This window comes from Mizuhopecten yessoensis, unplaced genomic scaffold (assembly GCF_002113885.1).
Source record: "Mizuhopecten yessoensis strain PY_sf001 unplaced genomic scaffold, ASM211388v2 scaffold11047, whole genome shotgun sequence".
Taxonomy (NCBI): domain Eukaryota; kingdom Metazoa; phylum Mollusca; class Bivalvia; order Pectinida; family Pectinidae; genus Mizuhopecten; species Mizuhopecten yessoensis.
The window spans coordinates 908,112-1,041,331 of record NW_018408852.1 but is presented as its reverse complement, the minus strand read 5'-3'; the positions used below and the strand labels follow the sequence as shown (position 1 = coordinate 1,041,331).

At 35.9% G+C, this 133,220-nt stretch overlaps 8 protein-coding genes across 16 annotated transcripts; 4 read left to right on the top strand and 4 right to left on the bottom strand.

Moving 5' to 3' along the window:
• Window positions 1-11,677: 11,677 nt before the first annotated feature.
• Window positions 11,678-28,857, bottom strand: LOC110465032 (peroxidase-like). Its single transcript, XM_021520595.1, has 14 exons — window positions 28,769-28,857; window positions 22,159-22,405; window positions 20,240-20,369; window positions 18,605-18,819; window positions 17,181-17,360; window positions 16,731-16,782; window positions 16,422-16,531; window positions 15,985-16,086; window positions 15,660-15,752; window positions 14,556-15,048; window positions 13,608-13,832; window positions 13,060-13,229; window positions 12,371-12,473; window positions 11,678-11,777 (listed from the first exon to the last, which is right to left on the bottom strand). The coding sequence occupies exons 2-14, from the start codon at window positions 22,367-22,369 to the stop codon at window positions 11,678-11,680; spliced, it is 2,184 nt and encodes a 727-aa protein (XP_021376270.1). The 5' UTR covers window positions 22,370-22,405; window positions 28,769-28,857.
• A 6,632-nt stretch (window positions 28,858-35,489) lies between these two features.
• On the bottom strand, window positions 35,490-54,178 carry LOC110465016 (uncharacterized oxidoreductase YjmC-like). Of its 2 annotated transcripts, none has more exons than XM_021520577.1 (12): window positions 54,108-54,178; window positions 46,718-46,831; window positions 44,463-44,543; window positions 42,323-42,384; window positions 41,933-41,986; window positions 40,215-40,313; window positions 39,951-40,016; window positions 39,620-39,680; window positions 39,139-39,257; window positions 38,150-38,245; window positions 37,786-37,896; window positions 35,490-35,817 (listed from the first exon to the last, which is right to left on the bottom strand). In XM_021520577.1, exons 2-12 carry the CDS (start codon window positions 46,827-46,829, stop codon window positions 35,770-35,772), a joined length of 909 nt encoding a protein of 302 aa, XP_021376252.1. In that variant the 5' UTR covers window positions 46,830-46,831; window positions 54,108-54,178; the 3' UTR covers window positions 35,490-35,769. The 2 variants fall into 2 exon arrangements, with proteins under 2 accessions (XP_021376252.1, XP_021376250.1); XM_021520575.1 differs by lacking the exon at window positions 54,108-54,178 and adding an exon at window positions 51,388-51,753.
• On the top strand, window positions 51,543-67,679 carry LOC110465015 (uncharacterized oxidoreductase YjmC-like). 8 transcript variants are annotated; one of them, XM_021520570.1, is made up of 13 exons: window positions 51,543-51,623; window positions 53,352-53,583; window positions 55,323-55,433; window positions 55,774-55,854; window positions 57,377-57,438; window positions 58,762-58,815; window positions 59,177-59,275; window positions 61,547-61,612; window positions 62,369-62,429; window positions 65,213-65,331; window positions 65,757-65,852; window positions 66,884-66,994; window positions 67,342-67,679. In XM_021520570.1, the coding sequence occupies exons 2-13, from the start codon at window positions 53,418-53,420 to the stop codon at window positions 67,390-67,392; spliced, it is 1,077 nt and encodes a 358-aa protein (XP_021376245.1). In that variant the 5' UTR covers window positions 51,543-51,623; window positions 53,352-53,417; the 3' UTR covers window positions 67,393-67,679. The 8 variants fall into 8 exon arrangements, with proteins under 8 accessions (XP_021376245.1, XP_021376244.1, XP_021376242.1 ...); XM_021520569.1 differs by lacking the exon at window positions 51,543-51,623 and adding an exon at window positions 51,763-51,850; XM_021520567.1 differs by lacking the exon at window positions 51,543-51,623 and adding an exon at window positions 51,949-52,278.
• A 3,580-nt stretch (window positions 67,680-71,259) lies between these two features.
• LOC110465044 (uncharacterized oxidoreductase YjmC-like) lies at window positions 71,260-85,376 on the top strand. Its single transcript, XM_021520619.1, has 12 exons — window positions 71,260-71,466; window positions 72,865-72,975; window positions 73,303-73,383; window positions 75,092-75,153; window positions 81,658-81,711; window positions 82,006-82,104; window positions 82,351-82,416; window positions 82,903-82,963; window positions 83,221-83,339; window positions 84,173-84,268; window positions 84,595-84,705; window positions 85,101-85,376. Exons 1-12 carry the CDS (start codon window positions 71,301-71,303, stop codon window positions 85,158-85,160), a joined length of 1,086 nt encoding a protein of 361 aa, XP_021376294.1. The 5' UTR covers window positions 71,260-71,300; the 3' UTR covers window positions 85,161-85,376.
• Window positions 85,377-87,475: 2,099 nt separating this feature from the next.
• On the top strand, window positions 87,476-95,504 carry LOC110465043 (uncharacterized oxidoreductase YjmC-like). Its single transcript, XM_021520618.1, has 12 exons — window positions 87,476-87,724; window positions 88,839-88,952; window positions 89,862-89,942; window positions 90,998-91,059; window positions 91,624-91,677; window positions 92,286-92,384; window positions 92,827-92,892; window positions 93,341-93,401; window positions 93,680-93,798; window positions 94,221-94,316; window positions 94,509-94,622; window positions 95,192-95,504. The coding sequence occupies exons 1-12, from the start codon at window positions 87,553-87,555 to the stop codon at window positions 95,255-95,257; spliced, it is 1,104 nt and encodes a 367-aa protein (XP_021376293.1). The 5' UTR covers window positions 87,476-87,552; the 3' UTR covers window positions 95,258-95,504.
• A 186-nt stretch (window positions 95,505-95,690) lies between these two features.
• On the bottom strand, window positions 95,691-116,397 carry LOC110465001. The gene is made up of 22 exons (XM_021520544.1): window positions 116,246-116,397; window positions 115,361-115,453; window positions 113,630-113,727; window positions 112,881-112,937; window positions 112,068-112,142; window positions 111,367-111,603; window positions 110,730-110,847; window positions 108,744-108,927; window positions 107,616-108,424; window positions 106,940-107,060; window positions 105,277-105,468; window positions 104,745-104,781; window positions 103,169-103,438; window positions 102,732-102,776; window positions 102,091-102,290; window positions 101,060-101,306; window positions 100,131-100,247; window positions 99,568-99,713; window positions 99,106-99,207; window positions 98,785-98,884; window positions 97,306-97,399; window positions 95,691-96,924 (listed from the first exon to the last, which is right to left on the bottom strand). Exons 1-22 carry the CDS (start codon window positions 116,317-116,319, stop codon window positions 96,756-96,758), a joined length of 3,585 nt encoding a protein of 1,194 aa, XP_021376219.1. The 5' UTR covers window positions 116,320-116,397; the 3' UTR covers window positions 95,691-96,755.
• Window positions 116,398-120,955: 4,558 nt separating this feature from the next.
• LOC110465046 (hibernation-associated plasma protein HP-27-like) lies at window positions 120,956-123,651 on the bottom strand. Its single transcript, XM_021520620.1, has 2 exons — window positions 123,523-123,651; window positions 120,956-122,133 (listed from the first exon to the last, which is right to left on the bottom strand). Exons 1-2 carry the CDS (start codon window positions 123,590-123,592, stop codon window positions 121,736-121,738), a joined length of 468 nt encoding a protein of 155 aa, XP_021376295.1. The 5' UTR covers window positions 123,593-123,651; the 3' UTR covers window positions 120,956-121,735.
• A 530-nt stretch (window positions 123,652-124,181) lies between these two features.
• On the top strand, window positions 124,182-127,392 carry LOC110465021 (complement C1q tumor necrosis factor-related protein 5-like). The gene is made up of 2 exons (XM_021520582.1): window positions 124,182-124,470; window positions 126,183-127,392. Exons 1-2 carry the CDS (start codon window positions 124,371-124,373, stop codon window positions 126,602-126,604), a joined length of 522 nt encoding a protein of 173 aa, XP_021376257.1. The 5' UTR covers window positions 124,182-124,370; the 3' UTR covers window positions 126,605-127,392.
• The last annotated feature ends 5,828 nt before the right edge of the window (window positions 127,393-133,220 follow it).

Sequence of the window (133,220 nt, the reverse complement as noted above, 5' to 3'; positions counted from 1 at the left end):
TAGTGTTCGGAAATAAACGATTTTTTGAACATTGTGGTTCAGGAGTTCTAGACGTGTAAAACATATTGTGATTTTTTGTTGTTGAATATCATATATTTTTTATTTATTTCACAAAACTTCACATCAATTCACAATTATACCGCGCGTAATTGTTCAGGGCTACTAAACCCAATTGCACCATGTTCTGCTTATATTAGGTGAAAAATGCTGACAATATTGCTATCAACTGTGAAATAATGTTAAAAAGTCATTGTTTTACAGTGTACCTAACATACACGAAAATAAATACTTATTCTATCTAAATTTTACCCGCATCTGAACGAAAATAATGACAGTTTTGAATGCACTGTATGATAGTAAATTTCGTATTTCCTATCAATCGATTGTATATACCAATTCCAAAAGTTTCATTATTTATTTTTTTAGTTCATTAGTTGATGCATCATACATGTAAACCTTCATACAGAGCAGACCACATTGTTAAAGTTAAACGATAACTATCTAACTCCAACAAAACGACTTACGACTTAACTAAAGGTGTTCGAGCCACTGGAAACTAGTTGCATAAAACCGGTAAAAAAAAGACACGACAGGGTTTCTGTGAAATCGACAGTAACACGGCAGACTTTCTGCAAAGAAGTCAGCGACACGGCAGCATGTCTGTCATAGTAAAGTGACACAGCAGTCGTTCTGTAAAGTAGACAGTAACACGGCAGTGTTTCTGTAAAGAAGACAGTGGCACGGCATACTTTTTGCAATCTGGATCTCTTACATTAGGCGCCTTCGTCGCTCCTTAATTAATCAACAATACCAAAAAACCCCTAAAAAACCATCTTAACAAACGACAGAGCAGTCCACAAAATCTATCGCTGTTCGAAGAATTTCAAACAGGTTGCACGCGTCTGATATACATTCAATCAGTATTACAAACGTACCTCTTGAATTAGAAATTGAAGCGATGAGGAAATAATCAACGATAAATATTTAAACCTGTCAACATTGTAACGGAGAGACTGTATTATTTTGCAGGTGCAGTACATCATTACCAAATAAAAAGGTCCATCTGCGGGACTATGGCTGCTCTTGTGTTTGGCTCAGGATAAAAAGGAAACGATATTGATTGGACTGTGCTGATTTGCGATTATATACTCTGTTATGATATGGTCACTAGATTAAGATTTCAGTGAATTTCATGATTTCATGATGGCTGCCACTTAAATATAAAATACATTTTTGAGCCAAGTACAAATTCCTTTAGTGAAGTTCTGAAGTTTAAAGACAATGTGATAACTGCAGGTCTAACTAATAAGAAATCATTATCTGAGGCTGTTCTGGTCAATCTAAGCATACAAGAATAAACATTTATTTCAATTTAGGTTCTAGGTACGAACCATTAGAGACTTACGAGAATGAATTTGAAGAATGACTTCCAGAATTGAATTGAATGGAATGAAAATACATCATCGAACAGAAAGACCATTGAAAAACTACAAGGAGAATAAAAACAGGTGCTCTGCTTCTTCGACACCATAACACATTTCAAGTTCAAATAATGACAGGACCTTATATCAAGAAATTGGAAAAGTACCAACAAAAAAACAAGACTGATTTGTGAGAAAAACCAAATAATCAAACTATTTAGATAACTTTATAGCTTCATATCACAGCAACCAAGCAACATAAAGTACATATATATATCTATTATTTCCCTCCAAATATGATTCAAAGACACTGTCCTGTGTAACCATTTTGATGAACGAAAGATGTTGCAGTATTGTTGAGTGAAATACGTATATTTGTATCAATACATTCAGATTTCAAACAATGATAATTACGAATTTTACATCTTCGTGAAAACATTGATATCAATGTTATTCCCTGCTTTTTTATTGTTTATACTGGAGTTTTTTTTAAAACGTATGACTGATAAATGTGCGATTTTTATGCTGTAGGTTAACTAAATAGCAATACAATGTCCAACTTAACATTATCATGTTTCGCCTGTATACCAAATGTATCTATGTAATACAACGAGAAACATTGCGTTACCGAAGCCAAGTCAACGTTTTTGTTGGTTTTTTTTGACATTTTCCTTAACTTAGAAAGGGAGGAGGAGGGGAGCTGTTGTGTTGTAGTTGCCAGTATCTCTAGTATCCTAGACATAAACATCTAGTATCCTCGGCATAAACATAGTGGGATATTGTTCATTAATTATGCAAGTATCTGAAAACACTTGGATCTAAATAAAGATGCGAATTACCCAGAGTGACTGTATGTCGAGTACTTTAGAGTTCAGGATATATGTGTATTGGCAAAACATTAAGAACATTCTTATTTTTGAAATGTTTTAACTATTCTACGTGATAACGTCCAGGAAACAAACTTCATTTTGAAATGATTGATGGTATGCTTAAGACGTCGAGGTATTCAAAGACGAAGCTAATTGTGACATTGATAGGATGTGGGACTCAATCTTAGGGGTCTTGATTAGCACACAGAACCTTTTGTAAAAGTAATCCTACCTCCCCCGTTATCAGCCATGTCATTACGGAATTACACAAAGCCGACGAAAATACTAATGATCTGCGTATTTTGCAATGCGGTCAAATGACACAATAGGCAGTGAACGGGGATGGGTCAGAAGAAGAGGTTCTGTAACGCGTACACAACACCAATATTCCCTGTAACGGCGCGACGCCTTGGACATGGATAGATTGATCGATGAAGGAAACCAACGAGACCATAAAATGGCACTTAGGACGTCTTTGGACGCGAATTCGTAGTGTTAGTGTAATTTCAGTGGAGGTGACGTTGCACCACCTTATCGGGATAGTGCGAAAAAAAAATCTGACCTCCCAAACATGCGCTATTACATTGTAATATTCTCCAAATTACCTAGTAGCGACGCCTGGTAAGTTCCTGCTTGCCAATGTATTTTGCAAAACACAGTGTAACGTAACATGAGCACATGTAGTACGTGTGTTAAAATCATCACAACTCATTCATAAAACGGGTGTACAAAAGGATGTACCGACTGCGTTACACAAATTAACATGTGTGATTTCATGAGGTTTTTGTGGTTATCCAGAACAAAAATCATCGACAATATTACATTTGTAATAGGAGCCATCGCTACATGTTCCTCAGTTCCAGAGGATTCGAGTTGAAAGCTGTTAGAATTAACAACCAGCAGTAGATTTAAGATACGAAAGAATTTGTTCAGGTACACACATTAATGAGATCAACATACAATTAGTCTCAACGTAAATATACAACAACTCTCAAAACTCTCAAACTCACATTCATTGAACAAATATACCTCACATACACATAATTCCCCCCCCCCCCCACACACACACACACAAACACACATCACCCCCACCACCACCACACACGGCCCACCCACCCCTAAATGACTACGTGGCGTTACCTGCTGGAGTCTATTGGAATTAGAAAGCAACGGCACGATCGGTGCTAGGTGTTTGATATATACATGGCACGCCTGCAATTACAGCTACATGTAATACACACAATGCACGACTGTTCACCCTATGAATACTCACTACATTCACAACCAATCAGCACACAGCTTACATACTACCCACGGAAATAGCTTTATATGAAACCCCGGATGAATAACATTGAATGCACAAGTGATCAAATCAACAGATATATTCACAATCGAAAGTAACAATCACTAGCTCTCTCTCTCTCTCTCTTTCGTACTCATTTCAACACATATACACTTCTGCCACACATAATCCTGAGTAACCATGAATAAACATAAATGGATATATATTCTCTTGTACCTTTCGCATGTGCTTCAACACCACGATTGACAAACTTTATTCGGCTATATTTACAATATTGCTGTTTGTTCTGTACATGAATCTACCAACTGAAAACAACAGCCATTATACCATGAATACACTATGAATACGACGATTCTCGTGCAACCATTCAGCTGATTTCACACACAATGACATCTTCATATTACTACGCATAGTATCGTCTCTGAGAAGAGTAATCTCCCCTTTTCCGAGATAACGTAGTTCGGTAATAAACATTACGAAAATCATAAATGGTGCTATTATTATTATTATTTTTAATTTGAAATTAAAAACAAAACAAAAAACATTTATAATATTGTCATATTAAATACTGACTTCCGATTCGCAATCATTTCCTCGTGGTCAAGATTTGTTTAATCCCCATGACAAACAGCATATTCAACGGCTGTACATTTAACTTCAAATGATTTATATGCCTACTGCCTCTACACCGTAGGTGTCCTGGATGGTTACTATGGTGACCGATGATTTGAAATAGTGCGACCATAAACTTTTTTAAATGTATGATATGCGGTGTTTGATGCGAAAAAAACATTAAATAAGATAAACTTTCAAAAATGAAAAGAATATCAAATGTAAGTTATTATCAGATTCTAGATATAAATCGTTGGAAGTCGAAAATTTGAAGTTCGTGTGTAGGCTTGAGTTCTGGCTGTTCCTTTTTTTATGGTTTTCTGTCCGATGCTAATATCAGTAGCTGACCTTAACATATCTTCTGAGGAGCGCTAACGAGCTCCACAGGATATGAAGATCAGCTACTACTAAGCATTGCCACATTGTACATGAAAACAAATCCATTCAATCCCTGTATGTTGGTGTGGAACACATTTGGGAAAAAGAAAATAAAACATTCACAGACAATATAGCATTCATACCCAAAATACATTGACGAATAACAACGGAAGAATTTTATTTTATCTTTTGGTTTTACAGACCACTTTCATCTGGCTGACTTGTCATGATTTATCGATCATGTGGAAATGAGAAAATCAACAACAATAAAACATTTATAATAATATCCAAAAGAGTATATTAGAATACTACGAAACATCTATTTTAAAGTCAATGAGTTTGAAATAAAAACACTTTAAACAAAATTGCATAAACACATTTTTTATTATTATTTTTTTTATATATTTCTTACTAGACATAGGGTTTTTGATCCAACCGTTCAAAGTAAAACAATAGATAAAACATTGCAACTAAGCCCATCGTAATAAAAAGCTGCAATTTCTTCTTTTACATCTCTAAGAACATAGTCTAAGCCTAAGGATCCAGTCACATGTATTATACAAGCCACTTCACAAGAGACGGTTTCCAATAAACTTGAATTCGCTATCACATGTTTTAATACGAGTTGTCTTTTGCTGCGAAAGGCAGACGACAAACTGCTCTTATCAAGACTAAATCAATCGAAGTTCTTATATAAACAATCAACAACATACTTACCAAATCCTTCAATTTTAGTCCCATATCTATATCAATATGTTGATGTATATAACAATAAATTTGTTATTAAACCACACGATAATCTTATATAGGATAATTCATATTTGACGGAACAGCTGCTTTATTCAACATGTTTTCAACAGTCTCCTCGTAAATATAACCTGTTATGTTCATATGCTGTGCGATATTAATCGATTTTAGTTCAAATCAGGGTTTTGTTGACACTCACGTCGATATCCAATCTTCTTGTCATATATCTTAACACCTTCAGTGCTTATTCTTCACGTTAATGACACAATGGAAGTGAACATGATACATTTGAATGTTGTGCATACATCTGTACAGGTGGTTTGTAACTTTTGACTGATGTTGTTATGCTAACTGTTATTTCTTTGACATATATCTTCGAAAGGAATACATTTCCCGTGTCACATTTATATATTTTTTAAGCCGTGTTTCTTTTCCTTAAGGCGATTCTAAGCAAAAAATTACATATCATTGCAATGTCTTTCTTATGTTTATATGTCTGGTGCTATGCAGATTTCTAAAAATGTTGTCCATTGGATTAAAAAGCAAGCATAATAAATTATAATAATAGTAATAATAATTCGAGATTCTTATTTACTGCTTTATCACAACACAGTTCGTAGGTCGTCTCAAAGCGGTTCACAAATTAGTATCCGCGGTTAAAGGGCCTTTGAAACCATCCAATACCTTTCTCAACGCACACAGCCAGACCTGTCATGTCGGTGCTCACAGCTAGCATCACCAATTCTAGCACTGCCCAATCACGTACTCATTTACAGCTGAGTAGACTGGAATAAGCAGAGTAAAGTATCTTGCTCAACGATTCAACACAGTGCCGTGACGTGACTCGAACTCTCAACCCTTCGGTCACAACTCGGCGTCCTACCACTAGACTTCCGTGCCTTTAAATACTCGTGACTTACATCAGTCATGGCAATTTGGTTGTAGTGCAAAGACAAAAAATCTTTTGTTGAATCCCCTGAACTGGGTCGACGTCCGACCGTCCGTGAAGCTTTGGTTTGTTTGTGTTTACGTCCTATTAACAGCTATGGTCATTTAAGGACGTGCCAGGTTTAGGTGGTGGAGGAAATCCGAAGTTCCCGGAGTAAAAACACCGACCTTCGGCCAGTACCTGGCGACTGCCACACGTAGGTCTCGAACCCGCGACCCAGTGGTTGAGGGCTAGTGGTAGCAGAATGTCGGACGCCTTAACCACTTGTCCACCGCGGTCCCTCCAGTGTAACGACCGCCCGGTAAGATCGCTGGCTACGGCTGTTACATAACGTATCTTAAGTTAGATTTCTATTCCTAGATGGCTATGTAGAACGGAGACGTGTTTTCGTTCAACAGGCAGAGTTCACGTAACCTTAGATGTTACACGATCTCAAAACTCTGAAATACAGTCGTCGGCAACGCTGACTTGATATGAGTTATATAATTGATTATATCATTAAAGAGGAGTCACATTGTCATAGGCGGTTTCTCTACAACCTACTAAAATTGTATGGATGACTAAATAACTAACAAACTGCTCGTTCATAGTTTGTTGGAGAAGACTGATGTAAAAGGAATGTATCATTCCACATTAAACGTAACTTGTTTATCTAGAAAATAAAAACAGAAAATAATATTTCTGGTATTTGTGCTGCCAGCATGCTTATTTTATTGAAATGCGTAATGTTAATATATTGGTAAAATATTTCTTCATTTGGACGATGTCGCGATATATTTTCTTTGAACTTTAACAAAAACCCAACAAATGAAACAGAAGATTTGAAATAGCTGCTGCAAGATCTAAAAAACGGAAAATTGTACCTGATGTCCTTGAAAATAGCAATAACAATGAGACTAGTTGTGCTGAAAAATATAGTGCCCTGCTCGACCACATAGGTAATTTAAACCTCGAACAAATCAAAATAATTACAGGCTCTCAAAGTTATAGCCGGAGTAATGATAACATAACAACAAGAAACAAAATCCAGTGTAATATTTATGCCACATTGCAATAACAAAATTTAAGTTAAAGGCTGTTGCTAGTATAACAATAGCTTCCATGGTGTTACATAAACCTGTCATCTTCCGATTCGCAGCAGCCCCAATAGAGGATGAACTACACATATCCGAAGGTAATGTCCATTTCTACGGGCATTAATGTTATGAATGTAGCTAAATTTATGGCATGTTGCATGGCAAATCTATGTACTTTTTATGATGTAACGGAGAAGAAGGAAGTGTCCGTAAAAGTTGGGTAATATTTGACCTGAAAGGGTATATGAAAGGGTGAAACCCCATTGTTTATGACAATAGAAAGAGTGTGTTGGTCACCAAAAGCTTAATAAAGTATAAGTCCGTGTAAAAATTAAAAAAACCGTCGAAGAATAATTATTAAGAACAAAAGTCAAATAATGTATCATTCTGTTGCTGAAGAAAATATACGGAAATGGAAAAACAGCACCTTTGATGTATAATGTGCAATTTAAAGTTCGCAGCAGACGGTATTTCAATGATCGTTAACTTTTCATTCATTCACTTCAAAATACAGTCATCAATTTCTTATTTTAGCTGACGCATAATACATTATTAGCTAACTTATTTCTCTTTTTAAGTGTCTGTAACATTCAGGTTGATCAATATTTGAAACGTGTAGTTGACTAAAGTTAACGATTTGATTTAACAGAAACCTGGTAAGCTTTTGACAAGAAATATGTTTCTTAAACTATGAATAGTAATATAGAATAAATATGTTATATGTTTTCTGTCACTTCGAAGCAGTTTACCGAGTTATTACGGCACTTTCGTATTGCTTTTATTCAAGAATGGCTTTTTTCAGCAACAAAATATGAATTTGTTACCGTTTATGTTTGTAATTCATGTTTCTTTACTTTTGATGGTTTTTATTAGATTCATATTTTGGAAAACATGTGCTGGGTTTCAAGTATATATTTGATTTCTCTCTCTTTTTATTTTTCATGTTTTTCCAATGTATGTTACTTGTCTTTTATCACTGTTATCGGTATCTCTAAAACACCTCTTTTCAGAGCTTGATTATGAACTGTCGGGGAAAGTGTTCATGGTATTTATAAAATGATCATGTGATGAAATTATTGTCATATTTCAAGACCGTATATTTTGTCAGTGTTTCAGTGTGACCAAAGTGTCATCTAATGAAAACTATTGAAATGTGAGTGTTCATAAAATTAAAGGTTATCGATTGTGTTTCCATTCAATTCTTACCAGGCGTCTTAACATCAATTAACTTTTTGGTGTTACATGTACATGTACCTACGTAAATTTGAAGTGCAAGAGCAATATTCGAAACCATTTCATGTTTTCCTTTTCTATTACCTTCTTTAACGGAAGGACTTTGTCTGATGTACCATTTAAATTTGCAAGATAAAGTTTAAGTAGAATTTGTTAATCAGACCTGAGTGATTGTAATTTATTTCAAAATATATATTCAAAGTATAGGAATCTTTTAACAAATTGAGTGAGTTCCAGTCAGAAGCGGAAATTCTGGAAATCCGAACCAAATTAGTGCAGCGCCAACTGTTCGTCCGAAAACAACGGCATCCACGTCACTGGTGTATATCAGTCCAGCAACGCTTTCCGTCGGGGAAGACTCGGCACATTTTGCCGCTTTGAAGGATACTTAATACCTTCTGGTCTCTCCTCGTTATGTCGATACGTCTACTCGATGGCAGTTACATATCCATGTACCTGTGGGAGTGCTCTGTATATTTGATGACTATTTTGGAATATTAAATATCTCCATGCGTATTAAGGATCAGTGGGACTTCTTTGTAAATGTTGGTACATGTACATGCAGGGCTTCTTTGCTTAGATGTAGCGGAAGGGAGATAACTTCTAAATTGTATGTTTCCTCGAGTGAGTACGTCGTTGATATCAAGGAGAAGCAACATGATATATCTAAGGTGTCTTTAAGTCTTTAAACTGTTTCTTAATGGTGCTGCCATTTTTACAAAAATGTTGTACTTTTTTTATTTTAACCATAGGATATTTTGTTATGGAATCTGACAGGTGTCTTCTCTATACGTGAAGTACATACGAGTGCGTGTCCAATGTAAACAACGAACTTTTAAATGAGATCAGTAGATGTTCTTTTATAATTATTGAATAAATCTGCCTGTCTAGATCCGATCCGAAATAAAATATTTGAGTACAGTTATGATATTTCATACGAACAGTTATGACTTCAGGAGTTGGTCAACTTCCAAAATATTACAGACTTTCTATAATTTTAACTGCAATAATATATTCATAATTGTTTACATCATATGTGCAAACATTAAAACTATGTTTAATTGATAACTGCTAAAATGCTTCTTTCTTGTACTGAAAATACAGTATTTCAAACTGTAAACCGGAGTGTTAAAGCTTTGTAAGTAGTAAACTCGCTAAACATCTTGTTAAAACATATCTCAAATAATACAAAGAAGCAGGTGTTTGCTCTTAAAATGAAGGTTACGTTCGCTGTTGATGTGGGTTTTTTTTTATTTGCTAAGAGAAACTAAGGTTGGCGTAACAAACGTCTTTATGCACAGTCTTAGAATTTGGAATTATGCACTTCAAATATTTATTCTGAAAACGGCTGAAATTCTGTATTCATTGATATGAGGAAATATGGATGTTAGCTTCTTCATATTAGGCTGAGAACACTTTAACATAGTAACATTTGACTTTTAAATAAAAATATAAGCAGGAAAAAATATTTTATTTTCGCTACCTTCCGAGATTCCTTTTGTACTACTATCTCAACCACAGGAACTAGCCTCGTCTGTCAATACACCTGTAATATATTCAAGGTTGCTAACTCAGTCCCCCCACTAAAATGACCCCCTTACAGAAAATATGCGATTTTGTCATAACCCTTCATTACATGACGCCGGGAGCAGTCTAATTTTAAGTATGGTTTGCCATACATCACGCATTAAAATTTTCGGTAGACTTCATGAAACATCGAAAAAATGTCAAATTTCAGTTAGTCGGACACATGCTGTCCTATGGATGACACGCTAAATCCCTAGAGGGTAGCGCCTAGCACACGGCATGCACGCTATTTAATGTCAGTACAGTGTTTCTATGATAGGAAACAAACTTACTTGTATTATAGTTAATGCCGTTACATTATCAAAGCGGACAACCGAGTCCAGTTTTCAAGCTGGCCAGGCTGACGATCGGAACTCCGAATATAGCCTGCCATTTTCTCCAACTTTTGTGACCTCGGCGCTAATTGGTCCGTTAAATTGAGAAGCCAATCAGTGCCAGGGGACAGAGTTAGCAACTTTGATTATATTAGAAGTGTACTGACAGACGAGGCTAGTACATGTGATCTCAACATGCAATAAAAGGTGATAATTGTTGGTACTATATTTTTATGTATTATTTTGTTTAATATATTTTATGCTAACATTATGATTATAGACATGTTAACGCACAGGATAGGTTAAACTGTTAAAGGGTATAATACTCATGTATTTTCACGTATGTTGTTGTATCTGCATATTTTGGAAATGCCTTTGAATACAGATATACGTTTTATTAAACATTTTGAAATTACAAGGTCATAAACAAGAGTTCAATGACCTCGTAGCTCACTGGGCGATACTTAGTTTTAATTTTTGTGAGACTAAATTTGGTTAATCAGCGACGTAAATCAATTAACTTTTGAAATTTTCCACTACGCTTTGATTTCAAGTAAAATGCTAATGTCACGACATGATGAAAACATGATTATTTATTCAGACAATTTTATTTGTGTTCAGTATACTTGTCAAGCTGAAGGTTGATAGCTTTCATAATTATATGATATTTGCGAACTTAAGTCGATTTGGCGTGCAACTGGATATGTAATAAAAAAAAGTTTATTTTCTTGCATGCATTTACAGATAAATCATTATATCTTGCCATGTCCTAGAAAAAAAGTACATGATTTTGAAATATCATATGTGAAGCTCTTCATCTGACTACGTCTACTACAAATGCGTTTCTGTATGACTCGCTAAATTATCAAATACACGCTTTGTATCTAGAGCCTCTGTGGCCGAGTGATTAAAGCGTCTGACCTTCTACGATCACAATCCCTCCCCTACTAGGTCATGGTTTGTGTCATGAAATCACCATGTACTTGCCGAATATTGTTTTTATCCCCAGTTTTTCTCCAACACAAAAACCTGGCACCTCCTTAAAAGACGTAAAACACAAACAAACCAAACAATCTTCGTATCTCTTATTATTATTCAGAAGAGATTATTTTCCAGATTATGATCAAGCAAGATATATTTTTAAATATATAATAGAAAACATGAAAACAGTTATAACAGAAATGTTCTTTAATAATTCGAACCATGCTTCTTTTTTGTTTGAGCGATTGTCTCCTTCCAGGGTCTCAGTTTCAGCTTGGGTAACGTTTTACAATCAGTTAAGGGATTACTGTAAATAGGAGACAATTACAAATAAAGAAGAGGCAATGAAAAGTCTCTGTAAAAGAGGAACGTTTGGCGTTTGGTTTTTGAGAAAATATCTACACACGAATATTTATTTAGAGATTGTATAAATATAGAATATAGATATAAAGAATAAATACATTTCAGACCCACAAGCAACACGAACAATTCAACACCGTTATCAATTTAAGGTCACAAAGGGTACATTTTCACACGTCAGACTTTCCACTTTTACAGTAATAGTATACGTAGTGGTATACCGTTTTAGACTAGAAATCACATATTACCTATAAGCAATGGTACGTCCCCAATTCGTTGATTTATTTCCTTCTGTTGACATGTCGCAAATATAAATTTTATCGATAATAACCATTTCAGTTTCTATTCATTTTTAGTATTTCTGAACATGTGTAGGCTTGCTTCAAATGTAAATGTTTCATATTTACCACTCACAAACATATATATCATCTAAACAGTATGCCATGCTATATGCGATATGTGAGTTTGTCATTTGCAAAAGTAAAAAAGGTTACATCGATACTGTCCAATAGTGATAAATATCTCTGTCTCAACTCTTACCTCGGAGATATGGTTGTAAAGGAGTCCTTTTGTATTTTGCGAATCTTGAAATTATCGCAAGATATCTTTGATAATGTAATTTTCTTTATTTGCTTCAGTTGTGCTGTGTAAAGAAAACAAAGAAAGTTACATACAAAATCTTAAATAATATCTGTAGACCTGAAGGAATATAATATGTCTGATAGATATGGTGACGTTATTATTGATGTACTGCAATTGCAATCCGTTGCGATATACTGCTGTAATGTCACTTCGTTAAGTTAAATATAAGAAAACTTTCTTCATAAAATGATTCGCCGATACATTAAGAAAAATCATAAATAAATCGTATCCTATCGATTAATTAACAAGTATAAAATAGCGATATCCGCTTCAGATTGGCATCTTTATGTATCTGTAGTACCCGTTCAGTGTTAGAGTAATTCTAGCTTTAAACCATGATCAACAAAATATTAAGCAAGGTATATTGCCTTTCTTATGATATTTATTTTCATAATTTTTTTGCGCTAAGCGTTAATTGCAAAATTGAACATTACGCGAACAAGTTTATATGCAAAACGTTAAAAGCAAACGTAAATTTAAAAACATCGTTAACAAGAACAGAAAGTTCACTACGACAAGTTAACTGTAGGTGAGATACATGTATAAGTTATCAAGGGAGACATATCAATTAATTAATTACTATTTACCTCTCGTGAAGGCGGTTGGTTTGTCGACTTGTTCGTACCAAAATCGATCTCCATATTTATATGCATGGAATTGCCTTGCAATTATACAGGCAAAGGTTGGACCCACCTCACCGTTTGGTATATGCTGTTCACTGATAGCCCCAGCGTACAGATCGATGTCATTAACATGCCTGCAAACAACATACAGGTATGTTTAATAATAATATACAACATTTGACATAGCGCCCTATCTAGCTAACATATTAAGCCACTCTAAAGTGCTTTACAGTACATAGATATACAATTAATACAATTAGCATATACATTAATCAGTACAATTTTGAAAGTTTAGGCACCATATCGCCGCATACAATGAAAACAAATCATCATCACATCATATCCACATCGCTTGCGAATTCCACAGCAACCTACCCATTATCACTGAATATGTAGATACATTATAATCTAAATTAAAAACTCTTAAGCTGAACATATGTTTTCATCACTTCTGCTAACAAACGTAACATGATAATAAGGATAATAAGATATGCACGTAAACTGTAACATACCCGTATGCTTTCTTGAGTAGACCAGCACACACAGGATCGTGATCCACCAAGCCGCCTTCTCTTACTTCAAAGCTTTTCGCTACCGGTAAATTACACCATTCACGCCACTCGTTATAACAAGGCATACCATGGTCTCTGCCTCTTTGTATGTTAATAGCCGGAAGGTCAAAGCTGTTCCCCTTCTTATCGAGAAATAACAGATCACGCACCTGTGGCTCAAACACCCTGAAACGGACAAAACATGTGGATAACTTTAAATTGGTGGGTTTTTTTTATCCTTTTTTCTAAATAGTTAGCAAATAAATCCTAATCCCTAATATTTCAGAATCCTGATTATATGTCATAGGTGTATCTAAGCATACGTAGCAATACGAAAACAGAAATTGAGAACGTAAAAGTCATGTTTAATAACTCAAACAATTCTATTACAAGGAAGAAAACTAATATGTTGGGATGAACTCAAAAATCGTCGATTATTTAATTATGACACAAAGATGAAATATATGATAAACGCTTTTTAAAGATATATATAGGAATTCTTGACGAGTTTTATTTATAATTTTCATATGAAATGAAAACGAGTGTAAGATTTGTGGTATTTATTTGTAAAACGACCATTTTTATGCAAACTTGAGATGTAAAAAGGCCAGTATATTGACTCCAGTGACGTCATAAACTTGTCCTAGGTGTGACGTCACAATTGAAACAATTCAATAAAACAATATAACCAATCATAGGGCTGATAGGTCATATAAAATGCATACGCAAATAAATATATGGGACATGGGTATATTCACTGGATAACACGGTACATTATGTGATAAATAAAGCATTGTGATACATGTATTAAATGTGATTTCAATGCTTCAGAATTTTCTACATTTCTTTAATTTGGTTGCAAATGAACAAAAAAGGGCGAAGTTTGTCAACGTTTACTTGATTTTTTACCTATCATTACATGTAGTAGGTTCTGTCGACAGCCACCGCAGAAGACCAGCAACGTTTTTCCCCTTGTCCTCCTGTGTCAGGAATGGCTTATGGTACGTTTCTTCTAGTGGGTAGTGCTTGTAGGTAATGTGATCTTCCGCTAGTACCGACTGAGTGGGCGGAATCTGCGAATGTCCATAGCGGAATGCGGCGGCAGCAAATGAATTTCTAGTCCCAGTATTTTTGGAGGGGTCATATACATTATTATAGTTCCCAGGATAGTAGTTTAGTCCATAGTGACTCATGTGATCGGCATTCAGAGTTTTCGGTAGATATTCCCTGTAGGTTATGTGCTGCATTAGGGCTATTATAATTTTCCTTGTTTCCTGGAAGGTGATTTCATCGGTCCAGTGTCGATTCAACCTTGCTAACTTTTTGGCGATTCTGTTGTGTTCGTTGATGAAGAGAATATGTGTAGCGCTCAGGTTTGGTACCACATTGACCCTCTTGTCGCCTGTCGAATTACAGTATCATAAATAATATCCCATTAGAGAAAACGTAAATTAATATGAATATTTACTTTATTACTACACGAAATGGTGCCATACACATTTTGATACCCACCTCATAATCTTGAAATGCCATTACCTCGAAATATATCATTCATAATTTACACTGTACACATCACCTGTAAAAAGATACTCGACTGTTGTGTCATTAGAAAACATATTCAAGTATCGTGTTTTAGCATGGAGATGATATATTATGCGATGCCGTCATTTATTCTTTGTTCAAATTTTCAAACCATGATACAGAAAAGTAAGGTTTAAGAGTCATAGAAACCTTAGGGCCCCGTATCGTTTTCACTCTGAGTTATTGGTTGTTTCTACGTATAATATTTAAAACAGAAGTTGTTTGGTTACTTAAACAATTAAACAAAAATGAAAAACATCCGAAACTAGTTTGTATCTCTGAATTTTTAAAAGTTTTGTTCATTAATCAGTCTTAAACTGTTACACAGAAAATGAACATTTCGTCAACATTTCATCATCCGGATTTTCTTTTTAATCACGTTTCTAGCGTAACATGGTCTTGTCCAAAAAGAATATTCATTTTTCTAAATACCTGCACGAAAGCAGTACTCCTTAGGGTGCTGTAACACGCAAGATTTTTCTTTCCCCGCTGGGGGTAACCCTCCTTTGGATGTCAGCAGCTTCCCTGTGGAAATTTATAGGATGTTAAATGTGTTTCTATAGTATTTTTTTATGGAATTAGTGAAACGCCGTTTTGTTCTTCGGGTGTTTATACGCTATGTCTACATGTAACATGATTTGGACTTTAACTTGAGAACTATTAACACTCGTAAGTAAATTTAAACAGATTAACACTAAGCCAATACTTTTCCATTCGATGTATATACTTATATCCGGTAAATACATTACCAGCGTACCTTTTTTCATTGTTCTCAGAGATTTAGTTTCCTTTTCAGAGGAGCCGTAAACAGTGGAGGCATCAATATAGGAAGTCACCTGGTTCAACTGTTCGCGAGGTGCTGAAACAAATATATGGCTGTTGATTGTTTTGAAGATAATGCAAAATAAAATAAACAGCATAAATATTTTCTAAATAAAATTGAGAACGTATACATTGCATCTAGTTTGTAAGTCATCAAGTCATCATAATATGTGATACGATATCATCACATGTAACATAACAGCAAGTAACAGACAATCATTGTGCATTTCTACATGAAAGTTTCGATAAGGGACAACAAAGACGGAACTGATTGTGCAATATAGCTATGAGTAACCGATAACAATCAAGACTGATTAGCAATGAACAGATGGTTATTACACGATATTTTATCAGTAGGGCACATTAGTTTACCTGGCAGACAGGAGTGAGATGGACTTGCAGTTGACCTAACGAAGTTCATGCATGTCTTGTTTTTGAAATGTGGATCGTCTCCAGGTATTTCTATTGGAAAGCATTCAGGCCTGTGAATACAAGAAGATTTTATGTGTGAGTAAATTTGAATGTATGCAAGATAAAAACTGCATTTATTATATGCAGATATGTTCGTTTCCGTTTGATCTCAAGACATATCTGTTTTGGGTGGATTTTTGTTGTTTTTAAGTATTAGATTGAATGATCGAATTTGAATGCTAATATTACAATATATCTTAATTGACATACCTGGTTTGGTCGGAATCCTTGTCACAGCAACTTATAGCAGAACCATTCGCTCCTGAGTTAATTGATATGAAACAAAAATATGCAATAAAATGGATGGTGCACTATGCCGTCGTAATATTTTTTGTGTGAAAGAAATTAAACCAAGCTTTTCGGGGAAAAAATCTAACCAACTGAAATAATATCCCATTCTAATAGGACACATGTCAAAATGAAAGGATTTGTTTTACATTTATCAAACTTATCTACATTTTAAAGCGAAACTACAAAGTTAAATTATGATGTATGAATAAGTAACATAAACATCCTATTGGATCAATGGACTGGTCATTGTATAACTGCAGACAAAGGATGACCATTAATATGTAGACTATTACTGTAGGGAAAAAGAAGTATTATCAAATGTGTCGTAAAATCAAGATATAAAATCAGAAATTTAATACGGCACTTTACCTTTGAAAAGCGGTGTAAAGATGACATCGTGATCTATAAATTGTCCCCACGCCATCACCATGATGGTGTGATTTTTGGCAATCCTTAGTTTATCGTGTTCACAGAACATGGTGTTACTGATCTTCCTAGCACTAGGTAATGTACGACCAGAGTGACATTTCGTTCTGGGTAAGTCGATCCCTGTTCAAAAATATTAACAAAGTGAACACCCCTGTTACATTGTATATTACTTTGTATATGCCCTGCTATATCGTTTATACTTTCATATGGATTGTGTATTTTCGGCTACATACGTCCTTCTGTAACATTTGTTCTAAAGGCTCCGTCGTTTTTATTTGTCATAAATGAACTGTTGTGTACTATGTTGTTGTCATGAGAAACTGTTTGTGGCATATGCAGTTTTTTTGTGACATGTGTAGTGTTTTATAACATGTGTAGTGTTTTGTGTCATGTTTAGTGTTTTGTGGCGTATATACTTTTTTGTAATACGTAAACATTTCTACGACATGTGTGTTTCATATTTGTTATGGCCTGCAAACATTTACATGTGTATTTCTCGTTGACGTGACTTTTTCTGTATGTTTTGCATGTGTAGCTTTCTGTGACGAGAGAAAGTTTGTTTTAAGTGTATAGCATCCGTTTATCTATGTGACGTGTATTTCTCGTTGACATGAGATTATCTCAATGATTGAATACCTATCTGTGACATATAAAAATGTGTTCCTGTTGTGACATATGTACTCTGTGACGCATGTGAACTATGTAAATGTAAATTATGTGACCATGTGTCTAGTGTATTTAAATTCCTTTGATTTACGCATGTATGTCTGTTTTCCTTTGGCAGATGATTTTTTCTTTTGACATATGAGTATCATTATGACGTATATTTTTCTGTGACATAGGGCATTTTCTGTGACTGGTTTTTTTCAGAGACATACGTTTCTGACAGGTGGACATTTTTATTTCTGTCTGGCATTTACACTCTCCTTTGGCATTTTAAAGTACTTTCCTGTAAGAGGTGTAATGTTCATTATGTGAGAAGTGTTTTGTGACATGTATCTGTGACATGCGTACTTTTCTGTGAATTAAGTTTGAAAAGGGATGTTTTGCTGTTACATCCGTGTTTATGTGACATACCAATGTTTATTTTACTTATACACTTTGCATAAACCATAGCGGACTTGCAAATATTTTTCACGTACGTTTGAAGGAGAGCGTTGCAGATTATTTCAGTTGTACACACAAAAACATTATGTATCGTATCAATATCGTACATAACAGTGAAACGTTCTATTATCAAAATGGATACGAATAAGCTATTTACAATTACTTTGTTTGAAAATGAATGTATTTTAAATGGTTTAAGGTTTCTTCAAACACAATTCCATAACCAGGTTTATACTAAGGTTAGCCTACACACTTACAATCATCGTAGGTTGGCGGTAGAAACCGCAGTTGTGGGGTGAATGCCATTCCCCAGGTTGGATGGTGCAGGTTATTACACGACCCATTCGCCGACCGGTAAAGAGCATTCGGGTCACACGTGATCTTTGTTTTATCACAATATGCGTGTATCAGAGTTTTCCATATTTTCAACCAGGTCTTAGAGCTACGTATGGTCGATATAGATACGTTAGATCTATAAATAAAAAGATAACAATATTTTAACAAAATATCGACACACTTCTGACTTCATATCGTAATACTTCAATATCTACTCACGTTTGACTCAATTCAACTACCAAATGTAACCCGTTTCATTTGCCGATGAAATGGCATTGCCTGTGCGTATGAATAGGAATTTTCAGATTTTGCGAAGGGAGATAACTATTGACATTTTGAAACAACGACGATACATATCTCTTGAGTGAGATGTAATCATTTTATTAAATCAATAACGATAAGCAAAATATCATCGGTCTCCCTCTAGCTACCAATTATGCCTCTTGTGTTAGCGTCAACCCCGGGTACAAATAGAAAACAACGGTGATCACACATTCATGTGATCCCGTCATATATATGAAATGCAGTCTACATTGTAACAGCCAACTGCCATATCAAATTGTTTCGTCCTTTCAGGTAACGGTTGGTTTCATGTCTAATTCGACATTCAATTACTGCAGCTTTACATTCTAGAAGATGTAGAACTAGAACCTTAAAAAGCGGCTCTCCACTTCATGCTAGTAAAATGATGGCTCCCGTAGACTCGCAGCTGCGCCTGTGCACCACGCCTGTGCACCACGCCTGCGCACCACGTCTAGACATTATTCTACTGCGATGACGCGTCAAAACATTTAATATCTAAACGTACATTGTATGAATTCATCAACAAAAATTAAATATGACATTGAAAATAAGTATTTGCGTTTTGTTTCTTCATAATTTGGCTGTAATGAAGTATCAGCGTACACCATCATGATGTATGGTCGTCATTAAATGACGGACTATGTTTGTTTTCATTACGTCAATAGGTAGACTTGCACAAGCTCCAGAATCTGTGACAAACAATCCGAATGGACTTTCACAAGTTACAAGAATTTGTATAAACATATTTTGATTGAAAAGTTTTAATTTTCGCAGTGCATTAAATTTGTTTCAAAAATAGCTCAATTCATCACCCCATGAAATCGACCAAAGCAAGATTCAATCCTTAATTCTAATACATCGCTGATGATTCATTTCAAGTCAGAAAATATATACTCAGTGGCGCATCAAGGCAGTGTTGCAGTCTAATTGGGGACCTATCCATTATAAGGCTTGTTAGTATCCTTCATCTTTCAGCCCGTTCGTGAAAAACCGTAAAAGCATCCAGGTGTGACGGTTGATTTTCATGTTATTAATGTCATAAAGAAAATACCGTACTATTGTAACAATTTAAAACAAATCCCTATAATTGTATTCAATCCAAACAAGTTATATATTCCTTTAATTTGGTATATGGGAATATTTTAATGCCAATTACTAAAAAAACGTATTCGTGAGGTTACATTTCTGACAATATTGTTTGTTAATTTTGAATAAAAAATCAACGTTATTATTACAAATGATTCCATTCTTACGATCGTTCCAGCTTTTTTGTGGCTTCCAGGGAAATATAAGCCAACTCCTCGAGACGTTCGCCTTTAGGATCCTCGTCTGCGAACAAGCTCAATTGTCCATCACTGCTTCTCTGGTTCTTAGTGTCAACACCTAAGTAAATACATCGTCATAATCAAGCATAAAAATGTCAATATGTAGCTTTATTAAGTCAAGTACTTTACACTTTTCATCATTTCACCAAAATCTAGCAAAAGTCATTACATGTAACATGTCAAATTTAAGTTAAAATGCTATCTTCGTTTAACCAAATCATACACATTTGTTTATACTTATGGAAATTGAACTGTTTTGACAAATAAGAATATTTCACAGCGATTGACGATTGATTATCATATCTATTAGCTACTAATTTCATACTTTCAAAAAACACGAGAATGCATTGTACTGTCTTGTAATTTCAAACGCAACGAACCGGAGTTACATAAAACTTTCGTTAAAAATATGGAATTTTCTCCTTCCGGAATCTATTAAACGTTGTGTTAATTGTTTAACTAAACCAGAATGACGGAAACGTTCCATATCAGCAGAGGCATCTCTTTCACGCCGTTTAAGATTTCAAAATTACATCTCATAGTGGTTGACGCTCGGATGTGGCGTCATTCTTGAGGGACATTTGAGGTCAGCATATCGGATTATGACATTTCTACGCATACTATCGATGTGTGTCGACTAGAGCACTAGTCATCAATGGTTCGCCTAGTAACACATGGCCTAAGCGTGATAAAATATGCACAAATTATGCTAGAAATCACCATACACGCTTAAGTTTAACAAACAAGTGAACACCTGCGTAAATAAATCGCCAAAGAAACATGTATCAAGCACATACAGCAGCTACATTTATATAATGTCATTATTAAGATAAGTATTCATATGCATTTCAACAGATATGTTACTATATCCACATTATAAACAAAGTTTATAAATATGTGAGCAACTATGTAAATGTTAAGTTTATAGTTTAATATGTGATTAACTACTATTTACCACAATAAATAGCTAAGCATAATATGCATGTCAACAAATTAATTCAATACATCTTCATAACCGGTTTATATTAACACTTTAATAAATGTGTTTTTTTTACCATTACCATCTGTTTCACATGTACGTCACTAGACCAGTTTAGCCATAAACATCATTGATAAGTCAACACCAAAAAGTACATACATGTACATAAATAAATCTACGTAGTTCAAGTAAGTATAACAAAGATATCAACGTCGACGATAATAACCATAGCCAAGAAATGTTGAACATTATAAAATCTATAGCAACATATCACCACAGTTAGGCCAGTAGTCTGTACATACATGTGTATCAATATGTTAGTGACTTATAACATGAACGTGACTTGTATGATAAACATGGAAATGCAACTGAATTATTATTTAATTGCATAGAACATGATTATTCTAAAACCCCTTTCAACGGCTGCCTCCGTTTAGTAGAAAAACAGTGTGTGTCTGAATCAATATATCTTCCTTTGTGAATATTTGTCGGGCAACCGCGTTACACGTAAGTAACGCTTTATCAGGTTTATAAACGATATGCTAACCAGATGATACAACAATAAGGTATAACCAGGTCACACCTGTGTCTGACCTCAAAAGTCACACACGGTAATGGCTATCCTATCATATTTCATATGAAAGAAAAAAAAAGTTTGCATATAACAGTTCTCTCAACATGTCAAAATATGTCTAGTTTGTCAAATTACTCATGCTTAATGCATCGTCTTGGCTGTCGTTTTACCTTCTTAACCATACATAGAATAGCTAACGTTAGTTTTAACTTTTGGCTACCAAGCTAAAGGAAACTGATATCAAACCATATTTGCGTATGTCTACTTGTAAGACGTACATAACCAATGCCTTACCATGTTTGTACGATTCTGATTTCTTGAGTGTGTCCTCAGCCCAGGCCTTTTCGGCATATTCTATGGCATTTTGTATCAACTCTGTAAAGTGTATTTCCTCTTCTGTTGGTAGTTTCTTCCCCTTATTTTTGCTTGCCCCCACTGGTTTTATCGGGGAAAGTATACATGTCACGACAATGGCTACAAGCAATCCCCGACAAAAGGCCTCCATGAGTCTGGGATCCGTACACGATGCGCAGAGTTAGTACTGCAAATGAAAAAAACACATTTATTTAATGATCGGTTCATCGATTTAACATATTACATATAATAATCACACATACTGTATACCGGGAAATTTCCCCTGAAGTTTAGTGTTTCGCCTGTTTAGCCCTCTGTAATTAGGGTGAATTTATCATAACAGTGAATATTCGTTAACAACAAAATATGCATAGGTCTTAAATGTGAAGGCCGAATGTAAAATTGTGCTTAGGCGAAGATTTTATACTGGAAGGGCGAAAATTTGACAGAGCGAAAATTTCCCGAAATACAATATCTATGTGTATTGTAGGACTAGACAAGATTACCCATTTGTGAAAATCAAATCAATTGTCCTCTCCATAAATTTGAGTCTATTGTTAATCAAATACGCAAAAATGTAGATTGGTTGATTTTACGATAGTTGGCATGCTTTGATGTCGCAACTGTAGATGTTCCTAGTAATACTGGAACATAATGTCAATGTAAGAATAAACGAAAACGCGATATGTACACAAAGGTCTATTGGTCACAGAGAAGACGACTAAGGGAGTTTTTTTAGTTTGACAGTTAGGCTGTTTGACAATGCGTGTTAAGTCACTATTGACGGGATACATGTACTAATGTTGTAACTGCCTGACATGGACATATATGAGGGTAGCAAGGTATTTCGTGCTATATGACATTGGATCAATCACATTAACCTCAAATAGCCAGACTTGGCTGGAACAGATGGATTGGATAGAAGTAAAAGTCCCTTCCAGCTAAAACAACTCATTGAGATCAGGTTTGTTGGTCATGATATTTGTTTACAACCAAAACATTTGCAACAACAAAAAACAACAGAAAAAAATATGTTTGACGCGAAAAACTGGAACATTCAAAATGGGAATGTAGACAAAACGAAGAACAGGTAGAGAAAGTGAATGGTGTGCCTGACATTAATATGAGAACTGAGTTGTAATCAATGTTTTAGTCATCACGATAGTACAGGTTGTTTTAGGGAATAAATGCCAAAAATAACCATCCCATTGCCACACAACATAGAGTCTTCCCAGTGGGCAAATGACGTTGGATAAACGTTGGATCAACGTCAGACCCTGATGTTCGATTGACGTTGGATTTTGGTTGAAAATGAAAGTTTTTTAGACGTCAAAACCTGACGTTGTATAGACGTCAGAGTCCCGACGTCAGAAACCCGACGTCTAAGCAACGTCTTACATACCTAAAATAAGCCTGACCTTCATCTGTTTATGTAGCTGTTTATTTAATGATATTTTCAGGATTCTGTACAGGCGGGTGTGAATATCATTTTTTTATATATGTTGACACCCCATTTACCAAGACGTTCAGCCAGTTCTCCGACACACATACAGGTTTGAACCCACAAAAAACATTTTCTGAATCCCAAGCAATAATACAGATACAAAATAAACAATAAACACACAACTGCATTTATGTTTTTATTTATTTCGAAACCCGCCTTTTTGTTTAACATAATTATTTTTGTTAAACGGTGAGAGATCGTGTGAGAAAAGATACACTTGTGTTATAAAAAAAAAGATTTTTAAGACTAAATTTATCACACATAGCTCCGTAATTTCGAAAAGATAGTTTTCGAAATTTGTCCCATACAGTGCCCTCTATCGAAAATGTTTTGAAGGGAGATAATCGATGGATTCAATGGATCGATTTTGCTTGTTGCAGAAGGAATTCCATTACGAAAAATAACCTTTTTATAGACAGAAATGTAAATGAATATCAACGAATGTATGTGTTTTTATGTGTACCGATTTTTTTAAGACACGGTCGTAATTGTGATCTCTAAACTACGTCGACAAGACGTCAGACCCTGACAATTTGTATACAACGTCTTGCTTTAGACGTGTATAGACGTTAGATCTAGGTCGTCGACGTCGCGACCTGAACACAACAGTAATCCAACGTTGATCCAACGTCATGTGTTTACTGGGTTAACAAGAGGAACTGAGAAAATAAACACACAAAATAACAGAGAAAACACAGAAACAAACACACAAAATAACAGAGGAAACACAGAAACAAACACACAAAATAACATAGGAAACACAGGAACAAGACAAAACAGGAACTGAGGAAACAAACACACAAAATAACAGGAAACACAGAATTAAAAAAACAGGAATTGAGGAATCACAACAATAACCAGACAAATGGAACTGATGAATCTCCACAGAAGGTAACAGAAAAAAAAATACAAAAGGAAATGAGTGAATACATACATAAGAAGACAACGGGAACTGAGCGCATACCGAAATTAAAAGACAACGAGAACTGAGGACTCACCACGATCAAAAGGCAAGAGGAACTAAGAATTACTACAATACAAAGACTACAGGAACCCCGGAGTCACCGTCGTTAAAAGAAAACAGGAACTTAGGAATCACCAGAGAAGGAAACAGGAAAAAAACCCTAAAGGAACCGAACAAACACCAAAATAAAAAGACAACATTAACAGAGCAAATATCAAAATAAAACAACAAAGACTTTGATGAAACATTACAGAAGGTAAAAGGAAAAAGACCACAGGAACTGCGAAATCACCAAAGTAAAAAGAGATAATGAACTGAGGAATCACCACATTAAAAAGACAAGAGGAACTGAGGAATCACCACATTAACAGAGAAAAGGAATTGAGGAATCACCACATTAACAGAGAAAAGGAATTGAGGAATCACCAACAGAAAAAGATAAATTGGCTAAGGATTAACCACATAAAAAGACTACAGGAACTATGGAATAACCACAAGAAAAAGGACTACATATGTGTAGGAACTGAGGAATCACTACATTTAAAAAAACAAAAGGCCTGTATCACTCACCTGGAAATGTTAGCAAAATTGAGGATGAAATAGCCAGATATTACTGTGCGTGTATTACATGGTTAGTCAGGGTTATATCTATATACAATTGGACAAAACCCTATCATTCCTATAGGAAAAGGAGAATTTCGAAGAATTTGCTGTTTCCACTATTGGGCCCCGCCCCTTTTCCCCCTGGGGGGTCAGACCCACCGTTGATACAAATTAGTTCTCTTCACCCAAGGATGCTTTAGACCAAATATGGACATAATCCTGTCGTTCCTACAGAAGAAGAAGGATTTTAAAGCAATTTTTCTATTTTCCCTATGTGGCCCCTCCCCTCTTCCCAGGGAGTTAAAACCCACATTTTATACAAAAGGGGTTGCCCTTCACCCAAGGGTGCTTCGTCCCAAATTTGGAGAAAAATTCCTGTCATACCTACTAAAGAAGAGGTATTTTGAAGAATTTGCTATGTTTCCCTTCTTTTGCCCCGCCCCTCTGCTCCGGAAGGTCAGACCCAACGTTTATACAAAATATAGTCCCCTTCACCAAAGGATGCTTTAGACCAAATAAGAACAAAATCCTGTCATTCCTACAGAGGGAGAGGAATTTTAAATAATTTGCTAAATTACCCCTACTGGGCCCAACTCCTCAGGCCAAAGGGGGGGGGGGCAGACCCACCATTTATACGTTGTTGATTTCTCTTCCCCATTGGATCCTACTGTTCAAATGGTCAAAATACCATTATCCAAACGGAAGAAAAAAGATATTAAAGCTATTCCTTTATATCCTTTATTGGGCCCGCCTCTCTGCCCCCAGTTAGGGCCAGGCCAACTTTTTATACAATGTTGGTTCCCCTTCACCAAAGGGCGCTTCATACAAAATTTGGACAAAATCCTGTCGTTCCTACAGAAAAGAAGGATTTTGAAGAATTTGCTCTATTTCACCTATTGGGCCCGGCCCTCTGACTCCAGGGGAACCACACTCACTGTTTATAAAAAATTGAATCCCTTTAGCCCAAGGATGCACCAGACCAAATTGGGAGGAAATCCCTTCATCCCTTGGGTATGAGAAGGATTTTAAAGGTTTTACGTCTATTTCGATTATTTGGCCCTGCCCATCTGCCCCCAAGGGGGCCACAACCACCGTTTATACAAAATTGAGTCCCCTTGGCCTAAGGATGCTCCATACCAAATTTAGTCGACATCTACTTGGCCGTGCGGGACTAGTAGCATTTAAAAGGAAAGGTAAACGGACGACGGACGCTGCGATATTAGATAAGCTCACAATGGTTCTTTGCACCAGGTGAGCTTAAAAGGAACTGAACGAACAACAAACTAAAAAGAGAAAAGGAACTGAGAAGTCACCACAATAAAAAGACAACAAGAACTGAGGAATTACCACATTCACAAGAAAAACGGACATGAGATTTCCCACAAACGACAAAAAAAAACCTGAGGAATCACCACAGTAAAAAGACACAGCAACTAAGGAATCACCACAGTAAAACGACTCAGACACTGAGGAATCACCACAATAAAAAGAGAAAATGAACTGAGGAATCACCTTAAGTACAAAGAGAAAATGAACTGAGGAATAAACACAATAAAAAGAGAAAATGAACTGAGGAATCACCATAATAAAAGGAGGAATCACCACAAGGTAAAGAGCATAGGAGCTGAGGAATCACCACAGTAAAAAGACACAGGAACTGAGGAATCACCACAATAAAAAGACACAGGAACTGAGGAATCACCACAATAAAAGACACAGGAACTGAGAAATCACCACAATAAAAAGAGAAAAGGAACTGAGGAATCACCACAGTAAAAAGAGAAAAGGAACTGAGGAATCACCACAGTAAAAAGAGAAAAGGACCTGAAGAATCACCACAGTAAAAAGAGAAAAGGAACTGAGGAATCACCACAGTAAAAAGAGAAAAGGAACTGAGGAATCACCACAGTAAAAAGAGAAAAGGAACTGGGGAATCACAACAGTAAAAAGAGAAAAGGAACTGAGGAATCACAACAATGAAAGTGGAAAGGGACTGAGGAATCACCAAAATAACAAAAAAAAAGGAACTGATCAATCACCACAAAAAAAGGAACTAAGGAATCACCACTATAAAAAGAGAAAAGAAACTGATGAATCACCACAAGGTAAAGAGCATAGAAATTGAGGAATCATCACAGCAAAAAGAGAAAAGGAACTAAGGAATCACCACTATAGACAGAGAAAAGGAACTGATGAATCACCACAAGGTAAAGAGCATAGAAATTGAGGAATCATCACAGCAAAAAGAGAAAAGGAACTGAGGAATCACCAAAATAAAAATACAACAGGAACTGGGGATCACCAGAGTAAAAAAAGAAAAGGAACTGAGGAATCACCTTTATAAAAATCGTAAAGGAACTGAGGAATCACCACACTAACAGGAATTTAGCGAATATCAAATAAAATAAAATCCACGAACTCAGGAATCTCCACAGCCGGTAATATGAAAAAGACAACAGGAACTAAACGAATACCAAAGGAAACACAAAATAGACGACAACAGGAACTGAGCAAATATCAAAATGTAATGACAACAGGAATCGAGAAAACAGCAAAACGAAAAGACATTGTGATTCAATGAACCACACAATAAAATGATAAATGGACTCTTACAAAGTAGGAACCAATGAAACGCCAAAACTAAAAGATATTTGAATCGGAGGAAACGTTAAAAGAAAACGACAACAGAAAAGTCAGGAAACAATTTAAAACATAACAGGAACCGAGCAAACACATACCAAACAAGAACCAATGGAACATTAGGATATGACAAAACACAAAATAATAAACAACCATAGGAATCGCGGAAAAACAAAAAACATAAATAGCAGGAACTGAAAAAATAAAAATAAATATAAGCGTTGAATATCCTTTGAAAATTTCATACATTTAATATGAACAGTTTAAAGATTAACATAAATAAACATTACACAACCTTATTAGGGAATATGTAAAAACACCAGTGTTGTGTTCATCCATTACACGACAGATCCTCTAGCAATAACATCATAACATTGGGGACAACAAAAAGATTAATTTGTTTCCATCTGCATATGTACTTCTGTCAAGCGACCGTTAGCAAAATAAATACTAATGATAACCCTAAAATGCCTTTACATATCTAACACATAATTGTCCGTCATAGATAAGTACTGTACAGGTGGTTTGTTCATGAGAGTAGATGAAACGACAGGTGTTTAAGAGTTAAATAATTAAGTACAGTTTGGGTTTTATTACTTGTTCACGTGTATGACCAATGCGACAGGTGAAATCTCATTATATGTATTTATTATTTTCGCCACAGATTTACGTTGCAATATAGTCATGTTTGAATACATATTAAGAAGATGTATTTAATTATTAACTATAAAACTAAGTAATAGAAAAGGTCTTACCACATGTATATAAAACACAGACATCAACCTTTTTGTAAGTACGGAATGGGGGTTAATCTTATCTAAAGGTGAAAACAAACTTACCTCACTGTACTTGGCTATTCCGAAGACTAACATATTATTTTGGAAGACTCTTTCAAAACTATTTTTCAGGTATAAGTATTTTGTTTCTAAGTCCATAATCAATAAAGGATAAAACGTTTGGTATATATATGCAGAGAATAAATATGAATTATGGAAATGTAACCCGAGCGAATTGAGAGGCGGCAGCTGTGTACATATTAATATTTAGAATGGACATGCTTATCGTTTGAGAATACAGATGCATTATCTCGCAAATGTAGTTACTTTATTTTAATGGAATTAACTTAAACAAAAATACCATGCACAGCAGCTGAGAATTATGTAGTGTGTATCACTTCAAAGAAATTCAATGTAACCGAACAGCGAAGATGTCAAGTAACAAAATCGAAACCCAAAACAGTTAAATCAGACTTATTACACATGACTTGTCGTATGGTTGCTGTCGATAAGTCCCTTAGGCTGCACCTTCATAACAGTCTGTCATTGCTTTGAGATATTTATCTGATCGCTGCCACACGCCTTATTACGATATCACAATACACGAGGATGTATATGATGCCTTTCTTATTCAGTACAATGAAATATGTGTAATGTCGCAAACAGTTAAATATATCGTATGTTTGGATAGATTTAGTACACAACCATCCTTTTATTTCTCATGTTGAATTATTAAAGAAAATCATACACACGTCATCATTATAGATTATTATATCTTGGAAAGATGGTGCGTCCTTGATAGGGTAGGAACAAAATTGCAATGCAAATCTTGGTATGTCCAGTGATACCACACGACTCGTCCAGAATCAAATGACATGTTCAGTACTAATATAACCGATTCCAAATTTACAAAAACAACTTTAATACATCCAAAAGTAATTCAATTATTAAAAGTATTTCTGCTATGAATACAGGCCATGCTAATGTAGGTCTGCAGTTTATTGTGCGGTTTTTCATTCGACACCTGTCGTAGAATTTATTCAATATGTATCCTGAAATATGTCGTTGTGTAACTGTAACGCCTATTCAGAAGAATTAGCTTGTCTCGAATATGCTTCATTTGATTTTGTGCGTAACACACAACAATACCAAACTAGTTGCCAGTAAAACGATCTCATAATCGTATCAGCCCCTTTGATGTAATCCAGACTTATTCCAACTGATTACATGAAATGCACTATAAAAGGAATCTGGAATATAAGTCTTTAAAAAAACTAAAAACTGTTGGTTTGTTTGCATTGTACTAACAACCAGATGCTCTTTTCTTTGCATTAATTGGGTTTTTTTTATTTAAATTCATAATTCGTCCTTTGGGAGAACGCAAATTGTAAAATAAATCTTACTTTTGTGTTTAATTTATTATAGTTCATGAATACATGTTTAACAATCGTAGTATGAGTTATTGTAAATGACGGTTGATATTTATCTGAAGAAAATTCGGTTCTACATCATATGAATGTTTTAACGTTCTGGCCAGAGGTGAGACCGTTCGTGTCAACCACATCTGCTACATACATAAGATATTTCTATTCGAAAACCCAAGGACCAAAATCAATAGTACTCTTTTGTTGAAAAGAAACTGCTCCTGTTGAATAATCACCTACGGTAATCATTTATTTTATTGACATCACTTCAACTATTTGCTTTATTCTAACAGGCATGTAGTGTTTCTCTTATGTTCACAAGAAGCTTATTGAAATAGAAATTCGTGTAATCATTGCAGATACTTTGCCAGGAATTCCTGATCATGAGAAGTAAATTTGTACGTACATACATATATCAGTATTCGTGAGAATGATAATGGAACATGGTTATCATGTATATGTCGTATATGTAATGCATTTATTTACCTACATCTCTCAAAACTCTGTGGTAAGTTTGTTTGTTCGCAGTCGATTTATATGACGGAAATCATGACATACCGGCCAAGCTTTGGAATACCGAAACAATTGAAGACACTGTAGGTTAGGAAAGGACGGATGCTCCTACATTAGGTAACACGAAAGTTAATGTTCGCGACCGGGAATTTGTGATCTTCCCTTTTAAGAAGTATGAATTTATCAGCAATTTGAAATGCTGTCGGAACAGTTTGACAGTTAAAACCATAAGCATGGCAGTAGAACACCTCGTGTGTTAAAATCGTCTGATAAACACCATAAAATCGATAGAGTGTGTGTAATACAGATCTCCTTAGGGCAGCAATTTTCCTCACTGGTACAAATTCTTCCCAGAGATACGTCAGGAAACGGGCGCAGCTTGACAGAATACGTTTCATCAGCTTACACGTAGGCAGTGCATCAAAATAGACAGCGAATTTCACTTGCTTCCGGTTATTTTGTATATGCTTTCCTCTTCTTATTTCAAGTTAAGGTTGAGTATCAAGTATTCTACACTTAAAATATGTTTTAGTATTAAAAAGTCAAATGTAAAGTATGAAGCATTCCAAAATAGACGGTTAACTGATTCATGTAGTCAAAGGACAAAGGAATAAAAAAAAAAAATCATATTAGTTCCCATTCGTTAAGGCACTATAATGAACTACGAACAAGCAAACGTTGTTACTGAAGTAGATATACGATCAAACGGTTCTAGACCGCAGCCAATATAGCATAAGTTTGTTTTCTCTCTACAATTTGTAGTTCTACTTGTTTATGATTGTCTATGTTACACAAACAAGCTATGTTAAGAGTGTATTTACCTGAAACAACATTACTCATCAATGGAAATATCATGCGTCCAAAGTAACTGGATACAATGATGGGTAGCCATATAAATTACATTTGTGTATCGTAGTTATTTTAAAGGAAAATAAAAATAAGTTACATAAAACATTTTTGTTCTATGCAGATTAAATGTGAGCGTGCTACATGTACTTCCTACTCGAAATATATCTTAATAGGTAGTTTACCGAATAACTAGTTTCCATTAAACAGGCTTAACATAAGATATGATCAATACCGTTAAATTGGCGTATACAATGCGTGCAATGTGGTACGTGTAAATGTCACATACATACGTGTATGGTTTCGAAAGGAATGACAAACGTTGAAGTTGTCAATAAAGACTTGAAAATAAATGATAGAGAAGTGTGGTACACACAGAAAGAAACTTATTGTCCGTTGTGTCTGAGAAAATTACCATTAATATAACATTGTTCGTTATTTCTGACTATAACTACCATTAGTATAACATTGTTCGTTGTGTCTGACAATAACAACCGTTAATATAGCATTGTTCGTTGTGTCTGACAATAACTACAGTTAATATAGCATTGTTCGTTGTGTCTGACAATAACTACAGTTAATATAGCATTGTTCATCGTGTCTGACAAAAACTACCGTTTATATGACATTGTTCATTGTATTTGACAAAAACTACCGTTTATATAACATTGTTCATTGTGTCTGTCAATAACTACCATTTGTATAACATTGTTCATTGTGTCTGTCAATAACTACCATTTATATAACATTGTTCATTGTGTCTGTCAATAACTACCATTTATATGACATTGTTCATTGTATTTGACAAAAACTACCGTTTATATAACATTGTTCATTGTGTCTGTCAATAACTACCATTTGTATAACATTGTTCATTGTGTCTGTCAATAACTACCATTTATATAACATTGTTCATTGTGTCTGTCAATAACTACCATTTATATGACATTGTTCATTGTATTTGACAAAAACTACCGTTTATATAACATTGTTCATTGTGTCTGTCAATAACTACCATTTGTATAACATTGTTCATTGTGTCTGTCAATAACTACCATTTATATAACATTGTTCATTGTGTCTGTCAATAACTACCATTTGTATAACATTGTTCATTGTGTCTGTCAATAACTACCGTTTATATAACATTGTTCATTATGTCTGACAATAACTACCGTTAATATAACATTGTTCATTGTGTCTGACAATAACTACCATTTGTATAACATTGTTCATTGTGACTGACAAAAACTACCGTAAATATAACATTGTTCGTTGTGACTGACAATAACTACCGTTAATATAACATTGTTCGTTGTGTCTTACCAGCACTACCCTAAAGATAGATATATTTGTTGTGTCCGAGATCGTTATTGACCCTCAATATTCCTCTTTATTGTATTTTATCATCATTTCATATCGTCATGCTTTAAAATATTGAGTCAGAAGACGCTAATCCTTCAGGAACACCTGGGGTTTTTCCTGGTACTTAAACAAAGGTTTCCATGTAAATCGTTTCATTTATTCATATTTTGCCCTCGTTTTATCAGTTTTTAGTTCGAACTATGTTTATGTTAACACTTAGAATTTTCTTGTTTTTGTATATTTTTGTTGACGCTGATGTTTCTATTCAACTTTGTTTAAAAAATATACCGAGTAAAATATGTCCCCCATTAAGGTCATGAATGTGCTAGATCTGTTGCACTTTGAAGATTACTTTAATTCCTGGTACAGTAAGACTGGGGCATATAACATCAGAGAGATTAGAGTATTCAAAATCCGTATAACAAATATACCAGCACTAATACTTTCTGATAATAAACTACGTTTTCTCAAAAGAAAACTACTAAAATAAACCAACTGCAACGTATAGTTACACTTGGTAACGACCAAGTGTAACAACTGTCTTATACGTTTTTCAAAAGATTTGATGATCATCATTTCGGACATACTGTAGATGTCAATTAGAGCAAATAATACTTAGCAAAGAATTTTTTTAAAGGAGCATACGTATGTAACTACAACAAATGAATTTAAAACATAATTTAATGAAAAAATGTATTTACGCAGACGCATAACAATGGTAATTGTATCTGATAAAATTCAAGAAACTCGAATGAAAAGAGTAGGAGTTGTCCAGACAAGAGGTTGCTAATTATGTCATAAAGGAGGCGGAACTTCATAAACAAACGTAGCCATAAAATATACTACATGTGCACAGCTTTAGATTGAGACAATTTTGCGAAATTCGTATGAAACTTTAGGACTTGTCCGGCATGATACAATCTATGAACGGACGGAAGGTCAGCCATATTTCAGTATATTTTCTTACTTCTTTACGGGTTCTCCTTACTTTGAAAATAAGCCTAAGCATATTTCGTTCTATTTACAATGAGGTGAAAAATACCAAATGTCTAGCTTAGTGGTTTCAGACATTGTAACATTGAAGTGTAACAGGTGTGCAATATGTTTGTGGATGTGTCTTTTGTCGTGTGTGTGTTTGTCGTTTATCATATATGTACGTACATACATAACAGACACATAAACCTACTAACACAAAAACAGAGCTTTGTAGAGAGACGCTACAGCAGGATCATGCCGACACACATTATCTTAATGATTAACAAATCAAACACAAGGCGCATCTAAATCGCATATATATCCCTATTATATATATTCAAGATAAAAATACTTTTTTTCAGAAAAGATGACGTTTTTGCCTTTTATCATTTTGATAAAGACAAACGAGCAATAATGATATATATCAAGTTACTTTTGCGTCATAACATGATGCCCTCGATACGTTTTCAACAGCATGATACACGTATAAGCGTTACAGCTAAATATAAATAATATCATGAAAATAATAAAAGTATACATCTTCGATATGTAAAAAGATTTAACAAGAGCACCAAGGGCTTATCGGTCACCTGAGTTATATTATATGTACTGGTAGCTTTATTTTATTGTTTAGATGTGATGTGGAAATCAGCATGTAAACTAAGTGAACTACAATTCTTGTCATGTCATCAAAGGATAAGAATTTGAAAATATTGGTAAATGTTCCCTTTGGGGCCCTGCCCTAGCCACTGGGGATGGGGCAGGAATCCCAATTTTACAAAGTAATACTCTCATTCACCAAAGATTATTCTGACTAAGTTTGAGTAATTTTCTGTTGAAAATGGACAAAATATACCCAAAAGTGTTATTTCCCTATATAAACTATAGTAAACTTTACCCCCTCCCCAAGGGAGAACGGATAGCTCGGGGGTCCTGAAATTTATTATTTAAATAAAGCCCCTGATGATTTTCTTTCCATGCAGAGAAAATGGATGTAGTGCCTCCGAGTCTGGAGGAGAAAATTTTGGAAATATTGGTTAATTTTCCTTTTGGGGCCCCGCCCTGGCCCCTAGGGTTGGGGTAGGAATCCCAATTTTACAATTTGAAACCATCTGCCTACAAGGATAATTCTCACCAAGTAAAAATAATTTCCTATAGAATGTTGTCAAAATATACCCCAACGTGTTATTTCCCTATATAAACTGTAGTAAACTTTACTCCCTCCCCAAGGGAGAACGGATAGCTCGGGGGTCCTGAAATTTACAATTTAAGTAAAGCCCCTGATGATCTTTCTTTCCATGCAGAGAAAATGACTGTAGTACCTCTGAGTCTGGAGAAGATTTTTGAAATATTGGATAATTTTCCCTTGGGGGCCCCGCCCTGGCCCCAAGGGTTGGGGTAGGAATCTCTATTTTACAATTGTGTAGCCTCATCTACCAAGGATTCTGACCAAGTTTGAAAAAAATCAGTCCACTGGTTCTTGAGAAGAAGTTGAAAATGTAAAACGTTTACGCACGACGGACACGGACGACGACGGACGACGACGGACGGAAAGCGATTAGAATAGGTCACCTGAGCTTTTCAGGTGACCTAAAAATGTATTTGTGAGCATGTAAGACAGTTTTACTGTAAAGCATGCCATATCAAAATAACGCATAGTATATGTTTCACCGGTTTTAATACTGCCCCAATAGAAATATACAGCTTCTGATAAACGGTATAAAACATATATCAATAAGTTTACTGGCAAGATATAACAAAGAAGGCACAACACCAGTGTAACAACAAAAAGTAAAATAAATGCCAGCCCTTATCTACATTATATATAGGCACCATAAGTTTTATAAATCTATAAAATCAGTACAATATACAGGTACTCTCACAGCTCAGTCTTACACACGTACAGGTATTCCCATATGATCATTGGTCCGGTATTAAGAATCACTTTACTTCAAACGCTTTGACTCCGAGCCTGTCTGCTAACTCATTCTGGAAAAAAAAGTATTGAGAAGTAAAAGTAAATAAAGTCTTCGACGGTTTTGCTCATACGTTCTCTGGAGGTTTTGACAAAATATATCGAGTAAATAATTTTAAAACAGAGAGAGAGATGGGCATCTAGAGACACCATTGAACATAGAAACGACAAAATAAACACATGCAATACATTGATAACGCTTGGTCAATATCTACTGAACAAAGGACACAGTGAAAAATCTATTCTGAAGGAAGTCACTTATATAATTACTATCTTCAAATACAAAAACAGAACGCGTATAAATTCATTTTTTCAAAGTCTTCGGAAAAAGGGCATAAGCATACATTCGCTTAAAACTGAATCAAGGTCAGGGTGTAAATTTTCGAAGAACTCAACTTTAACAACAATACTGATTATAACAGCAGCATATCGTGCACATGGAATATTCCGAGAAAGTGTTTTTCTCCTGCCCACACAACTCCAACAACCCAGGTGGAGTATAAAATGGTCTGGGGTGGGTGTTGCGGTATCTGTGCTGTAGCATTCAAGTGAGGTGGCACTATAAATGATACTGTTGGAAGCACGGTCCCATTAAAAACAGAACACAATACATCTCCAGCACACACACAGGCATACACACATAGGGAGATATAAGCCAGGTGGCATAGGACTAGTAGTCAGCGCCTGATGAGGCAGCTCCTGCGAATTCCTCAATATTGTATTGATTAATATATATGCTCATTATATTGACTGTATAAAATTGCATATCTATGTACTGTAAAGCGCTTTAGAGTGGCTTATGTTAGCTAGATAGGGCGCTATATCAAATGTTATATATTTATTATTTATTTATATCAATAACATCATTTTATTCAATGCACAGGTAGTATGACCCTAGTAGTATCATGTTAAACGATCTTCTTTTTGTTTGTTGTTTACTTCTTCGGAACATTTAATGTCACATGAACTTGGTGTCGTCTTTTCGTTTCCTTGCACATTATTCTGACATTTGACTCCTCAACTAGTCAAACTATTCTGGCTTTGGCTAAAAAGAGGTTCCCAATAAACCCCAATCAAAGCAGAAAGTGGCTTTAAAGAGCAATGATAGAGATCGTAAGTATTATAAAAAGGGACATTACGGAAATGAAGGAAACCCTAACGGTAGGTCATGTATTGTCTTATATCTCACGGTTCTAGCATAGCAAATACATGCTGAACACTAAATAAAAAGAGACCGCTGTTTTTTGTACCTAACTGTATGTAATCTACATCCTTTCTATTTCGACATTAGCCGTTAATTCAACGTCTACCGTTTGCCATTGCATGAAATGGTCGGTTTGCAGATAAACAGTCAGTCTATAAAACTGTGTGAAGATCATGCCGAAATGCTTATAAGCAATCTGTCTACAGATAACGCTACCTCCATATGAATGCATAATTGTATTTGTCGCATGGTGCATGGATCCTTATAGATTAACCGAAGACAACATCTGAATGTTTACAAATATTTCATTATTTCAAATTCACAAATCTTCATAGTAATTGTTTCAGTATGTCAAAACCTTCATACCCATGGCCGTTGAAAAAAATAGTTTTCCATATAAGTCGAGTTCACGCACACAATAACATTACCAAGTATGATATGTCACCCAACTTATGCATTCAATATCATTAAGCAAAGAAATAAATACTAAAGTTTACTCAGCACCCTATAGGGTAAAACAAGACAAGATGGGGACAGTGGAAATGAAACACAATGAGGTAGAAAAAGGGAGATCTCTAGACTTCAATCGGGTTTTTTACGTTATGCAATACGTATGCAGTGCACAAGCAAAACTACTTAATCTACTAAGTTAAGTTATTGGCGGCTATTTAGTGAGCAAATAACAGTAACCATTTACAAAGATAAAGATTTAGCAATAATCGTATAACGTCCGGGTTGGCCTGTGTTGAAACATTGTAAAACTAGGATAAATACTTACGGCGAATTTGATTTGATTTGGATGATAAGGAATACCTCCTAGTCCATCACATTCCTGCATGTGTTTTCTCTCTGGGTCTCCGGGTACAAGTACTTCCGTCTCACCCTCAGCCTGTCAACAAATATAACAATACCATTATAAACGACACATATATAGCAAACTTTCCAAATCGGTTATTTAGGAAAACTCCGTTTATATATTTTTAAAATGACATTACATTTCCATGTATATGAAAAACACAAATGTTGTTAAAAAGCAAAAGATATCAAGATATTATGTATTTCAACTGTTCTTGATCCAATTAAAAGCGTCATAATCAATGCATTTCACAGGTTTACACTTCATGATAGGCTTACTGCATTACCGTGTCAAGGCCTCGACAATGGTCTATCAAGGAACTCATTCTCTGGGGAAAGCCGTCTGCAAAAGCCTGTGGATCTATGGCAATGAAACACTGGCCCTGCAATAAGACGTTTGGCATACTCTTTGTAATGTATCTTTTTATCATTCTCCTATTTAAATGGCATTCAATGGTTTTTTCCATTCTTTGATTTATCAATTTCCTTGAGAACGCTACTATAATTAAACAGCTACGAGTCACATTGCCGAACTGTAGACACTACGAGTCACATTGCCGAACTGTAGACACTACGAGTCTCTTTGCCGAACTGTAGACAAACTTATGATAACAGTTGACACTACTCCATCTTATGGCAAACGCTGTTCTTATGATTTAAACTAGAAAATATCGTTTAGACCTGGTCGTCCGCGCTCACTGTCGTATGTTGGTGGTGTTTTTTTTATAAATACTGACGGCAACCCTAACCTAAATCTTTGGTTCCTGAAATCAAAACTTATTGGAATTATTCTCATTATCTGACCTTTGTATGTTAATGAAGTCTTTTCCATCAAAATATATAATTAAGTAAAGCTGCTGCATTGATGACTGCTTCGGTGGACAACTTTCCATAAATAGCACTGATGACACTTGCATTAACCTTGGGATCCTGAAAGAGTAACTCACTCCTGGTGTGCCCGTGCATGACCATTGTACAAAGACTGATGTAAATCCGTTTAGGAAATCACTGGTAGAGTTACAGCGAATAGGTACGTAAATGGCCTAACCCCATCCCCCAAAACAAACACACACGCATACACCATGAATACTGGGTGCATATAAATGCACGAATTGTATTTAAATTATGTTATTTTCAGTTTTAAGCATTAAACTGCATTCTATTCTGAGTTATTGTCTTATAATTTTGAACAGAATTGCAGTCAAATCGAAATAGACAACACTGCATGTTGCAAACAAATTAAGCACTTCTCAATATTGTAACGTGCTATACAAACCAAATTGGCCTTCCTGTTAAATTCCTTCCAACTGCGGACATTGGGGCCAAACGCTGCTCCAGATAAAATACCACAGAATACTTCCACAAGCATCGCAAGTCCGTACCCCTTATATCCACCTAAACAACGACAATGTAGACAGGTGAAGCATAGCCATGTACAGTGTTCTTCAGCAGAAATCTTTGATTATTCCTCACCTTCGAGCAACCATACCATGTTCAATTGGTATATACTGCATTGCAGACTTCTTATCTCTAAACGCTGTAAATCAAACAAGTAGAATTTCTCCGCTTCAAGTGAAAAATTAACAATTTTTGCTTGGATTTTCAGACACAAATATGTCAAATCAAATCGCTTTTCTTCAGGGTGACATAATATAAATAGTATTGTAGCTTGTAATGAAGTTAACTGAATTATTATCGTTTACTCTGATTTGTTAAGCTAAATTGTTATTAATTTTCCCTGTGTATGGCCTACTTACTGCTCTGCTCTGTTCCACCCAGTGGAAGGAGACCGGCGTACTGACTCGGGTCGTGTGTTTCCTGTTAAATGTAATGAACTGTATTCACAAAGGGACCATTTTAGAACAATCTTGCTGTGGATACAGACCATGACATCCTCATAACAAGTCATCAATCAAATAAGACACTCACTATTCTATTTCATTTGATAAGGACTGATATATTAGCTAAGAGCTTAGTAACGGTTCCTATGGAAATATGACCATACTTCTTATTTCGCAAAAACGTTAATTATATGTTCAAAAGAGTTGTGAAAAAAAAAGTTATAAAGTAATGAAAACATAAAGTTACCTTTCCTGTTCCATCTATCGCCCATCCTGACGGCATAGGTTCACCCTTCCTCTCTTGTAGTTCTATCTGTGAACAATCCAATCAAACACAGCCATAATGCGAATGTCAACTCCACAAATAATCAAATGTTAGTGCATAATATTCTTTGTGACTATCGACATATTCGGAATTGTTTAAGTGATATCTTCTTTAGACTTTGTGAACAGAAATAGGTTTTGGCCTCAAAAGTAATCAAATATTGGGTAGACGCTTAAAACCCCTCACCTTTCCAAGAGCCACGCTGGTCGTGGCCATGTCCAACACCATGCCATCGCCGTCGTTACCTGGCGCAGCCAAACTAATAGGGTTGGTTCCCAATGTGGGCTGAAATACAAGAAACACCCGATGAAGAAAGATACTAGAATATCATGCATGTAACGAAAACAAAGAAATTACAACTCCTGTGATATCAAAAGTCCTATAAGAGCAGGACAAGACACTTCAACCATATTACAACAGGCGATCTTTCATATTTTCCAAACATTATGTTTTTTTTATTATTCCACCCATCTTCGTATTAATGTTCGTGTAATGTCCACAAATGAAAAATCAGTTAACCATAAAATATCAAGCTCTCAGGTGTCATATGATTTCGGTCACAACGTGTTCAGTTTGTTTAAGAAGGGACAGCATACAAACGGAATAGTGTAAATTTGCAGGATGGTGTACGCTGCTTGTCTCAAACAATTCAGCTATGGCGCGACATTTTTTTTTTCAAACACAAGTGAAATAGTTTTCATCATGTACAACAATGCTTCGTTGACTGCAGCAGACAGGAAACACGACATTTTATTTAATTTAACCGCGGAAACCGTACGGGCAAACGATTGAATAGAGACATACAGAGGTAAAACAAGAATTCCACAGAAGAGGCTGTGTCGTCGCCTGAGTCGGCAACTCTAACGAGAAAGCAATCCAAAGCAAGCATTTTTAGTAAGGAATCGCCACATGAAGATTGAACCCAATCAACCCTAAGGACTCAAGTTATTGCACAGAAACAGTTTTTCTATTTATAGTAACGGTGATCTTGACCTTTGACCTTCGAACCTTTTGTGCAGGCGACACAAAATTGGAGAACAATTGTTTGAGTTATCGTGTAAATAAGGAAAAGTTTACGGCGAAAAAAGAAGTACAGTGTTACTTTGTCAAGTGTGATACGCCAAAACGCGGAAAGTTGTTACTTGACATAAAAACCCGTAATATATGTTAAACATTATAGCTTCTAGCACTACCGTACAAAATTTTAAAGGAATTGATTAAAAAAAAGTTCTTGCATTTACTAAACAATGGCCTTTCTTGGTAATGAAAGGAGCATAGCCCCGCAATGATAAAGGGACAAAACTCTGCCGAATAGCATTTAAATATCACGGTTTAAGACCTCATCCAAAGTATTCAGGTAATGAAACATCTAACAAATTAAAGTTTGCCAAAAACTGAAGGCCAATTGTTTGAGTCATCGCGTAAACAAGCAAAAACTAACGGCAAAAACAGCGTCGCTAGGTCAAGTGTGATATACCAAAACGCGGAAAGTTGAAACTCGACAAAAAAAACCTTATAATGTGTTAAACATTATTGTTTTTAGCATTACCATACAAAATTTGAAAGGAATTGATTAAAAAAAAGTTCTTGCATTTACTACACAACGCCCTTATTTTGCAATAAAAGGGGCATAACTCGATAAAAAATGAACGCAATTTTTTGAAATGCGAACTCGTACGAGCTATATTGATAAGGAATATATGTAGCAAGAATGAGTTTAATCAATCCAAGGGAATGCAAGTTATCGCACGGAAACCTTGTTTCGGACGACGCAACCGACACTGATAAAGTAATACCTAGATGTAGCCTCGCACAGCAGGCGACACAAAAAAAAGTATGGAATCGGGAGAAATAATATGTACCTGACAGGGAAAGTTCTTGTCATAAAGAAGATAAAATCTCACCTCCTTGGCTCTTGTCGGTACCATTAGTGGAGAGGTGTTGGTGAAGGCCATCCCCTGTTGATAAAACCAAAGTCGGGTGTAATATATGCATGAAAACCCGTTTGCAAGTTTTATACCAAAACAAAATCATATGTATATATATCTTTATATCTTCATATTTATCTGCGCATGGAAAGAAGTCTAATTGAACATATTGAAGAATTCGCCAAAATAAAAAAAAACATAAACAAGTGTTTCATATGGCCCAGTATATGTCGTGCTATATTTTACATATGTCGATTGCATAACGTATACAGCCGAGCATTTAGTACACTTGTATGGTTTTGTTGGATAACACTATTTGAGTTGACTTTCCGTATTACAAAATTATAGGATGGTGACAAACCTTACCAGCATCCCTTGTTCCATTGCACGTATAGTATACCAACCAGCGATGCCGAAATGATTAGATCCTGACAAAAAAAAAAAAAAAAAAAAAAAAAGGAATGCAAATTTGTATTGAATAGTTTTGAAACAAAATGATAATAGTAATCAGTTGAACTAGTCTTTCGTTCATAAAGGAAATGTGTATAGAATTTTTAACTTGTTGCTATGATTATATAAACTCCAGTCAAAGCTGACAGTACGAATACTGTATAATACCTAATATACAACCTAGAAGAGATAGAAAGTCGTTACGGAAGGAAACAGAAAAGCCAGTCGATAAATGGGGATAAAGGATTGAAAGCGTTCAGCAAGGTAGATGCGATTTAAATGTATGCTACATCTACACGTACTCTATTGTGTACTAATATGTTTGTGTGTATGATCCAATTTGTTTCCTGGACCCAGTTGCTCAAAAGGTGATCAGCTTAATCAGTGATTAGCGCAAATCTTAATTTTTGTGTATCTTTATGACTCAATCTTTCAATTAGTTACAACTTTCTAGATATCAAATATTCAGTTGAGTGAATGTACATGCAAAATTGCGATGTTTTACCTTATATATTGGCAAAATTATTAGAGGTTGAAAAACGTCATTTAAGCTTACCACCTTTTGAACAACTGGGTCCTGCACGAAGTTGACTGACAAACAGGTTTTGTGGAACAGAAACAACTAAATATATTTATGGTTGAGCTTTTTGCGATCACGACAGACATTCTCGTGCGGTTATACCTTGTGCGCGTACGTAGTGACGGCAATATGGCGATTGTTCCTCGTGGGAACTTTGACGTTATCGCTAAATCTAGCACAATCACGCGTCCCACTCAAAGTGATTCCGACATTGACTGGTCTCCCACACAAACTGCCATTTCAAATGCGTTGGGTTTTTTCTTCAATTCAGTCCGACTCCTTCAACTTCAATATCAACCAACATGATTCCGACGAAGCGTAACCGTATCACACATCGGGCTTGCGTGGATTATTTGTAATCCTTCCGCGGAATATAGTCCGGTTTAAAGAACACATTTTAAGGTGAACCTTGATGGTACATGTAGGTTTTCTCACTTGTTTTCAATACATGTTAACGGGTTACTATGCATATCATATCAAAATATGTAAAAGGTTAACATTTGTTGTTCGGGTGATTGTTTCGAGAAACTTTCAAACGGAAAAACACGAAACAGGTAATATTAAAGAAATATACTATGACTATAAGGATTAACTTTCTATTTAGTTTAGGTTATCGGGTGATAACCTAAACTAAATAGAAAGTTAATCCTTAAATATTGGCAAGTAGATCGTATATGTACGGTCGAGATGTTAACACGACAAACTATGTATATTTTTGAGAGCGGTAGATACCTGAATAGGACTGAGCAGTTGACACAGATATGGATGAGAGAATGATACAGTTATATTACTGAGCGTAGGTAGTTGACAGCATGATTGTATTGTGCAGACGAATATTTTCTTGAGTGCTCGTAGCTTACAGGTATGTCCCTGCAGTATAGCATTATCAGCGATGTCAAATAAAGGCACACATGTTTATTTAATAAATTACTTATTACAAGAATAGCCTAATTTTAAAAAACAAAAAAACAATCACGTTTATCAAGAATGAGTGGGTTTTTTTCCAGAAAACTCGAACCGAACAAACATGGCTGACAAACAACCTTGAGGACAACATGATGAGTCTATGTACATAAGTACCATGGCGTTAAATAGAGTCAAAATATCCCCCAACTCGTTTTTCTTATGAGTCATCGACCGGATATATATGTCAAGTGAAATATGTTTATGTGTTGATATGTATTTTGGAAAGGGCTAAAGCAAGTTGTAATAAGTTGTGATCAATCAATTTTCAATTGTTTACAATAAAATGTGTTTTAATTGAAACTAAGAGTCACCAGGCACGTGATCAATATACTATAAATAAAATGTGTTTTAATTGAAACTAAGAGTCACCAGGCACGTGATCAATATACTATAAATAAAATAGGTTTTAATTGCAACTAAGAGTCACCAGGCACGTGATCAATATACTATAAATACAATATGTTTTAATTGAAACTAAGAGTCACCAGGCACGTGATCAATACACTATACCTCGAGCGGACACCCAACCTATCCCTGCCTCCTTAGCTTTCTTCAAGGCTAGGTCCATACAGAACTTTCCCACCACAGGTCCTGTTGATCAAACATATTAATATTAAACACGATAAAATACAAACTGTAATGAATGGAATCACAAAAACAATGGTCAGCGACTCAGGACATTTCTACCTAATGTCTCAAATCGGACAATAAACAGGTCCGAGTCTGAGATAGACATAGCCACCTATATGTACATGTACCAGTGACAAGCGTTATACGCTCAAGCTCATAGTCTCTAAACGTTCATTTTGTCCTATCTTATCTAAAATATTCAAGCAGTGAAAATATTTCTGCTAAACATCCGAGCATTATTCATATGAGGTTCGTTTATCACTGGCCCGACCGAAAATGTTCAACCCAATATGTGATCAAGGCAACCACCAAAATTTCAAACAGTCTGGACACAAACGGATCATTTGAACCAATCCTGCTTAACATTAGCTTGCTAGATCTGTAGTAGCGGAAAATACCTTGGCCTTGGGACAGGTGAGCAAAGGGAGAGAAGACAAAACGATGAGATACACAATTGTTTAAAGTAACCGTCTTAAATGTTACGTTAGCAATTATATTCCCCGAGCCAGCAAAGTTGATTGTCTCATACTTTCAAGGGGAAGCCTCAGGGACAACATTAAATGATAGTATGTAAATATATAGTTATCCACCACTTGTTTATTTCTTCAAACGTTCAGTGACCTGTTTTCCGTAAGGCTATTGTTTCACTGCAGTAAAATACGAGCCGCATTCTACCGCCTACACGGACGCGCAGCCCCTAACATGGTTCCTTCACGAGTCTAGACAAAACATCAATGTTCTAATTACTTAACTCAGTTTACCGCACAAAAAAACCCCAGTAGTTGATGGATGCTTTGTAAAATGCATACATTTTACATGCAACATTGCAAAACCACCGAACACGGCAGCGTATACGTCCGGTATTGACAGTGATTTATATCGTAGTATATGATGTAATGGATAAAAATACCTGTACGATACATTTAGACGGAAATTGTCAGTCCGTGAAGTAAACATAACAAGCAAATTCGTGGAATGTATATCTCCCGCTTTGCAAGGACATATTGAAGGTTAACATTATTGAGGTTAGGTTTAAACATGTGAGTATCGTGATGTTGAGACATAATGTATAGCTTGAAACTCGAAGAAAAATCAAACCTATACCTCATTGATTATCCGTAAATATGCACAAATCACATCGTTTGGCAAAGTTAGCATGATTTTGATGTGCATAAGGAATTTGGTTGAAACATCTTAACAATATCTACAGGAATTATCACATGAAAAACAAAGAGTGCCGAGATGGGTGGAAAGGCAGAGGAACACAAACATTGTTATCAAGTTTGAAGGAATTCGGCTCATATTTGCTAGAGTTATTAAGCGGAAACTGCAGATAATGACGTTTTTACTTAATCGAGGGGCCATAACTCTGCCAAATGGAGTCCGATAAAAGTGGTTGTCAAACTTGGCCGAACCCTTAATGCATTGAACCATGTTACTAAGTTTGAAGACACTCGGATCATATTTGCGAGAGTAAATGAACAGAAACGGCAGATAATGACGTTTTTCGTTATTCAAGGGGCCATTACTCGTCTAAATAAAGTTCTCTGAGAGTGGTCATCGAACTTAGCCGAGCCATTCGGGCATTCAACCCTGTGACAAAGTTTGAAGAAAATTGGTTAATATTTGTTGTAGTTATTGCATGGAAACGAAACGCAGCAGATAATGACGTTTTTCGTTATTCAAGGGGTCATAACTCCGCCAAATGGAGGCCACTGAAAGTGGTCATCGAACTTGGCCGAGCCCTTAAGGCATTTAACCCTGGGACCAAGTTTGAAGAAAGTCGGTTTACATCTGTTGTAGTTATTGGACGGAAACGAAGCGTGACAGACAAACAGACAGAATGACAAACCCAAATGAATACCCCCCGTTTCGGTGAAAGCGGGGGATAAAAAACAAATCAGTACAAAACTACTAGTTCTTGACTAGGATAAACGAGAAACATTTCCGTAGGATACTAACGGTTCATTTCTTACCACAAAAAAAATATTGTATCAACACAAATCCCAATGTGTGTGCTCATGAAATAGCATGTCCATTTCGTTATGTTTGATTAATATTTAAACATCCGAACCTATATATACTTAATGTGACCAGGATGTACACAGTATTTAAGTAGTACTCTGGTCACCTACCAAGAACATTGTTGCCGTCCACTAAAGCTGAAGCCACTGTTTCCTTAACAACGGTTGGCTCGTTATCCTGACCTGATGACGTCATACCAGCCTTGACCTCGTTGACGTACATGTCTGAAATTCATAAAACAAAAAAAATACACATGACGTGATATAAATATCTACCCCACTTTCACATTTAGCATGTCTTTGCAAAACAATGCATTCTGATGACTCCGCCTATTAAGCTTATCGTTCTATTTTTCGTTTTACAGTTCTACCTTACTAGTTTGATTTGTACCCACTGCCAAAGTCCACCTATAGTGTGTTACACCAACTGCAAAAATCCACCTACAGTGTGTTATGTCCACTGCCAAAGTCCGCCTACATTGTTTTACGCCCACTACCAAAGTCCATCTATAGTGTGTTACGCCTACTGCCGAAGTCCGACAAAAGTGTGTAACAACCACTGCCAAAGTCCACCTACAGTGTGTTACGCCCACTACCAAAGTCCATCTAATAGTGTGTTACGCCTGCTGCCGAAGTCCGACAATAGTGTGTTACGCCCACTTCCAAAGTCCACCTACAGTGGGTTACGCCTACTGCCAAAGTCCATCTATAGTGTGTTACGCCTACTGCCGAAGTCCGACAATAGTGTGTTACGCCCACTTCCAAAGTCCACCTACAGTGGGTTACGCCTACTGCCAAAGTCCATCTATAGTGTGTTACGCCTACTGCCGAAGTCCGACAAAAGTGTGTAACAACCACTGCCAAAGTCCACATACAGTGTGTTACGCCCACTACCAAAGTCCATCTAATAGTGTGTTACGCCTACTGCCGAAGTCCGACAATAGCGTGTTACGCCCACTGCCAAAGTCCACCTACAGTGTGTTACGCCTACTGCCAAAGTCCTTCTATAGTGTGTTGACTCACTGCAAAAATCTACCTATTGTGTGTTACGCCCACTGCCAAAGTTCACCTACAATGTGTGCGCCCACAACCGAAGTTCGATTATAGTGTGTTCGCCCACAACCGAAGTCCACCTATGGTGTGTTTCGCCCACTGCCAAAATCCACTTACAGTGTGTTCCGCCGGTCACTGCCAAAGTCCATCTTTTATGTGTTACGCCCACTGCCCAAGTCCATCAATTGTGCGTTACGCCCACTGCCAAAGTCCATCTATAGTGTGCTACGCCAAGTACCAAAGTCCACCTACAGTGTGTTCCGCCGGTCACTGCCAAAGTCCACTTATTATGTGTTACGCCTACTGCCCAAGTCCATCTATTGTGTGTTACGCCCACTGCCAAAGTCCACCTACAGTGTGTTATGCACACTACTAAAGTTCGACTATAGTGTATTACGGCTACTACCAAAGTCCACCTATAGTGTGTTACGCCCACTGCCAAAGACTACCTACAGTGTTTTACGCCCACTACCAAAGACCATCTATAGTGTGTTACGCCTACTGCCAAAGTCCACCTACAGTGTTTTACGCCCACTACCAAAGTTCATCTAATAGTGTGTTACGCCCATTGCCAAAGTCTGCCTACAGTGTTTTACGCCCACTACCAAAATCCATCTATAGTGTGTTACGCCCACTACCAAAGTCCATCTAATAGTGTGTTACGCCCATTGCCAAAGTCAACCTACAGTGTGTTACGCCTACAGGCAAAGTCCATCTATAGTGTGTTACGCCAACTGCCAAAGTCCACCTACAGTGTTTTACGCCCACTACCAAAGTCCATCTATAGTGTGTTACGCCTACTGCCAAAGTCCACCTACAGTGTTTTACGCCCACTACCAAAGTCCATATATAGTGTGTTACGCCTACTGCCGAAGTCCGACAATAGTGTGTTACAACCACTGCCAAAGTCCACCTATAACGTGTTATGTCCACTACCCAAATCCACCTACAGTATTTTACGCCCACTGCAAAAATCCACCTATAGTGTGTTACGCCCACTGCCGAAGTCCGACAAAAGTGTGTAACACCCACTGCCAAAGTCCACCTACAGTGTGTTTCGCCCACTACCAAAGTCCATCTAATAGTGTGTTACGCCCATTGCCAAAGTCAACCTACAGTGTGTTACGCCTACAGGCAAAGTCCATCTATAGTGTGTTCGCCCACTGCCAAAGTCCATCTATAGTGTGTTACGCCTACTGCCGAAGTCCGACAATAGTGTGTTACGCCCACTGCCAAAGTCCACCTACAGTGTGTTATGCACACTGCCAAAGTTCACCTACAGTGTGTGCGCCCACAACCGAAGTTCGATTATAGTGTGTTCGCCCACTACCGAAGTCCACCTATGGTGTGTTTCGCCCACTGCCAAAATCCACTTACAGTGTGTTCCGCCAGTCACTGCCAAAGTCCACTTATTATGTGTTACGCCCACTGCCCAAGTCCATCTATTGTGTGTTACGCCCACTGCCAAAGTCCATCTATAGTGTGCTACGCCCAGTACCAAAGTCCACCTAAAGTGTGTTCCCCAAGTCACTGCCAAAGTCCACTTATTATGTGTTACGCCCACTGCCCAAGTCCATCTATTGTGTGTTACGCCCACTGCCAAAGTCCACCTACAGTGTGTTATGCATACTGTCAAAGTCCATCTATAGTGTGTTATGCACACTGCCAAAGTCCATCTTTAGTGTGTTACGCCCACTACCAAAGTCCACTTACAGTGTGTTATGCACACTGACATTATACCATCTATTGTGTGTTACGCCAGCTGCCAAAGTCCATTTATTGTGTGTTACGCCCACTGCCAAAGTCCACCTACAGTGTGTTATACACACTGCCGAAGTCCACCTACAGTGTGTTATGCCTACTACCAATGTCCACCTACAGTGTGTTCCGCCGGTCACTGCCAAAGTCCACTTATTATGTGTTACGCCCACTGCCCAAGTCCATCTTTAGTGTGTTACGCCCACTGCCCAAGTCCATTTATTGTGTGTTATGCACACTGCCAAAGTCCATCTAATGTGTGTTATGTCCACTTTCGCCTTATGCTTTCACTTTTTTTCACTTGTTGAGTGAAGTTAACAAATCTACTTAAGCCGTTCATATATTTACCCTTATTTTTATCTATAATATGAATCGTGCTCCTTGGTAGTGCATTACTTAGCACTTTTGGTTATGCGCTCGTTGTCCGAATAGTGCAAAAGGGTGATAGGTGCTAGCGTAGTGGTACATATATATTATTATTATCACGTATACCTTTTACCAATCTCTATCCAGAGTTATCGTTCTTTACAATCACTTTAAGGAACTGCAACTTTGGACAGAGATTCCATATACATGTATACAAAACATATTTTATTTCCACCAAATATTATTTATTTTTTGATATGATTAACCACACATGGTGTTGTTTTAATTTCAACAACTTTATCAAATATCAGCATTATACATACATAAATGTTTTAAAGTTTTGTATGTAATTATTGAAATGGATCTCTAAATATATATATATATATATATATTCTAAATATATATATATCATATTTGTATTATTAACGTTATGTAAATATCGTTATGTAAATCACGGTTAATGTGTTAACGACTGCTTATATTTATCATAGACATAAACTTAATTGTATATACATGTACAAACATGGACATTTTTATTTTGTTTTAGTAATAATTAAACATTTATGACTGATGAATGTGCAATGTTGAAATGTAGCATAATAATAAAATATTGTTGGCTTTTCTTATGACTGAGTGTGTTTGTAATTAAAAGGAAAATGTCAGTGGCAAATTTGGGGGGCTTGGATTTTTTTTTGCTGCAGACGTTTAAACTTTCCCAGTCGCGATCTATTTTAATTGCATTTAAAAACAAATCACAGAGCTTCATTTAGTATATTTTCGGGCTGCAAATATTATAATTTTAAATTTCAAAAAGATATTTCTTACAACCTGACAACAACATCATAACTATAAGTACCCCAACATCAGATATACCACGTCTGCATATAGTATCAACTTTACTTGCATCTTGGTTTGAGAAAAATCATAAATACTAATTAAAATGGTTCTTTATTTTATTTTGTTTTCTATTCTATCAAGGGGCAAAGAGGCCCACCATTACTTAAAGTTTGTGGACAACGAACATCGAATGTTGATATAAATACATATTTCTTTCAAAGTAGTTTGAAAAGGTTGTAAGGGGTTTAGGTTCGAAATTTCGTGGTTCCGTTCCCACACCTTAATCAATATCTACTGGGTCCTAAACATAAAGAAACACTGAATCCATGACCGAATGAGAATAAAATGGTACTTTTTAACATTTATAAAATTAATATAATTTGCAGCTTCTACTCTACATCCGTAAAATTCACTATTTGCGTAATGCAAAATGTTAATTGTATTGTTACAATATACGTGCACATAAAAATTATGTGTATTTTAACATTATTTCATTTCATGTAAATCATAGTAATAGCTGTAGTAATTCACTGACACAATCTCTTCCTTCTACGCAAAGCCAAAATTTTAAAAAATAAAATAATAATACAACAATATTAGTGATACAGCCTTGCTCAAGTCTGTCGTTTTTGGTTGCAGTATCTTGTAGCGGACTGCCCGACTGTAGATGGGAGCACATTCAGAGACGTATTATTCACAACATTATTGCATAATGGGCATATAGGCTTAACACTAGCCTGACGACAAATGACATGTTACATGCGTACCCAGTCTGTTGAGGCCGTGGCTGTAGTGACCCCGATAGTCAGCTGATACTAGAAGGTCCGCAAGGGCCTCAGCGTGACCCCTTTTGGTCCCCACCGCCTCCATACATCGTACCACATAGCTGTGAAGCTCCTCCCGGGAGACCACACCTTGTCCCTGTGAAGTCATCTTTCTGATTGTTGGGACTGGAGTTGTCCCTCTCCGTATCAATCCAGGCCATCCGTGGAGGGTCAAAAGGGTACGTACGCACGGCGTTATCATCGTAAGTCCCGTCCTCATGGTACATGTTTACATACCATTTTGATAGTTTAATCCTTTCGGAACCCCTCGTATACGTAAGTAGATAGACTTGCAATAGTCCGCGGTAATAAACACCATATTCAAGCATAAAGGCTGTGGTATTTCTTCTCGCTGTTTCATTACTTTCGTTTTCATTTTATCTTTCTATTGTTGGTGGGAGTAAAGGTAAGTGCTGAGTACAAAAGTGGTGGTGTCATTAAGTAGAATGGTGTACTGGTTACAACCCGTTAGATCTATATACGACCTTTGTTAGTTTGATGAGTACACGAAGGTTTATCTGTACATACCTGTGGTATGTAATATATGGTGCATATCAATTCACACACATAATATATGTATACATGGCTGTATAATCCAGTTCACGTGTGTTGTATTCCATACTGCAATAACAGTACATGGTAGTACTTTTGGCATTGTTTCTTATGAATATGTATGTAGTCGAACTGAACTGGCGATGCGTTGATCGTCGGCGACCCGGTAACTCAATTGATGAAAGCGGCCGTCTAGAGGGTCCCGGGTTGGAAATCCAATCTGGCCGTCTATTTTCCATTTCCTGTTACAAATGGTGTCTGAGCTCCTACCCGTGGTGGCAGGTAGTTGCGTGTGGCGTTTGAGGGCGATTTTATTTAAAAGGGGAAAGTAGGCCAGCCTATACTTCTACATGTAGCTTATATATAGCTTCGCGCTGTCTAGGGGATTTACATTTAGCACAGTGGTAGAATAAGAAGTCTTGGATCGCGGATTCAATCCCCGTTGAAGCACACTTCTCTTTTACCTGTTACATTATAACAAATTGAACATTGGCTCACTGTAAATTCGGAGATAATGTTGGGAAATGTTTGTTAAATATGAACGAATATTTTATGTCCATGATCAAATATTACGCATAAAACAATTTTGCAAGTAAAGTACAAAAACAAACTTTGAAATTTAGCTGATTCTCATAGAATAATGGTATTACTCTGACTTAGAGGTGTACGGTACACCAAGGGGCAGTGCAAGCGAATATGTGACATAATTTTGAAAGAAGATCCCCTGAAAAGGGTAGGATCGATGTCTAATAAATGTTTATAGTCAAAAGGCCGACTCAGATATGAAAGAAGAATTTTCACCGATGTTTCGACCATATAGATAGCTTTCCACATTGTGACAACAACTTTTATGATATCTTTACATCTTTAATTAGGAAACAAAATTAATCGTACGAGTATATAAGGTAGTTTAAACCATCGCTGAGTATACCACGTGGCTTTACAGTATATTTCATTCCGTGCTGTGACAAAGCATAATTAGTTGTCATTCATGAGATGTATAGCATAATTAGTTGTCCTTCATGAGATGTATATAGCGATAGCCGGTAATGTTATGTGTCTGAAGCATCAGGTAAGTTTATTAATGTTATTATAAATGCAACACTCGGACGCATGGAAATGGGCATCTTCGCTAGCCAAGGGTAACGATCCGGTACGATCCGGTCTTGATCGTACCAGATCGTAACCCTTGGCTAGCGAAGATGGAAAATGGGTGACAAGATGCACATGAATTAATATTTTAAATAATGTGTACACCAAAGATATTGATTTGTAATTTGCTTTTAAGCGACTCGCGTGTACTTCATACGGTTGACTGTGCACGGTACCCTAGCTTTTTCTTTATGTATTTGAAGGTGTTTTTTTATCGATCAACTTACTGTCAACGACTAAAGTACTGTCATAAGGTGAAGGAGGACAGCATGGCGGAGGCCGGCGAAATCATTGTGAGTAGGGCCGAACTGGACCGGTATGTTGTGGAATGTATGATGGTTAGCGGAGCTTCCGAGGACAGCGCGCGTGTAATGTCGGACTTGCTCGTCACCGCGGATTATCGCGGACACTACAGCCACGGACTCAACCGCATAGGTAAGTGTCGCGACCTCTGGTGTTAATTACGTCACATGATGCCCGGTGTAAACTACAACCGTCTAGTTTACAATTCAATTCAATTCAACTTTATTCTCTTTCACAATACAATGTATAGAGAAACATATTTACAATATAATATATAGTAATTGTAGTGTTCCTAGTCGGTAGTATACAGTACTGTTTCATAATATATACATATATGTAAAAACAACGCACCGTCTAGATATATAATTAGGTGTCACAGCGTCCTGTGTAAAATACAACGATGTAGTTATCCGATGCAAGCTACATGTACATTAAACAGTTTAATATAGTTCATGTCTTCATAAATCAAACACTTACATATATATAACATGGACAACATATACAAGATATATAACTCTCCTACATTGTATATGAAGAGGTGTTTTCAGACAATAGTCCTTCACAAGTTTTATCTTTCATGGGCATCAGTGTTCTATCTAAATTTCCTACACAAATAAAATGACATACAAACACTAATATTTTATAGAAGTACTTACATTTCAATTCAAGATCTTCAAATACCAAAACTCTAGACTCTAGGTTGAAACACGTCTAGCCTTTGTGACTGCAATGACCACCATATCCCGAGTTTCCTCTGGCCCTGACACCAGACTTAGACATTTTGACAGATAGATGTCCGGTGCGGGGCCAGAGCGCACTTCTAATATGAAAACGTGGAATGTCGGAGAGTTTTAAGGTGCTGACAACAAAAATCGAATATGACAAGACACATACCTCACATATATCGATAAAATGATTATTTATTGATCCAAATCCGCTCATTTTATCACCAACAGTTGCTAAATTCCGTCAGTAGAGTCATCGGTTTACAATCGTTCAAAATTGCCCAACTGAGCGGACGCCATTTTTGTATGTCAGTGTACGTAGTGACTAATCAACAAAAAGAGGCGATCCGGAAGTTTTGTAGACAAGAATGATATATTCCGTTTTCGGTCCGGCTTGCTGATTAGTCACTACCATGACATACAAAAATGGCGTCCGCTCAGGTGGGACATTTTTAACGATTGTAAACCGAGGATTCTACTGATGGAATTTAGCAGTTAGTGATAATAAGAGCTGATTTGGATCAATAAATAATCCATTAATTGATATATGTGAGGTATGTGTTGTGTCATATTCGTTTGTTGTTGTCGGCACCTCAAAACATTCCGACACCAAACGGTGTCGGAGAAGTTCACGTTTTCATATAGGAGTGCGCTCTGGTCCCACACCAGACATCTATCTGTCAAAATGTCTAAGTTTGGTGTCAGGGCCAGAGGAAACTCGGGTAATAAGGCCGGGGTAATAAAAAGGAAATACCGTCTGGCTACAGGTCATGACAATCGAGATAAACACAACCGTCTGGGTACATGACATGCCATTCGAGACAAAGCTACTACTGTCTGGGTAACATGTAATGACGTTCGTGGTAAAGCTACTACTGTCTGGGTAACATGTCATGACGTTCGTGGTAAAGCTACTACCGTCTGGGTACATGTCATGACGTTCGTGGTAAAGCTACTACCGTCTGGGTAACATGTCATGACGTTCGTGGTAAAGCTACTACCATCTGGGTACATGTCAGGACAATCTTGGTAAAGCTACGATCGTTTGGGTATACGTCATGACCTACAGTGCTAAAGATATACACAGACTCATATGTGACCTTATTTATGCTCTTCTTGCCAATTGTTATGTTGCCATGTTAACAGATGTATACACGTCAGAGGTCCAGAACGGGGTGGCTTGTGGAGGTGGCAAGGATCCGACTGTTGTCAAGGAAACGGTGGCTACAGCACTGATTGACGGCAACAATTTACTAGGTACATTTTTTAAACAATATAGTTTAATCAGTATAAGCTTTAGTGTCAATTGTCTTTACTTCCTACACGGACAAATTGATGTCAAAGCACTAATCATTGATTATTTTTTCTGCGAAATGTCCATCTACTGAAAAAAACATAATACAATTCACTTGTTGAATGCTGACTTCTAATTAATCTCTTTTATATTTTTTATGAGCCTAAGAAATAAAAGAAAAAAAATCAGAATAACGGACAAATATTTGCGGTATCTAGGTTGCGTAAAAGGTTGTCGTATTTATAAACAGTAAATATATGACGTTAATTACAAGATTGTTATCATAGGTTTATTCATCTGTAGGTCCTGTGGTAGGGAAGTACGCAATGGACATAGCGATACAGAAGGCTAAGGCGGCTGGTGTGGGTATAGTCACTGTCAGAGGTAAATATACTGACTAAGACAGCTGGTGTGGGTATTGTCACTGTCAGAGGTAAATATACTGACATAGACAGCTGGTGTGGGTATTGTCACTGTCAGAGGTAAGGATACTGACTAAGACAGCAGCTGTGGGTATTGTCACTGTCAGAGGTAAATATATTGACTAAGACAGCTGGTGTGGGTATTGTCACTGTCAGAGGTAAATATACTGACATAGACAGCTGGTGTGGGTAATGTCACTGTCAGAAGTAAATATACTGACAAAGACAGTTGGTGAAGGTATTATCACTGTCAGAGATAAATATACTGACTTCGACAGTTGGTGTGGGTATTGTCACTGTCAGAGGTAAATAAAATGACTTCGACAGCTGGTGTGGGTATTGTCACTGTCAGAGGTAAATAAAATGACTTCGACAGCTGGTGTGGGTATTGTCGCTGTCAGAGGTAAATATACTGACTTCGACAGTTGGTGTGGGTATTGTCACTGTCAGAGGTAAATATACTGACTTAGACAGCTGGTGTGGGTAATGTCACTGTCAGAAGTAAATATACTGACTAAGACGGCTGGTGTGGGTAATGTCACTGTCAGAAGTAAATATACTGGCATAGACAGTTGGTGAAGGTATTATCACTGTCAGAGGTAAATATACTGATTTAGACAGTTGGTGTGGGTATTATCACTGTCAGAGGTAAATATACTGACTTCGACAGTTGGTGTGGGTATTGTCACTGTCAGAGGTAAATAAAATGACTTCGACAGCTGGTTTTGGTATTGTCACTGTCAGAGGTAAATATACTGACTTCGACAGCTGGTGTAGGAATTGTCACTGTCAGAGGTTAATATACTGACTAAGACAGTTGGTGTGGGTATTATCATTGTCCGAGGTAAATATACTGACTTCGACAGCTGGTGTGGGTATTATCACTGTTAGAGGTAAATATACTGACTTAGACAGTTGGTGTGGGTATTATCACTGTCAGAGGTAAGGATACTGACTAAGATAGTTGGTGTGGGTATTGTCATTGTCAGAGGTAAATATACTGACTTATACAGTTGGTGTGGGTATTATCACTGTCAGAGGTACGGATACTGACTAAGACAGCTGGTGTGGGTATTATCACTGTCTGAGGTAAGCATACTGACTAAGACAGCTGGTGTGGGTATTGTGACTGTCAGAGGTAAGGATACTGACTAAGACAGCTGGTGTGGGTATTATCACTGTCTGAGGTAAGCATACTGACTAAGACGGCTTGTGTGGGGATTGTCACCGTCAGAGGTAATGATACTGACTAAGACAGCATATTGACTCATTATCCTTCTTGCTGGACAAAATTATATTTCGAACACATTTTCACACACTTATTTCATTGTACATTATTGTAAACGTTTGAATTCAGATTATTTGATTCGGATCATGCTTCTCTTATATATGTATTTTTTCTTCTTTTCTATTTCGGAAAACAAACTTAAAGAACTAATGCTGTTTTGAAGACCTTGTGGTGACAAACATGCATTGTTTTATAGGTTCAAACCATTATGGGATAGCGGGTTGGTACAGTCTCCGGGCGACACAGCAAGGCCTTCTGGTGAGTACGATTTGCGGGCAACATAACAATGTTTTATAGTAGGTACAATCTGCGGGCGACACAGCACAGTCGTTTGGTAGACACAGACTCCAGGCAACACAGCAATGTCTTCTGGTGAGTGCAGTCTCCGGGCAACACAACAATGTCTTCTGGTAGGTACAATCTGCGGTCGACACGAATGTCTTCGGTAGGGTCTTCTGGTAGGTACAGTCTCTGTGTAATACAGCAAGGTCCTCTGGTAGGTACTCCTTTTAGAGCATTAGACTGACAAGAAGCTTGTGGTTTAATACATGGATAGAGTACTAACAGTATTAATATTTCATTTTATTTGTTGTACATATGGCTTTTGTTAAAAATATCTCACTTTTACCTCTTATAAAGTCCCTTTTCTGTTCTGTATAATGCAGTACAAATGAATAAATACACAATTGTCCGTTGCTTTGTTTAGTGGCGAAAAGATATTGTTTTACATATTATATCATATCATATTGTATAATATTATGCAAGTGCATACACTTCACTTTAAATACACAGTATCGAACGATGGCTGGTAGTGATTTGGAAACAGGTGGCACTGCAGGTAACGTAATATTATGATTCAATATCTGTTACTGAATCGTGTCCGTGCATTGTATATGAAGGACTGATATACCATCTTATGGAAAGTACCATCATTTGCATACATTTACAATGTCGCAATGTCTCATTATGACTAAGTAATCAGAATACGTGTATCTGCCTGCGTTATCAAACTGCAAACAAATACAGCTTTAACAGGGAGCTGTGTTCCGGCAGAATATTTGTCATGTCAACAATATTTGACGTTTTTCACATGTGTCATTCGCTGAGTTTAACGGTTCAGTACTTCATAATAGATGTATCTATATATATACACCAAACAATGATATTTTTACAGGTATATCACTGAAAAATGACATTTCATCATATGCATTGTAACGTTGTATTTCTGTAGACTAAGTATTTACTCAGTAATCAATGAATCAAAACAGTTTTCTGATAACAACTGTACTGATATTTGCATCGGCAATAAAACAATATCGAAAGTGAATCACTATAGTAATATCGGTTATGATTCAAAGCCTACCACTGTGTTATAACTGTATTATAGAATCAGAATGCCAAGCGTGTCATCCACAAGTACATATAGAGGCCGCTGACATGACAGTGGTTATAGTGGGTCTTATGACTAAGACTGATATTGTAACTTTGAGAATTCCTATAATGAGAAGGCAATCTTTTTAATTACATTCATTATATGTTATGTACATCTATGTAATTTCTACTATAACGATTCTATTTCAGGGGCTGTCAATGACTAACTCTTCTCCATGTACGATACCAACCCGATCAAAAACTGTAAGAATCTTTAAGAATCATTTCTATAACATATTTATTGATATAGCAATAACCTCACATCCCGAAACGTTTCAAAATATACCAGCCGAGCTAATATATGATTGTATTGTTGAAAAAAATGATAAAACATTTTCACTTTGAGTTCGATATTATTTTAATATACATTTACATATTTAACACGGTTACCAACTCTGATCTATTTTAAAAGCAGGCGACACAATGTATCTTCATCCCAGGAATTCGATTATAATAAAAGTATTGGACGGAAAACAGAAATATTGTATCGACTGCATATGGGGTAACTAGAAACGAAGCTGTTTCAAAACATTGTAACAGATGAACATTGTATGTGTTATACCAGGTATCTCTCGGTACAAACCCTATCAGTATGGCAGCCCCTGGGAAGCACGGCGACAGCTTTGCTTTAGATATGGCAACGTCAAGTGTGGCATGGGGAAAGGTATGTACCGTCCTGGAAGGGTTTTTTCTTTTACTAACCGAATACGAGTATTTCAGTAGAGTTTAAAGACGATTTATAGCGGCGTCACGTTCGTCAATATTAATATTATGTCCGACTTCAAAGGGCCGTGTTTCTATTCGTTAAAACCCAAAATATAGATGTATTTCTACCTTTGTTTAAACGAATGTTTTAGATTGACACTTTCCCTTTACGGCAGATCAGCATTACGGGAGAAACGTCTAACCCTACTTGTCTGAACAAACATGTCTGTTACAATGTAAAACATATCCTAAATGAAATCGCTCGAGCTGACAATGTAATTACTATAGCGAAAAACAAATCTCGACAACATCTTGACACCAAGGAAATTGGAGGAATTATGCTTTTTTGTTTGTAATAGACGTTACATATCACCTCTCGAAGATATTCCAAATGACTATCAATATTTTTTGCGAAATTGGACTTGGGTTAAACCGTTTCGTTAGAGCTATACATAATCAATTGTGCCTTTTTTACGTTTGTTTTTGTTCTACTCTTATGTTTTCATAATCGATAAAAAAAAAAAAACAAGTTCCCTGCATTTGAGGGAAGACAGCGTACAAGCTGCCCCATGTGGCGCAGGACGCACTCAATCAGGTGGACAGTCCGGTTTTTCTTTCAGTGCGTTGTGCCTGAGCCCCACAAAAATATCATATCTGTCAGCTTCCAAATTTGACTGATTTTCCCCCATTTTCCACTGGGTAAAACAATATGAGCTAACCCTGCTACAGTAACTGTTATGAAAAGGCCAGCTGAATGCCTGAAGATGGCAGGCTTCAATTTATGTATATTGCACACAAACAACTGTGGTGTAATGCAATACCTCTTTGACACTGGGTGTCGTAAACACAGGTGGTGTACACGTATGTAAAACTCATGTGAATATTCTTAATGATGAGCATTTGTGGCCTTTGCTGGCCATTGTAGATAATAATATGGTACAGCTGTGCTAAAGTATGGGTAAAAACATAATAATGAAATGTCACTTGATTGTAATTACTTATTTGAACTTTAAAGACCTATACAGTGTCTTTTGACTAAGCTATCTGTGGTGATACATCATTGCATGTAAACGTGTATCATAATAATTTATATACCGTTTATGAAAATTATGCATGTTGCTTGGTTAGATAAACATTGATCGTATATTTTGATTACTTTGAAGCATAATATTTTATTGCAAGTGAGATATATGTAATGCTGATTGATTTTAATCATAAGATTAACAGATGACTTTTTGCGACCAATCAACTGGTGTTCGCCTAACTTTATTAAAGACTAACATGCACAAATGAAATACATATCATTTTGATCTATATTGATCATCCCTTGTCAAATAATGTTAGGTAACCTGTATATTGACCTTTGCCTCAGTATGATACATGCAAGTGAAATACATTTCATACTGATTGATGTTGATGATCTTCTGTGAGCTGTAACTTTCGGTACAACTTTGTTTTGGTACAAAAACTGCAAATGAAAGTAATGCTTTATTGATCGATATTAGTTATTGAAATGTCAAATAATATTTCGGGACCTTTGCGTTGCCTTTTGGGGTATACTTTTGCTTTGATTTAACAAGAGCAAATAACCCTCACTCATATCCGATATGTGTGTAATAGAGTTGAATGTGAAATGCAACAAACTGACATTATAGCCCAGGGGTTAATTCTGAATACAGAAAATTCCGCTTTTAAATGAATGACAATGACCTTAATTATACGAACCAAATTACACATGATATTTGAGGGGAAGGGAAAAAGTATTCACAAACGTTACATGTTATATCCATACACATTCTGCTATTTTTCTGGTAATTTGTTGCGGGCACAACTTTGTACTAAGGAGATCATGTTTGTTATTTCATTATGATTCCTTTAATAGTTCCCTTGAGAAATTGAGAAACATCGAGAAGAAATTTTTACTTGTAAAATGCCATTTCACTTTTCTAATCCATCTCAAATTGAATCATGCAAAATTTTGAACTAAATGGATCATGCATGCAATACTCCACCAAAACACAATACTCTAAGCACTGTTTACTATATAACTTTTGTGGCCCCCAAATGGCTTTCTTATATGAAAGCAGATTATTATATTTTCATAGGTCATAACGTATATCTGGGTTGTACTTTCATATTTCCTTAGCGTTCTTAATTTGTCCATTTGTTTTGGTATTGTATATTTGTTTTTCTACTTAGCTGTGTTTAAAACTGTTATTGAATCGTGCAGGTTGAAGTGAAGCGGAGAAAGGGCGGGGCGTTACCAAGCGGTTGGGCCACAGATAAGGACGGCCATGTAAGTACAGGGTTTTTGATCAGTGTAAACAAAATCGATGCAATTTATTGTTGCTGTATACTACCTATTGTATTTTCTTCTGCGGATAAGGAAGTATAAATTGTAGAATAGATTTTTGTCACAACTAGTAAGTGTTTTTGTGTGACGTTTCAATTACTAACATGGTACGTACCGCCTTAGATTAATCAGACAAATGACCAGTAAAGCGTATGTACGCACTGACATGAAGACGGACACTGTGTCAGACTTCCTGTTATCAATCTTTTGTTATTGTTATTACCAAGAATAACAATATCGGCCCACAAAATAAATTCATGTTCTTGATTCGTGTGACAAAATCATTGATCGGTCAAAATCAAAATGCTACAACTTATTTGTTTTCCCAAAGATAATCAATTTACAGACAACAATATTTCGAGAAATAAGAAATATGATAGGCTCAAAATATTTCTGTAGCATGCAAAACGACTCTTCGAAGTTAGTTTTGATATTTTCAAAACTAATCAACGGAAAGACAAACAATCTAATCATATCACCGTGGATACATGAACCCTTTTCCTGTCAGGCACTTCCATAGTTTATTCATGCACAATTTTAGAAAATCGTTTTATAGTTTGCAATAGTCGTTCAATAAGTCTTATTCAAAGCTTTGCATAATGTTTATTTGTTGTATCTATGAAATTTTTATACATCAAAACACATTTTGAAACTCACGAGTATGTGATTAAATAATCTATTATTCCGTCTTCTATCAAGGAAACACGTGACCCGTCAGCTGTGGCCGGATTGCTGCCATTAGGAGGCCTTGAACAGAACAGTAAGTCACTTCCGGCTGGAGACGCAACTTGTTATGTAACATATTATTGATTATGCAGTATTATATCGTTTATTGGTAATTTTGACGACCTGACAGGCCTGGTATGTGATACAGAGTACTACGCTTTTCCACTTCTCGGACTTCAATATATATAGATACATAGTACTTATTAAAGTATCATTAATATGTTTTATATTCACAATCCAAGTACTGGGCCCGTACTATGAAACCGTTCTCATGCTCAAGCATGGATTCTATGCTTAAAGCAGGATTCTTGTAACTTACTTATATCAAGTCAAACGAGTAAAAAGTCAAATGTCAACATTGAAAACAGTATTTGGCTTTAAGTGCCTTCAATGTTTTTCAAAATTATTGACAAAATTTCGTTTCCGTTAATTCATCAACGGAACAAGAAATTAGACTTGAGAACAAAATCCATGCTTGAGCACGAGAATGGTTTCATGAATACAGGCCCTGATCTCTTCTCCTGGATGAATTTTCCCTATTTCAAGCCTATACTTTCCAAATCACCAATGAACATCAAACTCGCTGGTAAAGGTGTTGGTTTCCTTTCCCAAAATATTGGTTGGAAGATTTTTCTAAAAGGTTGTAGTCAGTGATAATCCAATAATTAAATTGTTACTGATATTGGATTATTATACTAATTTTCTTGCCAATTAAGGAGGGCTGAATTTACATCAATTTAGACAACATTTTAGTGACATGTTAGTCAACATTTAATGTAAAACACAGTATATTGAATTGCAGCTGTATTTATAAAACATCTAATCCAGACTGAAAAAATAGATTGTGACCAATACCGAATTGGGATTTTGCCCCCAAAGTTCAGGATTCTTAAAGTACCTTTTTACGACATTTTCAACTGCTACACTGCCATTTAAAAAAATGTAATATATGCTTGAAAATTTCTCGCAATCACATCGGCTTCGCCTAGTTAATATCACTTTTTCATGTTCATATCACATCATATTTCCAGCACAAAAGTCCATAATTGTATATTATTTAAAGAATCAAACTCAAAGATATTGTTCTGTTCTTTTTCAACCGGATAAGTCCAAATTCTGATCGGGTAATTATAAGTGAAGTAGATTTCTGAGTTTTGACTAACCAGAGCAAAACCTCTCAAACATATTACACCAATTAAAGAATAAATTAATATTTTTTTTTTAAAGAGATGAAATAATAATCTTTTCCTTGAATATAAGTACATTTTACCAATTTTTGAAATGCCGCAATATTAACTCAATTGAAATGGCACAAGCTCCCATGGGAATTTGGTCACTGATGTATGAATATAGGAGCCTGGTGCTACAAATATGACCACATGCGATACATGTCACTTCTTCATTAATTTTCATTTCAAAATATTTTATTAAAACAAATGATTCAATGGGAATCGGGCAACAGGCTATGCCTATACAAGCCCTCTCCCTTGGGTTACATACATTTCAAACAATAACATAATTATAATTTAGACATTAGCATATTAGCACTGGCTTGGAACATTAAATAGTACTTAATAGTCTCTATCTATCTCTGAACTAAGCAAAATTAAAATTAAAAAAAAATGAATTAACTAAGGTAAAACAAATACAGTTAAATATATATGAAATATATTTCAAAGTGGAAAGCCATGTGTGTATACTGCATTTGTAAAAAATCAAATATTATAAATTTACAACATATATATTAATATCAAAAACTGGGACCTCCATTCAATATAGTAAATATTAAATATTATTAGTTGAATAATTTGTAACGCCAACTATTCCTCCATCACCACTCCTACTCCAGATAACAACTATAACTGGGCAGCACTAAAATGTCCATACACACCACCACTGTGTGCTTACCAAGTCATTGATATTCAAGAGCAGGAGTCGTGTTGAAGGAGTGGTCATACAGACATGTATACATACACATTGGGACTCAATATATTTCTGAACACAAACACAAATACAAATGTAGCAGAATTAGGATCATGACTAAGGGGGTTACTTCCCCTATTTAGTATATTGCTATGTTCAATCAGGTTTAAGTAGAGATTTAAATGTATGTTTAGTTGAATGTTAAGCTGCGAATGAGACAGAGAATCTAATAGGTTTTGTCTTTGGATTATATACCAAGGGAAGTATAGAAAGAAGTGATCCACATCTTCGTGATGGTTGCCATACTTCATTTATGTGGCCTGCTTGATTATGTAATACATTGTCTTACACCAAAACATACATGTTACTAATTCATTATCTGTCTAGAGTAATCATAAGCAGTACAACATTTTACTTTATGCTTTAATAACAATATATATCACTAATTATAGAACACACTGAGGGTGATATTAATATAATTTTGAAAAAAGAATGGTTATTTATGTAGCCAAATCGATATGCATGCGATTTGGTAATTGTGGATAGGTGTGATAGTGAATCGCCTTTCTATTAGACAGGTCTATATAATATAGGTGCATGTAATACAAACCTATGTATTGATACAAACGTTTTGGATAATGTAAGTAATACAATTCTGACAGATTGCTGCTTTAGTTTAAAAGTAAGAATTTAACGTAGGAGTCACTAACATTTTATAACTACGATAAATTAACTTTATATTCAATTTTACAAAAACACGGTTTGGCTTTGCACGTTTGCATTTTGACCTGCCTTGAACATGCATTATCATGCATTGACAATACTATTCACTATGCACAGCTATTACATATGTACAAACATGCATGTTATGATTTATGTTTCGTTTGTTATAAGGTGGTTACAAAGGTTACGGTCTGGCCTTGATGGTGGAAGTCCTCACCAGTGTGTTGTCAGGGGCCGAGATGTGTTCTTTTGTTAGGAAGTGGAAAACGTACGAGAAACATGCAAACCTGGTAGGTTCTGTATATAATGTGGTAACAAATTCTAGCGTACATGTTTTTTAATCGACTATGGAGTTAAAAATTAAGTACAACGTTCAGATAGCAGTGCGTTTACGCAATTACCACTATAATTGCTGTTTATGCTCTGCCTTGACTTAGTTATGCAAAGCTTCTGGTTTTTATCACATAATTGTTGTTTATAACCTGGCTTGATTCGTTGTATCACGCTTCAATAAAGAAACATTTAGATTAAATATGAACAAACACTACCATATGAACAAATTCATATAATATGTCACAACTAAGCTGCCTTTATACTTTATGTGAAACAATTTATAATACTAAGACTAAAAACGTCATTTTTGAAATCTTCAGAAATCAAAAATAAAATGAATATTTTCTTTGTAATGTTTATTATTCCTTGTTTGTTTCTACAGGGTCACTGTTTTATCGCTATAGACCCGGAGGCATTTGCAGATGGATTTACAGACAGGATGCAGGACTTGATGGACTTTAATCGTAATCTTGAGCCGGTACAAATATGCAATACTTCTTAATTGAGATCGCTGCTTGTCTAATTCTCCTTTAATTTTAAAACATATGTATCAGTCACATGATGTTATCTTATGGTATTACAGTGAAACAAATTTTGACAGCATTAACTATATACATATACATTCTATCACAGTAGTTTTATGATCTTCTGGAAAAAGAAGTAATTAAAAATGAATAAATACTCGACAACTCGTCCTACATGTACATTCTTTCATCCCTTCAAGGAGATTCTTCAGACTGTTTATATAAAGAAACATTATTTTGAGATGAGGTGTGATGTCATTCAATTATCGTCACTATCTAGTCCACTGTATGTATCCGCCATAGCGATATCACTGCTATTTAATGATACTGTTGTCAAGGTTATTCAAAAATTATGGCGTTTAATAATCTACGACGTCATATAATTGATCGCTTTAGCGATATTTGTACATAAACTTGCATAACTCTCAGATTTCATGCAGCATTTCTAGGCATGTTTCATATTAGCGAGTATCTGGCGATCTAACGTGATTTGTGAAAAAATATGAAGTTCATAAAAAGTTCAAAAAAAACAACACTTTTTTATCACTTGATGAAGTATATTTTCGAATATTACAACAAATTCGCGTTTCCAGATTGTTATTTATATGGGATCGCAATAGGTTATATTTCTTGAGTTTAAAATATATAATGTTGGTATATATATTGGATTATAACCATTAAAAGTGCGAAGTAAGGAGGTCCTTAATATATGTTAATAAATGCAGAGAGCCGAACAAAAGTAATAATGTTTACTTCATCATTTAATCATTTCGTCCCAAGGGAGTTGAGTCAACTTTGGTACTAAAAGGTCTCTAAAACATTGGTGGCTAACACCCAAGTTGACTCAACTCCCTTGCATAAGTAGGCTATGATAAACTGTGTGACGAATACACAGCATTTATAATATAAAAACCAATAAGATAGGTCAGTATGTAATATTTATAATATACATGTAATATATATAGGCTCGGTAATATTTTAATAGGTGGAGGCTGAGCGGGAGGTCCTCGTGGCAGGAGATCCAGAGAGACAACACATGACACTTTGTGACAAGTTGAAGGGCATTCCGTACCATCCCAATCAGATTGAGTTTTTGGTATCCGCACACTTATCATTGATAAAAGAATAATTATTTTTTATACACGTTGATAATATTTACATTTTCTTTGATCTACTTATAATATTACCATATGTCTGTATTAATTTGTATATCAAATCAACGCTTAATACTGTTTTCATTTATGCAAAATATATATATATACACTTGGTAATATAGAACTCAGATTTCATATCACAATTAGTGTCCGCCTGAAGTTATGTTTGAGCTGATGCTATCCTCTAAGTATATCGTTGAACTATAGCCAAGATTCATTTACATTTTCTACATCGTCTTAAACAAGAATACAGTTAAATAATTTTCATGTTTGACCCTTTTCTTTTCAGGATGGAATCGCCAAAAGTCTTGATGTCAAACCTTTACATCACGTGACATGAGACGCCTGAAAGCGTGGATACAAAATCGCTAGTATTACTTGCGTTGTTTCCATTTTAGGTATTCCAGACAAAGCCATGTTAGCATGAATCATGCATATTAAACAGTGACGCGGGTACATATATGCTAGTAAGCGCATTGCAAAAGCATGGCTACATTTATGTATTTAAGGTGATTTTGTGTATTGTTATAAGAAACTCTGTAATACGTTATTGACGCTTCCAATGTTCTGAAATATTACTTAAGGTGTGTTAGGTCAGGAATTTAGCAGTAAAATAACTGAATGATACCGTGTCGTTTGTTTTATTCTGTTATCACACCCATCTGCCTTTCGTCAACACCTTAACTGGCAATCACTTGAAGACAGAAAGAGAGTCATGCGACTGACAACACTACATAAAACTATACATGGCAAAGTCAATATAAGAAAAGACCAACTCATACCTCCATCCCGCCACACAAGACACGCACACCAGAACTCATATCAAACACTCTCATGTATAACATAGGTACGACAACAATCCTTTTTCCCTCGTATCATAGTAGACTGGAATAACCTGTCTCCAGATATAATCTCCATTACCTCTTCTGACTGCTTTAAACTGTCCCATAACAAAAACACTGATAACTCCCATGCTTAAAAAATATTCCCTTTCACTATCTTTTATCTTCTCTTCTCTAAGCATAGCAACCACTATTTAATGACATGATCTTCAAATATATGAAGGTGGTCATTACTATGTAGATGTAGATGTAGACATATGTCTAGTCAAATTCACTGTTGTTTCAATAAATGTATGTGCCATATGTTTGTAGGGTGGTGTCATCGTTGCAGATCTGGAATCACAACCGCGACATTAGTTTGTTCCACACATCGTGTGCCTGATTTAACATATATAGTGATAATTGTATATGAACACACAACGATCGAACACATACTACAGTTGAGATGTTTTATTTGACGGAGATATCACACTGTCCATTCAGGAACGGCTGTCCCAGTTCAGGCCCAGTTTTAATTTACACTTCAGACGCATATCGATGTGCCTGATGGTGTTCGCCGTGTCACAGATCTTCCGAGCAATGCCAATGCTTAGATTACAAGATAAGAACAATAAAGTTATGCAGATTTGTACTAATAAATTGTACAGATAACAAGAAAAATCCTGATGCACCCGGAGTCACTTAAGTTATATACTTAAGCCTACTGAAGAAGAAAGAGCTGCATTTTCAAATTGTATTGTAAATAATGACTTGGCATAGGCTATAGCTTGGTGATCGATTACATGTTCATATTTTTTTCTTATTCTAAATATGTCCTATAGTACGTTGAAGGTAAACAATAATATATTTGAATTAAGTAAAACATTCGAAATTAAACCGATGCCTAACCCATTTGTTTCAGTTCGAACGACTGTGTAATTCATGTGGTTGACAAAAAAAGTTGCATTTCGTCTGAAGAAGGGGAGATGTTTCTGATTGACATAAGATTGTTAAAAAAAAAAATGAAGATTTGCAATTTTTCTGGTGTGAAAATCTTGTTTGCTAGATATATTTTGATAGAAAACGTAGATGGTGTTCAGTGTCCATCGGCAGTTTTAGCGTATTATCTCATTTGTTGTCTGCGGAAATGTCTCTGACGATTAACTGCCCGGGTGAAAAGTATACAGTACATTTCCTCTTGCCAGGCCCATGATAGGACAATGGCCCAATGGGTTATTGAACGGTGCCGGTAGAGAATGTGGTCGTTGATGTACGATAACAGCACTCCATGGTTCCAGAACAATTATCCATATTCCCTATATCAAACGAGCTCAAGGTTCCTAATGTTTACCTAGTCGGGAGGACGAAATACCTGAAAATTCTAGGACTCATCGTTGGCGCTGGTGTCCAAAACGAACCTACAGCTGAAAACGAAAGAAAGATGCGTAAAAACTCTTCATTTTTATAGTTCGTTTTGTATAATTACTTCAAACTAAATAATTAGTTAAATAAATTTATTATAAGTCGCGCGCCACCACTGTAAGAGGTCACTGTGTTGGCTATCAAGATTTACAGCAAACCTCTAGGACTAAGAATTCTACTAGGAGATACTTCAAAACATACCTTCAAATTGTGCCTTTAAAATTTGGTAATGGAGATAGTATACGAGTACCAAAAATTACTTGCACTTCATCATACAGCTGTCGTCTGATATTCCTTTTCTATACATCACCAACTACATGTACCGTACCCATGACCATGCCTTAAAGAGTGTACATTTTACCACTTGAAGGAAAAGGCGCTCGGGTAGAATAGCACTACATCATAAGCTTCGGGGTCAGTGATCAAGGTAATGATACTGCAGGCAGTTATTACGATTTGGTAGTGACGGACGTGATTTATATGACCTCTGAACCTTCATCAGCTACCCAGTGGCTTCCTACGTGAAGTCAGGACATCAACTACAAAGTCGCTTCTTTAAGACATTAACGATTTAGCATCATGTTTGCCTCTTCTATGGAACAACAGAATCAACTTCGAAGTGGAAACGGCTACCATCCAATCTCCAACAGTCCCTCAACGACATATCACCTACTTCAAAACAACAGAGTGAATTGGACAGACAATATATCCACGCCAGTGCTTCTCCATCAAGTATAATCTCACAAACAACGAATTGGCCTACCCAATTTAGCCATAATACCCCAAACCACTACGGGTAGTCTCCATATAACACTAGTGGTTCCTTTCTCGGAATTAAAGAGTCACTAGAAAAATATCTTCGAATTACCTCCCTATTTAGTTGGTCCAGAGCATGTTTCATTTGTTTGAAATTTCTAATAGACTTCTTGACAATTCCAATATTTAAATGCACAAAAAGTGAGAACGAAAAGCAAATGAAATGCAGATCATTGTTTACAAATTTCAAGTGTTTAAAAACAATCGGACCGCTGCAATCGTCGTGATAATTTTAGAACAAAGGTATTTGGAAACTTAAAGAATAAAAGAACGCGTAAGACTTTAGCATTGATGTAAATACGCGATTCTGTTTCAATAACGAATTTATGTTTATGGTATGAATAACAAAACGGAAACATCACATACACATGTTTCACATACGTTAGCGTTAGTCGATCCAAAGTCGTACGATATGAACTTCCTGACGTAATTGCACTTTGTTGAGACACACATCAGAAAAATGAAGCAATTTTTGTGCAATGTCTGCTCATATAAATAGAAACTATGTTCATGTCGAGAGTAGCCGACTACTGACCACCGCAACATCTTAACTCCATTCTAGTAAGGCGGCTGCGATTGTGTTATGGTTTTATTTTTTTCTCGGTTAAACGATTCGGTGCCGGTGATAGCGAGCTCGAGGCAAGGCAAAAGCACGATATCAAGCTTGCCTTCCTTTGTAAAATGTTTCTATATTACATATACGAAGGGTGTATAGACTATGACAATAAAAAAATAAGTGTTATTAAGTATATTGAAATCAGCTTATTAGTTTTCCTGACTTAAATGGGGTTATTTGGTTAATGGCAATCTGCAATGTTATTTTTCTTAAACAACGTCGACGTTGGTTAGTGTCCCCCAGGGTTAATCTACTCAAACATTAACCTTATTAACGGGACTTGTGGGGGTCGTATATCATAACAATTGAATACTTTTATTTGTTTTAGATGATTATTAATGGTATTTATTGATAATATGTGATAGTTTAAACAATGACGAACTTTGAAGTTTGTATTGTGATTACGTTTGAACCCCTCGGCGTCTCTTCAGAATGTATTGATCGAGTTGCGTTTACGTTATACGGTTGACTACATTGTAGGCATATAACACGAGAATCTGGTTAATACATAATTTAAATTCTACGTTTCTATTGCTCCACTGGACCGTGTCAGTCTTGCTGCTATACGACAACATGGCGGAGGCAAGCGATATCCTCGTAAGTATGGCCGAGTTGGACCGGTATGTGGTCGACTGTATGATGGCCAGCGGGGCTACCGAGGACAGCGCACGTGTAATGTCTGACGTGCTGGTCACCGCGGACTATCGCGGTCACTTCACCCATGGAGTTTGCAGAACAGGTAAGTGTCACGATCTCTAATATATAGCTACAGGTATCTAGTTAAGTATCGATGTTAGATGTCATTCTGCAATCATCCTGGCAAATGGGATTTGTCGAGAATACCATACGTCCACAGTAAACAACAATAATTTACAGTGAAATGCCGAAAGTCTTTTTATTTATTGTTTAATAAGATGAATTACTAGAATAAAAAAATCATCTAAATAAAATTAAGAACTCATACCCTATTGTTATAACAGACCTTACATTTCGAGTATCTATCAGCATTACATCTAGCAGCATGAACACCTTGCATTTGCTTTGAACGGTGTCTGAAGCACGCGTATATGATCAATTTTACGCTGGAGAGGGATCGTAATCATTCGCAATAGAGTTGTTATTTGTACCTAAGACTAACGTCAAAGCCTTTGTTTACATGTGTGCCGGCAAGTTGTCACATGTAAAGATTAAATATACAAGACCATCTGAGAAATTATTGAAACAACATATCAAACGCAAACATTTTTGCATATTCATATAAAAAAAATCAGCATACCTTGTAATATTTCAATGTCATTCAACGGGCGTCCGCACACTTATCCCAGAATTAAAAATTCATTCTAACAGCGACCGGAGTAACTTTACATGATGTGTGACGTTCACATTTAAATGCACTCGGGCTTATAAGCAAAGTGTGTATTTCTCTATACACGACAAACTTTATGATTTGTACCTTGCAATAATACAATCTACGATCGATTACGTCCTAATACGAAAACGTATATCACCTTTGTGCACTTGGCTGATTTTGATCTCCTACATCGCTGTTATCTGTTTTGCTGCCTGTTATATACGTTTTCATTTTATATACACAGCTGATTGCCAACGAGCGAGAATGTAGTTACCTTACCTGCTCAATATTCACAAACCCCGACGGTTATATTTTCAATGTAAATAACAATCATACGTCATTTTTTTATGATTTTTTTTTTATAAATTATACAAATGCATTATCCTTGCCAGTAAACAATTCCAACATTGACTAGAATAGTCTACATGTTCGTTTGAACTTTATAAATAAATAAATAAATATACAACATTTGATATAGCGCCCTATCTAGCTAACGTAAGCCACTCTAAAGCGCTTTACAGTACATAGATATACAATTTTATACAATCAATACAATTAGCATACATATTAATCAATACAATATTGTGGAATTCGCAGAGCTGCCTTATCAGGCGCTAACTATTAGTCCTATGCCACCTGACTGATATCCCCCTATGCCTGTGCGTGTGCTGGAGATGTATTGTATTATACCAAGATTTTGATGAAACTTACTGTAAGTAATTCAATATAGTATTCCTAAAATATGTTACATGCTGTGATTACAGTATCCTGTATCGACTTTTACAGACGTGTACACATTAGACGTCAAGAACGGAGTAACATGTGGCGGAGGAAAGGACCCGACTGTTGTCAAGGAAACTGTGGCTACAGCACTGATTGACGGCAACAATTTACTAGGTACAAATGTTATGTAGTAGGTAGCTGAGAACTAATCAATTGTATATATCAATGTCTATAAATTTAAGATGGATTTTATTTCCTTGTTATTTAGGAAGTTAAAACAACTGCTATTTCCTGCAATAGCAGTTTGTTTTAGAAGATACGCAAAATACATATTTTCACTGCTGAAATTTGAATGGATTAGGCTCATTCTGTTGAGATTGTATTTTTCGAAGTGAAATTTAAAAATGTAAATCATGGTTGAATTGTTGAATTGAATATTAGGAAAATATAAATAAGCTGACGTTCGTTTCAACAACCTAATTGAAGGTTCATTTTCTGAAGGTCCTGTGGTAGGGAAGTACGCTATGGACGTGGCTATCCAGAAGGCTAAGACAGCTGGTGTGGGTATTGTGACTGTCAGAGGTAAGGATACTGACTGGTGTGGGTATTGTGACTGTCAGAGGTAAGAATACTGACTGGTGTGGGCATTGTCACTGTCAGAGGTAAGAATACTGACTGGTGTGGGGATTGTGACTGTCAGAGGTAAGAATACTGACTGGTGTGGGAATTGTCAATGTCAGAGGAAAGGATACTGAATAGTGTGGGGATTGTCACTGTCAGAGGTAAGGATACTGACTGGTGCGGGTATTGTGACTGTCAGAGGTAAGAATACTGACTGGTGTGGATATTGTGACTGTCAGAGGTAAGAATACTGGCTGGTGTGGGTATTGTCACTGTCAGAGGTAAGGTTACTGACTGGTGTCGGTATTGTCACTGTCAAAGGTACGGATACTGACTGGTGAGGGTATTGTCACTGTCAGAGGTAAGAATACTGACTGGTGTGGGTATTGTCACTGTCAGAGGTAAGGTTACTGACTGGTGTGGGTTTTGTCGCTGTCAGAGGTAAGGTTACTGACAGGTGTCGGTATTGTCACTGTCAAAGGTAAGGTTACTGACTGGTGTCGGTATTGTCACTGTCAAAAGTAAGGATACTGACTGGTGTGGGTACTGACTGGTGAGGGTATTGTCACTGTCAGAGGTAAGGTTACTGACTGGTGTGGGTATTGTCAATGTCAGAGGTAAGGTTACTGACTGGTGTGGGTATTGTCACTGTCAGAGGTAAGGTTACTGACTGGTGTGGGTATTGTCACTGTCAAAGGTAAGGATACTGACTAAGACGGCTGGTGTGCGTATTGTCACTGTCAGAGGTAAGAAAACTGAATAAGACAGCTTAATGTTTTAAAATAGTATGTTTGACTAATCTTATCGAACGAACAAGCACACGTGTATATCATTTGTTTGTGTTTAAATTAATGTATGGTTCAAAACTGTCATCCTGTAAAAAGATCGAGACATACAAAATGTAGTAAGGATTAATCTTTAAGTAGTGTGCCAGTTAATCACTATTAGCAAAAACTGTAACAGATAAATGCTTTCCCATAGAAAACTGTCTTTCCATAATACTATTAAAATGAGATACCAATCATGACATGGTTTCAAACCCAACTTTCCAGGAAAGATTGAAATGGTGTTTTTGTTTGCGTTTCAAAAGCGAATATCCTTTCTCCCAGGATGAAATTATGAAATATACATAATATGTACATATATGTCAACACTATATTATGGTATATTATGTCTCAAAATACTGTCTTTCGCTTATTGTATTCTAGCGTTATAGCAAGGAGAGTCCATAGATAAACGACGTATTTTAAAGGTTTCTTTGTTCAACACCAGTCCATCGAACCTTTTATGATACTGTTTCAAAAATAATGAATTAAAATCAATTGACACTTTTCTTCAATAAGATTCATCAGTTTGGAAATGTGTAGTATCAAAGTTTTACTTTATACGTTACAATACGTTTGATACGTACATGTATCTTTTTTGTATCAAGTAAAACTTTGATATAAATTGACGCTTGCTTGTCCATACTTCAAAGATCAGAGAAAAAGTTTATTTCGGACTCTTTTATTAACAGATCTAAGAACATGAATTAGATTTCTGTTTTCTCGATAATGAACACCTAGCACATACGTAACCTTGTATTGTTTGGCATTGTTTGAATTTAAAAAAACATTTTTCGTGAATAATAACGTTGTTTTACACTATGACAGAATGCTTTGTTTTACAGGTTCAAACCACTATGGAATGGCTGGATGGTATAGTCTCCGGGCAACAAATCATGGTCTTTTGGTGAGTACAGTATCCGGGCAACAAAGCATGGTCTTTTGGTGAGTATAGTCTTCGGGCAACAAAGCAAGGTCTTTTGGTGAGTACAGTCTCCGGTCGACAAAGCAAGGTCTTTTGGTGAGTAGTTTCCGGGCTACAAAACATGGTGTTTTTTCGGTGAGTACAGTATCCGGACAACAAAGCATAGTCTTTTGGTGAGTACAGTATCCGGGTAACAAAGCATGGTCTTTTGGTGAGAATAGTCTTCGGGCAACAAAGCATGGTCTGTTGGTGAGTGCAGTATCCAGGCAACAAAGCATGGTCTTTTGGTGAGTACAGTCTCCGGGCAGCAAAACATGGTCTTTTGGTGAGTAAAGTCTCCGAGCAACAGAGCAATGCCTATTGGTGAGTACAGTCTGCGGGCAACAAAGCAAGGTATTTTGGTGAGTACAGTCTGCGGGCGACAAAGCGAGGTCTTTTGGTGAGTATAGTCTCCGGTCGACAAAGCAAGGTATTTTGGTGAGTACAGTTTCCGGGCAACAACACATGTTTTTTCGGTGAGTACAGTATCCGGGCAACAAAGCATAATCTTTTGGTGAGTACAGTATCCGGGCAACAAAGCATGGTCTTTTGGTGAGTACAGTATCCGGGCAACAGAGCAATGCCTATTGGTGAGTACAGTCTGCGGGCAACAAAACATGATCGTCTCCGGGCGACAAAGCAAGGTCTTTTGGTGAGTACAGTCTCCGGGCAACAAAACATGGTCTTTTGGTGAGTACAGTCTCCGGGCAGCAAAACATGGTCTTTTGGTGAGTAAAGTCTCCGAGCAACAGAGCAATGCCTATTGGTGAGTACAGTCTGCGGGCAACAAAGCAAGGTATTTTGGTGAGTACAGTCTCCGGGCGACAAAGCAAGGTCTTTTGGTTAGTACAGTCTCCGGTCGACAAAGCAAGGTATTTTGGTGAGTAGTTTCCGGGCAACAAAACATGTTTTTTCGGTGAGTACAGTATCCGGGCAACAAAGCATAATCTTTTGGTGAGTACAGTATCCGGGCAACAAAGCATGGTCTTTTGGAGAGTATAGTCTTCGGGCAACAAAGCATAGTCTGTTGGTGAGTGCAGTATCCGAGCAACAAAGCATGGTCTTTTGGTGAGTATAGTCTTCGGGCAACAAAACATGGTCTTTTGGTGAGTACAGTCTCCGGGCAACAAAGCATGGTCTTTTGGTGAGTACAGTCTCCGGGCAACAAAACATGGTATTTTGGTGAGTACAGTCTCCGGGCAACAGAGCAATGCCTATTGGTGAGTACAGTCTGCGGGCAACAAAGCAAGGTATTTTGGTGAGTACAGTCTCCGGGCGACAAGGCAAGGTCTTTTGGTGAGTACAATATCCGGTCGACAAAGCAAGGTCTTTTGATGAGTACAGTTTCCGTGTAACAAAACATGGTTTTTCGGGGATACAGTATCCGGGCAACAAAGCAAGGTCTTTTGGTGATTACAGTTTCCGGGCAACACAGCAAGGTATTTTGGTAAGTACAGTCTCCGGGCAACAAAAGGTATTTCGGTGAGTACAGTCCCCGGGCAACAAAGCAATGTCTTTTGGTGAGTACAGTCTTCGGGCAACGAAGCGAGGCCTTTTGGTGAGTACAGTTTCCGGGCAACAAAGCGAGGTCTTTTGGTGAGTACACTGTCCAGGCGATCAAGAAATGTAGTTTTGTGAGTACAGTCTTCGGGCGATAAAGCAAGGTATTTTGGTGAGTATAGTCTCCGGGCACCAAAGCATGGTCTTTTGGTGAGTATAGTCTTCGGGAAACAAAGCAAGGTCTTTTGGTGAGTACAGTCTCCGGTCGACAAAGCAAGGTCTTTTGGTGAGTACAGTTTCCGGGCAACAAAGCATAGTCTTTTGGTGAGTACAGTATCCGGGCAAAAAAGCATGGTCTTTTGGTGAGTATAGTCTTCGGGCAACAAAGCATGGTCTGTTGGTGAGTACAGTATCCGGGCAACAAAGCATGGTCTTTTGGTGAGTACAGTCTCCGGGAAACAAAACATGATCTTTTGGTGAGTATAGTCTTCGGGCAACAAAGCATGGTCTGTTGGTGAGTACAGTCTCCGGGCAACAAAGCATGGTCTTTTGGTGAGTCTTTTGGTGAGTATAGTCTCCGGTCGACAAAGCAAGGTATTTTGGTGAGTACAGTCTCCGAGCAACAGAGCAATGCCTATTGGTGAGTGCAGTCTGCGGGCAACAAAGCAAGGTATTTTGGTGAGTACAGTCTCCGGGCAACAACACATGTTTTTTCGCTGAGTACAGTATCCGGGCAACAAAGCATAATCTTTTGGTGAGTACAATATCCGGGTAACAAAGCATGGTCTTTTGGTGAGTATAGTCTTCGGGCAACAAAGCATGGTCTGTTGGTGAGTGCAGTATCCGAGCAACAAAGCAAGGTCCTTTGGTGAGTACAGTTTCCGGGCAACAAAACATGGTTTTTCGGTGAGTACAGTATCCGGGCAACAAAGCATAGTCTTTTGGTGAGTACAGTATCCAGGCAACAAAGCATGGTCTTTTGGTGAGCATAGTCTTCGGGCAACAAAGCATGGTCTTTTGGTGAGTGCAGTATCCGGGCAACAAAGCATGGTCTTTTGGTGAGTACAGTCTCCGAGCAACAGAGCAATGCCTATTGGTGAGTACAGTCTGCGGGCAACAAAACATGATCTCTTGGTGAGTACAGTCTCCGGGCGACAAAGCAAGGTCTTTTGGTGAGTATAGTCTCCGGTCGACAAAGCAAGGTATTTTGGTGAGTACAGTTTCCGGGCAACAACATATGTTTTTTCGGTGAGTACAGTATCCGGGCAACAAAGCATAATCTTTTGGTGGGTACAGTATCCGGGTAACAAAGCATGGTCTTTTGGTGAGTATAGTCTTCGGGCAACAAAGCATGGTCTGTTGGTGAGTGCAGTATCCGAGCAACAAAGCATGGTCTTTTGGTGAGTACAGTCTCCGGGCAACAAAACATGGTCTTTTGGTGAGTACAGTCTCCGAGCAACAGAGCAATGCCTATTGGTGAGTACAGTCTGCGGGCAACAAAGCAAGGTATTTTGGTGAGTACAGTCTCCGGGCAACAACACATGTTTTTTCGCTGAGTACAGTATCCGGGCAACAAAGCATAATCTTTTGGTGAGTACAATATCCGGGTAACAAAGCATGGTCTTTTGGTGAGTATAGTCTTCGGGCAACAAAGCATGGTCTGTTGGTGAGTGCAGTATCCGGGCAACAAAGCATGGTCTTTTGGTGAGTACAGTCTCCGGGCAACAAAACATGGTCTTTTGGTGAGTACAGTCTCCGAGCAACAGAGCAATGCCTATTGGTGAGTACAGTCTGCGGGCAACAAAGCAAGGTATTTTGGTGAGTACAGTCTCCGGGCAACAACACATGTTTTTTCGCTGAGTACAGTATCCGGGCAACAAAGCATAATCTTTTGGTGAGTACAATATCCGGGTAACAAAGCATGGTCTTTTGGTGAGTATAGTCTTCGGGCAACAAAGCATGGTCTGTTGGTGAGTGCAGTATCCGAGCAACAAAGCAAGGTCTTTTGGTGAGTACAGTCTCCGGGCAACAAAACATGGTTTTTCGGTGAGTACAGTATCCGGGCAACAAAGCATAGTCTTTTGGTGAGTACAGTATCCGGGTAACAAAGCATGGTCTTTTGGTGAGTATAGTCTTCAGGCAACAAAGCATGGTCTGTTGGTGAGTGCAGTATCCGGGCAACAAAGCATGGTCTTTTGGTGAGTACAGTCTCCGGGCAACAAAACATGGTCTTTTGGTGAGTACAGTCTCCGAGCAACAGAGCAATGCCTATTGGTGAGTACAGTCTGCGGGCAACAAAACATGATCTTTTGGTGAGTACAGTCTCCGGGCGACAAAGCAAGGTCTTTTGGTGAGTATAGTCTCCGGTCGACAAAGCAAGGTATTTTGGTGAGTACAGTTTCCGGGCAACAACATATGTTTTTTCGGTGAGTACAGTATCCGGGCAACAAAGCATAATCTTTTGGTGAGTACAGTATCCGGGTAACAAAGCATGGTCTTTTGGTGAGTATAGTCTTCGGGCAACAAAGCATGGTCTGTTGGTGAGTGCAGTATCCGGGCAACAAAGCATGGTCTTTTGGTGAGTACAGTCTCCGGGCAACAAAACATGGTCTTTTGGTGAGTACAGTCTCCGGGCAACAAAACATGATCTTTTGGTGAGTACAGTCTCCGGGCGACAAAGCAAGGTCTTTTGGTGAGTATAGTCTCTGGTCGACAAAGCAAGGTCTTTTGGTGAGTACGGTTTCCGGTCGACAAAGCAAGGTCTTTTGATGAGTACAGTTTCCGGGCAACAAAACATGGTTTTTCGGGGAGTACAGTTTCCGGGCAACAAAGCAAGGTATTTTGGTAAGTACAGTCTCCGGGCAACAAAGCAAGGTATTTAGGTGAGTACAGTCCCCGGGCAACAAAGCAATGTCTTTTTGTGAGTACAGTCTTCGGGCAACGAAACGAGGTCTTTTGGTGAGTACAGTTTCCGGGCAACAAAGCGGGGTCTTTTGGTGAGTACACTGTCCAGGCGATAAAGAAATGTAGTTTTGTGAGTACAGTCTCCGGGCGATAAAGCAAGGTATTTTGGTGAGTATAGTCTCCGGGCACCAAAGCATGGTCTTTTGGTGAGTATAGTCTTCGGGAAACAAAGCAAGGTCTTTTGGTGAGTACAGTATCCGGGCAACAAAGCATAGTCTTTTGGTGAGTACACTGTCCAGGCGATAAAGAAATGTAGTTTTGTGAGTACAGTCTCCGGGCGATAAAGCAAGGTATTTTGGTGAGTATAGTCTCCGGGCACCAAAGCATGGTCTTTTGGTGAGTATAGTCTTCGGGAAACAAAGCAAGGTCTTTTGGTGAGTACAGTATCCGGGCAACAAAGCATAGTCTTTTGGTGAGTACACTGTCCAGGCGATAAAGAAATGTAGTTTTGTGAGTACAGTCTCCGGGCGATAAAGCAAGGTATTTTGGTGAGTATAGTCTCCGGGCACCAAAGCATGGTCTTTTGGTGAGTATAGTCTTCGGGAAACAAAGCAAGGTCTTTTGGTGAGTACAGTATCCGGGCAACAAAGCATAGTCTTTTGGTGAGTACAGTCTCCGGGCAACAAAACATGGTCTTTTGGTGAGTACAGTCTCCGGGCAACAAAACATGATCTTTTGGTGAGTACAGTCTCCGGGCGACAAAGCAAGGTCTTTTGGTGAGTACAGTCTCCGGTCGACAAAGCAAGGTCTTTTGGTGAGTACGGTTTCCGGTCGACAAAGCAAGGTCTTTTGATGAGTACAGTTTCCGGGCAACAAAACATGGTTTTTCGGTGAGTACAGTATCCGGGCAACAAAGCATAATCTTTTGGTGAGTACAGTATCCGGGCAACAAAGCAAGGTATTTTGGTGAGTATAGTCTCCGGGCAACAAATCATGTTCTTTTGGTGAGTACAGTCTCCGGGCAACAAAACATGATCTTTTGGTGAGTACAGTCTCCGGGCGACAAAGCAAGGTCTTTTGGTGAGTACAGTCTCCGGTCGACAAAGCAAGGTCTTTTGGTGAGTACGGTTTCCGGTCGACAAAGCAAGGTCTTTTGGTGAGTACAGTTTCCGGGCAACAAAACATTGTTTTTCGGTGAGTACAGTATCCGGGCAACAAATCATGTTCTTTTGGTGAGTACAGTATCCGGGCAACAAAGCAAGGTATTTTGGTGAGTACAGTATCCGGGCAACAAAGCAAGGTCTTTTGGTGAGTACACTGTCCAGGCGATAAAGCAATGTATTTTGGTGAGTACAGTCTCCGGGCGATAAAGCAAGGTATTTTGGTGAGTATAGTCTCCGGGCAACAAATAATGTTCTTTTGGTGAGAACAGTATCCGGGCAACATAGCGAGGTCTTTTGGTGAGTACACTGTCCAGGCGATAGAGCAATGTATGTTGGTGAGTACAGTCTCCGGGCGATAAAGCAAGGTATTTTGGTGAGTACACTCTCCGAGCGATAAAGTAAGGTATTTTGGTGAGTACAGTCTCCGGGCGATAAAGCAAGGTATTTTAGTGAGTACAGTGTACAGGCAACAAAGTAACGTCTTCTTGAAAATACAGTCTCCGGACAATACAGCAAGGGCCTCCTTTAGGTTCAGTCTCCGGGCAACATAGAAAGGTCTTCTGGTAGGTACAGTCGTCGTGAAATATAGTAAGGTATTCCTGAGGATGCAGTCTTTGGTCAATTACAGCAAGGTATTCTTGTAGGTAGAGTCTCCGGGCAATACAGCAAGGTCTTGTTGTAGGTAGAGTCTCCGGGCAATACAGAAATTTAGAGTCATTGGAATCTTGTTAACACGTTACGCATAAAATGATCTGAATGTTGTGCTTGCAATACAAAAGGAGTTATACATGTATCGATGTATGAAAAGCAGTAGAAAATGTATCACCCAATGCAATTTAAGTATTTACACAAAATACACTCACGCTTGCTTTTATTGCAGGGTATGTCAATGACGAATTCTGACAAAGTAATGATACCAACACGAGCAAAAGAAGTAAGAACTTAACATATGTCTGTATTGATATAGCAATAACATTTCAACGACCCAAAGGTAAGACAAGATCAAATGGATGTTCAAAAACTTTGAAAAATGAAAAAAAAAAAAAAAAAAAATTGTGCAAAATCATTGTGTATATACATGTAGCAAGTTCACAGACTGTTGTTTCAAAAGCAATTTCGTAGTTCAAATTAAATATTTGGAGACATACTTTAAGACCGACAGCTAAGATGCATTATTAAAACTATTTGTATCAATTTACAATAAAATCGTAACGTTTTAACAAATTAGAGGTCTCTCGGAACGAATCCTATCAGTATGGCGGCCCCGGGGAAGGACGCGGACAACTTCGTGCTGGACATGGCCAGTACTCCTGTGGCCTGGGGTAAGGTAAGTACAACTCCTTATGTAAACTGTTACCTAACTGCATGATAGGTGAATGAACGTCGCCGCAACTTTTCGAGTAATTTATTTAAGTTAAATTGAAAATTATTTCAGAATTCAACGGACCATTGGTTTATAGCTTTAATACAATAACTGATACTCATTTCAGATTCTTATGGGGCCTTTTAAATATGTACTTCCTTTTTATGTGCATAACCGAACCAAAATTGTGTTATGGCCTACCTGTAATAGATTCAGATGAAACAGTTGAAGGGTGATGAGTTACCGAGCGGCTGGGCACTGGACAAGGATGGTCAGGTGAGTATATAACACTGTGGGTAACGTCATATTGTTTCTAGATATGTTATGTTTAGAATCAAAGACACTTTGTACTGTAAATCATATATTGTATAGCAGCAATTAAGGGTTGCATTGTTATATACTTCAAATGTTATATGTGTATTAGGAAAATTAATGACTTTATCATACCAACTAATAACAACAACACGTCCTTAGTCACTAATGCTGTTCTTGGTTGGCGCAATCCAATCATTGATCGATCGATCAAGATCTTTGTTTGACAAAATAAGATTTGCAGTACTTTTGAAGCATACAAAACATCTCAATTGCTAGAAATTTGATTTGTATTTCTGTATCAGTCTGACATAATTGCAAATCAGGGCACATTTTGTATTCAATAGACTTTATCTTAAGTTAAAAGAAAATAAATTTGATTGTTGAACGTGCCATTTAACATATCTCGATTATCGACATAATCCTTCTGTGATTTCGACTATAATCAAGGAAACATGTGACCCGTCAACTGTGGCTGGATTGCCGCCATTAGGAGGTCTTGAACAGAACAGTAAGTCACTTCCGGCTGGAGACGCAACCTATTTTATATCATGATATATGTTTTAGGGAGTACTCCCCATTTAACTTTAATTGTTTTATTATTAAGTTTAAATAAAGATACGTAAGAAATGAAATATAAGGTGATTTAACAGAACACAGTTTTGCTTTATAGTCGCTTCTACATGTATTCACCTGCGTGTGCACCCCAGGTTCACATCATATATAAACAACATTACTAGCATGTTGTTTATGTCGTTCTGTACTAAGGTGGTTACAAAGGTTACGGGCTGGCCATGATGGTGGAAGTCCTCACAAGTGTGTTGTCTGGGGCCGAGATGTGTGCTTTTGTTAGAAAGTGGAAAACGTACGACAAACCTGCAAACTTGGTAAGTATAAAGTTGGATATCGTTTATACATAAAATCCACTATAGTTTATACATTTTTTCATTCACTATAAATTAAGGTAGTCTGTTTCTGATTCAGTTCGGTTACCATCACATGAACGACTAATAAAAAATGCATTAACTGGGAATTGTATGCTATACGACTAGGTTCTGCAACAAGTATCAAATATCTTAAAGACATCAAATACACCATATCTGCTAAATCTGAAAGACATTACATAGAGTGTGTTTGTTAAATCTAAAAGACATCACATACAGTGTATTTGTTAAATCTAAAAGACATCCCATACAGTGTATTTGTTAAATCTAAAAGACATCACATACAGTGTATTTATAATATCTGAACGACATTACATACAGTGTGTTTGTTAAATCTAAAAGACATCACATACAGTGTATTTGTTAAATCTAAAAGACATCACATACAGTGTATTTGTTAAATCTAAAAAACATCACACACAGTGTATTTGTTAAATCTAAAAGACATCACATACAGTGTATTTGTTAAATCTAAAAGACATCACATACAGTGTATTTGTTAAATCTAAAAGACATCACATACAGTGTATTTATAATATCTGAAAGACATCACATACATGGTATTTATAATATCTGACAGTCATCACATACAGTGTATTTGTTAAATCTAAAAGACATCACAAAAAGTGTATTTATAATATCTAAAAATCATCACATACAGTGTGTTCATAATAACTGAAAGCGTCACTTACAATGTGTTTTTGATATCTGAAAGCGTCACTTACAGTGTGTTTATAACAGCGTGTGACTACTGTTTGATTTGTATCCTCCCTTAGGGTCACTGTTTCTTGGCCATAGACCCGGGGGCTTTTGCAGACGGATTCCCGGAGAGGATGCAGAACTTGATGGATCATAATCGTAACCTTGAACCGGTATACAGTTTATAATACGTATATAATTATCCTGCATCGAAAAGTTAGCATCAGCATCTATGTTTGTATTGTTGATGTTTAAACTTTTGATTGTCATTGTTACTACCATACAACCAGTAGTGATGTTTTACAGCGACGGTCGTGTCCACCTACTGGATTGGTTTGATACACAGAACATATGTTACATGTACGACAGGGAAGCAACTAGCGCTTTGCATAGCTTAATATATACAAAAAAACACGGATATTGATTAAGAGTCATCATTTGATCTTTACATCAAGTCTGACTATAAGTATATGATAAATATATCGGTTTATTTTAATAGGTGGAGGCTGAGCGGGAGGTCCTCGTGGCAGGAGATCCAGAGAGACAACACATGGCTCTTTGTGACAAGTTGAAGGGCATTCCGTACCATCCGAAACAGATTGAGCTTTTGGTATCCACACTTTTATCATTGATATATTCATCATTATGTATTCACTTTGATAACAACATTTACATATCATTTCATTTTAATCAAATATTTCCATATAACAGACTCTATGCTAACTTTGTGTAAATATTTCATTCGTTTCTATTTTCCGTGCTTTTTTATTTCGATCTATGGTCTTGTTGACACTTCGGTATATTCTTATTTTTTATTTATCAAATTAAATGTTAACGACGTTTTGGATTACGATGAAATGTAAATTTAGGTTCAATACTACGTGTAACTTTCATATACACGTGTGCGGTTACAGTATAAGCTAAAAAGCAAGATTGCTGTACTTTTGATTTTTTGAACACTTTACTTTCAATAAAACCGTGTCATATGTTTTTTTCTCTCTTCAGAATGGAATCGCAAAAAGTCTTGACGTAAAACCCTTACAACCCATGATACATGACAGCTGAAAAATTATAACTGTATACTTCATATAATAACAATGCTAGTATTATTTATGATTTATTTACATGTCTTGTATTCAGAATATGTTAACACGAGTTACATATATCTAGACAGTGTGGCTGTAACGCATGAACCTATTATTTCTCTGACATTAAATTGTAAATGTAAACTATTATATATATATTAAATATTAGCCATATGGTATATTATTTGTGTTTGTCTTGCTTTTAAACGATAGTAAAGGTGTGAAAGGCATTCCTCACAATGTAAATAACTTCCAATGTGTTGTTTGTTATTAAGGAGGCACGGTAGTCTAGTGGTAGGACGCCGGGCTCGTGACCGAAGGGTTGCGGGTTCAATGCACGGCACGGCACTGTGTTGTATCCTTTAGCAAGATACTTATTTCCGCTTGTTTCAGTCTACTCATCTGTAAATGAGTACGTGGTTGGGCAGCGCTAGAATTGGTGAATGCTAGCTGTGAGCGCCGAAATGGCAGCTCCGGCTGTATGCTCCCCAGGGAGTTGAGAAAGATATTGGCCGGTTTCAAAGGCCCTTTAACCACGGATAATAATTTGTGAACAGCTTTGAGACAAGGTTGTGATAAAGCGGTATATAAGAACCTCGAATTATTGTTATTATTTGTTATTAATTATTATTATTCAGTATGTAGCATCAAAGAAAGTGATAGATGAGTAACTTGGCAGTTGGCACCTCCTTAAATGACCATATTGGCACTTAAAACAAACATAAACCTAACCGAGACAGTAACGATTCTGTAAAAAACGAAATGCATAGGAGTTTGGTCAGTCAGCTATTCCAATAAACTATATTTTCTATAATTTAGAACTAGTATCAGCAGCGTTTTGGACCTGGGACAACCAAGAAAAATGGCTTTGTTATTTCTTATTCATTTCGTTAATTAAAATTTCTCATTTTGATTCTTTGTAAACATCCTTTTTTGTTTTAATCAGAATTCTGGTAATATCCCATCTTATTTTTTATATTTGAGATTGATTCCTCTGCAGTACCCGCCTTTATGATTTTTTTTTGTCACAGCACAATAGTGACAAAAACAACAAAAACAAAATACTCAGATGAAACAATCGATAAATATAGGATAAACATAAATATAGCTAAGTAACATAAAGTGTCAGAACCACGCGAGCTTACCTGTTGTTAGGACAGAGTTGTTTTGAATGTTTTGAAATAATATTTAAGGTTATTGTTTTCATAAATCATTGGTCATAAATACTTACTTATGTTATTACTCGTGTAAAACTGTTCACGCCTGTAACTATTTGAGACCCTGTCGTCCCTATCCGCGTGTACATGTATAGGGTTTGAACAGGTTTACACATTTTGAACCTTCTGGTGTCTCAGTTCCAAATATTAGGATTATGTTTTAATTTCCTTGTCATGATAAAAATAAAATAATTTAGTTCCCGTGATTTTTGTGGTAAACAGCGGCCGTTTGAAAATGTAAATAGTCGTAACTATAACATTAAGTATTGTTTCCCAATACCAATAATAAATGATGATTCTTAGTGTAAGTTTGCTGGTTGCTTATAAACAAAAGTTTCGAATAATAGTTCCTAAATCTTCGTTAATTTTGAATATAATCGTCAGATAACTCACCAGTTTGAAGTTGCATACCTTTCAAATTTGTTAATGACAAATTAACAAACCGGACATAATCTGTGTATGTACCTGAAACACTTTATCTCCGTGTTAATATTTCATTCATCATCCTTAATTAGCTGTTGCATTGCTAACATATTGATGACCTCCTTATTACCTGACGTTGAAGTAGAGTTATGAATTGAATCACTCTTTATATCAAACACCATAACCATAACACGATGAATATCCCACATGTATATTATGTTGTTTAGGATTTTGGTTTGCAAATCAGGTTAATGCAACGAGTCAAGAAATTATTTAATTTTTTGGGAAAAACAGTCATGTTGGAAAAAAACGGTAGTTTTTATAAATGTTACCAGAAAGGAATAGCATTTCATCATTTTCTATCACGATTCGAATATATCTGCAACTGTTCAAAATTATTTTGCTGACCGTATTTCATGTCATTTGTGGTCAATAATGTCAAAATGACATAGCATAGTCTACATTTTACTTGTCTACTATTCCTATTCTGATGTCACAACGGGTTATGTATCCTGAATAATCGCTGCCTGTCTCCGTAACCATCGTTAGGTTACATGTAATAACTGCAAGGATACTGTAGACACAGTTTACATGTGCTTAGTTAGATTTGAATTTACCTTATACTAGTTCAGTGAGCGTTATCTCTAGTGATGACAACAAGTACAGTCTGACGTGTCGACTGATCATTTGGTCTACAAAGTGACCTGTTTTATAGAATCTACTGAAGAAACAATGGCGTCCGCCGCTACAGGTGAAATCATTGTAGCAAAGGAGGAAATACACGGATTCGTGATTCGCTGTTTGGTTACTGCAGGAGCTGAGGAAAAATACGCAAGGACGTTTGCAGATTGTTTGATTACGGCAGATTATAGAGGGCACTACAGTCACGGGGTGAACAGACTAGGTAAAGTGACCACAGGACAAGACAAAACTAACCCGATTTTATCTATTTAGGTCATGCAGATTTCTATCATGGTTAGTTTTAAGAAGAGACACTGGTTTTACCTGCCCCTTGTGTAGCTCATATCTAAATCGTATACACAAGTTCTGTATTGGGTACCGCATATATTATTACATATATCAGGGGCGTTTCTATGATATTTGAAAGAGGGGGCATAGAATCCAATAATTTGCCGAGCGGAGCGAGGCTAAAAAAAAATTGGACCTTTTTTTTGCTAAAAAGCATAAAATAATTGTGAAATGCACTAATGTAACGGTTCCTGACTTGGAGCATGTATATTTGATATTACGATAGTTTTTTTGTTTTTTGTTTTTTTGAAAAGGGGGGGGGGGCGTATGCCCATTACGCCCTCACATGGACCCGCCCCTGTATATCTACCATAAGGTATCGTATCACCTACATAAATAAACAAGTCTACAATGTGATTGTACCTGACTTGTTCATATACAGGTCGATATATATATCATAGATCTATAGAAAATGTACCTGTGTAGTAGTGTTCATACAAAATAATTTGTTTATGTAGTTGCATACTAAGTTAAATATGTAACTATGTAAATACTATAACATCACAATTGTACATATATTCAACACTTCCATTCTACTATCGACTCAAACGCCATCTAACAAACAACAGTTTCTGCTGGGAGATATATTAACGTTTGTTTTTTTGTTGAGTATATAATGGAATGCACTAAATGTGCAATATGTTACAATATTTAAAAGCAGCCAACTGTTAACGGACAGATTGTTGAATTTTGAATGTAAAATACATTTTAAACATGATGGAAGCTATAATTTAGAAATGCTAACATATACAAGTAATACAGAGGAATCCACGTCGTGTACAGTATACATTTAACGTAGATACTACTGTCGACTACCGATATATCTCCTGAATTGATTACGAATTCACATATTTGTTGTACGGAATGGTCCTTCCGCAAATATTAGTGTGTGCTTTATTTCTGTACTAATTTTAATATACAAATAATCAAAAGGCAAAGGATGGAGCTCTGAAAGTATTTATACAGGATTTGATTTTCATTGCAAACAGAGTTTTACATCGAGGAACTAAAACGGGGTATACTATGTGGAGGAAAAGGAACAGAGCCAACTGTTACTAAACAGAACTTAGCCACAGCCCTGGTCAATGGGAACAACCTATTTGGTAGGTATCATGACAATCATTCTTTTTCAATGGGAACAAACGTTCCTTGTTGCTTATTTGAGAAATAATCTAGCAATATACGACACATTCTTGTTTGGCGAGAATTGACGCCATTATGTAAGACCTTGTTGGGTAAAATGTTACAATAGCACCATGTTTGGTAAGTAAAACCGCCATCATCACGTAAGATATCTTACCCTACTCGGTCGGAACAAGCAACCTCTTAGGTAATAGCGCTATCAACACACTATATTTGGCAGTATCAAATGGTAACAATATATTAACACTACCGCATTAACCATCTAGCCCGTTCAAAAGTGTCAGACTGTTGGATAAGTTTTAGCAATATAATTTGGAAATATATGTGTGATTGAAACTAACATTGACACTTCTTTTAACGATCAGACGAATTCAGTTTAGGATTGAAACGCGTTTCTTTAGCATTTTGTTTAACAAATAATGGGACGTACTTATCGCAAGAATAATTACAATCTGTTCTTTTATATCTGTTTCTTACCAGTGCCCGATATTGAATTGGAATCTCTTCGCCTTTTTCTTTCAAAACTCTGAGTCGACGTTACGATATGACTGAAAGAGTAAAGTAGCTCCAAAACGATTAATCATGCACGTGTTACTTAGTGCTTAAAAACTTAAAAACACAGTACATGAAAAACAAGTGAAGGAGGGTTGCCCGCTTTGATGTTTTAGTGGCTTAAAACCTATCTGATCTTATTTTTCCTATTTTTCAAACCTAAATTCCAAGGTGAGATCAGCCTAACATGGAATTATATTTCTTATGAGAAATCTAGATGTCAATAGAAAACTGGAATCTGACTTGTTTTAATTGGTTATAAGTAAAAACACCTTTGCAAATAATATGTTTTTCTTTTTGCTATTTTTTTTTCAAAGGACCGGTGGTGGGTAAATTTTGCATGGAGCTAGCGATTCAGAAAGCTAAAGAGGTGGGCATCGGCATGGTCACAGCAAGAGGTGAGAATATACATTACTATACTTACCTCTCTCGGTTTTTTGTACTGATCTTACTTAAACTTCACTTAAACTTCATTACATCTCCAGCACACACGCAGGCATACACACATAGGGGTACATTAGGCAGGTGACATAAGACTAGAACAAGTAGTTAGCGCCAGCTAAGGCAGCTCATGCGAATTCCTCAAAATAATGTACTGATTAATGTTAATTGTATATCTATGTACTGTAAAGCGCTTTAGAGTGGCTTATTTTAGCTTGATAGGGCGCTTTAATAAATGTTGTATATTATTATAAAGAATGCTACCTGACACAATATGATCATTGTTATGAACATTGATCCTGTTAAAACCATACATATCGATTGTTTTAAAACCTCGTTTCACTTGGAAAAGCCCATATATGGTCGTGGAAATAAGTAATACGATAGCATTGGCTGACTGAAGAAGTTTATCATAGGTCTTCATTTTTTATCTCTTGTCGCTATCTTATCTGGAATGGCTGCCAATGGTCGCCAAAGTGCAAAAGCGAGCAGTACAAGTAGATAGCATTGAGTTCTAATTCATCATTACTTTAAGAAATTACAACTCGAGTGTGTTCTGAAATTTATATTTAAAATTTAAATCAATTCCGTTCATGTTCTCTAAAAAAAATCCTTAAAACTATCAAAGTCAAATACTGTAGTCGAATATTACTGTCCTGGAAAATAATTGAGTGAAAAAAAATACCTTAGTCAGAAATATTTGTTACAATACCACCTGATATGATTTAGATATGCTTTGATCCTACAAATAAACGAACATTCTCAAGAGAAACTACAGGTAAATATGTACGGTTACAGATTTAAACATTTCTATTAAAATTGTATATTGCATCATATTTAAGACATTCACCACCGGTAAACAATAGTAGCAAGAAAGACAATTATTGTAATAATCTTAGTTACTAAATATCAACACGTGGCTACTGTTTCTATTTGATATTTGTATAATGAGGATGTTATTATGAACTTATATTGTGTTTAAATAATGATAAGGTGGTTTACTTTTGAACAGGTTCCAACCATTTCGGGATAGCAGGATGGTACAGTCTCATGGCATGCGATCAAGGCTTACTGGTAAACCAAGTCTCGTTTACCTACTGTTTTCAATATTAACAAACCCTCATCTATCAGCCAATGGATGTTACAAATTACCCGTCTAATGAGTCAATTTTGCTTTTATTTTTTACCTTCAGGTGATTTGTTAGCTGTCACTTCGGGTTTTTGATAAGCACGTGAATAATCGACACTGCTGTTTAGTTTTCTTATTGTAGTTGGTATAGTATCGCATATTGCAGTTTGACTAAATTTAATGTTGCCGATCTTAATGTTTCCACGAGTATTAGAGGCAAGTCATAGAGAGAATAGCGGATTAGTGAGACTTTATTAGTTCGTGTTATTATTTACGTCCGAGGAACTTGAATACATGTTTTGTTCATTTGATTTGTTTATCTGTGATTTAAACGAATTAATCTTACGTCTGATATATGGTAATATCTAGTAATAGTTAACAGCTGCAATGTTATTGCATCACAGTAATACCTAAACGCTTTAAATTCCTTTCGGTTTTGAAGCTAACTTGGAAGTCAGTTTTTGCTGGATGCATACAGTCTGTGCATACTGTTTACATATTTGTTGTAGGGAATGGCGTTCACAAATGCATCCGGTGCTATAATACCCACACGGTCTAAAGTGGTGAGTACAGTGTAGTTACCTATATGTTAACCTGAATATTAAAATCCAGATATCGTCTATGCTCACTTGCTGACTAGATGGTAGCCTTCTAAATTCAAATCATATGGTAAGACAATAATAGTATTCTGATTGACGTTGTATACTCACTATTATGCCAAAATAGTATCAATATCAGCTCTAGTTTTCCCGTCGCAGAAATTATGTGTTTACATGTACTTTCATCCGTGACTGATTAAATGCTTCCGGTCAGGGAAAGATATCTTTGTCTTACCCCAGGGGGGACTCTTTTTTATCATAACAGTTGCATAACGTCACGTCAACAATAGCAGATCACGGATGATGAATCCTTTCTACTGGAAATCATGACATCAACGTCAAATTGTCAACAAAGGAGAAAACCTCATTCGAATTATTGATGAAAATATATACTTTTTAGTTTTTATGGATTTCAAGATTTATGTTTTAAACAATTTGAAGTTTGATATTACTTTTGTATATGAAATTGGAGTACAGTGATTACAGAAAGGGTCTATCGGTCAAAATCAGATTTTGATGTTAAGCAAATGCTCAAAACATGAAATTGTCAAATAGTAAAATTTGAATTTCAGAGAACGTTAGGAACAAATCCGATATGTATGGCAGCTCCGGGAAAAAATGGCGACAGCTTTGTTTTAGACATGGCGACCTCCAACGTGGCGTGGGGAAAGGTAATTACACACAGTGGAGCTTTTTTCCTTTTTTGTTTTGTTTTTAAATACGGATTACAATGTGAAAGATGCTTTTTTTATGAATAGATTGAGTCTTACAAGGTACGTCATTGAGTAGCACACCAATACAGAGCATGGATGTGCGTGTTCTCATCTAGATCTGTTGTGTTGTTATTACGGTAAATAGGTAAACAGGTAATCATTAAGACAAATAAATTGTAATATAATGTATTATTCAACTTTTTAGTACATTATTTGTTTTACTTCGTTCTTCGTTGGTATTTTCACTTATTTCTCCACGCCAACAACGTGAGAAATATCGGTATATCTCTTTAGTTATGACCAAAATGTACAACAAGAAAATATTGTCCGTCAATCGTTTCTGTTTCAAAACAAAACCCGGTTTAGTACATGTACATATATTCATACATAATCGTTGAAGGTTGAGCTACAGGTACGGAAAGGACAACCATTGTCTCCTGGATGGGTTCTGGATAAAGATGGAAAGGTACGTGGTTTTTTTTTTGAATATATAACATCTTTTTGAAAACAAAAAAAAATAATCATTATATGAAGCGTAACTATGTCATAGGCGGACCGCGTCATCATGTGTCATCAATATATGGAGTGTCACTATGTAACAGTAAAGACGTGCCATCGATTGTGTCATTCATCTCATTCATTTGCCTGCATAATGAAACAGAAAATCACGAACCTCAGGTCAAATATTATACATACATATTTAATATACATACATGTACAGTAGAATATGTTAGAATTATCATTATACAGTCTAGTCTGTACGTTTATTGTTTGGGAAGCCACTTTGTTCATATCTAAAGAATACAGAGCCAGATTAGCCCCAAATATACACCATATGCAAAACTATATACATTATATAAATACCGTACCGTATATACTAAATGATCTTATGTTTCATGTTTGCTTTCCTCCAGCCTACGGTAGAAAGGAGCGAAGTTGCCGGTCTTCTCCCACTAGGGGGCGTTGAGGAGACAAGTATGTCACAGATTATTTAAATTCCAATTTGTTTGTGTACATTATATTTCATAGGAATATAAACAGTTTCGTATTTGTAAGTACTTCGGAACTTCGACGTTAGGTCTATAAGGTTTATTTGCATGTTACGTTAATTTGTATGACGAATACGTCATGTGCCATATACTCAAATATCATATCATATCCTTTTAAGTATTTTTAATTGATTGTTATATTTTACTATTCTTTACACTGTCACTGTTCTTTTAAAACTAACGTGTTGGTCATGTTTTCCACAGGTGGCTACAAGGGTTACGGATTGTCAATGATGGTTGAAGTGCTTTGTAGTGTCCTAGCTGGTTCACCATTTGGACCTTTTATTCGGATGTGGAGAACATATGAGAGACCATCAGATATGGTAATTTTGTTATGTGACGTTCCAATATTAGTGTTAAATAATAAGTGAAATTTGAATCTTATATTGTCATACCGGTTTGAATATCAGTGGCAAATATACTTATGCTATAAAACGCCCATTTTACATTTGTAAATGTCCTTTGGTCTGTACTATGGTATTTACATCTTTTTAAGTTTGCCCCTTTTAGAAATGATAGTAATTACTAGTAAAACAATAGTCCATTTCACGTATGACGTCACAAGTAGACGACATCAAAATCATCTGAAATTAGATTCCATTTGATATATTGTGATGTACATACGTAAATTGTATTGCATTTAATGTTATTGGACTAAAATACATTTAATATATTTACATGTACTTGTACATGTAATAGTATAAGCACAAAAATGGAATGCATCTATTATTTGTTATATTTGCAGGCACATTGCTTTATTGCTGTTGATCCGAATTCTTTTGAGGACGGGTTTTCTGACCGACTACAGGACCTCATAGACCACTGTCGCAATTTAGAAACGGTTAGTACAGCTTTGATGACAGTCTACAAGCTATTATTATTATCCATTGCTATACTGTATTTAATCGTTTGATCGTGCTCTCCTAGTTACATCAGATTTAAACAAAATTCAAGGCCTAGGTTTTGCTTTTGGTGTTTCATGTGTGTGGGGTACCTGTTTGTGATCACTGTTATTGGCAATCTTATTGTTAAGGCTGACGATGCAGCTGGAAGTGTGATGGTAGCCGGTGATCCTGAACGTAAACACATGAAGTTGTGTGACGACCTGGCTGGTATACCTTATCATACAAACCAAATTAAAAACATGGTAAGTTCAGGAATATATTCTTATTGTGGATACTACTAGACACAACTTAAAGATTTGTTTCTAAATAGCCCCAAGCCAATTTCGATTTATTTACGAAGATCTGTAAAACTGAGCTTATGTACACTATGAAAGAAATTATAATGACTTTATTAGATATCATTGTATATTTAATGTATTCTGTATTCACCAATGACATCATTAACCTCCTCACACACCGCAAACATATTCCCAACGTCCTCTTTCTTGAGTGTAGCAATTCCGTTGTAAATGTCTCTTGAAAACCCACTTCATGTATAAGAAATTCCAAAGTGAGGCTATAAATCAAGTGACAGCATAATACAATACTACTGTAACTAGTATGACAGGAATATAATTTGTTAATGATTTATAACATATTTTGTATTGTTTAAAAAGCTAATTATGTTATTAATATCATTATTGCTAATCAGTACCTTGACTTATACTGTACATTTGTGTTCTAACTCATGTTCGCTAAAAAAAGGTGTAATTGTACCCAGAGAGGAATTAATGTTCTGCATTACATGAAAACGAAATGTGCTGATTTTCAGGATGACCTAGCAGAAAAACTGAATTTGGAGAAATTAAAGCGTCGTGAAGTTCAGCCAAACACATAAAGACATATCTTGAATATTTGATATTTCATTTATGTATATGAAACTGTATAGCATTACTGTGGGATATCTGGATCCTACATCGTTTTCCGTTCGCTAGTTAAAAAGTGGAAATGTATGTTAATAGTGATTTGAGTGTACATAATCATATAAATCAGGTTTATTTTTGGATAACTGACCACATGTTCTGTTTTGTAATCAAATGCTTTTTTCTTTGTATCTCATGCTTTTAATAAATGTGTGCTTTTTATTCAATTTTCGTGTTTTATATGTTTATGTAGGGTTTCAACAAATCATTGTATTTAATTCTTAAAGACATATGGTCCATTTTATAGTCGTAAACGTCTAAGCTATTATTGAGGTTTAAGAAATAGGGGGGGGGGGGGGGGGTAACTGTGATATGAAACGTAGAAGTGATTGGAACAAACAATTTGATAATATTTTTATTGCAAATAAAATAATTGAAAGAATGAATAATGTACTATAAATAACTGAATATATCTTAGTAAAGCACAAAGCTCAGGCGCTGAAACACATAACATGTATTGCAAAACTTCAACAATCAGATGATAATTATTCAATGAGCGATATAGACATTCATCAAACATGTACTAAAAATGAATTAATGGACAATGCCAGGTAAACGGCAACAAAATATTAGTAAAGCATGACAAAAATCGTAATTCAAACTCAAAATATGTGAACTAGGATAAAATATAAAAAAAAATAAAAAAAAATCATAAAACTCTTTGAAACTATACAAGAGAAAATTACAAGGTGTTCCCGAGACGGAAGTATCCTCTAGTACAATGGTGATACTATCATATCAATATATGGCAATGAAAACCGGGGGAGTAACAACGAAATAACAAGGCATATTTATAATTATTATAATAAAAACGTAGATATTCATGTATACAATTTTATATCCGGGGTGGTCCGATCGGTTCTGTCTGTTTCGTATTTGTGCAAGTGACCTTTTCGTCCTAAGACTTGTTATGAAAGTTCTTCACTCATTCTCCAATTTTCGTTTTGGTAGAGTGTATAATTTACTATTATTACTATCATTGAAAGGTGCAAGCACATGCAAAATTGTGCAGTCAGTATAAAACGGAAATGTGTACTCCAGTAGCAAAAGTGAAATGTTCCCGATATTCTTAAATACTTGCAAGTCATTCACGTATAATACATACTATCGCTATCTTTATATTTTGATTCATTAAAACATATTCACAAGGTACAAAACAGTATTTACATATACAAATATTAGTGACGCACAATCGATATGATACGGACGTGTTTCAACATATTTTTTGTTGTTTTCCTTTATACAAAAGAGATCTTGGAATGTCATACATGTAAAGAGCGTAGAAGTTTTGATTGAATTCCAAGTCACAATTTATTGTGGCAGACATCTCTTTAGACGCTTTAACCCTGTAACCTTAATACAATGACTTGCAATCCGTTATGTCATGACACATCTACCGTACAAATATTCAAATCACATTTTCACTATATCCGTGGTGGCTGTGTTTTCATAAATGTCCGGTTCTTCGATTTCAGTATTCATGCTGGAACCTTTTGTTGTTTTGATGGCGTCCACTATATGTGTGAAAGTCGGTCGGCTTGCTGGATCAAGTTGAAGACACGTTACCTTAACAGCATTGAATCTAAAACACACACATCTAAATATTTATATATAGTGTCTATACTGACATAATGTAACTTAAAAATATGATTTTGATACGGATTTACCCCTTTTGTTGCGCTACAGTCATTAACGTAATACTCATTGTTGTACGGAGAAACATCATAGGTACGTTCACAGATTTTGTTGATCTATCACTCAAAGTGGCATAGAATATAAATTCAGAGTAAAAATCAATCGTTGCATATCATTTTTAATCCTATAAACTGTTGTAATAATAGCGAAATGATATAAAGAGTCACAATTAGTATAGGAATAGCATGTTTAAGGTTATTTGATGTTAGGATATGTACATGTAGCAGTTTAACAGGGGTTATATGTGTTAACCATTCATAACACTTACGCGTCTGAACAGAGCTCTGGCTGACTTAACTGGAACCCGCTCTTAACCACCGCTTCCAAAGCTGTACCGTCACTGTCTCCATACGGCTTATTGCCTTCAACATAATCATTAGGACACATGAAGCGTATAAATACATGCATTCTAAGGAAAGTCGATGTTAGAAGATTAATATAATCTTCCCCTACCTTGAGGGTGTGACTTGAGAGATCTCCAACCCGAAGAGTAATGTATTTTGGTTGTCTAAACCGTGGCTCTGCCGAGGGTTAGACAACAACAAAAAATACCCGAGGGTTGGAGATTTCTTTGTTACACCTTCAAGGTGGGGGATGATTTTTTTTCCCATCCTATTATTTCAGTCACAACTCCACCAACAATAGTCTGCCATATTTGTAAACAAAAACACATATCGTCATTCACTTTTGATGACGTCACCATAACAGATGATGCATTTTAGTGACGTCACAATTAAACACGTGCTAATCGGCACGAGGCTATCTCCCCCTAGGGAGTGACAAGCTGATCTTTCCTGGCTAAAACGGGAGATACACATGTGAAGGATGGGAGAAATACTAATCAGCATCTATACAGACAAAAAAGACCAAATCAATACTGTAATAATTTTATCAAAATTTGTAAATTATTATAGATATTTTATATACTTTATACTTTATATAGCATTCCGAGACAAATGTTGCAAGGTAGCATTACAGAATTAACCGATACCTTTTCACTCTCGATTCTACTGCTATATTTTTAAACTGATATGTGTATTTCTTTGAAACTATTTATAAGTTTACTGTTATCAAAAGACATCCAAACAAAAGAAGAATCCTAAGAAAAGCAAGCGTTTCTCACGAAACAGCTAATAATCTGAGAATTAATTATTATTATTTTTATAATCTTTCAGGTATTCTGTAATACAGTTCCGTCCAATTTGTTTAGCTGACCGAAGTTTTTGAAATCAACTGTTGCCTTTCTACCGTATATAGAGAATTATACATGCCTTTTTCCATATCACAGCCAGTCTCAACCCGAGACTCCAATATCAGCCCGAGTGTCGTGGGTTGATACTGGGTGTGATATGGGAAAAGACTGTTTTATGGTTTATTCTGTTTATAACATACTTATTTTTAAAATACGGATACATTTGCTATCTTATTATCTTTCTTTTTTTTTAAATATTGAAAAACGTGTGATACGGGTTTTCCTGGTTAATACGAAGAGGGCTGATTCGGGTTTTGGGGTGTGATACGGCGAGGGTTGATATGGGTTAGACCAATGGTGACGTATCGCATATTTAAAAAAAAAAAAAAAACGTATTTATTTTTAATAAAATGGCTCACAAGTCTGATACTTTGAGCCCGCCTTTTTGAAAAACAAAATGATTATGAGATCTTTTAAGTAATTTGGTTCATATTGTAACCATGATATCTAACATTAAACATTGAACAGCAATGCAACGATTTATTGCAATCTCACCTTGAGAAAATACTTCCCACATGACAACTCCATATGACCATGCATCCGCTGCTTCATTTGGCTTTTCGTTGTTATTAAATGTTTCCGGAGCCTGCCACCTCTTTAAAAATGCAATGATTCGATAAAATATGTCATTACTAAAATTTAAGAGATATTTTAGATATCACTATCATTATTTGGATGGCTTATATTATTCAAAATTGAGCAAACATATCCGTAATAAATAAAACGCTTTAATTGTCATGAACAGAAGACGAATTTCTAAACGGTAAATAATAAATCCTCTTAATTTTAAGAGCATTATAAAACTAAATATTTTACCATAGATTCCTCAGTGTAATCACTTTCACCAATCCCTTTTATTTTCGGTTCTAGGTTGGAGTTCAGTAGGACGTTAAAGGATGTCAGATTGCCATGGAATATCTGTAAACAAAATTAGCATTATGAAAATGTGTGCAACACGCAACAATAAAAATATATGTCACAGTGTGCAATGTTAATCTAGCATACATTATTGCAGAGGATGAAGTTGCCGTTGGCTATTGTTACATATATTATAAAAATATGAAAAAATCGTCAATCTCAAATAAAATATCTATAAATTTGTTTATTTGAAAAATTTACACGATATATTACAATCGAACATGACGGTTATATTCCTCTAGTTGTCCAACTGTTTTCTACATATTAGTTTTGAAACGTTAAGTCGTGTGAGTCCTATTTATAAAAATGGATATAATATCATTATATAGAATAGTTATGAAAAAGAGAAATATTTAGTACCTTCCTTGCAACCAAATACTCCATTCCACAAGCAATTCCGTAAACGATTTCTTCCAGATCGCCCACCTGCGCCTGATTTTCTACTTCTGCTAACCAATCTCCTAGTGCCCCATTTCCACAATATTCCATTACCAGAGTTGGTTGTTCTGGGGAAAGTTAGTTATATATCAGATACGATTTTAGATAGAATTCCTACTGACTGGTATTATCTTCCAAAAAAGGAATAGCACTCATTTATGTCAGCCGTTCAAGCTACACATTTAAAACTGGTATATTTTATTTGGCTGAATAAATTAACATATTCTCCGTACGGTTTATTATACAGATCACATGGATAATATAAAACAGCGACAGGTTATATGAACAGCCCGTGTTACTTACACCGAAACACTCTATTATTGAATTTAGTGGGGTTGCTTTAAGAAATTCTCTAATGAAATTAACTTTTTTAAAGCCTATCATTTCTTAATCCGTTTCTCAATCAATTTGACAGGCAACCATATATTACCGACACCATTTGCCACTTACAATGTCAGTTATTATTAGTGTAAGATATAGTTTACCTTTTCCTTCATTGATGAATCCGTAGTATTGGAGAATATTCGATGCTTGTATGCCGTGTTTTCTATGGAAGTGTAACAGTGCATTCGCTACTTCTTCATATTCTTGAATTTGCCCTTCTAATCACAACAAACGATACACAGTTGTTAACGTATTTTCAAAACTAATTATGTATTTTACAAACATGTACATCATCTTTAATTACACTAATTCACACGTGTCTAAAAACAAATTGCAAATATATCGTACCCTGTTTCAGAATCAATGGAGATTTAGAACAGTATTTAAATAAAGCATAGTGTACTGATAGAAATGAATGTGTAGTATGCATATCATTCCAGTTTGAAAAGCTAAAAATCTTAGATAAAATCACATGTTCTACTTTTGGGAAATTTGCTGCTTCATAGTTTTGGTAAAACAATTAATAGAAACAAACTAATTTTATTGTTCTATATGTGTGTTACCACATATACATGCATACATATATAGTGAAACAGTAAAATGAAATATGTGTAACCTAGGACTAATGTTTTCTTTTATTTACAGGTCTTTATTTTATACAAGTTCATTGTGCATAAATACTAGCTCTTAAATGAGTTTTTATTCAATTGTGCTTACATTTAACGATTTTAATCGGTTTTATACTATCAAGAGGATGAGAGTTTGTGATTCCTTTTTGTCATACGATCTAACCATACATGTACTGTTACGCAATTTGTGATTTTTCATCCTGGTATAAGCAATCGATGGAAACCGACGTCTGATTGAAAAGTTAACATACAGAGAAGCCTGCGTATTTGAAAACATTCCAGATAGAATATGTATAACTTGATAGATACGTTTATGTTTCAGATTGTGTTGAATCGATTTTAGACTCATTTTCCTGAATATACAAACTTGCTATTGTAAAAATAAAAATAGAATTACTTACCATCCATGCCAACGTTATGTGTTTTTAAGGCACACTGTGTTTGTCCCTTTGCTGGTAAATTACATGTACCGACGTAGACAGTAGCAAAGGATCCTTCAGAGATAAGCTCATCGAAACTAACATCTGTGATATCATCGCTAGGAGGTGTATTTGCGGCGTCGTCCAGGTCCTCGTAAACATCATCAGTATCAATTCCGTGCGTGGCATCCTCGTAAGCTTCAGATACATATTGCACGGTACTCTCATGCTGTTTAAAATGTATAATAACATTTTTTAATATCTAATAACCACAACAGAGTAACCAAGCATTGTTATTTTAGGGTTGAAAGATGTAATGAGTACGAAATTACTCGGTAAAATTAAGTGCTACAACTGACAACGTCATAATGCTTATATAAGGATTACTGAATGCCTATGTAAGGCTGAATTAAGTGTTTTACGCCAAATATTTATTCAATGATCAAATCCACCAATCTTTCGACATCGTTCGTCAACACATGAAATCAGCTCTTGACAGATTTACAAATATTTTGTTTCATGTCACATTTGCTGTAAGTTCAGCGGAACATTTTGACTAGGAGCTTGTCGGATTTTAAGTATATCTAGAGCTAAAAATAGGTTTTTGTGCTTGTCCCAGACAAAATCTTCAAATACATGCAAAATTAAATGCGGGTATCTTTAAACGACAAATGAAACCAGTCTCGTGACTCGCTTGTTTACCGGTACATTTGCAGGGGAAGTTTTTGGAATAAGTAATATATCATAATGTACTAGAAATACAATATCATGTTATAATATAAGTAATACATCATAATGTACTAGAAATACAATATCATGTCATAATATAAGTAATATATCATAATGTACTAGAAATACAATATCATGTTATAATTTAAGTAGTATATCATTTTGTACTGGAAATACAATATCAAGTTATAATTTAAGTAATATATCATTTTGTACTAGAAATACAATATCATGTTATAAGTTAAGTTACATGTATATACAGTATCATAAAATGAAACTCTTACATTTCCGGAAATTTTCATTTTCGACGAATTCTTTTTTGAAGTCTTATTAAACCTGTCCGACCCATTCGATATCCTTTGTAGTTTGTCTTTCTGTGCAGCTCGGTGACTCGGTAGAGGCGGCTCTGTATTACTGCGAATAGTCCTGACTTTTCTCAAGGTCACAACCAGTCCTATCAGCATGACCAATGCCGCTAGGGAAACTATACCAAAACCATGATTATAGTTTAAAAAAATATAATTGCATGCAGGCACCATTAGAAATAGCAACAATCAGACATAAGTTTTCATCACAGAAACTGTTATCACATAAGTATGCTTCCTTGTCACATAAGTAACGTTGCTATTTTTTCAACCCATTTTTAATGATGATGGTAATATATACTAAATACAGTTTTTGATTATCTAAAGTTATAGCCGCCTGATTTAAATGAACTTGTATGAGGTGTTCGATTTATTAATAATAAATATATACTATCAGGACACAAAGGACAGTATTGAAATATAAATTTTTCATTAGTTAACAATTTATAGCGTAAGATCTATTCTTTGTGTGAAATTTTACGACGTTTCTAATTGTAAGTTTCGATTAGTATTGATATATATATATATACATTAAAGTTATATTGAAACAAAAAACTTACGAAGAGTTATCACGACGACGTATTTCGTTTCTGGCTTCATGGATTCTGGTGGAATATATTAGATAAGTATCGGGTAAGAGTCAATATATATTATACTTTTAATATGGGCAAAGAAGTAATTCCAACAGTGTGGACAAGTTTAGGTTGTCAAATTTTCGGAGCGATACGCTCCTCTATCAAGACACAGTGAAATAGAACAGTCACATGTACATATACATCATTTTCGAGAAGATAGAACTGATATACTATAATTGAAAATATAGCTATTATATAAAACAAATAGTCCCCTCGGCTAAAGACAGCCGAAGGCAGCAATTAAGATGAGAGCATCGCGGACAAGGAACGCTGATAGTCTAAATATCAGAACGCTCGCTGGTTCTGCTCTATATCGAATATATAACCATTTTACTATCTGTATATGTACTTTTAAAATCTACCTGTGGTGAAGGAATATTCCAAACTACTGCTTGTTTCGTTTCCATAATGAATGACGAAGGTGGCAACATACTCCGTGCCGAGAAGTAGTCCCATCATTTCAAAATCCGTCTCATTCCATCTCAAGTCGTGAAAAGTACTAGACTCCTGTCCTGTTTTCCTGAATGCTACCTTTAGGCCCGTTCTGGTATAGCAATTATTCTCGAAATTCCAAGCTATCCTCACACTGTCTGTTGACAGGGTAGGTGTATGAATGTCGATTGGATTGGAATCTATTTCATTAAAATCAGATACAAAATACTCATATTTTTGCATATATTTTAATGGAAAAAAAAGAAAAAAAAACACATTTTCATCTTAATCGGATGAGCTTAATAAGCTTTGCAATTGATTAGCTTCGATAAACGACGGGAGGGACAAATTGTTCCTTGTTTTCATGCTGACATCTTTCTTTGAAAGGAAGATAGGATTACTTGTAATAATGTCAATCGCAATATTAAAACATATTGTACAACATCATGCACGCGCAATTTGGAATTTCACAGATGTAATCCTCTGATTGGATGACTATGCAATTTCAAGATGGATTTTGAAACACATAATTGTTTTAATAATTGGTTTTTTAATATGTGGTAAGTCCACATTCTTATGTACATAACGTTTACAAGCAAGTTATACTTTTGTCTTAGATATACTGCGTATGTAGCGGAATTCATTAAGCCGATTCCCCTATCGGAACGTCCTTGAATACTAAAGCGGATGGAAGATTTTAGCCAAACAACTCAAAAAAAGAAATGAAAAATGATGTTCACTAAATGTGATATTTTCAAAAAAAAACTTCTTTAAGGGAGGTAACTTAAGTCACTTTGACCTATGTTTTGATTTAAATGAACAATCAGTGAAGCAATCCTTTGGGAAATATCTACTGTACTGTTTACCTCCAAACTAGTCATCTCATTTCACCTCTCTCAGTAGATACAGCAGAGTATTAATAGTCTGAAGAGAGTTTATTCTCGTTTCCTTTGCTTTGTTTCAAATATGAAAAAAAACATGTCCAAATATTTCATATCAAAGATATATATATGCATACATGGATGATATAAAACGTTGGAAATTCATTCGATATTCTGTAAAAATTTAATCTTGCTGGTAACAAGCGTTTTAATTGGCTTAAAAATTATGTTATCAGCCCATAACATAAACAATGACGTCGCCGTTTTTAACGTCGCTTTTTTATTGGCTGATACAGCGGCGTAACAATTTCTAAGAGAAAACAGAAATTATAAGGATTAACTTGAATATATATTTTTAATGTTATGGAGCTATTACACAAAAGTGTACTCTCATCATAAACCGCAAAAGGTTTATTTATAGTACTTTCCGTTGTTTTGTGTTATAGCTTCATAACATAAAAAATATATTTTCAAGTTAATCCTCATAATTTAATCTACTATACATAAATGAATTGAATATGGCTGCTTAAGAACAGGAACTGTTTAAAAGATAATATCTCCTTGGCGCTAGGCTTAGTAGGTAACAATTACGAAATGAATGCAATAAAATAGTTTTATTACTCACACTGCTTTATCCCATTTAAAGTGGTTGCCTTTCCGATCTAGAACGAGAAAAAAATCATTGATAAAAAAATCTTATTTTTTGTTTTATCTCAGATGAAAAAAATGTATCTCGTTATATATTAGAAGATTGTTTTACAAATCAAACAGAATATATTGTATACGTTACCTTAAAATTCAGATTGCTTCCAAATGAGTGTTAAAACAATTTATAGAAAAGATAGGTCAACACTGATATGATTCAGTGTAAAATAAATTCCAAAACGATACATTTATTGCGTTTCTAAACTACTTTAGAGTTCAAAATTAACGGGAAATTCGTAAACAAAAAATTGACCCGTCAGAATTCAACTCTAATTAGTTCCGCTGTGGGTAGTTGGTTCTGTAAAGAAATCATTAGTCTGTGTTGATATGTTAATGCCAATGGCAATTTGAGTATTTTTGTTATAAGATTATCAATACAAATATTCAAAGCATTGTTGGAATGGAAAGCCTGATCAGTAAGATAAATACATTCTAAAAATTAATCTCTTTACCTTCATGGTAAAATTGTGAGTAAGGAGTGCGTAGTTGACCACCCTGATGTTAAGGACTAGATCTGCTATCTGTAAATCAGTGTTGGACATCTGGATAGGACAGTGATCTATATACAGGTAATGTTTGAACAGGTAACACGCTCCGTCAGCAACACACCTGCATTCCTTTATGTTGCTGTCGCAGTCTGCTTTCTGTTAGATATACAATATCAACATTTTGTTATAAAAACAGTAAATAAAACAGCTGAGTTCTAATATTGGTGTTAACAAAGCTAAAAACAGATGTGTGATGTATTTATACGACGTTTTCAATTGACAAACATCACATAAAATGTTCTTGATACAGGAAGATGTCTCCTACATGTACACTGTATATATGCATATATACGTAATGTTTCGTGCAGTTTTATTCAATTGAGTCCAAATCATTCAAGCGTAAACCTGTGTTTAGGGTCGACTTGTGGTTGCCAAATAGTGATTAAATTGACAAACATTGAAAGTAAAATTGAAATTAAACCACTACGAACAAAACTGAAAACAAGAGGGTTTTTAGATTTCCGGGGTTTTAGCAATTTCATAAATATGAATACTGATACCTCATCTCTAATGATCAAATTAGATTAAGACTTAATATACATATCAAAGATACCTAGCCAATAAGTAAACTCACTCAAGCGTGACAGGACTAAGGGGTGGCCTGAATAAATTGATTTTGATTTAACGGACTTAACGATGTATATGACATTTTTGAAAATTTTGACATCTTATCCTCTGCTTTCTACACCATGCCATTGTTACACTCCACAGAGACCGAACTATCTTTATTGTGGAGGACCTAAAATGTCACAGTTTACGGAACATAAATTATACAGTTTACAAAATTGCGTAAAAAAAAAAAGTATTGGGAAGGCAACTCAAAGTTCATCGATCATTGTTGGTCCACATTTTGAAACAGACCAACTAGGTTGCGCTGAAGCGAATGCTATATGTCAATTTTGGCTATCAGCAACATACATAAGTCGTTCCGTCCCTAGAGGCTCTATTCTCCCCGATTGAAGACTAAGGATAAATTGGATAAAACAATGCGAAAGCTTCGACATATGCCAACTGAATGTCAAAATGGCGGCGCGTTCGTAGAGGAATTAAACAACATTAAAGAAGGAAATTAAATAATTCATTACTTCAACGCTTCTAAGGATAAGAGTAACAACCACAAGAGGACATCAGGTAATGCCAACTGGTTTTATTCCATTTCGATATCTGTGCGATGCAATAGATTTTGACGGAATGAAAAACTTCATTTCCAAAATATTTATAAACATTTATCGGTAGATTATGTCGGTTGTTTGTATAAAGAAAGCAATCTATCATTAATATAGTCATTTGCGAAATACAAAATTGATGTACGTTTCTACTTTTGTTTAGGTAAATACGAATGCAATGGAACATATATGATTAATGTTCGTGTCTAATACAAATAAATACTACTGCATGCTTGGAATCTACGCATCAATAACTAAAATGGAATATTTTCGCATTAAAGATTGAGAAAATGTTCTGCAAAACGTTTAAAGTCAACCATTTCATTTGATCAGCTCATCTAATAATAATGTTATAAGCCATCATCGTTGTTCTAGATCGCTTTAGATTGTAGATAACTCACATCTTCCGTTCTATTCCCTGCTGTGAAGCCCGATGTTAGGATACGACCTGTCACTTTATCTTGTACATCCCATTGTATCTGGTAAATACCACTGTCCTTGTCAGTAGCCTCCATGATAACCCTGTTCAAAACGGAAACAAATTGTTATTATAAACAACAAGAAAACTACATACAAACATACATAGAGTAGCAATGTGTCAGTATAATAGCTATGTACTGTATCGTAACGGCATAGAGAATGTGCATGCCGATCCCAAATTGATTGACCCTTTTCCAATCAAATGTACCCTTTCCAAATATTTCTGTTTAAGAGTTAGTAAAAGGCCATACTTGTATATAACATATGTATACTATCATAAGAAACAAACATTGCCATTCACATTCACAGAGCATATGTTATATATGGATTTGCATTTAATCATCTGTTTGGCATCACCCTTTCTGGCATTTTACAATTCAACATGCACCTTTATAACAACGATGTAGGTGTATCGTCGCACTGTCTCAAACTTCAATCTAGATATTAGTCGGTTACTGAGTTACAGATTCCAATATTCATATTGTTTAATATTTTAACATTTTAAAATGTTAAAGCAATCGTACAAACTCATACAGGAGTATGCCCTAATACAGAGTAAGGTAATCAAACTAAACGAACAATAGACGTCACACATACCTGCTTGTGAATTTTCGAGAATGTATATTTTTCTGTAAAATGGCTTTATCTCCATATGCTGTCGGTGGACTGCTGTCAAAGTAAACGTAGGTGGAGTCCACAGCTGTGTGTCCCATAACATCGTGAGCCTTTATCCAAACTTTGTCCGATGACCCGTCTCCTCGCGCTGTTGTAAACCCTTTATGTAAGGATTCGTGGGCGATCTGACCTAGTCCTCTCCATGATTCGGTATCAGGTTTACCATCTTTTGGATCAGCAGCAAGTGGGCCCACATATTCAAATCTGATGATTCCTCTAGCGTTTGGTGTTGCCGTGAGTTTAATCTTACCTTCGCGATCATCATACGTAAGTATGACTGTACTATTATCTATAACGACAGGATCTGTGACTATCTGGGATAGAAATTTCCCTTTATCATGAATGTAATTCACAAAATGATCTTCCCAGCTGACGGAGATATATGTGTTGTTGCTTTGCCAGTGATAATTTGATTCTTCGGAGGCACTAGAGAAATATAGTTTATTTGTTTTGTTAATGTCGATCCTAGAGGTGCTGTCGTAGAGTGCAAAGCGACGAGCATAATTCCTGTTTGAGGCGTTGTCCTCGACTATGAGGAGGAAGGCGTACACGCCAGGCTGTGAAGGGAGGTAATATGTGCTCGTTCTGTCTGTTGTATTGGAGAAGCATGAATCATCAGGTTGGCTGAGATCTCCGGCTTGATTTGGCGTCATTTTGTAAACACTAAGAATATAATGTTTGATCCCAGATAACCCATCTTCCCATCCATTCCATTCAATGTGAATCCGTCCCTTTTCAAACAAAACATTCATCATGGGTATTTCTACATTACAGTTTTGAAAAGTATTTGTCCTCTACTTTTGAACAATTATGAAGACATTTAGTCGAAAAGAAATATCACATTTCCAATAAGAAGAATATCAGAAATATAAATGAAATATACAAAAGTGTCAACTCACTTATCCTGAACTAAGTACAATATACGATTTTATTAGGTTTCTTCAATGAACAATATATATTCATATCTAAATACAATTATCGTCGTCGATAAACTATATGTACATTATCTGCTTCGTATCAATGAACTACAAGAATATATTTACACATTACCTTTGAGATTTCCGGTGAAACTTCAAGTGGTTGTAATGAGCAGTTCTTTGTGCAGTGTACTGGTGGTTGAAAGTCAAACCCGATGGCCATTGATGCACGAAATGTTTGAGTACGATTAATTAGGTTTGACAAGGTGTAGTGTGGACTACTGAAGGAGATGGTAGAATCGGTGTCAATGTTCATCCTGTGATAAAAAATATAAAATACTAATCACATTTGTGTATAAGGTTTCCTGATATCTGTTGTTGATACTTTGTTTTGACATAATAATGTCTCTAGCATTACTTCAGGAAACTTTTCAAAGAAGATACAAATGTATATGGAGTTGTTTTCTTTTTGAGAAGAAATACGATATACAACCTAAATCCATTTAGTTTAATGTTCTAAAGACTTGCGAAAAAATGGCGGCTAAATCAATTGCAATATTTTTTTCTGATTTTGTTTTGTTTTTCTAAACAGTGTACAAAACTGGATGCTATGGACCATTACTAATAAAATAATACTTGCATTCGCCTATTCTGTGTGCATGGGTGGATGGGGGTGAGGGTGTTTGTGTGGGTTCGGACGTGGATGTTTGTGTGGGGGGGGGGAGGTGGTGATGTGTGTTTCTGGGGGTTTTGGTGCTGTTATGGGTGTAATTGTTGGTGTTGAAACACATATCAGGAATCTGATTACCTTTTGCATTGATGGCAATTAAACTAGTATTGAACTATTTGTCACATATTTGTAAATGTCTACAAAAAAGTTATTATCCGTAAGACCGATTTCCTGACAAACGTCTCGAGTACACTCTTATGGAGTGCCTGGTGACCCACTATGCTGGATTCAGTCTTATTTGAGTGAACGACGAAATTGTATGGTCGTATGCTATACCTCACTTGACAAAATACTATATTTTGGGTTCTTCAAGGGTCGGTGTTAGGACCACGGAAATATTGCCTATATTCATAACCAATAGGAGAGATTTGTCGTCGCCAATGTCATGGCTACCATTGTTATGCTGACGACACACAAATATTCATGGTCATCAAACTATAGGACAGTTGGGATACGATATCAGAAAACCTATAAGCTTGTATGACAGTCACAAATACCTGGATGAACGTCAACATGCTAAAGCTTACTCAGGAAAAGACGGTGCTTATCGTCTTTCCCCCCGAAGTGTCAGCACGCAATGGCACTCCAGTTAAAAGTCTATGTCAGAGCTATTGAGACTATCCCAGCTGGTAAAATCAAAGAGGTATACTTTAATAATTCACTGAACATGGAGAAACAAGCGAACGCTATTGCCAAATCCTGTTACTTTCAGATCCGTAGAATCGTCTTTTTCCGGCAGTTTATAACTGAAGATGCATGCAAAATGCTAATTGGTACCTTTCGGGTGAATTATGGTAATGTCCAGCTCTGTGGTATATCTGACAAACTAACTAGTTGTTTGCAGAAGGTCTAGAACACTGCAACACGTCTGGTTACTAGTACTAAAGAGGGAGCACATCACACATGTGCTGTATTCATTGCACTAGTTACCTGTACGATACAGGACGCAGTACAAATTTTGGTGTACACATACAAGGCACTGAAGGAAAAAGCTCCCCAGTGTTTACAGGAGCTTGTTACCCTGTACCAGCCGTCACAATCCCTGCGGTCTGAGACAGAATCATTGATGTGAATCCCAAAATATCGTACTGTGACCTATGGAAACCGGTGCTTTGGGAGGGTTTCCAGCCTACCATCTGCTATTAGAAAGTCAAATACCTTGGCCAAATACACCTCGTCACGTTTTCGTTGTAGGCTCTTTGCACAGACGTCATATACACAAAACGCTTTATATACGCATTTATATACATATTGAGATACTTTTCTTCTTACTATTTGTACAAATGTGTATGCCTTTCCATGTGTTGTAAAGTGCTTTAGAAAGATTTTACAAATAAATTGGGCACTATATACATTTTGTAAATTATAACTATTGTTAATTACACTTACGTATCACCATGATCAATGTAACGGTCAAACGCTGACAGAGTGCAAATATATGTTTGAGTGGTTCTGTTCCCACCACATTCTGTATGGAGACGTCTTAGGGAATCGTGTATCTGACTACCTGTGAATACATAACACGATTACGTCAATTAGTGTGTCTCCATGTACTTTTTTATCATTTCGACTTTCATTGACTTACCAACATTGTTGACGACATCAATGAAGAAGTGATTCAACCTTCCGTAACACCTAGTCTGATTATGCTTGTTCAGAGTCTCCAATTACATCTTTCCATTGTTCATATTTATATCGTAGTTTGAACAATTTTAATAAAGATTTTTTTTTTTTTTTCATAGACAAAAACATATATCGTTTAATTTTATCGTAATACATAGAAGTACAGCTACATGTGTACATAAACACAAACTTGCATGCATGCACTGATAATTATCATACATACATACATACATACATACATACATACATACATACATACTACATACATACATACATACATACATACATACATACATACATACATACATACATACATACATACATACATAATTGATTATAGATAAAAACATCGTTTAAACAATGCTCTCTTACAAAAAGAGAGCATTTATGTTGAACAACTTACTCTCATGTTTGCTGAAAGATACGATTGCCGAATTGTATTGTTCCTTGTAGATTTTGTGGAGTGATGATATAACATCCGGAAAATAGATATGAGGTACCATAACGGTGATACGGTTGAATCCATTCCTATTGGTCCAAGCTCTTTCGTTGTAAAGCCTTATTTTCGAAAGGATCTTTTTGTCTGCCCTGTTGATTTTTTCCAAAACTACGATTGGTGTCATCTTTCTTTTGAATATATCTAAAAAGATAATAAGGAAACAAGATATTTTTTTTGTACAAATGCTAACTTTCACGCACTCGCAATCATCTTTCTAAAACATTTATTCTACTTGTTCACTTTCGTCCATGATTTGTAAGATAACAGAAAAATAATGAAAAGCAATATTTTAACTCTTCATTTTCGGATACACTTTTAATATATATATATCGTTATCACTTTAGACACTCCAGGTTCCCAGGCTTTGTTGGTGGACTAGTGCCCATTATTTTTTTTATTTTTTTTTTAAATCTGACGAGTCCTTAATGCACAAAATGGAAAAACATTTATGATACAAAAGTTACATGTTTATTTCGTATCTTTCATCAACAGACAACTTTTTGAGACAGATGGTTTATTTCTGAGTATTTCTAGTGATAATTTTTCCGAGTTTTATACAGTGATAATTGCTGAAATATACATGATTCTAATTCAGCATCACTTACTACAATATGGAGCAGTTTTCAATCCAGGAGAGCATACACAGGTAGCAGTTTTATTACTGTTGACCTCGCAAAAATCTAGAAATTACAAAAGCATGACATCCAGTTGAAAAAAAAAGAAGATCAGTACACATAAATGATATGGTATTTGCGCAATAAATATATAAACGGGTTTTTCCCATAATTTCGCTGTGTTTATGATTAATCGAACTCGAGGTAAAACAAGTACAAAATCTTAATCTTAAATGGACATTTGGAGATTGCTATTGTATTATCAAATGGATAATGGGATTGCATGCAGAATAACTATCGCATGTCTTGTATGTAAGTGTCTTTACAAGACATCTAATCATCGCCAGATGGAACAAATATTGAGTATCTTGTAACTTTGACTTATTAAACATGTAAGGTTATGTAGCTTGTGCTATTCACATTTCACTTCCGGGCAAATTTTCAGTGTTTAAGCGTGGAATTTGATCAATCTAAATTTGATAATAGGCAAATACTAACGGCAATTACTCAGGAGCGAGCTCACTCTATTACTCGATATATGACTTATATAACTAAAGGATCTGTATGTGCTGAATATTATGATGATTAGTACAATGATTTAATGATTTTAAATTGTATGTACTTTCTATAAATCAATATAATGCCAATTCTAAAAAACAACATGATATATAATATGCGGGAAAATGCTAAAAAAAGTAGTGTGCTGTATTTCACTGTTATAAACCTTCATGTTTTGCCTATTTGATATATTATTAATATTATTATTTAAAGATACCGTGATTCGATTAGTTCTTATAAACTTACGGGCACACGTTCCATTGGACAAGCAAAATGTATTTACCGGACAGTGTCTGCAGGCAGCTGACAATGACAAAAACAAAAGTTTACAAATCAAATATGTACGGTATATGAAAATAATGTATCAATAATTTAATTAACATCTTTAAAACTTTGTCTATTATTTCTGAATTGATTCTTCAAAAGCTAATTTACAGATGTTCAATACACTGTGTTTATAGCCTCGTGTTTGGTTAAGATTAACTCTGAATCACATCACACTAGAAAACTCTGCAAGTTTTTGCCAAAAAATTAAACAAGACATGATTGTGTTGTAACAGAGCATGTATTCATATCATAATTTTAAGTTTTGATACATTTACCAAAATGCCAAAAACATTTTCCATATCAAAATTAAAGTATAATATCATAGGCAAATAGGTGGGACTAGACGTAAAATAACTGGCCACAAAATCTTGATAGAGATTTCAATCCCAATCAAGTTGGCCGAATACACTGTGTAGATACAGTATTTAAAGATGAATGCTGCTTTTCAAATTAAAGCCAATTGAATCATTCATAATCAGACGAATGTTTAATGAAAAAAAAAACTCACTTTCCAGACAATTTCTTAATACACTGACAATTCCTGCTTTTTCATTGATATATCATCGATATAAAACGATCCTAAACATAACATAATTCAATTGGAGCAAATTCCTTATGAGCAAAAAGGGTTAGCTAAATTGAATATAGTCGGGAATGATGTAAAATACCTATACTGCAGCTTTCATTGCTGTCTTCTAACCATCCTTCAGCACACGTCGTTATTTCGTCATAATGTAGTAAAGGGACGACCTCGTGTCGACAGCAGCTACCGGTAATATAGAACAGAATAAATCATCTCGTCATACCACGGTACAGAGACGACCTCGTGTCGACAGCAGCTTCAGGTAATATAGAACATAATATATTATATCGTCATACTGTGGTTTAGGGACAACCTCATGTCGACAGCAACTACAGGTATTATAGAACAGAATATATAATATCGTCATACCGTGGTACAGGGACGACCCCGTGTCGACAGCAGCTACAGGTAATATAGAACAGATAATCATCACGTCATACCCTGGTACAGGGACGACCACGTGTCGACAGTAACTACAGGTAATATAGAACAGAATATATCATCTCGTCATAACGTGTTACAGGGACGACCTCGTGTCGACAGTAACTACAGGTAATATAGAACAAAATAAACCATCTCGTCATAACGTGGTATAGGGACGAACTCGTGTCGACAGCAACTATAGATGAAAACGAACAAAGTAAATCAACTCGTAATACCGTGGTACAGGGACGACCTCTTGTTCACAGCAACTACACGTAACATAGGTTAGAATATAACATAAACTATAGGTAATATATAACTGGTCATACTCTGATTCAGGGAACGAACTCGTGTCGACAGCAACTATAGGTTATATACCACTTACGTGTTTTTAGTATAATTAATTGATGCTCGTTCCGTTGGTTTAGATCCTGCCATATTAGCATGTATTCGGATTTTTTTTGTGTGCTTTTTTTTGCTGAAGTATATATTTATATCGAAATGACATGTCTGTTAATATTATCTCTGTTTGCTGTAGGGGTGTTAGGGTTGTATGAACGTTAACACCGTAATATTTATGTTGCTATCTGTTATATAGCTACCAATGCGATTTGTGTGCTGTGTCATATAATGTAATGTTGTAATCGTCGTTAGAATAGCTAAATTGAGCTACTGTTATTTTGTTTCGAAGCACGATGTAGAATATAAATGTTTGGTTTTATACATGTAATGGAGGGTTAATAATACCTACAGGACAGTCAATTATGATAAAATTCATGAAAGCTGTAATCGAAATGCATTTTCTAATAAGTTAAATCCTAAAGAAAACGTTGATATGGTTCTGTAGGTAGATGGGTACATTTTATAGGTGATTTTGTGAGTACGTAGTTACTACATTGGTGTGAAGGTAGGTAGATAGGTAGATGAATAAGTACTTAAGTAGGTATACAAATCTCGGAATACTAGTAACCCCTTATACAATCTATCAAACATCTCTCATGTACCTCTCTCATACCCTATGAATATCCAATGAGATTTCACGACACTTTTACTACTTTCGGAGAGCCAGTCGATTGGTTTTATAATTATATCTAGCGTCGATGATTTTCTATATAGTTAACAATCAGAAGTTTTACCCCTTATGTTTCATTTGTTAGACGGCGACAGCATCATTTTACTAATCATCGATAAAGGGTGTTTATTAACTTCAAATCCTGGTTACATACTTTCACATGTAATTGTGATTTGCTAGAAGGATTCGGCAAAAGTGTTAAATAATGTTACGACTTGAGTAATGTTATATGATCGAAAATGTAATTAAGTGCTCCAGACGGTAATGCATGTGTCTGGGCATGTAATGTAATATAAACAGTAACACGCGAAAAAAACTTACGCTAGGTTTTGTTTCATGACGTCACAATTTATATCCAAGTCCACGCACTGGAGAACGTTTTCTGTCGTTTCGTTCCAAAACGTTTTTGTGTGCCTGAAACATAGGTAACAATTTGTTATAATTCTGGTTTATACAATATTGATTTAACTTATGTAGCACTAGACCATGGAAGACCAAGAATCATCCGGCGAAGAACTGTAACAGTAGAATTGGAAGCAATGGGTTACACCTGGGGCCAAGCCCAGTACATGGCTAAGGACAGAGAGAAGTGGAGGCAGTTTGGTGTGGCCTTATGTCCCACTGAGGATAACTATAACTAACTAGGTAGCACGTTACATAGGAACTTGAAATTTAAAACAACAGTTCATTGTAAAGCCACCGGTAAACAAATATTAATTTTGAAATATTTGTACGAACTACACTGTCGTTGTCTAGACCAATTGTCTCGGGGGCAAATTACAACTGGGGTATAGGGATGAAACCCGGGGTGAGGGGTCTGAGAATTTACGCCCTTCAGAAGTGGTAGCATTTTAAGTAATACATGGTAAGAAAATCTCAATCAGTCAACAAAACATTTTTTCGCGGGGGGGGGGGTTACTGCTGAAATGCTTACCAACTGCCCCTCCCTTACCCCCATGGCTACACCAAGGCTATATATATAGGAGAATGAGGAGAATTATCTGATCATTAATTATAAAATGTACTATTGATGTTTTAATGCGTAAATGAAGAATATTGTTTTCGCTTAGTTTGATACTGAGTGACTAGATATGTAAACAAGCACCTTATCAACATGTAACAAAGTGCAGATTGATTTCACGGATTCGACACTGTGATTATGTTTTTATACATTTTTCAATAAAACACATTAAATAAAATAATTACCCTGACAACGCGTCAGCGCCCGCGGCAAACACCAGGGATACGAAAAGTACCAGCTGAACACCTCTCACGTCCATTATATTGTAGGAAAACACAAAAGGGTGGGAGGCACGCCTTCCTGTTCGACAAATATTATCTTTTTCTTCTTCTTCCGAGAACTGCTGTTCCTATCTTTATGTATCATGGCGTGTGATGTTATCTTTTTAAGTACTTTAACAGGTATGTTATCGGTGTATGCTTACATGGGTTTGCTACTAATGTTAAGTGTGGGTAGGTGATGTGTATATGTTTTATCATGTCCCGTTGTCCTTTTATATTTCATAACCAGTCTGACCAGTTGTATACCTAAATAAAACAAATGAACTGTGCTGTTTTATATAGTGTTTTGTAAACTTCCGGTAAAGGTATTTCCTTTAGCAAGTCATCTAAACAATTATTGAAGGAGCAATGTCAATCCTGTATTCAAAATATCAAATATGTTTTTGATATCATATCAGATATCGTTTACATCATACAAAACATCATATGTTGTTTATGAAGTACCGTATTTGTTTATCAGATGTTCTACACAAACTTCGAGTGATATTTGATATAATACTCAAAATGTGTTGCCTTAGATAGCTTGTGAAAGATATAATACAGCTCGAACAATTTTCTTTATAAGATTTTTTTATTTATTTCTGTTATATAAAATATCTTATAATAATATAAATAACATATGAACATATGTCTTAAAAAGGATGAGATTTTCGCGAGACTGATAATTGAATAAATATGTTAATGTGATTGCTCCCGATGGATTCTTGATCGTGCTCAGTTACACTGTTAAACCTGTAAATTTGTCTACCAATACCTTCCAAATACAAAATTACATTGGTTAACTTGAACCTTAAAATACAAAGGTCCGCAAAAATTGTGTAAGTTGTCTCAGCCTGGAATATAACGACACTGGTGTTTTCTACATTTTTGGATATTTTTTTATCGATAAGGTTTATCATTACGATATTTTACCAAAGCATTTATATATGATACCTCACAACTTCAAAAAGATATTTTACACTTTTACAAGAGTTATATATAAGATGTGATATCTCAAATATATTATTTAATAGATATCTCATAAAAGGTATAATACATAAGATTTGCATGCATTATAAAATAACTAAAAGCTTATATACATGCATTGTATGAAGAATATTTCATACGCTATGATATACATGAATACATATATTTTTATTAAATGCATGATCGACAATACTCCTCAAACAAATGTTACGTTGGCTTGCCATTTTCTCCCTTAACAATAGTTCTAGCACATTCGGTTAGAGCACTCATACGATTATTTCAGTTACCCCCTTCCTCAACCATTTCCCTGACCATATGTTGATACATGTATTCATTGGATATTTCATTTCTGACAATGTTTCTGTGATGTATATATGCAATGTATGATTGTCACCAAGGGGAAGCTATCGCATAGCTATAGACTCTACGTCTGTTGTTGAATCCTTAGTTTTGACAACATTTGTCTTTGTCATTAAAATTATTTTGAAATTATATAAATTGCGTATCTGTCTTATCTTAGTCTACTCGATCCCACCTCATCAAAACCATGTGCATTGATCTAAGACTGAGTTGTATATACCATTTTATTGATTAAGGTTAGCTAAACGTGTTGTTCATATCACTATGTTCAACGGTTTTGACTGTAATCTTGTTCATATTCCTTTGCTTAATAGTTTTAACTGGTGTTGTGGTTATTATTACTGTGCTTGATAGTTTTAACTGGTGCTGTGGTTATTATTACTGTGCTTAGTAGTTTTAACTGGTGTTGTGGTTATTATTACAGTGCTTAATAGTTTTAACTAGTGTTGTGGTGATTATTACTGTGCTTAGTAGTTTTTACTGGTGTTGTGGTTATTATTACTGTGCTTAATAGTTTTAACTGGTGTTGTGGTTATTATTACAGTGCTTAATAGTTTTAACTAGTGTTGTGGTGATTATTACTGTGCTTAGTAGTTTTTACTGGTGTTGTGGTTATTATTACTGTGCTTAGTAGTTTTAACTGGTGTTGTGGTAATTATTACAGTGCTTAGTAGTTTTGACTGGTGTTGTGGTTATTATTACAGTGCTTAAAAGTTTTAACTGGTGTTGTGGTAATTATTACAGTGCTTAGTAGTTTTAACTGGTGTTGTGGTAGTTATTACAGTGCTTAGTAGTTTTAACTGGTGTTGTGGTTATTATTACTGTGCTTAGTAGTTTTGACTGGTGTTGTGGTTATTATTACGGTGCTTAGTAGTTTTAACTGGTGTTGTGGTTATTATTACAGTGCTTAATAGTTTTAACTGGTGTTGTGGTAATTATTACTGTGCTTAATAGTTTTAACTGGTGTTGTGGTAATTATAACTGTGCTTAATAGTTTTAACTGGTGTTGTGGTTATTATTACTGTGCTTAATAGTTTAAACTGGTGTTGTGGTTAGTATTACTGTGCTTAGTAGTTTTGACTGGTGTTGTGGTTATTATTACTGTGCTTAATAGTTTTAACTGGTGTTGTGATTATTATTACAGTGCTTAATAGTTTTAACTAGTGTTGTGGTGATTATTACTGTGCTTAGTAGTTTTTACTGGTGTTGTGGTTATTATTACTGTGCTTAGTAGTTTTTACTGGTGTTGTGGTAATTATTACAGTGCTTAGTAGTTTTGACTGGTGTTGTGGTTATTATTACTGTGCTTAGTAGTTGTAACTGGTGTTTTGGTTCATGTTAATGTGTCCAATGGAAATGACTATAATAGTGTTGTTCATATCACTGTGTTCAGTGGTTTAGACAGGTGTTGTTATTCATATCGCTGTGTTCAGTGGTTTAGACTTGCGGTATTGTTCATATCAAAATTTCCAATTGTTTTGACTGGTGATCTTGTTCTCATTATAATGTTCATGGTTTCGAAAAATGGCGTTGTTCATATTGTTATATTCAATTGTTTTGACTGTTAGTGTTGTTCATGTTGAAAAATTTTAACTGAGACTGGTGATTATATAAATATCCTTTGGTATTGTGTCTATATATCAATATTAATAGACACCATGATTATCAGTGTGCCAGTCATTTGTGTAAATTACATTAAAAATACAGTCAATTCTGTGCTCAAAAGTCGCCAAAAGAAATTCCGCAAAAAAGGCTCCTTATACAGCTGGCATCTTAATAAAGGTAGCCTCGTGAACAGCGTTGTCTGTCGTAACGTACACAATATGTGTACGTTACACAGGGGATCCTACCAACTAGTTTATTGATATACAAAACGGATCGTACCAATTTCTAAAGTGATGGTCGGTAGTGACTTAAGTAGAAAGTAGAACTACTACGTTCTGTTTCATCAAATTCAGTAAGCATCGAAAGCCCAACTAGTGTTGATAAAAATTACTGAATTGATCATTTCTGTTAGGAAATGTCGTTTTCTCTGGTATGCTAGTGTATGTTCTTTTATTTGCTTGTCAGTTTCTGCTGATCTTGTTATTTCTGGTGGGTTTGGTGGGCGAATGCAACATTTCAGACCAAACCAGTGTTTATATATGTACCACCGATTGATAATACATGTACTATTTAATTTTTTTGGATCCGATTTATCCGACACATCAGAGTTTTCCATAGGTCCCGAAAATATTAGCTACATTTAACATAATGCATGCAATCAGACAGAATGTTAATTTAAGGGGCGTAATTTCAATTTCATTGTTTCATTTCTTACCGTCAATACAGTTTGCAGGACTGAATTGTCAGTGCTTCGCAATCACTTATTCAAGGTTGAACGTCGTATGATATACGTCAATGCCATCGAATCAGATGTTATTTGAATGGCAGAGTTGACAGGGTCTTTACGTCAAACATTTATTTGTTGTTGTCATTGTCGTACCCAACATGTGTATTAGAAATATTTGAACAGTGTCAACATATTCTCTTCTAGAAATATTTCGTATGTGACGTGTATTCGATAATGAGTTCCCTCGTATAGATAATTGATTGTTTATGTTTGTTGATGCAATGTTATCTGATTCCCGTAACGAGAGTAATAATGATGAGTTATTATGGATGAAAATGTTGGTGTGAAGATGATACTTTTTATGTTTTATGCTTGGAAGTGACATTTTTAACCAAGTTGATAACGACGGAACAATTTAGTGGAGAATGTGCAAGTGTATATGCAGCTAATATATATATACTGTACATTTTACAGTTATATGGTGAATAAGATAATACTGATGCGAAAATGTGGAAACTATTTCCGTTTGATGTTTAACGTAATTCACATGATATGTAGACAAGTAGACTGGCTACCAGCCCCAAAGGCTTTATGAAGAATTTCTCAGCTGCAATTTACTACTAGCTTATCTTCCCCTAGTTTAGAACTTAGGATCAGACATCCAAGTGATACAATGTGTTTAAGTTAAACTTTTTTTCTTAATATTTCAATATTCTAGAGACGGTGGCCAGTCTAGTAAACAAGGGGCAAGGAGATTGATATGTTGATGACATGAATGTGGTATGCTTTAAATAAATCTTATAGATTACACATTGAAGGAGGGATACAAGGGCTCCTTGACCATGGTCTTCCCTCCTTACATTTGCTGACTGAGTAAAATGATGAAGGAGAAGGATGAAGGAGGAAAAGTAATGGATATTTTATTATCATCTCATCATCAGCAAGATTTTCACGACTTTGTTTTTATTTAAAGAGCTGACCGCAGACTTTTCAAAACATTTGGTACATGTAGCATCTCAGTCAGATAAATATCTTAAACATAAATATGTTACATATGTTGAAAAGACTATCAAGATGATGTACAGCGAGGGTCATTTTCAATGGCTATACATGTAATTGACCATTAAAAGATTATTTATTTCTTGGGGAACTGACCGTACAGTTACATAATATAAAAGACCCTAAACGATATTGTATTATCAACTGACCATCGGTTAAATTTTAACGACTTCTAATCTCAGCACGGAAGATAATTAAGACATTCGGTGAGACTTCCGGATGCATACTTGTTAGAAAAACTTCTTGAAAGGGAACACAAAATTGTGAAATTATGCCGCTCTTACATCATATGGCTCTTGGGAAAAGTAGTCTGGATTAAAATGTTGACGGTGGACAGATAGAGAGATGCTGTGCCACAGACCCTGTATCAAGTGTGCAAAAATTCCAAAAATTGTAAACCGAAAACATACACAAAACTGTAGGCAACAGACTTTAAATATGAATGTATGCATAACACACGAAAAGGATTGTCTTTTTAAGATGTTTATTTTGAGCCTTGTAAAGCATTCGAAAAATCCGTACTGTTTAAATAATTTAAAGTCTGAACACTCGATCAGGTTCTGATTATCACGTTCAAGTAGAATTACCGAACGCAAAAAAAAGATTAGCATTTGTTTTTAAATGACATTAAAAAGTTTGTTGAAAAAAATCCAGATACATCCAGATTGAAATGCAATCTAGCTATTAAGTAAAACTCCCATGAAGCTGGAGTCATGGTCCACCAACTTTCCACTTTTGTCGCTGATCCAAATCCTGTCGCTGGTGGCCAACCGCAGGACGACGGTGGCCGAGCATGCGCTGTACTGTATAGAGGCGCTACAATACATATTGACTTCCGGTATGCCATTCTTCACGATATCTGTGTCGAGTTTTTGGCCCGCGAAGACATTATACATACTGGCACTAAACAGGTACATGCCATCCACGGGCGCAGTAAACACTCCGTTTGCTAAGTCAAATGCGTTGCCATAGTTTGTGATCTCCGTCTGGAATTTGACGACCCCTCCTACTCCGGGACTGAGATCAATATTTCCATTGTTGGTTGCTTTTACAGTGAAGGCAATATCATTGCCAACTGCAAAAGAAATTTATATATCATTGTATTATAACCTACAACAGTACAATATATAAAAGTGATGTCGACGTAAGAACAACCACGCGAGGTTTTAAGTAACCGTAAATAAACAAGGCAGATGTACCAACACGTACATGTTTATCTGATCACAATGTTCATACTCAATACAAAAACATATAGCAATCTCACCCCGATGTTGAATGTATTATTGTGGATTACTAAATAAGTTATTCACCATATAGTGTCCTGATTTCCAATTAATTTATATGAAAGAAGAATTTCCTTGAAAATAACTAGAATTATACGGTATACATCGAAAAGAATGTGCACTTGCATAAACTCCCGAAGAGGTTAATGCACAAAAGTGCAAACGTTTTTCATTCAGTGAATATCTTATAAGGCTAAAACTAAGCTTGGCTATTTTTACAAATGAACTCAAAAAGACAACCAATACTTTTTAGTGCATAGTGAATGAATATTGATTCTTTTCTGATAAAACATTTTAAATTTACACAAAATATAGCCAGCTCTGTAAGTTAATTGCTGAATAACTTTAATCAATTCGAACTCAGAATCAAAAACATTTCGGTATACGATGGTGTCATTGTTTGTTTTGTTGGTATATACCGAAATAATTTAATCTTGCTTAAAACAAGCATTTTCATTGGCTTAAAAACGTATGTTATCAGCCAATAACGTAAAAAAAAGTCGCCGTTTGTAACGTCGCTTTTGATTGGCTGATACTGCAGCGCAATAATTTCTAAGAGAAAAGAGTCCATCAATAAAAGTGGATCTCCACAGGGATTGTGTATAGTAGATTAAATTATAAGGATTAATTTGAATATATTTTTTTTGTGTTATATAACATGAAACATGAAAAATATATTCAAAATAATCCTTAATAAACTGATTTCGTTTTTCATAAATTCGCGACGGGACTGATGCATTAAAGCGCACAAGGTTTTTCGGTAAATACCGTATAACCCCAAAATTAATATAGGTTATTCCTTCTTAAAACATTTAAAAGGCAGATAAGACTTTTAAATGCATAGTTAATGGAAATTTATGTATTTCTGATAGTATTTCTGATAAAACGCTTTAATTTTGCATAAAACTTAACATTGCGCATTAATTATATTGCCTAGAAACAACAAAAACTGTGCAATACATTGACATATCACTTTTGGTGATGTCATTTATGTTATTCAATATCACCTTGAAAGTCAATGCTAGAGGCATTGTTAAAATCAAATTATACAATCATAGTATATGCCGCTACCAAGTAATATACAGTTGACCAAAATATGTAACAAAAAACATGGAAAATGTTTGTATACATACAATATTCTATTATATTCTATAACAGTTTAAGCTTATGTGCATACTTACCAGACTGTGCAACCGTCTGTCCGTTGGCATAGGTGACCAATAATACAGCGAGGATTTTTACCAGAGACATACTTCCAGCTCCGCTGTTCTAACAAATAATGTTTCATGAACGGTCACACAGACCTACATATCATACCTCTATCTGCAGATGTAATATTACAAACACGGGACTAGAGCACATAAATCAACAAAAGAGACAGGTCTAAAAGATAAAGATTGGTCGTAATCTGACGGAGCCTGGTTATCATGCCTCACCAGTCACTAACTCTTGGGAAAGAGAATTAAATCAAAAGTTACGTATCGGTACACTAACAAGACTTTGGACAGCTACTTCCAGAATTCGGCCAAATTGAATTCGGTTAATCCGCTAGACAATGCTATGATATACACAAGGACATCCTTTTATTCAACGTGTGGTTATTGACAAATAAATCAACATGTTGCTGGGAGAAATAACAGATTATCTTTAATAAATCGTGCCGATGATACCCCTATAGATGTGACATTGACCTCAAAATCTTTATATAGAACTAAAATTAAAACATCAAGTATCAACAGATACATAAATAATGAGGTACAATATATTGCAGGATTAAGGATGTTACGTTATCTGCGTCTGTCCTCATTGGATCAATATGTTGCGGTATACATGGGTTGTTATTGGAGAATTGGCCCGATTTTGACATTTCTATTTAAACAGTACAGATTGATGTCTGGCAAACTACCTCTGATTCATACATCCGGGGTATAGTATCATAGCTGCTGTAGGGTTTGGTGTTCGCTAAAGGTATAAGATAATACAGTTGTATTGTGTAAGGCGTTCAACCGTCTTCACACCAATCCCCGGAATGATGCATACCACAGACGTAGCAATTGCTGTCAGTTTCCTCCTACTTAGCTCTGTTGTCCACATCCACGCCTCAGCACTACCAGCTGTAAGATATGCAGGTAAGTCGTACTTTTGTCACGTGGTGTCATTTGTCATGCTTAACATATATATTATTGATGTTATCTGCAAATTCCGTTTCCTGTCTTTCTTGACCCTGTCTACATTTGAAGTTAGAACAATGTCAACAATATGTTTTAGTTAATGACGTCACAAAAACAGACGACATAGACGTCATTATTACCCGACAATGACGGACGATTAACATCGTGCATTCCCAACAAATAGTAGTACATGCTTGATTTTTCATAGAATTCATAAAAAACGTATTTTGTTGAACTGACGTCTCGGTTCATTATAAAACATTAAATGTTATGTTTTGTTGATAAAAGAAACATAAGTTATCCAACATAAAATGTTCCCTGTAAAATTAGCATTCTATTTCTACAACGATAACCAAGAAAACAGATACCGGTTACCTACAAAAATATTTACTTTAGACCAGAACATTCGCCCCTGTCATTTTATAAATACATTTTATCAATTGGACATAAGAAGAAAAAAATGTTATGAACATTTTCAGTAAGGTTAATGTTGGCAATATCAGCAATCACTCTACATTGTAAATATTACAACTGCCGTGGTGAAGTTGATTCAATCTCTTGTCCTTATATAGCAATGCAATATAAATAATGTGCTCAAGTCTATCGACAGAAATATACCAACAATTCATTGAAAACAAAAAAGTTAGAAATGCATATAAAAACCAGTCACAATTCTGTTGCTGGATGCTACACCTTTACCCAGTGATTTGAGTTCGATACGTGTCCCTAGAATGAGCAAACGGACAATAGCATGCACATATAGGGACATTACTCCGTCTGTATATTAATAACCATTGCTGCAAAAAACACGTAATCCAGGAGAAACACTGTGATATCAAATGTGTTATCCTTTTTTTTCATATGTTTGATAAAACAACACGTAATTTTTTATGAATTGTATTTCCAAATGTGTGGAAATGGATTGAAATGAACAGATCGGTAGCAAGTTATTTGGGAAACAACGTGTTTGTTAAGATTCCGGACTTTGATTTCAGCTTTTTAATAGCTGTTCTTTCATTAGTTTTACCGATGTTGGAATGATTTAAGTAGGTAACTAAGTTGTGTACTGTCAATTGTTGCTGTAACATACGACATGTCTCAATGTTTCGTTACAGTCAATAATAAATTATGTACTATAGCTAACTATTAAGTTCGATGAGCAAGATTAGTACATTTTCGTAAGCTATCAAAGTCAATCCAATTGCAAGCAGTTGGGTTAGATATATGTACCGATATGCACACATAGTTATCGAACTTTGTAAATATATCATATAATATTAATCAACAATTCAAACAGGTACATCATGCTTCATTGTAGAGCACATCTAAACTCTTGATTATAAGATTACGTAAACATCATTAATTAAATGATTTCTGTTGATCGGTAATCGATCTTTTCAATCGAATTCAGTCATATGAATCGCTTGTCGGCAACGCTGGGGGAAGATATTGCATGTGCAAATCATTAGCAATTAAATTTAAGAATAGTTTTACCTGCTAAAACAATCACAAAAGTGTTCCCACAGAGCGAAAATATTGAAGCTTCTGAAAGAGGCCAAGCAGTGAGCTATTGGGATGCTCTGTAAAGGTTCGTTAACGCCACATTTCCAACAAGGATAACATTTGACAGACTGTTATTTAATAAGCAATCGTCCTTTTGTGTATTGCAGTGTCCGATGGTATTGCTTTCACCATTAAGGCAGGCAACGCCCACCTCGATCCAGGGGTGGCGCACCCCATCCAGTTCACAAACGCCATAACAAACCAGGGCGGCTACTACGAAAACGCTACTGGCAAGTTCCTGGCGCCATTCAGCGGGCTGTACTTGTTCAGCGCCAGCCTCTTCAACGTCTACGCTGGTAAGAAATTGGATACAGATATCGTTATAAACGGTCGGCACACCGTGAATGTGTACTGTAGCGCGTGGCTGGGAGACTCGGCCTGTTCTGCGTCCGTCGTCATCAGGCTGGAGGAGGGCGACCACGCCTGGGTGGAAGACGTCAGTGGGCAGATGGTCCACCGTGACTCCACCTTCACTGGTGTTCTCTTTAAACAGATACTACTAACCAATGGGACACACCGTCCACCGTGACTCCATCTTCACTGGGGTTCTCCTTAACAGATACTACTAACCAACGGAACACGCCGTCCACCGTGACTCCACCTTCACTGGGGTTCTACTTAACAGATACTACTAACAAACGGGACACACCGTCTACCGTGACTCCACCTTCACTGGGGTTCTCCTTAACAGACAGATACTAATAACCAACGGGACACACCGTCCGCCGTGACTCTGCCCTCACTGGTGTTCTCCTTAACAGACAGATACTAATAACAACGGGACACACCGTCCGCCGTGACTCCACCTTCCCTGGGGTTCTCCTTAACAGATATTACTAACCAACGGGACACACCGTCCACCGTGACTCCACCTTCAACGGGACACAAGGTCAAACGTGACTCCACCTTCAATGGGGTTCTCCTTAACAGATACTACTAACCAACGGGACACAAGGTCAGCTGTGACTGCATATCGTTAATTGGACTTCAAACTTTAGATGCAACAGTTAACTTTTCCGGACGGGGGCAATATATATTGCTTTATTTTGACTATTTCGCAACTGTTTGGAGTCTTATTTTTTCTAAAATATTTTGAAAATAAAGTTTTATTGATAGCGTGTTTGTACACTTCTGTTTGCCATGTCATCATTATTAAACCCCTTACACTATCATTGTAAGAAGGGGGCTACGATTAAAGGTAATTTAGGCAGTAAAACACATCTTTTTTCGACTACCATTTATTGGTTTATCTCTTTAGCTTTTAGTAATTTATCTCTCAACTTGTACGGTGTTGACAAACATATGATGTCGCAATGAAAAAATATCAAATAAAAACACTATACTGATTATAATATAAATCTATATGTTCATGTATCTGTGCAGGGGTAGGGGGTGGAGGGTAGCACTGAATATATCATAATGCCACATCTATATAGTAGCATGATATGAATATATTGATCACGTGACAGGGAGAAAAGCATTGTGTTGCCCTCCCGTACTCGAGTTTTCCCAGTCATATTTCCCTTGTTCGAAGTCCCACTAGCAAAATGCGCTAGAGCCACGATACCCGAGCTGCCAGTGACCAAAGCAGATGCCAGCGATAGCACAAATGCCTAATCGTCTTTATTGCTCTGTTTCGTTATAAGAAAATATGTACAGTACCGCCCTCCCGATACGGAAACACGATTCTTTGTCTTCTTGAAACATGATTAATCTGGGGAGAAACGAAGAATGGTGTTTCCCTATCGCAGTAGCAATAAATGGATAAACATTAACTCCAATTTGCATACAGCCAGAGACGTGTTCATGTATATACTACATATGTCTCCGATACAGCCCTCATATTTAAATATAAACACATATACACTACAGGATAAACCTACATAAATGACATTTTTCGGAAGAGCTGCTACTATTAAAATTTCGTAGCCGATATTTTCACATGGAAATGTAAAGTGAAGAGATGCGTCTTCTCGATAGATCAGAACAACACTGTCTTTTGTATGGATGGATCATATGTGAATTGTCAATTCAAATCCAGTCAAGATCGACATGGGGTATATATGGTATATTCTAAATTTGGATGGGGTTTTCGTGTCGCCTGCGAAAAGCTGGTGACACATAGGTATTGCTATGTCGGTGTCGGCGGCGTCGTCCGCACAGAGGTTTTCGTGCGATAACTTGAGTTTCCTTGGGCCGATCAAACTCAAACTTTATGCAGTGCTTCCTTACCAAAAGTGTTTGCTTGGGATTGCTTTACAGTTCCGACGGTCAAAGGGCAAGGTCACTGTTACTATAAATAGAAAATCTGTTTTCGTGCGATAACTTGAGTTTCCTTGGGCCGATCAAACTCAAACTTCATGCAGTGCTAAGCATACTTGCATTTTCAAGAAGAAGAAAAAATGGATACCAATGAGGCGATGCTGTCTTGCTTGTGGACACCATATTGTATCTATTTCTTGGTAATCTCCCAGCTTCCTGCGAAGGCGACACATCCACTTCCGTGGAATTCTTGTTTTAACAACAAAAAGTACCCGTGTTATAATTATTGTAAATGCTATTTCAAAATATAATTTACATAACTGAACGTTAGCTTTCTCCTTAATATACAAATGTTAAACATTTAAGAAAGCCAGTAATTAGTTAATACACAGCTTAGGTGCCATCATACTTAATATTAGATTATTGTACAGCTTGATCCCCAGTCCAACTAAAGATCTCTAGTATAAAGAACAAGGTAATTTATTTTGGAAATACAGCTTTATATTTCAGAGAAGAAATGTCATCAATACATAGTAATAACAAATGCAAAAGGTAAATAGTAATGATATACTTCATCTATATTGGTATTCAGTTTAATATAATGTATCAGGAAATATAAACAACTAATAACGAAATAATTTATTACTACATAAATTTACAACACCATCTGTGGAGAAATTTATTAAGTTTATAATATTTTATGTTATCATTTCAACTTGATGTAAAATAATATGCTTCTCCATCAACATATAACAAAATTTGTAATTTTTACTTAGCATATATTAATACACATAGTTATACGTTAGTGTTAGAAGTTATTGTCCTAGGAGTATGTGAATCTACTCAGATTGTTACATCAATGTATATAGGATCTTAAAAGCTCATATAAAATGGAAACAAATTTAAGATACTAATTTTTATCACATAACTCAGAAAACTTACATTTTGACAGGTTTTAAAAACAAAATGTAGAGGGCTTAAGCAAACGGAGACAGACACTCTGTTGTGCCATTCACAATTGATGACGTCACGTCATTGTCCATATTATGACGTCACAATCAATTTCTGACTGGCACAGCTAATGAACAACGTTCCATGGTAAATTACACTATAGTGACATATGTAAAAATAGCACACGGGCGAATTCACTGAATAACAGGCCGATTATGTGATAAAAACAAATATATAAAAAGACCACAAAGAGACCAGACAGAAGAACTCTGGTATGCGAGTTATTTGAACAAAAGATCATCTTCGGACATTTCTATGGAAGGATTCCATATACAAAGGCATATTTTGATGATACACGTAACTGTCCATTATTTCCTCATTTTATATTCCTTCATTAATGTTGTTTAAATGCTAATTAAATCAGAAACAAGAGGCCCAAGAGGGCCTGTATCGCTTACCTGAATATTTAAGCAGTCATAGCAAAATATTCTCATTAAATATCATATTGCACTAAAAATATTTCCCTCACAAACTTTGTTAGCTCCATCTGTTGAAACTACCAGCAAAATATTATTACAAGATTCTATGCTTTTTGATTCTTCATAAGTTGCTTGACATATTTTTCCCTGTGACCTTGAAAGTAGGTCAATGTCATTTTCCTTCTCAAACTGGTAAGCTCTATTCCAAAAGCTACCAGCCAATTCTTATGAATCAATTCCTTTTAGTTCTTAAGAACAAATCCATTAAAATGTTGTTGACCTCTGTGACCTTGAAAGTAGGTCAAGGTCACTTTCATTCTCAAACTATGTTGGGCTCTTTCCTAGGAAGCTACAAGCCAAATATAAAAATTCTATACCTTTCAGTTGTTCAGAAGAAGTCGTTTGAAGTGTCCGACACATTTTACCCCTGTGACCTTGAAAGTAGGTCAAGGTCATTTTCGTTCTCAAACTTTGTAGGGCTCCTACCAACAAAGCTTTCAGCCAAATATCATGACTCTAGGCTTATCCGTTCTTCAGAAGAAGTTGTTTAAAGGAAAAGTTGACGGACGAGGACTGACAGACAGACAGACGGACGGGCGACGGACGACGGACGGACGACGGACTCCGCACCACGACATAAGCTCACTTGCCCTTCGGGCAGGTGAGCTAAAAATGTGTAAAAATCAAGGAAAATATTTCTTAAATAGAGTCCACATGAATACCATTGGATACCAACAGTTAAAATTAAGGAGAGTCGTTAATCGAGCCACAACAGGTCTATAGACGGTTATAAAGCTGCATTGCTGCATTAAAGGGTGAAAATACAGAAAATCAGAATGGTGGGTATCAATGTTGTCCAAAACAGGTCTCTGAGGACATATATATGATATAGATGAATGTACTGATGCACAAGGACGTCCTACTCCAGATCTACTGTACAGATGTGTACATGTACACAAATAAAACGTGATAAATATACTAAGTCTCATAAGTAATAACAATGGTATGGTCAAATTTGAACAGTGGATTCAAAAAGACAAATGTCCATAATATGTGTTTTACTTAAATACATTCTGTATATATGTAAGCGAGATTCAGATGGCAGATACCTAGACAAAATTAGAGCTAACAAACGTTCCTGTCCATATCTAACACACTTTTAAGGCATCTTGTCCATGTAATTCAAAAATGTTATAATGCATTGTCACATACAAAACAGTAAAACATTAAACGGACATCATGGCGAAGCGGTTTTTTTTTTTTTCATTTTTTTTATCAAATACTACATAAACATATCAGGTGAGTTTCCGTATGGAAAATAACGGTCGGATTTGGCTGATATATATTCATAACAATGAACTATTATAAGATAACTGTCGGGATTTAAACCTTTCTGAACATTGAACAACGCCTTGATCAGGGATTCCCTCAGTGTCAGAGCTTCTAGTGCATGCGCATAACACGCTATTTCATTGTAAATAAAATTACTGGCCGTGGGAAGTGTTAGTGAGTGAAAACCGTTACCGAGTCAGCTACGAAGCGAAAAGTTGCCAAATGGTTAAAAGCTAATTTGTTTTAATACAAAATCATGTCAATAACTCTCCACATTTTGTATACACTATTGCAAACAAAACTTTTGACAATATAAATAATCCACAACGTTTCGTATGTGTATATTTGGCATGTAAACTCATCTGTGTTGGATTAACCCTTCCACCCCTATGCAACTTAGTAGACTCTCCCATGCATTGATCTGGATGAGTTCATTATGGTCTACAGTGGTGAAAGGGTTAAAGGAGACAAGTAATTGATTATGTCTGAAGCAATCTGACACAAAGTTGGACTCCTTTGCTAATTTACCCTAGTAAGCCTAAAATATTATCATAGATTTAGTTCCACAAAAGTCTTACTCCTGCTACAAAATCATTGGGAGGCAAACAGGCTTTAACAAATCACAGTACATCGTGGCCATTTAAAGATTTGGAACCAAAAATATATTATCTGCTCAGGATCAAAAGCATATCATTAATGTCAGCATCACAGGGAAATGAATCTGGTTTAACTTTATAAGTCCAACATGTTGGCCAGGGTATAAAGGATTATCCATGCAAATTTCAAATTAATAGGCCTGGTGGAAATAAATAGTCAGATGTTTTAATCAGAAGTCATGGTGCCCGTCTTATGTTCCAATTAACCAGTAAAATAGTACTTAACCTTTGGCCTTCAGAGGATCTCGTGTACTAAGTGTGAATAGAAGACTCCACAGATGTATCTATAATAGAAAACTTGACTCTTTAACCCTTTCACCATGGCCACTCACTGTACACCATAATGACTGGTCCAACTCAATGCATGGTCGAGTTCATTACAGTAACATAGGGTTGAAAGGGTTAATTATAAGGTCATATCCAATGGTATGGTCTTCTGCATGAGACAGACAGTGTATTTCAATTATAAGACATTAACTTTTTGTGAATTAAAAATCCACTAACTTAAATACATTAGCACAGTGGCTGTTCCTTGTATAGCACCATTCTGATTTCAGTAACCAACAGTTTCAAGCTTAAATATTTAGTCTATTTTTTTAAATATCATTTTCTAATAAATGTCCCCAAAGGCAACCCTCAAACCTTAAATGTTAGTAATTGAACTTTAACTCATTCATCCCTGAAGACACATTTGAACTCTTCCAATTCAATGGTTGGAATAGCTCATTATGGAATTTCAGGGTGAATGAGTTAGCATTAGAAAACATATTGTGGAAATTAATGCGGTACTGGCTGGTATAATGTAAATATACATTCCTAAAAATGATGTATTCCACATAAGGTGACTTGTTATAATTTAATGTCGGATTAAAAGCCCCCAAATAATACAAATCAAAAATACAGATTGTTAATAAAAAAAACATTAATGGCCATAATTCAAACTAAAGCGTAAAATTGAAAAAAATATATGAGTAAAACCAAAGGAATTAGACACATTTTAAAATGACATATTCACTCAAAAGCTAAACAATTAATACAGTAATGATAAATGGCATCTACAGTGTGGTCAATACACGAAAAAATGATATGTTCTATGCATACAAAACAGTAAATTGCATTGAACCTGTATATGCAGTTTGACGGCAAATACTGTCGTATGAACGCAGTTTGCAAGGAACATATGATATGGTGCCCGTTAAATGTAGGTAAATTTTGCAAGGAGAATATAAGACTTTCTTCAGTAAGCTTAAATTGGACTGATCAAAACGATATTTAATGTCTCGAACTCAGCCGGACCATCGGGAGAAATTTGAAACGCTGAGATTTGACTCACGAATGTAACGAATGGACATTTTTTAGATCCTGCAGTCGAAGGCCAAATGTGATTGTGAAGTAATGGAGTACAAGGCAAGAAATTAAATTTGAAATCAGTAAATATTTAATTTAATTAGAAAAACAAACTACA

What these genes read in the sequence shown, in the direction of transcription:
- LOC110465016 (XM_021520575.1), bottom strand. Translation starts at nt 51,664, where the DNA reads ATGAGGACGGGACTTACGATGATAACGCCGTGCGTACGTACCCTTTTG. An exon ending in TTAACAGGAAGGCCAATTTG is followed by an intron (nt 38,246 to 39,138) that starts GTTTGTATAGCA and finishes GTCTTATTGCAG; the next exon opens with GGCCAGTGTTTCATTGCCAT. An exon ending in ATTGTCGAGGCCTTGACACG is followed by an intron (nt 37,897 to 38,149) that starts GTAATGCAGTAA and finishes ATTTGTTGACAG; the next exon opens with GCTGAGGGTGAGACGGAAGT.
- LOC110465043 (XM_021520618.1), top strand. Translation starts at nt 87,553, where the DNA reads ATGGCGTCCGCCGCTACAGGTGAAATCATTGTAGCAAAGGAGGAAATA. An exon ending in TACCCACACGGTCTAAAGTG is followed by an intron (nt 91,678 to 92,285) that starts GTGAGTACAGTG and finishes TTTGAATTTCAG; the next exon opens with AGAACGTTAGGAACAAATCC. An exon ending in ATGAGAGACCATCAGATATG is followed by an intron (nt 93,799 to 94,220) that starts GTAATTTTGTTA and finishes TTATATTTGCAG; the next exon opens with GCACATTGCTTTATTGCTGT.
- LOC110465046 (XM_021520620.1), bottom strand. Translation starts at nt 123,592, where the DNA reads ATGTCTCTGGTAAAAATCCTCGCTGTATTATTGGTCACCTATGCCAAC. An exon ending in ACAGACGGTTGCACAGTCTG is followed by an intron (nt 122,134 to 123,522) that starts GTAAGTATGCAC and finishes TTTCTTTTGCAG; the next exon opens with TTGGCAATGATATTGCCTTC.
- LOC110465001 (XM_021520544.1), bottom strand. Translation starts at nt 116,319, where the DNA reads ATGGACGTGAGAGGTGTTCAGCTGGTACTTTTCGTATCCCTGGTGTTT. An exon ending in TACATTGATCATGGTGATAC is followed by an intron (nt 108,928 to 110,729) that starts GTAAGTGTAATT and finishes TTTTTATCACAG; the next exon opens with GATGAACATTGACACCGATT. An exon ending in ATTACACTGAGGAATCTATG is followed by an intron (nt 98,885 to 99,105) that starts GTAAAATATTTA and finishes GCATTTTTAAAG; the next exon opens with AGGTGGCAGGCTCCGGAAAC.
- LOC110465044 (XM_021520619.1), top strand. Translation starts at nt 71,301, where the DNA reads ATGGCGGAGGCAAGCGATATCCTCGTAAGTATGGCCGAGTTGGACCGG. An exon ending in CCATGGAGTTTGCAGAACAG is followed by an intron (nt 71,467 to 72,864) that starts GTAAGTGTCACG and finishes CGACTTTTACAG; the next exon opens with ACGTGTACACATTAGACGTC. An exon ending in TGACGGCAACAATTTACTAG is followed by an intron (nt 72,976 to 73,302) that starts GTACAAATGTTA and finishes CATTTTCTGAAG; the next exon opens with GTCCTGTGGTAGGGAAGTAC.
- LOC110465021 (XM_021520582.1), top strand. Translation starts at nt 124,371, where the DNA reads ATGATGCATACCACAGACGTAGCAATTGCTGTCAGTTTCCTCCTACTT. An exon ending in ACCAGCTGTAAGATATGCAG is followed by an intron (nt 124,471 to 126,182) that starts GTAAGTCGTACT and finishes TGTGTATTGCAG; the next exon opens with TGTCCGATGGTATTGCTTTC.
- LOC110465032 (XM_021520595.1), bottom strand. Translation starts at nt 22,369, where the DNA reads ATGGAGGCCTTTTGTCGGGGATTGCTTGTAGCCATTGTCGTGACATGT. An exon ending in ACCGCCAACCTACGATGATT is followed by an intron (nt 17,361 to 18,604) that starts GTAAGTGTGTAG and finishes ATTTTTGAACAG; the next exon opens with GGATCGACTTACCCAGAACG. An exon ending in GGAGTACTGCTTTCGTGCAG is followed by an intron (nt 15,049 to 15,659) that starts GTATTTAGAAAA and finishes GTAATTCGACAG; the next exon opens with GCGACAAGAGGGTCAATGTG.
- LOC110465015 (XM_021520567.1), top strand. Translation starts at nt 52,081, where the DNA reads ATGGTAGTACTTTTGGCATTGTTTCTTATGAATATGTATGTAGTCGAA. An exon ending in AGGAGGCCTTGAACAGAACA is followed by an intron (nt 62,430 to 65,212) that starts GTAAGTCACTTC and finishes GTTTGTTATAAG; the next exon opens with GTGGTTACAAAGGTTACGGT. An exon ending in TTAATCGTAATCTTGAGCCG is followed by an intron (nt 65,853 to 66,883) that starts GTACAAATATGC and finishes ATATTTTAATAG; the next exon opens with GTGGAGGCTGAGCGGGAGGT.